The 141,647-nt window shown below is 41.0% G+C and overlaps 19 protein-coding genes across 33 annotated transcripts in view; 14 read left to right on the forward strand and 5 right to left on the reverse strand.

The window, feature by feature from the left end:
- Positions 1–5,689: 5,689 nt before the first annotated feature.
- RB195_002071 (uncharacterized protein) lies at positions 5,690–42,129 on the forward strand (the record flags this gene model as incomplete). 5 transcript variants are annotated; one of them, XM_064199142.1, is made up of 33 exons in its annotated part: positions 5,690–5,723; positions 5,790–5,900; positions 5,971–6,066; positions 6,708–6,807; positions 8,726–8,835; positions 10,389–10,539; positions 10,631–10,752; positions 12,268–12,550; positions 12,625–12,785; positions 14,342–14,463; positions 14,522–14,592; positions 14,648–14,690; positions 14,774–14,882; positions 20,178–20,296; positions 27,410–27,508; positions 30,680–30,774; positions 30,832–30,930; positions 31,336–31,430; positions 31,920–32,071; positions 32,473–32,876; positions 33,278–33,408; positions 33,477–33,541; positions 33,925–34,048; positions 34,107–34,208; positions 35,147–35,304; positions 35,357–35,491; positions 36,569–36,664; positions 36,722–36,790; positions 40,139–40,249; positions 40,321–40,437; positions 41,486–41,575; positions 41,703–41,800; positions 42,111–42,129. In XM_064199142.1, the coding sequence occupies 33 exons, from the start codon at positions 5,690–5,692 to the stop codon at positions 42,127–42,129; spliced, it is 3,891 nt and encodes a 1,296-aa protein (XP_064055021.1). The 5 variants fall into 5 exon arrangements, with proteins under 5 accessions (XP_064055021.1, XP_064055022.1, XP_064055023.1 ...); XM_064199143.1 differs by having other exon boundaries at positions 14,810–14,882; XM_064199140.1 differs by lacking the exons at positions 40,139–40,249; positions 40,321–40,437; positions 41,486–41,575; positions 41,703–41,800; positions 42,111–42,129 and having other exon boundaries at positions 36,722–36,826.
- Positions 17,487–17,909, forward strand: RB195_002072 (uncharacterized protein; the record flags this gene model as incomplete). Its single annotated transcript, XM_064199145.1, has 1 exon — positions 17,487–17,909. The coding sequence occupies one exon, from the start codon at positions 17,487–17,489 to the stop codon at positions 17,907–17,909; it is 423 nt and encodes a 140-aa protein (XP_064055024.1).
- A 41-nt stretch (positions 42,130–42,170) lies between the features above and the next one.
- Positions 42,171–46,428, forward strand: RB195_002073 (uncharacterized protein; the record flags this gene model as incomplete). 2 transcript variants are annotated; one of them, XM_064199147.1, is made up of 6 exons in its annotated part: positions 42,171–42,178; positions 42,300–42,437; positions 42,610–42,673; positions 44,097–44,247; positions 44,339–44,921; positions 45,030–46,428. In XM_064199147.1, the coding sequence occupies 6 exons, from the start codon at positions 42,171–42,173 to the stop codon at positions 46,426–46,428; spliced, it is 2,343 nt and encodes a 780-aa protein (XP_064055027.1). The 2 variants fall into 2 exon arrangements, with proteins under 2 accessions (XP_064055027.1, XP_064055028.1); XM_064199146.1 differs by having other exon boundaries at positions 44,375–44,921.
- A 53-nt stretch (positions 46,429–46,481) lies between these two features.
- Positions 46,482–46,760, forward strand: RB195_002074 (uncharacterized protein; the record flags this gene model as incomplete). The annotated part of the gene is made up of 1 exon (XM_064199148.1): positions 46,482–46,760. The coding sequence occupies one exon, from the start codon at positions 46,482–46,484 to the stop codon at positions 46,758–46,760; it is 279 nt and encodes a 92-aa protein (XP_064055029.1).
- Positions 46,761–46,860: 100 nt separating this feature from the next.
- Positions 46,861–47,178, forward strand: RB195_002075 (uncharacterized protein; the record flags this gene model as incomplete). Its single annotated transcript, XM_064199149.1, has 1 exon — positions 46,861–47,178. The coding sequence occupies one exon, from the start codon at positions 46,861–46,863 to the stop codon at positions 47,176–47,178; it is 318 nt and encodes a 105-aa protein (XP_064055030.1).
- Positions 47,179–47,892: 714 nt separating this feature from the next.
- Positions 47,893–48,210, forward strand: RB195_002076 (uncharacterized protein; the record flags this gene model as incomplete). Its single annotated transcript, XM_064199150.1, has 1 exon — positions 47,893–48,210. The coding sequence occupies one exon, from the start codon at positions 47,893–47,895 to the stop codon at positions 48,208–48,210; it is 318 nt and encodes a 105-aa protein (XP_064055031.1).
- Positions 48,211–48,957: 747 nt separating this feature from the next.
- RB195_002077 (uncharacterized protein) lies at positions 48,958–49,680 on the forward strand (the record flags this gene model as incomplete). The annotated part of the gene is made up of 3 exons (XM_064199151.1): positions 48,958–49,123; positions 49,353–49,421; positions 49,664–49,680. The coding sequence occupies 3 exons, from the start codon at positions 48,958–48,960 to the stop codon at positions 49,678–49,680; spliced, it is 252 nt and encodes an 83-aa protein (XP_064055032.1).
- Positions 49,681–58,137: 8,457 nt separating this feature from the next.
- RB195_002078 (uncharacterized protein) lies at positions 58,138–65,217 on the forward strand (the record flags this gene model as incomplete). Its single annotated transcript, XM_064199152.1, has 4 exons — positions 58,138–58,254; positions 58,846–58,915; positions 60,489–60,627; positions 65,178–65,217. The coding sequence occupies 4 exons, from the start codon at positions 58,138–58,140 to the stop codon at positions 65,215–65,217; spliced, it is 366 nt and encodes a 121-aa protein (XP_064055033.1).
- On the forward strand, positions 63,735–65,303 carry RB195_002079 (uncharacterized protein; the record flags this gene model as incomplete). Its single annotated transcript, XM_064199153.1, has 3 exons — positions 63,735–63,946; positions 64,871–65,018; positions 65,178–65,303. 3 exons carry the CDS (start codon positions 63,735–63,737, stop codon positions 65,301–65,303), a joined length of 486 nt encoding a protein of 161 aa, XP_064055034.1.
- A 3,996-nt stretch (positions 65,304–69,299) lies between these two features.
- On the forward strand, positions 69,300–79,509 carry RB195_002080 (uncharacterized protein; the record flags this gene model as incomplete). 3 transcript variants are annotated; one of them, XM_064199154.1, is made up of 9 exons in its annotated part: positions 69,300–69,377; positions 69,518–69,658; positions 69,972–70,026; positions 73,257–73,325; positions 73,376–73,549; positions 73,746–73,915; positions 77,057–77,152; positions 77,911–78,007; positions 79,370–79,509. In XM_064199154.1, 9 exons carry the CDS (start codon positions 69,300–69,302, stop codon positions 79,507–79,509), a joined length of 1,020 nt encoding a protein of 339 aa, XP_064055035.1. The 3 variants fall into 3 exon arrangements, with proteins under 3 accessions (XP_064055035.1, XP_064055036.1, XP_064055037.1); XM_064199155.1 differs by lacking the exon at positions 79,370–79,509 and having other exon boundaries at positions 77,911–78,084; XM_064199156.1 differs by lacking the exon at positions 79,370–79,509 and having other exon boundaries at positions 69,313–69,318; positions 77,911–78,084.
- A 906-nt stretch (positions 79,510–80,415) lies between these two features.
- On the reverse strand, positions 80,416–80,790 carry RB195_002081 (uncharacterized protein; the record flags this gene model as incomplete). The annotated part of the gene is made up of 1 exon (XM_064199157.1): positions 80,416–80,790. The coding sequence occupies one exon, from the start codon at positions 80,788–80,790 to the stop codon at positions 80,416–80,418; it is 375 nt and encodes a 124-aa protein (XP_064055038.1).
- A 100-nt stretch (positions 80,791–80,890) lies between these two features.
- Positions 80,891–81,238, reverse strand: RB195_002082 (uncharacterized protein; the record flags this gene model as incomplete). Of its 2 annotated transcripts, none has more annotated exons than XM_064199159.1 (1): positions 80,891–81,238. In XM_064199159.1, the coding sequence occupies one exon, from the start codon at positions 81,236–81,238 to the stop codon at positions 80,891–80,893; it is 348 nt and encodes a 115-aa protein (XP_064055039.1). The 2 variants fall into 2 exon arrangements, with proteins under 2 accessions (XP_064055039.1, XP_064055040.1); XM_064199158.1 differs by having other exon boundaries at positions 80,891–81,169.
- RB195_002083 (uncharacterized protein) lies at positions 81,223–83,380 on the reverse strand (the record flags this gene model as incomplete). 2 transcript variants are annotated; one of them, XM_064199161.1, is made up of 3 exons in its annotated part: positions 81,223–82,621; positions 82,786–82,978; positions 83,083–83,380. In XM_064199161.1, 3 exons carry the CDS (start codon positions 83,378–83,380, stop codon positions 81,223–81,225), a joined length of 1,890 nt encoding a protein of 629 aa, XP_064055041.1. The 2 variants fall into 2 exon arrangements, with proteins under 2 accessions (XP_064055041.1, XP_064055042.1); XM_064199160.1 differs by having other exon boundaries at positions 82,932–83,380.
- Positions 83,381–89,035: 5,655 nt separating this feature from the next.
- On the forward strand, positions 89,036–92,563 carry RB195_002084 (uncharacterized protein; the record flags this gene model as incomplete). The annotated part of the gene is made up of 2 exons (XM_064199162.1): positions 89,036–89,147; positions 92,319–92,563. The coding sequence occupies 2 exons, from the start codon at positions 89,036–89,038 to the stop codon at positions 92,561–92,563; spliced, it is 357 nt and encodes a 118-aa protein (XP_064055043.1).
- Positions 92,333–92,563, forward strand: RB195_002085 (uncharacterized protein; the record flags this gene model as incomplete). The annotated part of the gene is made up of 1 exon (XM_064199163.1): positions 92,333–92,563. The coding sequence occupies one exon, from the start codon at positions 92,333–92,335 to the stop codon at positions 92,561–92,563; it is 231 nt and encodes a 76-aa protein (XP_064055044.1).
- A 101-nt stretch (positions 92,564–92,664) lies between these two features.
- Positions 92,665–95,643, reverse strand: RB195_002086 (uncharacterized protein; the record flags this gene model as incomplete). Of its 3 annotated transcripts, none has more annotated exons than XM_064199164.1 (1): positions 92,665–95,643. In XM_064199164.1, one exon carries the CDS (start codon positions 95,641–95,643, stop codon positions 92,665–92,667), a length of 2,979 nt encoding a protein of 992 aa, XP_064055045.1. The 3 variants fall into 3 exon arrangements, with proteins under 3 accessions (XP_064055045.1, XP_064055046.1, XP_064055047.1); XM_064199166.1 differs by having other exon boundaries at positions 92,665–95,571; XM_064199165.1 differs by having other exon boundaries at positions 92,665–94,104.
- Positions 95,644–98,973: 3,330 nt separating this feature from the next.
- Positions 98,974–125,748, forward strand: RB195_002087 (uncharacterized protein; the record flags this gene model as incomplete). Of its 2 annotated transcripts, none has more annotated exons than XM_064199167.1 (17): positions 98,974–99,000; positions 99,164–99,236; positions 119,317–119,385; positions 121,010–121,135; positions 121,208–121,306; positions 121,462–121,670; positions 121,752–121,889; positions 122,017–122,138; positions 123,660–123,777; positions 123,867–123,945; positions 124,020–124,128; positions 124,337–124,472; positions 124,550–124,718; positions 124,807–124,907; positions 125,037–125,151; positions 125,241–125,330; positions 125,552–125,748. In XM_064199167.1, 17 exons carry the CDS (start codon positions 98,974–98,976, stop codon positions 125,746–125,748), a joined length of 1,977 nt encoding a protein of 658 aa, XP_064055048.1. The 2 variants fall into 2 exon arrangements, with proteins under 2 accessions (XP_064055048.1, XP_064055049.1); XM_064199168.1 differs by lacking the exon at positions 98,974–99,000 and having other exon boundaries at positions 99,182–99,236; positions 121,462–121,485; positions 121,552–121,670.
- Positions 125,749–133,194: 7,446 nt separating this feature from the next.
- Positions 133,195–134,025, reverse strand: RB195_002088 (uncharacterized protein; the record flags this gene model as incomplete). Of its 2 annotated transcripts, none has more annotated exons than XM_064199169.1 (2): positions 133,195–133,504; positions 133,973–134,025. In XM_064199169.1, the coding sequence occupies 2 exons, from the start codon at positions 134,023–134,025 to the stop codon at positions 133,195–133,197; spliced, it is 363 nt and encodes a 120-aa protein (XP_064055050.1). The 2 variants fall into 2 exon arrangements, with proteins under 2 accessions (XP_064055050.1, XP_064055051.1); XM_064199170.1 differs by lacking the exon at positions 133,973–134,025 and adding an exon at positions 133,601–133,728.
- A 2,680-nt stretch (positions 134,026–136,705) lies between these two features.
- The window catches only part of RB195_002089 (uncharacterized protein), a gene marked incomplete at both ends in the record, with an annotated part of 8,853 nt that continues 3,911 nt past the window's right edge, over positions 136,706–141,647 (forward strand). The window contains 3 exons of one of the 2 annotated variants that reach the window (XM_064199171.1): positions 136,706–136,814; positions 136,931–136,997; positions 137,049–137,085. In XM_064199171.1, coding sequence (XP_064055052.1) covers positions 136,706–136,814; positions 136,931–136,997; positions 137,049–137,085 — 213 coding nt within the window. Of the gene's footprint in view, positions 136,815–136,930; positions 136,998–137,048; positions 137,086–141,647 lie in introns of those variants that run through there. The other variant, XM_064199172.1, reaches the window with a different exon arrangement.

Here is a 141,647-nt window from a genome sequence, read left to right on the forward strand (position 1 = left end):
ATTCTAATACATAAGCAATTCCCAATAGCGTGTGCTATGGCTCCAAATTAGAAACGTCCTTCTTTTTACACGAAGAGTGCATCAGATTCCAAAGCAGATAGTTTCTCTCAGTTTGGATTTGTTAAAGGTGGAGACAGTTAGGGCTTCTCACTGGGCATTAAACTTAACCAAAGCAACCAAAGCAATAAATACCATCTGGGCGGAGCAAAGGTGTATCTCGGTCCTGATTAGTTGTCCTCATCCTCAACATTTTGTCTACTACTCTCATTCTTCAAAATTCTTCTGCTCTCTTTCTCCTAGGAATAACTCAGACCTTTTTTTTAGAATTCGCGGACTTTTCTATAGAACAGTCACGATTTGACTCATTTTAAACTCCATAACTTCACTTCTACTTTTTGAGCAAATCATATTGCTGCATAAGCGGATATCTGTCTACACAAGGATTTAACCATACTAATGTGAAATGATGGAGGTGACGAAATTTTGCGTGAAATTGTTTATCCCCCTACGTCCACTTCAAATGAGAATCGTTTGAGGTTTACGAACGTGCAACTGGCCCACACAATGACTTGCGGGGGCTAGTCGATGTTTCAAGTCACTGGTTTACATATCAGTGTTAATGGTGAGCTTCCAGAAAAAAAAGAATGGGGCAAGTGGTTTATATTTTATGGCTATTTCTTGCATTTTTAGAAAACCAGCTAAATCGAATTTTGGTGTAGCGCAGTCGGTAAGAGGTTCGGCTGTCCACACGATCGATCGGAAGTTCGAATCTACGCTAGTGCTCACCAGACCGTTCATCCCTCCATGGTTGATAAATTGATACCAAACTTGTCTGATAGAATAAACAGACACTTGAAACATCGGCTAGCCCCCGCAGTTCATTTTATAGGCCAGTTACGCATTCGCAAACCCTAAAAAACCAAACAAAAACCCAAACTAAAAAGACTAAACACAACCCAAACGATTCTGAATTGAAGTAAATGTGGTGGCGCATTCCAAGCGATCGACTAAAGCCGGACACTTTATCCTTTATCCTTATAGATCAAAGATCATACGTACCGTTTCTCTTGCTCCTTTTTCTTCTGTTATTTTGAACTAAGTTATAATTGGCACTTTATTTTGCTTTTGGTTCAATCTACCAAAAAATACCGCTCGTGTTCACGTGGCCACTTTTTTTGTCTCTCTGAAAGCTACGTCAAGGAAGGGAGGGAGTCTTGTAGTGGTGTCACTTTTTCCGCATTATTGTGCGTCTCATCCGTGCTCACTATTATCACAACGCATAATTTGGTCCTATAACGCTTCGGAGCCGGCTGTTTTTCTAGAGATTTAGATGCTTACAGCAAGAGCTTATTTAGCAGTTTTCTTTGCTGATTTCTTTTCCATGAGGTATAATGGCACAACTAAAGCATGAATAATCTCGGATGGAGAAAGTCTGATAGTTTACCCAACGAAGTCATTTGGTGCTTTTTGCACTTAGAAACTGTATGACAGAAATTACAACGACTGAATTAGATCTGCAGGTGTTGGACATCTCTTTTTTCCCTTAGTCCTATTTCAATTACCTAATAGATACGTCTGGGGAAGACATTCAGCTTCGCTTCGAATTTTTTCTCTTAGTGAAGCTCTTGGATGGCCACCAGAAGTCGCGAATTAATCATCGAAGCGGGTTGCACGATGTGCCCTTCGATTGCCTGAGTTACCACATGAAAAAGGATTAGAAAAAGGGAAAGTTCTGCATAGTTGAAGAAAATTTATGTCTTTTCTTGAAAAACCTCACTACTGTTAGACTATCGTTGCCGGAACACGTTGAGCCTCTTCTCCTCTGCATTGTCATAGTTCAACTTGATTGTTTGTTGTCATAACTAATTCGCTTTTTTTCTTCGGACATATCTTCTAAATAAATAATTCTATAAATCAAACGGAGATTATTATTAGAAAGTTCGTTAATGTAGAAATAACAGCTTGGTATTTTTTTTTTGTACAAGAAGCATTTTAGTTAAACAGGATTGGATAAAGTACAGGAAGCATCGAATAAATACCTGGTAAAAATTGAATCATTATTTATGCAAATATAATTCAATCCTTTCTTTCTCCCGTTTTTGTAAATACCCGGATATTAGACATGAAATAAAGTAAAAGTGCTTGGTGTTAATGGGTCCGTTTGGGAAGCGCCAATCTAATTGTTTCACGTGAAACACTTCTATTATTTCTACTGAAATATTCGAAATTACGACAATAATTGAAGAGGAATTTTTTGGAACCCATTTGAATACTTGTTCAGAAGATAAATCTCACTGTAATTTTCACTGTCGCTGATAACACGGAACACCAAACCCACGCGTTGTCTTGTAGTTGCTACCTGATCTGCTGTAACAGCCTTTGTTCCTAGCATTGCGTTTCTCGAGGAACTAAAACTAAAAAATAAACTCAGCAAGCATGCATTCAAAGATAACATATCAGAAAATTAACGATTTTGTGATCTCTCCGCGAATAGGCAGGGAAGGGGGGTGCAGTTCATGATAATGACCGTAATCATGCTAAGTTCCCCCAATAATCCAATTAAAGGCGTACGAAAAACCCTTGTGTGGTCCTGCTCCACTGAGGTGCAACTAATTACGAGTAGTAAAGCGAGGTTAATGCGCAATGCCCCTGCGATTGTGCGGTCAGGGCAGCTTCAGTTGCTCATTTGAGTTGTATTATTGCGGTTATATTATTATGGACTGCGGACGCATGACGAGGCTGCCTGTGTTCTGTGGCTGCCACATTTCAATCACTCTCCTAACAATTCATTCATTCGAACATCGACCAAGACGAAAACCGGCTAGTTCACCACGGGTGGTTTGTTCGCGATGTTTGATAAGCAGATTGAGAATGATCCGCTCTAAGACCTTGTTTATTACACGCAGCAAACATATGCAAAGATATTATTGGTTGTTTTTGGGTTCCGTGGTGGCTAACTTCTTTGAGAAGGGAATTATGACAGCGTGTCTCCACGAATCCGGTGTCGTTTCGTCAGTCCATATTGAACGACTCAACTTTGTCATCTCGCGAATCCCAGAAGGAGGAAGAAATTTCAGCATTTCTGCGCTAATTCCATCGTCTCCACGAGATTTTTGGTTCTTAATTTTTCGGATATAGACCAGAACCTCCTGTCTTTCTCGCTGACCGCGATGTACGTTGGTCGTCGGATATGCTCAAGTTTAGAGACCGATGGCGATTGTCGGTTAACGAGATGTTGAAATGTTTCCTCCAGATGGGTAGAGCTGGCTCCTCGACAGCGATTCCGTTGCTAATGTTGAGGACAGGCGCACATCTCTTCATTTTACCGCTACACTGTCTTAGTAGAGCATACGGTTTCTTCGGGTTCTTGCCACCTCACGAATTTCAAACTCCTTTGCTCTTGACGTTCTTTCGTTCTCACGATCACCTTTCAGCTGACGATACAATTTTCTCCTCAGATGCTTCTCCTGGCTCAGATCGCTGACAGTGCTGGTGACACATCACGCTTACGTTAGAGGTTACTAGGTAGTTTTGATTTCTGATGCATATGCAGGCACTCTTCTTTGAAATGCGGCGATTCACTTTACTTTACACCTGAATGATTCTTTTCACAGCTATTTCATCCTTTTTTAAAAGATTCACAGAATTGCATTCATTCACTAGCAGCGGTGTCGCCTTGCTGCAGCATTTCTAGAGCGGAATTCATAATCCATTTTCATGAATGTACATATTTTTTTGGAACTAACTCTACGTCTACTTGATCTACCTGTTCGGTAATTCTGCAATTGCTTCTGGAAAATTTCTCGACGTTTTTCAGCTGTTTATAAGAGGTCTTAGGAAGTTTTCTTTGCACCAGAGGCAGTTTTTTTTGTCGTCATCTCGAATCCTGGCTTCCCTCGGACTCCTTGGAACACTTTTGTCCTCATCGATTTTTGTCCGGGCTGAAAACTCATACGAGTCGTGGGAGTTTTGAATAATTCTTCTATTTTTATTTTCAATTATTGTGACGTCAAACTACACTGTTCAATAATTATTAATATCTAGAGACATTTTATTGTTCCCTGATCGCAAAAAACATTTGAAAATTTAAAAACAAATGATAAAGGAGCGAAAATCGCACTCAGTCCTGGATTAGAACTAGCATGGGCGAATATATTCTGTGAACTGTATTTCTGTATTTCTGAATTGTTTTGTGCCTTTTTCTGCTGCTTTTAACCGGCAACCTGACCTAGCAATCTATTTAGGTAGTACTCTTGTGGGTTTTTGTAAGTGATGAGAAACGCTACTGTCGACTTCGGATGTCGAGACGTCTCAGGATATTCAGTACATCTTTTTTCGTTACCGAAAGTAGGCTAAGGACGGGATCTTGAGGAATACTATTGGGAAGATCTGGCAGTAACAAAAGAATCTCTCTTTTTCGTCTACATAGAATTTCTTCTGTGTCCGGTCTTCCATGGAAGAAAGCTTGCTTGATGTTTTCAGAATATTTCAGTAATTTAAGCACTGCTTTTAAGTTGAAGATTGCTCGTAACACTTGTCCAGATTCGTCTACTCGTGTATGATTAGTTCATTCTACATTTTTACATATTAAATGTAAGAACCATGTTATATCAGAATTACGAGACGGTGTAGCGAAGACGGTAAGAGGTTCCGCTGTGACTGAACGATCGATCGAAGGCTCGAATCCGCCCCAGTGCCAACCAAACCTCTCATTCCTTGACGGTTGATACATTGGGGCCAGATCTGTCTCGCAGGATAAAACGCTGACTTGAGACTTCAGCTAGCCTCCACCAGTCACTGCAACTGCACCTTCATAAACCTCAAAAGAATTCTAGATTAAAGTCTAACGCATAGGCGCATTCCCATAGGGATTGATCAATGCCGTGCACTTTATCCTTTTCCAAAATCGTATCGTTCTCAAAAAAATTTTTTTTTGTCAATAGAAGTTCAGTACTTATTTACCTTGTTTACCTTTATCTCAGTAAATAATTCTCAGATACTAGAAATCTCATTAATTGTTTACATAGTATTTGCAGCGTATTCGTATTTCTAGTGATAATTTTGTAAGTGAATTTACTGCATTGAAGTGGTAAATATAATACGCCCCACGACTACACTACCCTACAATTTATTTCGCGTAACAAGTTATTTCCCCATGAAGACACTGAATGGTCCAAGAATAACTGAATAGCAATCAGATAAAATGTTGTTTTGTTAACGATATGGAAGGAACCTATAAAGTAAACGTAGCCAAAAGACCTACCATTTGTCAAATTGAATAATACCCACACTTGTGCGCCTGTGTTGATTCGGGCGACCGCAGCGCATCCGTCGCAACTAGCGTATTCTTTCTATATGCATGCTGCATGCCGAAGTTACAAGTCAAATACGCTTCGCGGTAGTTAAACACAATTTTTGAAATTTGAAATTGTTAGTTCTTGGTTTATTTCTTCCTGAACACCAGTTCTCTTTTCCATAAACTTCGTCTATGATCTTGTTATGTTTTGGAACGTACACATCTCTCGAAGTGAATGTTCATCTCCTAGAAAAATTGATTCGATGTCACCCGGCGGCTTAGGGGTAACACATTGCTGGTCTTAACGGGCGACGAGCAAAAGATTCGGCTCGACAGACTTCCACTGATAGCTACCGTCCACACAGACACACACAGTTTTCTAAGCAGTCACACATGCGTCATCTGCTTCTGTTAGGTTTTGTATCAAGTGAGTTGATTACATTTGCATTGATCTCCCCATGTATGTATATTTCTCTCAACACAATTCATTTAGTATGTTCTGCGTATAATGGTTGCCTTCATCAGCGCTCTGTATGCCTGCGTACCCCGGAATGTCATGAATATATCGATAAATTCGAAAACATCTGCGGATACTCCCTAGGGAGTAAGTCTAATTCTCCTTCTTCTTTTCTTCTCAGATTCCTATTGTCTCAAAAAGATTTGGATGGATTTAGCCTGCACTATCGACTCACCCTCCAACTGTGTCCATACACTATGGCGGATACGAGATTTCTTTCCATATGACACATGTGTTTGCTACGAAGCTCTAGGCGAGTGTTTTGATTGAAAAAAAATCTTTTTTTTTTCATAGAGATGTTTCAAACAACGTGAATTTGGTTCTTGTTGAACCATTAACCGATAGTTTAGTTGGAATCAATTTGATAATTACAGGAAGCAGGAAGAAAATGCGGTTTAGGAAGCTTCCATATGTATAATACGTTTGCGGATTTTCAGTGTTCACGGAAACAGGAGGAAACTTGAAATCTTATCAATATAACTACATTGCATGCATAATAACTGCACACATTAGTATTAAAATCATTTGTATCAACTGGACGTTCACCTCAAACCTCGTTAAGGGGTCACTCGAATTTCTGCCAGGAACATGCACTACAGGTGGCTTACCGTACACATTCGTCCATCTGTGCAAGAATTTTGTACTGAATTCATGTGAAAATAAAATTGAAAAAAAAATATCGTAAAGCAATAAGTGAAGAACGAGCATTATTCCCGCAAGAGGCGTGACCTGAGTGCAAAAGCGCTAACTCTCCTGTTTTATTTGAAGAACCGCCGAGAACTCAATTTTTTCATTAATTCCCTTGAAGTGCATATTTTGGAGCCATTGTTTCGCTGCGGCTTCGCTACTTGGACTTCATCACTTTATTCTCTGGAAGATTAAGAATTTTTGAAGGCTTTCCCGAAGAATGCAATCAGTTTCGCGAACTTATCTGGAATCATCCATGCGAACGAAGAATGAGAGATGCCGGCGAACAGAGGCGTGCAAAAGAAAGGTGAGATTTTGTGCACGAAGTTCGCACATCGTAGTGATTAATCGCTGCGGCAGCTGATTCATGGAGTTTTGCCGCCTTGCAGCATGTGGACAGCTTTTCACTTGCTCTTTTTTTCACTTCACTTTTCATTTTTCGTTTATTACACTGGCAATGTCTGGAGTTCGAAATCTTAACACATGGACTCAGTTCGGAAAGTGGTGACCACGTCAAACGTCTAAAGGTATAAGAGCGTTTGTGATAGGTACTTCAATTTCGTAAGCTTTTAGTGCTGATCAGAGGCACCCTAACTTCTGCACCAGGGTATCGCTGAGCGTTATCACGACAGAACTGCGTGCTAGTTTTTCGTCCTTCACAGCGTAGGTACAGATACGGGGAACACTTCTCTGCAAATTTTCAAGGAGAACAAGCTGTCACATCAACGTATCGGAAATAATTCAAAGCTGGTTCCTGAGAGTTCCTTTTCTTGGTCTCCTCTATCTCCTCAATAGTGGCACTTTTAGACGGACTCCTCTAGTGTCAATGCTGCTATTCAGTCCTTACACAGATCCGATGGTGTGACACACGGTTGTTTTGTCTATAGCTGCGTATCATTAGGTACCCACAGTTCCCGCGCGACAACGTATCCTTTGGGGAAGTCACTGACAGCGGCGACCGATAGTTGCGCTGCGCAGCAGTTAATGGCGTCAGCAGAGCATTGCGTTCAGCTTATGCCCGGCCTTCTCACGATCCTACTCTCTAAAGGAGGATGAGGGAAGAAGTTTAGACACTCCTTTGTGATCAATTATCTCTCCGAATTCACAGGAATTAAAAACAAGTGTTGAACTATGGGTAGACCACAACGGTTGAAGTTTCAAAACTTGGATATTCTCGTCCGTTCCTTAACTTGTTCAGATTCTTATTTCCCATTTCAAATTCTTATTCGACTTTTCAGTACATTAAAACTAATAAATCGATAAGCTACTGTTTGTTTTCGTCCAATCGACTCTTTTTTACTAATCGCCTAGTAAAGTGCAAAAAATATTTCGCAGAAGCAAAGTAACTCCGTAGCCCTATCCTGGTAACATAATTCCCATGGACTCCCATTGCCATACCGACTGCCTTTGGGTATATTGATTCGTAGAGTAAGGAAATATATCAAGTTACTGCTCGTTAAATGACAAATGGAAGATAATGGAAAGAATAATACGTTATGAAAATTAAACGTTAAGTGTTGATTACTCACTGCTGTATTAGTACGGAACGAACTAAAGAATGTCTCGAATTGTTATGCCTGAAAATTTGTCTCTGTCTCATACTCACTTTCACCGACATCACACGGATACTTTTAGTGGAACTTCCTCAAAATTCAAAAGCCATAGGGAAGACTCGCTTCAGATGGTGATTGGCACTTTTCATTAGGACAAAGGGACTCTCCGTTCTCTTGAGTAAATAGTCATTCAACTTTTTTTTATTTCCTATTACTCCAATGCTTCTTAAAATATCCCCACATCTTTTTATTTTCCACGAATCCCAGTTTTCAACATTTACTGCTTCGTCAGGTTTATATTTCTTTGTTTCATTAGGAGCAAAGCCATGTCATTGCAATAAACACCAAAGGCGACTTCTGGGTTGGGCGGAGCCTGATGATCATAGCGGATATAGGACATGCCTACTCTTTCTTACTGTCAGCCTCTTCTCCAGGCATTTATTCGGCACATAATCGGCAGATGTCGTATCTGCTGTTTGGGAGTAGCGTTTGGCAAATCCAAGCTCAGCTGATTCTGCATCATGCACCAAGATTGGCCCATTATATATTTTTGTGTTGTTACGCGCAACCCTGAAACAACGTGGGACAAAAGCTAGGAAGAAGAAGAAGATGCGCAACTTTTGGGACATCATGGCTCACTGGACAACAGCTTGTGTGTTTTGCTTTTTACAGATCAATATCTGTCGAGCAGCACTCCCAACATCCAAATAGTTCGGTAAAACGAACCACCAGAACACCATTGTCGGATCAGATTCGGCAACTGAAGACGGAATTGAGCGGAGGTAAGAAGACCGAGATTTGTTCATTAACTATTTTCTATAGAGTTAGTTCTACATGAACTTTACAAACAAGCCATTGTGATTCACCCAAATGTTTCATTTTACTTAACATTTGGTGTAAGCTTAGGCTTCGTTCGAAAATTTTAGAGCGTCTGCCAACTTTTAATACTCTTGCACACAATTTTCTTTGTGTTCGAATCTATGGACTAGACTTGTGTATAAAAACATTGGAATTTTCGCTGGAACTCCTGAAAATATTGGTAATTATTTCTCAGCTTCAATTGCGATCACCTTTGAAATGATATATTGATTTGCTGATTTATTTTGATTCATCTACAAAATAATTTCATATTAAATTGTCCAAAAGGATGCTTTTGAACCGACAAAGTGTTATATTAAGTACTGGCTAGTTTTTTTAAAAGTTTTTTTTTCGACAGATCCCTCCGTAGATGTCCAGGATTTCCTTGTAGAATGAATTGACTGACAGTGAGAGCCTAAAGATTTACTCCATTCTCGAGTTAAAGCCGACTCCAGCAGTCAAACGATATGATAAATTTTGAACGAACAACCGATACGATATGATACAAAACGATGCTGTTCACCATTACTTCATGGTTCCGACAGTGATCGTGAGAAAAATAGGGATAGCTGTCGATTAAAGGATTTGACGGGAACGTATGAACTCGAATTCCCCTCGAATGTTTCTTCTTTTATCTGTTTCGATTATTCCTCTTGAAAAAAATTAGTTTTTCACTGGTATTGTTTGAAAAAGTCTTGGAAATATTTCCATATCTGCGCGTTCGGAGTGAATGTAATTGGAAGTATTTTAGTTGTACGACTCCAAACTATGTCTGCTTCAGTTATGAGATCAAAGTGAATTTGAATTCTTCTCACTCAATCTACTCTTTCATCTGCTCTGCTACAAAGAGCTCTTATTTAATCACATTTCAGAATCCTGCTTCATAGCTTCGGGAATTTTTTCTGTGAGAAATGTGGTTTTTTTATGGTTTGGCTAGATCCGTAATGATATTTGGGCGCGTAACCAAACGATTTAGAAGCTTTCAACAACCAGCAAAAAGCAGAAAAAATCAAAGCAAAATCAGCTTGTTCGAAGAATCACATAAATGTGTACACCCACTGTTGAACCTCCTACGCTACGTATCACAATTCGAGCATTACCACAGGCTTGTTGTCAAGTCTGTTCCTATTGTTGTTGTTGTTTACCGAACGACGGTCACCTGATGGTGATGACTGCAGTATGTGAAAGGAACAGGAATCTGTGGAAGTGTAGTAGGGTCAAAACGACATGAAGCACGTACGCAACTGTCTATGCGGCTTCTCTCGAGACGCGTTGGTGGAGAGTAGAGGCTAGGAGCGCGGTGAAACGTTTGCTGGCACCATCCCTGCAGTATGCGCCGATCCCAACTTGGTTCCAACTGCAGCCTCTAACGCGCCGTTTCGAGCGCGCACGCAAATGCACCGCAACTCGTGATTCACGTCGTTTTGACCCGGCTATAGTACGACTATAAATGTGCCCCTGATGTCCGTAATTACAGAATTAGGCACTCGGGAAGTGCTACGCAGAGCCACATGTGATTCTGCTCTTAACGATGTCTGCTTACGGCATGTGTCCTGCCGTCAACTATGGAAACTTTTCAGATCGAGCTGTGGCGTAGATCAGGACAATCGGTGCACAATGGCTGATCGGTTCGTATAGGATTTTGTCATGTTTCACTTTGTCTTTCATCTGCAGTTTTATCATATGTATGGAAAAACGCTGATTTTTAACTTTTTCCAGCGAAACTTGCTGGCAGTCTTTCGAAGGCCTAACATGGACGGGTCTGGGAAACTGCCATTGTGATTCGGCGAATTCCGATTGTCATTGGATTAGATTACACACTAACTATAATAAATGTATCCGTGAGTTTTTAACATGAGATCATTTTGAAAGTTGGAAAGTTTTCTCACTGTTCTATTGTTTCCAATACGGAATGCTTGTCCGAAGCGAATTTACCCCAAAAATGTTATTTATTTGACCTGAATGAACTCCGTTGGATATCACCATTCTGTAGCGAAATACCAGCGACTATCCGCAAGAAGGCTCTCTACCCTTAGAATGATCAGAAAATTCTCTCGAAATGTTTTGCTAACTAGTTCTAGGTTGAGTTTGAGATATACAATTATTTTTGATTTCCTGGAAATTTATTCAACCAACCTATTGATTTTTTTTTACCACCATTTCACTTTTCCTGCTTACCACTTTTTTCTTCTTTTTTTTTCGTTCCTCTACGATTAGCACTCTCTGCGACTACTACTACCAAAAACTTTTTTCATGTTTTCTTTCTCTTTGTAAAGTTTGAATCATGTTCGAAAATGAAGCACTTGGTTCTTTCGCACAGAATTGATGCCAACACCTTTTGAGAGTTTTCCCCGCTGAGATTCTATGCTTTTTGTCGGCTATGCTTCTCTTCCACTTTCCGCTTCTGAAACGCCGAATTTTGCAAAAATGACGACATATTAGCTTGAGTCAAAGCTGTAGGGGAAGAGATCAGCGGTAATCAATAAGGCCTAAATCAATGGCAATCAAGCAGTGAAGAGCGTCTTCTGCTGAAATGCAGAGTCGCTTCGTCACGTCTAACAAATTCTGAAGAATATGCTACAAAAGACAATCATTTCAAGGGAGACGTAATAACGAGTTTGAAAATTGTTTTAGAAAAACAATATATCCTTCATGACCCAACTGAACAACGTTTGACTGTCGAAGACAGCGCTAAAAAAAAGGCTAATTTTTAAGGAAGTAAACACCAAGGAAAGTTAAAGTAGAAGACAAATAAACAAAAATGTAACAAATAGTGCTTGTAATAAATAAAAAGTTAGTCGGCTTCTGGATATGTTTTCGAAAGTACGGAGAAAATACTGACCGCAATGCGTTCGCGAAGTTCACCTCTGAAGTACTCAGTCAGCTTTAACCGTTAGCCCCGAATAGGTCCTTCTTTGAACCACTTGGATCAAGGTGGTCGCTACGCGAGAACCATCCCCTTGGTTGGTTACCCATGGGTGGTCCGGCCCACCCACGATGGGCCCGGCTTCTTTTGCTGAGTGGTGATCGCCTTGAGCGATCTTGGACTTGGGACCCTTTTACTGATTGAGTTCCTCTAAAATTCCAAATCTAGGTGGTTTCGTACTTTCATTCCATCCTTTGTGCGAGCCTAAAGAGCAGTCTCGTGAACTGATTAGTCTGTTGCTTCTGATATTAATTTCTGGATTAGTGTGGCTGTTTTGGATTTTCACTGTGATACTCAGAAGCCGCGATCGCAGTCTTATTCAGTACCGGAGGGGACTTCCAAAAAAAGCCTGCAGAAATATTCCGGGTTTCTGCAAAAGTTTTCCTCAATACCTTGCGTAGTTTTACTTCTTCTATACGTTCACTTTTAGATGATATCTCCTTAGCGGGACAGTTTCCTGCCATTGGCGTTATCAGCACCAATGGAGCTATTGCTCCTAGTACTGCTCGTTATGGTCATCGTTCAAAAATTGAAATGATCGATAAACTGAGTGCCGCTCGGATTGTTCCAACAACTACCGCCACACGAACAATACCTCGAACTACTCCCGGTTCTACTATTACTACCACTACTACAACGACCACCTCTACCACCTTCACCACCACCGCCTCAACCACTACTACGACTAGACCACCAAGGACGAGATCCAATAGGTGTGAAAGTGTTTCTTTTCTTCGAGTTTTATTTTAGATTCGTTCAGCGAAAAACCGATAGCCTCACCCTATAGGACTCGAACTAGCACTCCGAAACCATTGGTAAATTTGTGGAATCAACGCCAACCGCAGGGTGAAGCACGGACAACAACTGCGCCTTCATGGTGGCGGACAACAACTCCATCCGCTCTCTCCCATTCGAATCAGCAAAGACATGTCGTACTGCAGACGCAAGGTTAGAGCTCTCTAGCGCCAGTGGTTCTATTGAATATTCATTCTCTTACTTCTCATTTCTGCTTAGACTTTTCTCATTTTCTTTATTAACTGTCTGGTTGCATCATGTGTTGCACTTAAAAAAAGAGAATTTTGAGGACATCATACCCTACTGAATTAGGATTTCGGTCTAGCGCTATGAATTTTGTAGTAATAAGCTCCTAAGCCAAATTTTTTCTCACCTATGTTCGAACACTCCGAGCGGTCGCCTGCTGTTCGGTTTCTGCTTATCGATCGAAAAGCGAACAGCGGGTCGCACCGCGGCAACTGGGAAAACAGAAATGTTGCAGGGATGCAGCGATGGTCAGATAGTTGTCCATGTTTTCTGTAAATTTTTCCTTATTCCTCTTTTAGTGACTATATTGACTTTAGCGCACTTGGAAAATGTAGACTATGGAAGGGAATTTATTTATTAATAAAATAAATTAATTAATTAATAAAAGTCACCGAAATCAAATAATTAATTATATTGATTATTTGACTTCGGTGACTTTTATTCATTCAAGTATTTTTGGCGTAGAATCGCGTTCGGTTTTTGTGGAAAGTCATGTGATAACTTGTTAGGATTTCTTTCGTTCTTTCGTTCCGTTTTTTTTTCTTTTTTTCGTTTTGTTTTTTTCTTTTTTTCTTTTTTTTACGTTACCAACTTCCAACTTTTGATTTCTGAAACATTTCGATTCGGAACAGTTCGAACGTTTGGTGGGTCCATTCTTCGCATACGTCACGGTGTTCTATATGTCCTGTGTTGTGTTATGACGTAATGGTCATAAAAAATTTGACCTAAAAATTTTGCAAAAAAACGTAGAGGAATTTCGAGGAAATCGCAGCGGCGAGAAGTTAATAACAAACCGCTGCCTTTACTACTTCTGGGTGTTTTGATAAATTCTGTTCTTGGAACAAAGGTTCAAAGTGAAGACAGTAAGGAAATTCGCAGAAATGAGTGAAAAATAATGAATAAGCGGTTCTATTTGGTTGTCTTCATCAATTTCTTCAATTTTTGATGAATTTTGGAAATTTGAATCAATGAACACTTTTCCAACTATGACCTCAGACTATGTTAGTTGCAATTAATGCCCTCCTCTTATTTTTGATATCATTTTGTTCGATTCTCAACGATATGGCTGTTTTCGGATGAGCCTCAAAAAAGTAAATGATTATAAATTGTTCCGAAATTTCCATTCTAAGACATGTTAAGAGCGGGTGACGGGGCCGTAACGTCGCTCACTGTTGCCTTTCCAATGTCCGTACTTAGCACTGTAGGTACGTGTATCCATGATCATCGCAAAGTCGACGTCTACCTCCCCAGTTTCCGCTACCACTAATATTTTTGTGGTTTTTGTCTTACTAACTTCCTAGTTCCAGAATCTTAATATCCATTTGGGTCACTGGACTTCCCACCTCTCATTCTCTTACTGTTTTCTTTCATTTTACATGGAAATTTCATTATTTTTCTCGCAATTTTCTTTCTCGTACGTTGTTTCTTCCTTCGTTAGTATTTCTGAAAAAAAATGTATTCAGCAGATGTGCACTATCGCCCACTTTTTGAGCAGCATGTGCGAACCACTCCAACTTATTACTACTACTACACCACGGCAATACCTCCGCGATGGGACCGAAATTCTCACATCTCCCCGCCGCAGGTGAACCGATGTCACGTAATCGGAGTTTTTGTTAATGTTTTTAATTGTGCGATTTCAGAATTTAAACGATAGCAATGCTCAAACAGACGAATACAGGCAGTCGACAGTAGATCGAAAGTTACCTGAAAAGTTTGTTTAATTTTTTTTGTTTCGAAATTAGCCAGGACAACAAATACTGATCAAGGTATCCTCCGAATAATCGATGGAACTTGCGAGAAACATCACAGGTGAGGGTGTTAGTTCGTATGGAAATGCTTTTCGCTTCGCCCTAACTATGCTTCTGCGCTAAATGTAGCATAGAAACCTTTAGCAGTTGCGAATAAATGCAAAATTGGATTCAATCCAGCGCATCAATGGCCAGAGTATGGCGCCGACGCAAGCCACGTTCTCAGAATTCACACAGGCAGAGTACTCTTTCCGTGAGTGAGAATTTTCTAAGCGTTTTCGAAACATCTTTCTACTAGAGAGGTTTTTTCTCGTAAGGCTTTTGTTAACCAACGTGGATGATTCGCCGGTGTCACATTATCTCCCAAGCATTATTAAAAGCTCTCCTTACCAGAATTTTTTGAAGGGTATCTGTCTAAGCTAACGTGCGTGACTTACCGGTGTCTCACGTTAAGAATATCTGAATTTTCTAATGGGGATCCTTTTGATTATTATTCTGTGCTAGTTGTCCCGGGATACAATAGAAACTATGGGGAATTGTTGGCAACAGTATCAAAAAAAAAAAAACGCTGAGGCCTCTACTGACTAGTTTACGAGTATTGGCGAGTGATTAATAAAGTGAGCGAATGAGTATTAGTAGGATCGAGGAGATTTTGGTCGTCATCACTGCTTTCAGGGGCGGGTGTAGCACAGTCGGTAAGAGGTTCTGCTGTGAATGCACTATGATCGATGGTTCGAAACTAGAGCTAATCAACTCATTCATCTCCGATTGTCGATAAACTGGTAGACGACTTGTCTGGGAAGATAAAATCACTGATTCGACACATCGCCCCGCCTCCACAAGTCCTTGCAGACGCGTCCACAAACCTCAAACGATTGTGAAACGAAGTCGAACGCGTTTGGGCTTCCTCATAGGGATCGATCAACACTTGCCGTGCACTTTATCCACTCCTGTCCTTCATGTGTTTGCTCTGACCATCCTCTTACGAAGAGTTTTTTTTTGTGAAGTCTTCATGCTTATTTTATTGACAGGATTTCAGTTAGTTTCGTTTCCAAAACTACATGTAACAAATCCTGTGGGAGTAGTTTACGACATTTTGTGGCTTGTTTTGATGACCTTTTTTTTAATAATTAATGATTTCTGCTAATTAGCCATCTCGAACATGTATGCGCAAGTAATGCTGTGCAAGAAAACCAGCACCAAATGTTGCAAATGAAGCAACAAACATTTTTCACAACGCGAACCTGGGGATTGAGAAAGAATCTCGCTTATTCTCGTGTGTGTCGCAAACCTACTGGGTTAACGTGAGAGTTGCACTGAAAAACTTCTTAGAACGCTTAAAATAGGGCTAAACTACGATGAAATACATTTCCACTTTAGCAATCTGAGATTTTCAAAACTGCTTTCTTCAATGAAGAGAGAGGAAGAAAAACCAGAAATCTTCATATCTACCTTTTTGGTGGGTAGTGTAGGTGGATATGGATGAATACCCTTGATCGAAGTTCTTTCAAAAATACGACCAAAGTTCTAAGTTTCGACTCACAGCCAGCTACGAGCAACGGAAGAACAATAGCGACCAGCTCGCATACCTAAGGATGCTGAAATATACACGAGAAGTCTTCATTTTTTGACCTTCTAACAAAGCGATCCGCGACCAACGTTGATGCCTTTGAATTCGGAATTTGCATATCTTCTTCCACTGAGAATTAATTCCTGCACACGGACAATCCATTGCGAGTGCCCGTGTGTCTCTATCGAGCAGAGAGAATGGATTTTTGGACTTTTACCCTATTTTTACAACAATTTCCTCAGTTTCATCGAAATCAAATAAGTTCTTGCTCTAAAACATCTTTCCTGAGTCTTATTTATAAAAGCGATTTTTGATCTGAGAATGACATTCACAAAAACACGACCAATTTGTGTACCACGACGACCTGGCCAACGACAAGTACTCGTATAAATGGAAATGAAGTAAGAAAGGAAAGTAAGGAGGCGTAAAGTTGGAACTACGGATCATTCCGCTCCTAGGAACACGATCCGTTCATTACCAGTCTCGTCTGAGGCTTCTAGCGGACGACAGAGACAAGACTTGTAATCCTACTTTCACGGGTTTTTCCTATAACTGGTTTTGTCTGTTGTCTTCTTCCACTTTTCCACTTTTTTCTACAGAAACTTACAGTGTTGTAAACTAGGCTCTTTCCCTAATTACGAATTAGGTATTTAGCCAAGAACTGCCGGAAATCAAGATAGCGATGCTAATTATTTATTTAATCATAACAGCAGCAACATTACATCTGAACAAACAATACCCGTCCTAAATTTGGAATTTAGTTTCTTTGTTTTGTCACATCTACAAAAGATAACACAAGGTGAAAAATGCAAGCGTGAGAGTCCTCAAAGTCCTAGTGCTAAACAAATATTGAAGAGATCTGTGCTGAGGATCTGTAAGAAAAACTCGAGGTTGTTTCGCATGCCTCATTTATTCTGTTCATCACATTGGAGGTTTTTTCTCTAGATTCTTAGAGGTGGCTTTCAACTTCAAACAACAATGACAATAACACCCGACCTTAACGCTTTCAGCTATCTACTACTTATCCTCTAACGCAGGGTGGAATTCGAACTATTTCCAGAAATAGTTCGAATAACTGCTTGCAGTGTTTGTGGATCTTCGAGTTTTCCTTTCTCTGACGTTCCGTTGTTTGTGCGTTCCCGATACATTCTTTTTTTCTCTCATTTACCCTTTATTACCCCATCTCTTTTTCTTCCATCTGAGGGCCATCCAGACCAGGAAACACGACATAAACACGTGACCACTCTTCAACAATTTTCATCCCTCACACAGCTCTATGATACATAGATGAGTGGATGTACTTGGAAACAGATCGATTGCCTAAACCTAGCTCATTTCGCCGCTTCGTCTGCAAAACTTTTGAAAAGAAGGCCTGCGGCAGTGGCCGGACGGCCGAGAGCCTGGCCTGCTGCCACTCGCTCTTCATGTGTCGCAGTCGCAAAAGTTCGCTCGGGCTGTCGCATCAAGCGGTTAGCACCAAAATCCGACGACGACGACGCCGAGCAATTACCTCCTCAGTGTGGGCGCGCTTTTTCGCGTGTAATAATGCTGATTCGGAGAGGCAGCAACGATGTGGGCGTGGTCAAAGAGCCACCTTTCGAACACGAACGACGAAAACTCACGGCCATCTACTGCTACTGCTCCTCCTCCTCCTCATCGTCGCCAGACCTCGTCCTTGTCCTCGTCTCATCTCTGGCTGTATCGTTTTAAAGTAGCCGAACTAGCGGGCAGATGACTCGACGCAAACCACTCAGCTGATTTGGTCGTCAATCGACTGTACTGGTCGAGATTATGATCTTCTGCCTTAGTTTGCTAGCCATCATTACGGATTCTCACCTGACTATGCGGCATGGTGAGCTGTTTGCAGGGTTTTTTGTGCTTTCTGAGAAATATTCCATCCAAACAGTAGTCGTGATCATTACATATCTGTTTCTTTTCTTTGTTCTCTTTTTTTTTTCTTTCAAGCCAATTTCGGTGTGGCTAGGTTTCTAGACTGCTACGTAGGTAATTAATTAACCTAGAACGAAATAAATAAGAAATTAGAACATAATCAACAAGAGAAATGGACTTTTTTTTGTAAGAACTACAAACTACTAGGCAACTACTCGAAAAATTCAGAAAAGGAAAGGAAACAAAAACTAAGAGGAATAACTAATTTATTTTCCCCGTTTTCTACGTTAGACACAATGTCAACTAAAAGCCTAAGTTTGAAAATGTTTCTCTTAACGTATGTAGTGCCATAGTGTAAACCTTGTGATCATGTGCAAAGAATTCTTTAGAACATAGTTTACCAGATGATGAACATGTGAAATGTATGGTTTACTCCACTTCAAAGTGGGAGAAAGGTAACCCCGCAGCAAATATGTAGTTGCGGCACTAAAAGATGAGAGAAAATTGAAAAATGGTGTAGAAGCAACGAGCTCTTCATTAACAAGTTATTTTGGAACAGTAATTGCAGTTCATTGGTTTAGAATCTACGCAAGATGCAGCTGACCTCTCCTTTTTCAAAATCTTTTTTTTTCTTCTGAGTGTTTGTTTCTATTTTTCCGTTTCTCTTTTTTTTGTTTGCAAGTTTTCCTTGCGCTTTATCTTCTTCTCCCTCTCTCTTCTTCCTCTTTTTTTACTTCCTTCTCAATTTTCTTTTCCAAAAATATCGATTGTTTCAATTTTAAGAATACTTTGTAAGCTTTGAATATTATGAGAACCATGTGAACCTTGCACATGATTGACACTATGAAAAATCAGGAAATGTTCTGCAAAGGTTGTTTTTGTTTAAATCAGCATACTGTTAGGATCTTATTCGCTTTCTAATCACTTGTGAAAGTTCTTCGGAAAATCTGCATAGAATTATAACGAAATCGACGTTGCATAACGCAGTAATTTCTTGGAAATCCTGGGAACTGCGTTCAGTGATTCACTTAATATATTCAAAAAAATGAAGTGCACCGGTCTCTGTGGAGGTAGACATTTGCGAGAATTTTATTGTATGAATGAATGCGAATTTCAAAGTAGTTACTTTTAAGCTTTTAAGTTATAACTAAATTTAACTGCAAAGAAATGGTTTAACTCTTTTTTTTACTATATTGCGTGAAATTTCATGTTCTTCTTCCACGACTTTCTCAAACGAAATAGCAAAGAAAAGTAGAGAAAATTGGTTTTTTTTATGACCACAGACATAGCATTTGTCTTTAGCCAAGTTGCTGAATGCTCTCGATTATTTTTATTCAGGAAAGAAAAGAATTTTTTCGGAAAATCATTAATTCTTGGATCTTTCGTGATAGCTCCTCTGTCAAGTCATTTCTATCACCTTTTAATTACTCAAACTTAGCTTTTGGGAAGATTCATGGTTCTCATCTTAGTGTACTAGGAATCTGTTGCCTGTTTCCAGTAGAATGCATTAATTATACCATTAACTTTTAATTATAGAATTATCTAGCGGTGGTCTTTTATTCCGCAACTGCGGTAAACTTCAAAAGCAATAATTTAAAATCTGGAGCGAATTCATTTCCTGATTCCCCGTCCTAGTACTTTCTAAGTGTTTGGAAAATACTGCATCTTTACGTTGGACCCTGTTAAGTTCAAGGCATTTTTGATTGAAAAAAGAAGTGTGCTTTGTGAGAGGATGAAAGGCTTGTGTCGTTCGAAACCTTTACTTCTCCTTTGTCTTCGGCACTTTTGAAAGAGTTTTCACTAATTCTCCCAAAAATGGTACCCTCAGCTTTTCTGAATCGCGCCTCCAGCTGTCTATGGGACAGTCACACTGCAATTACAAAGTACTTCGTGGATTACAATTGATTTTCCTACATTTTACCATTAACGCTTAGACAAATGTTGGCGATGGTAAAAACGGCAGTTTGTCGACAAATTTATGAGCACTTCATGTGAGCATGACTTAAGCCGAAAGCGAAGAGCGTTCAGTAGCATGGATCCATAAATACAACCTATTCTTTCGCAGTGTAACCGCTTGTTGATATTCAGGCTCTTCGTGTCAAGACACGATGGCTCGTTGCGAAGCAGCAGATGAATGTCGTTGGCATTTAGGGGAATTACGAGTACGATGTGCACCGAACACTTGCCGGAGAGCTGAATGTGCAGCGGTACGTCAACTCCTGACAGACTTTTTCCTTTGTAACGTTTCTGTGTCGTCAAACTTAATGTGTTGGGCAATGTGAACGATCACAGCCGTTGTGTTGTGGTGTGAACTACATAAAAAGAGATTATTTCATGAGTTCTGCAGCTTCCACCACCATATGTCGGTGCAGAGAGTTTGTGCAGAAATTCGTGTAAAGACCAAAGGTACTGCTCCAATTCTTTTCATTTGTTTTCATTGATCCGACTTTAAGTGATTGAAAACAGCTGGATAAGCAGTATACCGTACGCAACAACCACTTAAGGGTAGCATTATTTCAGAATTCTGAATAGTTCGTCGGAATTGATATCTTTATGATTGTTAATAGAAAAAATAAGTAAGATTGTTCATTTCCGAATCCACATTGTAGGTCCGCATTATTTGAACTGTTCCGTTACGTTATGAACTCAGTTCTGGCACGTCGTCTAAAAATAGAGGAAATAAAAAATTGATGTCGTTTTTGATCTGCTAACTATAGAAACACGTGCACTAAAATATTAGAGTTCACAAGATATCGGGATGATCCTGCAGATGGTTTTTTATTTTGTTTTTTTTTTTTAATTCTTCTATCCTCTCGTAGTTGTACCATGTTGCACTCATTATTTTGCGTGGAAGTAAAAGTCCCGTTCTGTTTTTCTGGTAGTTACGAAGAGTGATTCGGTCTTTGGTGCATCAGTTCAAATAATGTGGACCTACAACACCGCTACTCACTTGTATGCCGAGATCCGTCGCAAACGTCGGAATCCTTGGGAATAGGCAAAATTAAGATTTGAAGACACTATTCGGAAACAAATGAGCTGCTGATTTCAAATGTACTCCAAGAATTTAGTTTTGAGAAATGCGTAACCTGAAAACAAGCAAAGTTTCCGCAACCTTCGGTAATTACTTTCACACCTCCCCAATCCTGCCCATTGGCATATCCGGCGGATGCGTCCCGTTGGAGAGAAGAGGTATTCGTAGAGTTTGCGCTAATTTCTCAAAATTAGACGAAATGTTCATTATACTTCTTATCAGGAGGCTATTTAGAGCATTTTGGTACCCCACATTACATGTGAGAATTCCCATTCTCTTCAGAAATTTACAAAAGTCCTCCATTGAAGGTCAATTAAAATTCACAGTTTCCTAGGTGTGGAAAGTCTGCCCGTTAATTTTCTAAGCGAACAATTTGTTTTTGACAATAATTAAAATTGTAAGTATCTAGCTTTGAAGGTGCCTTTTTTTCAATGTTAAACTTACAACTTTGCTCTATTTCGCTATTTCTTCCAATTTTTGAACAGCTGTCAGCAACTTAGAATGAACGCTCAAGTCTCGCAACTCGGCACTTCCCTAGAACTCACCCTTCTCCACAAGGTGTGGCTTAGGCGCCTAAGTTGGATGACAGCTGTTAATGGTTTTCAAGCGACCAGATTGGACAAAATCTTTACTGTTTTCACAAAAACAAGATTTCTGCAGCCTCGATTAATTTTTCTGTACCTGACATAGTCGATTCTCCTCACTCTTCCGAATGATGTCAAACTCACTTGGATTTACAAACCCCAAAATTTTGACATTGACTCCGCCCACTCATACACTCGGTAGATATCATATGGCTGAAATGGTTATCGCGACCCAAGCATGGTTCGCCAGGCACCTCACACCTCCGATAGGCGACTCCTCTGGCGATTTACAATGGTGCCACAAAGACACCATTATAAAGAAATATAAGCGAATATAAGCGAACGGCAACGAAAATTCCACACAGTTCTAACACGTCAGAACTATACAGCCCAATTTCACAAACTTTCGAAAAGGAATACAGACAAATGGAACAAATTTTCCGAAAAAGGGGAAATGAAGGTTGTACCTTCACACCCCTAAAGTCTAAATATTAATGGATTTAACGTTAAACTCTGCTCCAATGCTCCCAACAGAAATAAATTTCTGTCGCTGATAGCATAGGTGAGGGATGTTGGGGACATTTTCATTTTTCCCCACAAATTGATTGGTAGTCACGAAAATCTTCGAATTCTCGACTGCCAATTTCAGATCGTGTAGTGATGTTGTCCTTCTATGCGGAAGATTTAATTTATTGATATCCCATAATTCAAGAAAAATTATCTTCTAATAAAGTGAACAATTGCTTGCATACTAGGTGCTTAAGTAGCATCACAATTGAATGAAACCTCTCGACACTTGCACACAAATTTCATGATTAATTCACTCTGTCACAAAGACGTCCTAAACGTGGAATCGTAAATTTAGTCCAACTTACTACTAATGAATTTATTTTAGAAAAAAAAAACAACAACATTACCTTGTCGCTAGAGAGTTGCATTCTACATGAGCAACATTTCGCCCACGTTTGTCTATCGCACTTCGTTTATTCGCGTGACTTCAAAAAGAGTCTAATAGCCTGTGCTGATGCTATAGGAAACTTTCCATTTAGTGGTTTTCAATTTGGTTAGGTTTTAATGAGAAATTCCAAAAAAAAAAGACGATAAAGCAGCGATCGACCGAACACATCTGATGTGAACGCACTTGGTATTCAGCCTAAAAACCTTAAGTGCGTCGTCCAGTTGATGAAAGCAAGCTTAAAATTTGTTTACGTGTGCTCGTGGCTTGCATCTGTTATAATTTTCAGGGGATGTATTACGGTACCCATAAGTAATCAATTATTTCAATGGCAACAAAAAAAAAACAAATTTACTTACACTTAATTTTATCTTTAGTCGTATCGTCGTATCTGTCGTTATCCAGCACCTTTTGCCATCTTACTTGTAGAGTATCAATCCCTGTTCATAAGCTTTCGTTTCCTTTCAAGAAAAATATGATTTAAATGAGCTCGCACTTCACCGATATTTCTGAAATTTTTATTCCTTAGGAAAAGTTCCATCGATCAGAATGAATGAAAATCGAATGGTGCTATGTCTGAGGAACATGGGGAATGTGGTAAGACTTCCCAGCTTAGCTGTCTTATTTTTTTTCTGGGTCAATCTCGCTGCGTGGAAGTTGGCATTATACTGCTGCAATATCAGGTTCCGAACCCGTATACCCTGCCTATAAACCTTTCCAATTTCTTGAAGATGTCTTTGGACTGTTGGCCAAATAGCCTGAAGATTGTTTGCTATTTACTGAATACTCAGTTTGCGAACGGCTCCCACCAGTGATTTTAAAGTGTCATTATCGAACTCAACAGGGCGACCACTTCGACCGCTATCAGCGCAACTGAAAGTCACCGCTGGAAAATTTTCCGAACCTGCTTTGGCACTTATTGACTTTCGTTACGTCTTCATACACATCACAAATTTTCTTTCTTGCAATCGTCACATTGACACCTGATCGAAAATGAAACAGCATGCAATGACGTAAATGTTCTTCAGTTGATTGATTGTCCGTCATTTTACAACGGTGTGACAAATACGTTTGAATTTAATTGCCACAAAAGTCAAGGACACGATTTGCAATACTGCCGTGTAAACCACATCCTCATGCATTCACGGTCTGACTAAAGCCTATATTCCACACTAATAACAATTGGTTACTTATGGGTAGCCTCAATATTCTAAAAATATTAGCTAGAACTCGGATAAAAATAAAGTACCGAAGTAGTTTAGTCCCAAGTAAGTCGGAACGTTTCAAGTAGATCGATGTCGGGTAAATTAATCAGAAACAGTCTTTTTGTGAACACATATTGAATTTTTCGTATCTTCACATCCAAATCATTTTCCATTGGAGAGACATGAAAATGTACTAGACACCGTGAATTCGTTGATCGAGAACGTTCTAAGCGTCTTTGATCAAATCTGGATGAATAAATTGAAAATTATTGCATATTAGGAACCGAAATGTTTCTGGTTATCCAGCTGACGACTACTATCTCGGATTTCCTTTTTCTTATAGCCAACATGCATAAATTAATGGACACTCTTCCTATGAACTAATCTAACATTTCAATTTTCTGCATAATTTCTGGTCTAGATATCGTTTGAGAGCCAAGAAATAAGAGGAGGAGTTACTTATGGCTTGCGTTTTTTCGTAAAAGCTCCGTGCTGCGAAGCTAATGCGCAGTAATTGAGCGGTAGTCGACTCAGTCACAGCAAATCAACATTGAAAGTTAGCAAAGTGATAAATTGCTACTCTTCGTGGCAAACAGCCAAAATCACCGACCAAATTTATGTGGAAGGAGATTTAGGTGTATACAATTTTATGGGACCACTTCTCGTTTTGCTTGAGTGATTTTTTATGATTTTCCAGATTTTCCTGGCTCAGTGATAACTGCTGCATCTACTTGTTAATTTATTACTTTTTCTTGTCTTTTTCGAATTTATTACTGACTGCTCAATCCGATGTCCAAGTTGATCCGAAGATATTGATTTGACCATCCTAACGAAACTTCGCGGTGACAATGCTCCTGATAGCATATTTTTCACACTGGGTGCCGTTTTTACGAAAAAAAATCTTGGTAGCTCTGGCAGTTTTGAAGTCATGTGGCTAGAAATGTGTGTGTTCTCCTTTCTTCTCCGGTATCAAGTGTTTACTATGATCTGTTTGTCTAATATCGCAGACCTTTTGAAGAAGGAAAAGAATTTTTTCGGGTTTCGGTTAATGTTGCACTTTTTAAAGCAACTACTTCTGTTTCAGAAGCACTTGTTTGCGACTTTTGGAAAAGCGATATTTGTGTTTTTGATATGCAGGAATTTTTAAACAATGAGGCTGATTTTTGAGGCGAGAAAAATCAGTTATTTTCTGCATAGCAAGAAGTCTGCATCGTCGCGCACTGTGCAGATGAAGAACCACATCTTTCGTATCAGGTCTTTCAGATGAACAGCTGTGCCAAGAATTGTTTTTCGGGCTTTTTACTCATGTGATTTGACCAGATGTTTGATTCAGATATTTATTTACTCAATTAATGTTCAGTTGTTATTAGCTGCAGTTATATTATTCTATGTTCACTCTTTTTCCGAAATTAAGACACGTTGCCTATGCACTTCTTAACACCATCCGAAATCCAACATTACCTGGCAGGTTCACCTGTATTTTTCTTGTTTATGATGCCTGTGCCTGTGAGGAACATAAGAGTAGAACCCAGCTATAAATTTCTACTAGAAATCATTGCAATGTATGAACGAATGTCCATGCCTTTCAGTGATTTCTTTTGGAAATCTATGTGATTTCGCAGTCCTGTTATTGGCTGCAGAGATCCAAGTTTTTTTTGGGAAGAATGTTTGTTTGTAGTCCATTTAAATGTTGTAATATAACTATATAGAGACCAGATGCACTTGAACTACTTCATTTTCTGGAGAAAAAATGTCTGCCTGAAGAGTTTCCAAGCATTTCTGTTTAGCCCTGCACATTCACTGAATTTCCTGTGCTAGATCAAAGATCAATGGCAGCATTCCGAATCTGACGTGGTGAGGGAATGTGCGGGAAAAGCTAGAGAGGGGCTGTAGACTGCGGGAGCCAAGATGGTCCCGGCCGCCCCTTCCAAATTGTCATTAAAATGGCCAGTTAACCACACTACGAAATACGTAAGAACGTGCCATTGAATGGGCAGCTTGCTGGTACACGCTTCGGTTCCTTCACCTGCCTATTCAATGGTTTCACTCGGCTTCACTCGGCTACGCAGCCAAGCCTGCATGCAAAAGAGTAGGAGTGGCGCGTTGTAACTGAAATCGGAGTGAAAAACGGCGTCTTCCATGCGGTTTTTTACGACGATTAGGGAGTGATGAGCTGGACCACCCCGCATCCGCAGTCTACAACCCCATCTCTAGCTTTCCCCGCAGATTTGCTCACCACGTCAGATTTGTGGTATGCTGCTTTTGTTTTATCATTTTGTTTTCGTCTTATGTTTCTATTTATGATAAAAAATTAAGTTGATAACTTCCATTCTGTTTTTTTTACGTGAATTTTATTCTTTTAGCCAAACCACTTTTTCTGGCATCACGCACTTACCGTTCTTTATTCTATATTCTTTAAGTTTCTAGTTTTTTAATTACTGAATATCATTCAATCTCCTAATCTGCTATTTAAACCTTCATTTCACCTTGGAATTCGATTACCTTTGTTTAACTCCTACTTTTGGACATTTTTGACGTAAAATGGTTAATCCCTTCATCTCACGTTTTGCATGTAATACGAAGATGGCCGTTCTAGCTTCATATTGCAGTTGCTGAATTCATTTTATCGACCACTGGAGGCATCTTCTCCGAGTTTTTTTTTTTTGGGCAGGGTAAAGCTAATTTCTAATGTGTTTCTGTTTTGCTATTAGATAGCCTCGTTGTGTTTTTTTCTGGCCATGCACTTTGCTCTATTAGCCGACCATGTGTTAAGAGATGTGAGACAAAAATTACATGTTTCTCGGCTTCTTGAATGAGGAGCAGAGTGGCAAGTTTTTTGTTCAAACGGGAATGTTTTCACTCAGAAAATTTAAACGATGCGCTCGAAAAGCCTACATACCAAGTGAAATATTTATCTTTTAATCTGTTATCTCTAATTTGGAGAAAGAAGAGGCAGTACATACGGTTCTCGCTCTATTGCATTTCAAGAGAAGACATGAAAATCCAATAAAACAGTAGAGTGGACGAAAACAATACCTCTCTAAACCGTTTGACCATATACTGGCAGGAAATTGAAATAACTAGGCAAAATGGTCAGGATAATCTGAAAAGAACCAAGTTTTTTATTCGATCCTCTAGTCCTCTTTGAAATTAAAAGCACCTTTTTTGTACAAGAGAAGCAAAGAAAATTATCAAGTTTTCTGAAGTTAAAACCTGCATTCAATCATTACAAGAAAAAAAAAACAGGAAAAAAATGTTAATGATTTTGTTTGCATTGTGAATAAATGATAAATAATCATCTTTCCATCCACTAATTTTAAAAATGAGATAAAAAGGAAGAGTGCAAATGGTATTTGTCTGGACCATAAAAATGTTCACTTAGTGATTCTGAAAGAAACCGTAGAAGAGGAAAAGAAAAATTTAAATGGTATTCTCTTGGTTATGAAAATAGAACTCTGAGATCTAGGACTTCAGTTTTTTATTTTTCAAAAATGTTCTGGTGTCAACTGGACCATCAATTGATAGTGATAAATCGATTGGTCTAGGCTCTACAACGTTTCGCTCGTTTTGTACCGTTCTCATTGGTGGAGTCGATGATGTTCTGCCACTGCTCAGCCGGTGACACGATATGCGCTCAACAGCAGGTAGGTCGTTGAACCTCTCCATTCATCTCAGTGTCCTGGAGAATTCCCAATGATTAATGTGTCTCTTGGACTTTTTTCGTCTCCTTCCGGGCTTTTCCCGGAACGACAATACGACATCACCGTACTCTTTCTTTCCCATCACCTTCACGTTTGTCTAATTGTCTACTAGGAGGCCCGAAATTGCCGTGTGCTCCTCCGGGAAGTGTATGTGAGTGTAATTGTAAATTTTTGCGTAATCTAATAAACAACTATCCAATAACTCGCCATGTTTCTATTTTTCCGCCATTCTTTACCTCTTGCAAAGCTAATTTTGGAGGGAAATAATTAAGTTTCGAAGCATCCCAGCAGCCGAACCAAGGAAACCAGCTAAACTAGAAACCTCTTGTTACGTTGAGCTGAGTTTTTGTGTTCCGTAGTCGAGAGGCTCCGATTGTACATGATCTTCAGTTGCCTTTTCATACTAATCAAATGATGTTTTGTATTTATTTCTACAAAAATATTTACTAGGCTACTTGTGAGGAAGTTCGGTTTTGAGAATTTATGTCGGCTCTAACTAAATGTTCATAAGAAACTCCTAATAGAACTAATAGAGTTTCGTTAGCATTTGATCAGCCCGTGAAGATTTTCTGCGGCAAATGCCAGAATGGCCGCGTTTAGATAGCTTTTTTATTATTCGACATTTATACTTATTCTTATCTCGTAGTTTTGCTACGGATGGTTGCGCAGTTGGTAAGAGCTCTTGCTGTGATTACACGGCCGATTGTTGACGGTTCAAAACCGCCGCAGAATCAAACAAGTCCTTGATCCCATTGGGGCATCCAATAGTACTCGCTACTATATCGGCAACAACCGCAAGTCAGGCCAAACACGCGTTCATGGATCTAGGACGATTGTGAATTTGAGTCGACCGCGTAGAGGCATCCGAAAGAAATTGATCAATGCCGCACATTCTATTCTTACCCTAGATTATAACCCAAATGAAAAAAATATGCTTGGATAGCAGCAGGTGCGATTAGAGGGAGAATGTACGAAGACGGTACAAGTGCTTTTTAGCATGGTGTTTTTGTAATCCATATAAAGATTCGAGTTGTTCTGCTAAGGGCATGTAATACATGATAAAAACTCTGATTATTAGAGAAACATCTATTATAGTGAGTTTCATCTTTTTAATTATAGTCATGTAAAGAAGATTTATGATTTCTGTGTTGTCATACCTTTTTGGGTAAATTGTAAGAAATAGATTAGAAAGGTCGGTAAGGTCACATCCAGTAAGCACTCACTTTTTGTAGAATCTCCTATTTCCACTTTCACGGTTGCGTAAAAACACGACGACATGCAAACCGCTAAATTGCCCGTAAATCCGATTTTCGCGAATTCCCACGCACACTCAAAGATCACGCGTAACTCAAGCTTGGGTGATTAAACCAATCCGCTACGTACAGATTGTTGTGGTGTCGCTCGTTCCCACAAACGCTAATTATGTACATGAACATGGTTTCATTTGACTGTGGTGGGCACACCACATCCGTGAAATGCGAGAGGGATTCAGTAACCTTTGTCACCCCATTCAAACATGATAGCAGTCAGAACTGTGGAAATTGGTATATTCCTACAGAGTAACTATGCACAGACAAAGCACTGGTGACCATTACTATCTGAGCGAATCAATATTTTCTTGATAAGTGGTTAAAACTACGGTCTCCTGTCGTGCACGCAATCGCAAAGTTGTGAAGACCCAGGTTTCAGACGGTCAGATTGGAAGGTATACGATGAAGTTCCATGTTTGAAAAGCAAAAAACTCTGGAACTTTTTGATTTTTCTTTCAAAGTTTCTTCGAGGAATTTTCCTGTGAGCTGACTGCATAGTACTTTAGAAGCACGCATTGCCTGCTCACATTGGTATTCATGCTAAAAAGAGGGAGTATTGCAAAGACCAGAGCAAGAGACTGTCGGAATCAGCAACGCGCACTGGTTGTTTGTAAACAAGATGTAAACGTGCAAACACCCGTGGTTTTTAAGCGCACAGCCGATAACCTGGTTCTCCTCCAGATCAGTCAGAGACACCAAAAATTTTATTACTACCAGTCTGAACGTCCGGCTAAGACTTTCTATGGTGTTCGCTTCGCACCCTTTCAATGATCAATGAAAATTAATAGAGTGGCATTTTCTCTGAAATTAGATTTGTGTTATTCAAGCAACGCTTTCTCCCTCTTTTTTTAGTAACATATGAAGGCGAAAAATTTCGTAGTTTTCTTTCTATGAGGATCAGTTCCACATTTGGAAAATATTCAAATTTCACTTCCAAACATTCCTTCGATACCAATATACGAAAACAACAGTTATCACAGAATGATCTTTCAACGTAGAATGACGTGAACAACATTATCGCACTGATAAAGATAACGTTTCACTTCAGATCAGGTAAACAGTTGGATACTATTTAAGCAGCCCTTTGTATGTGTGTTTCCACTTTTTGAAGAAGGCATGTTACCAGACTGAGGCAAACACGGAAACACGGCACGGAGACACAGAAATGTGGGGTCATAGAAGTGAAATGCAGTACTGGCAGTGGCCACCGCTACGTTGTAACACCATTCACCTTTCGCGGCATGCTCACGATGTTATTGCGCACCAATCCGACGCCGTGGGACCCGTCGCACCCCTTTTTTCCAACTTCGTGACACACAGACAAACAAACATACACACACACACACACACACACACACACACACACACACACACACACACACACACACACACACACACACACACACACACACACACACACACACACACACACACACACACACGCACGCACGCACGCACGTGACAGAATAAGCCCGTTATTATATAGCATGATCATGACAATTTTCGGATCAGATTAAGAAAGTACCTCAAACGCTCATCCTCTCGATGTTAATTTAATCAGTATTACAATTTTCCACCTTTTTTAAACTGTTTCTTCTAAAAAAAAATCCTTTGAGTTGGATGGTTTAGTTCACGTCACGAATGAAACGCTATAGCACTTTCTCGGATTTCTTTTTTATTTTTTAGGATGTATTTTAAGCTACACCACTGAAAAAATACTATCAAAAACCAAAAAAATCATTAGCAGAAAAACAGCTAGGAGTTGCAATTTTCCCGCTTTTCGCTATAGAAATTTTTTTTTCAGGAAATCCTTTACCCAAAGTGCCTTTATTCGACGTCCTCCATGGCAATGACATGCACAGAAGCAGCTCGAAAGTGTGACGCCGATCATCGGTGCCGGTAGGTGAACTGACGTTAATTTTATAGACGTCAGCTGAGCGCTCACTTTTTCTTCAGACATCTGCGACATTCACTTTCTGCAAATTGTCCTATAGCTCACGACGAATGTGCAAAAACATCGTTGGACGAATGTAGGAGGACAATCTTACATGCTAGGTGGGAAAGCTCGTTCTGATATCAAGGATGATTAATGAGGACTTGAACTACAAGTTTACCTATTGCTCTTAGAAATTCCTGTGAAAGAACATTTATTTTTTCTATCTATTGTTGAGAATATATGCATGCACTATTTATGTACGAATTCTCGTTATCTAACACCCAAATTTCCATTTGTTGAGTGGAAAAACGTAGAGTGAGTTGAGTTTTCTAGTTTTTCTCAGGTGGACTGACGGCGATGAGTTTGTCCTCCAGCCTCCTAAGGTAGATTCAACACATTCTCTTCTATCCAGCACTGTCTCTCTCTTAATCTTCCTCTTCAGATTCTTAGAAAATTCCGCATAATTTTCTGTTATTGCTAACAACCAAAATAAAGTACTGCGCTTTGAGACGTCTTTTTTACAGAGCATCGATCTTAGAACAGCCATGCTACTGCCCGTTATCGGATGTAGAGTGTATGGCACATCAGCGGACAATGATTCCTAATAATCCATGTATAGGTGCGTACCTGCTATTTGTTGCAAAATTAACTCATGAATGACAAAAAAAGAAAAACGGTCTCGGCTAATTTGTGTTCTTTCTCGCATTTCTCCCATACCCCTTCATCTAGATTGTGATGAAAATAAAGCCACAAGGAAACGAAGAGGAAAAGAAACAATAGTTACATCTTTTGCACCACCATGTTTTTCTGTTATTGCCAACATTCAAAATAAATACTGCGCTTTGAGAGGTCTTTAGGATTAGGAGTAGTTCCCGTTTTTGTAAAAGGCTCAAACAATGCAAAAGTACTTACTTGTCCTCATGGTTTGATGTTTCTTGAATTACCAGTCCCAGGAATATGTTTGGAATTTTTTCTTAACTTGTTCCTGCCTTTTCTCAGTTTCTATAATATAAGAAACATTATAGAGTTTTTTTTTCAAATGAACTTCTGCATGTTTTTATTCTCAACTCTTTCTTCTAGTTATTCTTCCTGCTACCTTATATTTTAGAGAAAGCTATGCTTGACTACTCCCGACTTATGGGGTACAATTCACCTACAGCCGTTAAATCCGCTAGCATCGAAACGAATCGAGTCTATGAAAATAACGTTGAGAAAGCTGCTCCAAAGATGAGCCAGTCAACTGAGAAAACATCGATGAAGGTTCGTGGCCTTATCTTTAAAATTAATAACAAGAATTCTTTTTCCTGGTCAAGCACATCCTCCACTAGGCTTTTCCCAAATTTGGCATTGCACAACAATTACACCTTCGGTTCGGAATTGCTTTTTTATTGCCATTTAGGAAAAAAACTTTCCTCAAAGCTGTATTCTGGGAAACTCCCGATGTTGTCTTCTCTCCACTGGTGTATAAGATCCAAAACTGCTTGCAAGTATCACAACGAAAGTGCGAAACGCCCTGAATTTACGAGTCATAGGCTTGAAGCAAAGCTTTCCCTGATTCTGGTTGTTTTTCCTGCAAAACGACTGTGAAAAGTCGAAATATTTCATTTCCAGAGCCTAAAAAATCTTTGTATTTATGATCAACCACTACTCAAGCGTTTTAGGACCCCTCAAGTCGTGGACAAGAAAAGACAAGAATTGTGGTTGACAGCAGAGGAGTGACCAGATCCGGACTCAGTGGATCCGAATTTCGCAAGGCGGCAGACTATGGAGAAGGTGGACATTCTCAGAAAGTGGCCGAAACAAATCAGCACCGAAGCCAATATAGAGCTAAAAGCTGGAAAGAGAAGACAGGGAATACTGAAACCGAGAATGAACGAAGTGAACACCCGAAAAGTGAAACGGACACCGGATCGTCACGAACCGACCAACAACATAGACCTTCAGCGACGAAGGACGACGAGGAAGCGGAAATTGAAGTCGAAAGTGTTGTTCCGACAACGCCAAAGCCAACGGTGTCAACATGGATTCCGACGCATAGGAAAACTCATTTGGAGCACTCTGAAGGGTAATTCTCCAATTTCTTCACCCTAATTATTCTTCTCGGTGAAGTTTCATTTGAAAGACAGATACTCGATAGAGAGTGAACCGAAGTCACTTCTTTGTTTATTTTTTTAATTCTACATTAGGAAAATATCCTCTTATCTTTTGGCGTACTCCGAAAGTATTTTTACTCGGATCGAAACTTCTTGGAAAACCATCTGGATTTCGATCTTGGATTTCGGTCTCTGATGACCCTGTTTTATTGAACGCCAACTCTCAGCTATGGAATTCCTTCTTCGTTCGTTACTACCTAAATGGTTTTAATAATATAGTAATATGCTTACAAAAAAGTCTCGAAAGCAACTTAAGAGGTTGAAATCACTTCACAGATGCAGGCATGTTTCACTTTCTTCTGTTCGATTTCAGAAGACGAAAAGGGAAGCATCGAACGACGACGTCACCCGTAACTAGCACAGAACCACCACCTTGGATAACTACAACGCAGCAGCTTCCGACAACCACTACCACCTTCATTACACACGCACCACCGCCTGCCGGTCAGTTCCCGTAAACTATTATAGATGGTCAGCTCCTCCACAGCGATCCTGTTGGCTGATGATTTCAGAAGGATGTAATGCTAAAGATGCAAGTGGTCGACAAATTTTCGTACATATCGGATCTGTCATTAGAGTATGTTTTTGATTCTGAATAAGTCATTATCGTTCGCAAGTATAAAGGAATCCTTTGGAAAAAAAAAGGGAAAGAAAAGAATGAATTTGTAGTGCTGAAATTCTTTCCTTCGTAGACGTGACGAATATGCGACAACGTAAACCCTATCTCTGTTCCCTCTGTTGTGTAGGAAAGATTTTCGCCGCTGAATATAGATGTAGGAAAATCCCTTAGCGTAGCATAAGTAACTGTGACGATTCTTATGCTTCTGAAGCAGTAACTGGGAATAAAGTCTGCTGCCCCAGAAATATCATGCTAAGTCCTTCCACCTCTCTCTTTTAATTCTTCTCTTGAAACCAACAATTTTCTTACTCGAAATCTCACTGCTGTCTCAACCGTTGAAGAGGTACGTGGATTGGTCGGGACGGTGTTCGTCGTGGTGTGAATGTTTGGCCGAAGACCAACTAAGTTGTGAGAGATTACCGTGCTTAGAAGATGGACGATGCGAAGCTCCTTTGGCAACAGTTGGTACGATAGTCGTATGTCAATAATCTTAACACTCTTTTGATTCCCTCCGAGCTTTTAGATTTCGGAGAAAGATTGTTCTTGCGTGACCGTGGGGCATGTTTTTGCGAATCGGGCACGTTTATTTGTGACCTACCTGAGGAGATGCCAGAAGTTTATCCCGGTTAGTTTTATTATTATTAGTTTATCTACAAATGTTCTATTATTATTAGTTGATCTAAAAACTAAGCAAGTTTCCTAAGATCATGTAATCTATGCCTATGATCAATTGGCAGTGAGAATGAGAATGAAAAAGAAATGTTCTGAAAAACGAAGACTTACGGATATCATAGGTGTCAAAGCTTGGAATTATCCTTGTAGATCCTGCAAGCGATCGGAAATCCGAAAAAAATGCTTTTGTATTATAATTTTCGCCATGTATGTATGTATGTCTGTATGTATGTATGTATGTTTGTATGTATGTATGTATGTATGTCTGTCTGTCTGTCTGTCTGTCTGTCTGTACGTATGTATGTATGTACTTATTTATTTATTTATTTATTTATTTATTTATTCTGCATATTTAGATATTACCCTTAGATGCATGAAGGAATTTAATAAGTAAATAAACTGTTGGCTATCGTTTTAAATCAACTGTACGCCATTGTAGCTGTTATAATAATCTTTGGACTTTCTTATGTGCAAATGCAGTACCTCCTTTTTTGAGAGACCTGTAAGAGAAATTGCAAAAATTTTCGTATGCTCATTTTTTGGATGATGCGTACAATCCCCGCCAAAATTTTTGTTCCCTCCATCGCTGCATCACGACTCATGATCACCTTCACCGTTCAACAGCTTTTGCGACACTAGAGAAGATATTTGTCAAAAAGCGAGATAGTCATACTGAAGAAGATCGAACGGACATTTCATGTGGGATGATATAAGATTGTGTAGTTTTCGAGAAAATGATTTTTGAAACCTTCGGGAATATTCAGCTAATTTTGCAGCATCAGTTAAGTTGGTTGAGATTGAAAAGAGGGCAATACTATAACGTCTTCAATGTTGTTTGCTATCTTTTTCTGGAACTACACATCCATAACCTATCAAGTCCTCAAAATTTAGGTCTCTACCTTTCCGCTGGATACTCAACTACTGACATTGACATGTTACGAAGTGAAATCCCCAGTGATGTCCTAGAACGCGCCGGATTTCTATCATCGGATGCAGCGACGGACATCGCTGGTCGACTGCAGATCGCTTTCGAGAGAATACTTCCGAAGGTATATTACCTTCTCAGAGAAAAATCATCAAAGCCATACGACTGTTCCACAGGATCTTCAATGCCGGATTGTGTTGATGCCGGAGATGAGTGAACCTGGGTCAGCATTTATGAGAATCGAATGGTTCGGGAAGAACGAAGCGCTCAATCATACAAAGACACAATGGCATACGGGATGGGCTGAAAAAGTACGTAAAAGCTTAGCTTACTGGTGATTTAAATGGTGATTACGATTTCTATGTAGAGCGTGAATAGTTTTTCTTCCCATGGTGACCGTAGTGATGAGATGACACATGTAACTTCAGGGTAAGAGTTGTTGTAGGCATATTTAGATCTAGAGAAGTTAAGAAATTGTTCAGATACTGCAGAGGCACGAAAAAAAGACAAGAGAGAGAGGAGGAGAGAAAGCGAGAAATAACCAAAAACAAGTCACTTCTTCGAGTACGAAGCTTTTCGTGTATTCAGTTAGTTAGGAAGTACGAATTCTTCCTTCCGCACATGTTAGCCAAGAAGTTGCATTTATCGAAACATTTATTCATTTATTTCATTTATGGAGTCGAGATCATATATTCGCTCATCAAGGTTTATTCTGTTTACTTATTGAAATCCTCTTCTTTTTTTTGTGAGCTGTGTGCTTAGCTGTGATACCGTGATTTATTCCTGCTTTCTCTTCTCTGTCGCGTACAAGATATTTTATGGATCTTATCTTCTAACACTTTCCCGATAAAAAAAACTCGAATTGTTGTGGTGTGCAGTGCTGAGACAGTTCCATCGCCGCACAAATTACCAAAATTATTCTCATTTTTCCCTGTATATTTTCCCTTCCGTGTTTCCTCATACAAATCATTTTTTTTTTGCTGCGTTTATTGTTTAATTAATTCTGTATGTTTAACTAATTGTTTAACTATTTGTGCTTTGATACAATAATTTGTGTGGTAGTGTGGACGAATAATTCCTGTAGATACTCTTCTCTTAAATTTTTAGAATTTTATTTATCTTATCCCTCATGAATAGTCCGATTTTTTGACGGCATTGAGAAAGTATTTTTTATCTCTGGTAAATGAATTCTCGAAGATGGCATTAAAAATCTACGAGAAAGATGTAGACGAGCTGTAGGAAATAAAGGAGATTAAATTTGAGATAGTGAGTTTTCTCTACCTTACTTTTTAAAGATGATGGGAGTGCAGAACGTTGTGTTCTTTATTGGATGACCCAATACGTATGTGTATCTCTTCAAGAAAAATTCTAAAACGTCCAATTTGTAGGCATGCTCTGCATACGTGATGAAGCTCTCAGACTATTTTTCGCTCAGTGAATCTCCTCGCTTCCAATTAGTTCTGTCCTCCGTGAAACAGCTCAAAGTAAGTGTTTTTCTTCTCACTCTCCTATTATCAAATGTTTAATGACAATTTTTTCAGGTACTAGATTACTTAGATGGACTGCCTTCATCAACGTTAAATATACAACATTTTACTTTAGCATTAGTAGTATTATTTAGAATATTCGCACATTTGGTGATATGAAAATGAGCTCATTCAGTGCCTTTGGTGATACTTCTATATGTTTATTGATATTTATAAACTACTCAATTGTTTGTTGTTTATAGTGTTTTCACTAACACCGATACCTTGTTGTTAATAGAGAAGACTTTTAAATGTACACAAAAAAATGCAGGCATGCGCGCCGCTTCTGCCTCTTCCACTCATTGGCGGACGCGGCACGCACATATGTCTGCGCTCGTATACGTGGCACGCTTTCAGGTGCTTCGTAGGAACATTCGGTCGACAAAGCCATTTCCTATGCTGTTCTTCAGTACAACTTGGCGGAATTGAGTGCGATCGTGGTCATAGTCGTGTTCTGTATTCCTAACACTACTTTTTCATATAGAGTTCCAACAGAGCCAATCTCGTGGTGTATAGGGTGTTCATCTATTTCTAAGGGGATGCCCCTACGCGCTCAACTTCAATTTAGAATTCGTTTGAGGTTTATGAACGCCGCGCAGTCTTACACCAGGCAAGTCTAGTTCCACTTTATCGACCCCGCAGGGATGAAAGGCTTGGTTTGCAGTATAGCCGAATTGAGCCTCCAGTTTCCGTTTAGATCGAAATGAAAAAATGAGAATGTAACAGATATCTCATAGAAACAGTAAAACAACTACTACAGTCAAATCTTGAGGAAATAAGGAGGAATTGGGGCGCGATGTGCCTCCAAAGGGAAGAAGGGGACAATTTTCCTATGGAATAGAGTTACTAAGACGCGTGCTGAAGCTAGCTACTAAGGTGTGCTGTGAAGCTAGTAAAGCAGGGATTTGAAACCGAAGCATTGGTCTTAGAGAATCCAAATGACAAATGGGCTAAAGGTACTAAGGAGTGATGTGGATTGCCTCACTCCCTCCTCCTCCCCGAGGACACATAGAACCGGAGTTCGTTCGCGTCTTACTTAACCTCACATAACTACCTCGAAGTTTCTATGAACAAAGATGGTGACCACACTGGATAAATCTTTCCAGAGCGCTACGAGTGCGTTAAAGCGCCACGTGCAAATGACTTCGCACAAGGTTTACGCTATCCTTAGTGTTGTGTGTCGTTCTTAGAGTTTATTTTGATTCCTCAACTCTTTTCGCTCTTGCTGCGTTACGCATGCGACAGGCTGAAACTGACCGCAAATGATAGAGAACACCGTTAAAACACCCTCTGAGTAACGTGCTTAGTCGCTCCAATTCGAGAGACTGCTCTGTCGCCAATTCAAGCATCCCGCCTGGCTGGAGGAGTGCTCACTGCTCGACTTTTGTTTCTTATCTGATTTGTTGCTTCGGGTTTGGTGACCGCAGACATCTGTGCTAATCGGGCTATGTTTAGACACTCTCATAAAATGGGATTTTTAACGTGGTAGCTTTGACTGGGTCACCAACTAGGGTAACTAGTGCTGAACATAGCCAACACTGGACAGTTCCATACATTAAGAAAGAGTTAGTCGGGACTCATTTGCTTCATCCCATCGATAAATGGATAGCCTTTCAAGGAGTTTATATCATATAGAGGACCAAGTACGAGGCTAAAAGGAACTGAAAAGGATTTCTACCGATGACTATCTCCATTCCACCGTTGCAGTTGTCTTTCTCTATCTGTAGAGCGGATGCACAGTAAGCACTGAGGGAAAAGTAGTATTAAAGGAGAAAAGAGCGAAGTAAAAGTAATAGTAGGGAGAAGAGGACATGCCATGCAAGAAAATCCCTTGGAAACCTTGATTCTTTTTCTCTTTTCTGCTTCTTACTCTCTTTTTTTTTCTATGCCATTGTCTCCTTTCTTTCAACAGTTGAATTTATATTGCATAAGCTCAAATAGGTATTTTTATTGATGTGCTTGAGTTGTAGCCAAGATTGGTATTTATCATTATTAAAGCTAACGTTACGGAGTTATCGTTTTCGTTAAGGCCTGAAAAGCCAAAGCCATCAGTGATTTAGGCTGCCCGCAGAGTTCAGAGCGGCGCGGACGAGCGGTTTGGCGGCGCTGCGATTTTGGTGGTTATTGACTGTTCACAACAGTGCCCTCAATAACCACCAAAACCACAGAGCAGCCAAACCACTCGTCCGCGCCGCTCTGAACTCTGCGGGTAGCCCTGTCGTCTCAGGCGCCCCCTCACCCTACAGAGAGCATTCAGACGACAACCATACGCAGCGAACAACACATCGGCTAGTGCTTGTCTCATTTACTAGATCTGGTTACACAACAGACCAACACGTATCACAACTATGAGTCACAGGGGTTTTTATAAGGACCTCATGGCCCGTAGATCAAAACCCGCACAGATCTTGTTGTGAAACCAGTTCGTTTGTGATCGCAATGCACTCATCCTTTCTGTTCATTTTTGGACTTTTGGCAGTTATCCAAAATCCCTGTGGTGTCCTTCGCGCCATGATCTCGGACTCGAAAGATGGTATCGTAACTTCTACCTCTACTTTGGAATTTCTGTGAAGTACTCTACGGTGTGCTCCCAATGGGGTGGAGAGTTTCTGGAAAAATGTAGTTGCTGGGGGGAGGGCACTCAACTGTTTTTTTTTAATTTTTGGAAGCTGTATGTTCCTTTTTCTCTTAGTAGCTTTAGCCTACATGTCATAGATCCTCCAAGATGGTAATGCTGAGACCCTCCAACGCTGACTGACTTAGTTATTTCCAGAAATAAGTTCGCCGCTGAGTGTCCCCCCACAAATACACTTATCCTGAGATTTTTTCATGAAAGTTGTTTACTAATCAATAACAATCATACCATCATCTTCCGGTAAAAAAAAAACATAGATCGGATAGTTCTTTACTCAGTATTTGAAAAAAGAGTCCAAGACATCGTGAATGAATCTTCGATATGTTGAACTTGTTTTCAAGAATTTGTGCCCTTATCAAGGCCCATTTTTTTTACATAGATACTTTTTCAGTCCCGGCCGAAAAATAACAGGAGTTTTTAAAATTTTATCGAACAAACAAAAATGAGTAGGAGCATTGATCAGAAGAAGAAAAAGGGAATTATAGAATTATAGAAGGGAATTAAAAGTCTTGTTTTGAAGGGTTATCATTCTAACGAAGGCATTAGTTAGTGTTTATCCGAACAAAAGTGCGCGCTATCGCAAATGCATTGAAAACGCTGGGGCTGGTGAAGCATTCAACCGCCTTTCCTTTCCTCTTTTTTGTTCAGATTACGTATTGTACTCCCAATAATTAGTGTATGCTGTTCAACTCTTCTTCCACTGGATATCTCAACGTCTTGCTGTCTTGTGTTGAAATCACATTTGTTCCTCCTTTTTATCTAAACTTTTGGTCCTTGCATTTTCAATTCTTTTCAAGAAAATGTCCGATTCATCAAGTGAGGATAAAAAGTCGAAGTCACCAGAAGAGAACAAGAAGTCAAAGAGACAGAAAAAAGAAAAGATTGGTAAGAACAACAATGAAAAGAAGGTAAAAGCTCATTCCTAAGCCTCCTGTGCACCTTTACCTATCTCGTTGGTGCTCGCAGTTTCGCATTTTAGGCTGAAAAACGTCGTGTGGATAGCGATTCATCGTCAGATGAAGGCGTGGTAGATAAAACTCCTGTGAAGAAATCGAAGAGTGGCGGTAACCGTGTGAAGAATGCAGATGGTGAAGAGGTTTGTTTTTCAGTCTGCCGTTTCGAAACATGTAGGGGGAACTCATTTCATTGTTGTATTCAATTTTTTCTTCGACTTTTTTCCCATCTTTCACCGGTGACTAGCATTAATTCCTTTACGTCTCTTATGTCCCTTAGAAATATAGATTTAGAGACTCAACAGTTTCGGTCCAAATAACTAATGAGCGTATCAATCGGTCTATCTGAATTCGTTATTTCGTACGTGCCAATTCTGGTACAGTAAAATTAAAAAACTAAGATATCTGATTCACGTGCGCAATCAGTGCGACACATGTGGCTGGTAATGCCGAAGTCGTTTAGTATCGATTGATAAATATGATCGAGACAACTGAAGCAATGCTCAACCAATGACATCTTCGGCAAATATCAAGATTTTATCTCTTGGCTATATCAATGGCAATAAGACGGAGATATCACAAATATTTCTCCACATTTCCTAAAGGTGCCCCTACAACTGATGTCTGTGACAATTTTGATTTTGAAAATACATTAAAGTGAGCAGTTCGGATGTGGAGGATACTGTTGCTGTCAAAGCAGATAATTAGAGGGTACTAGATAAAATCTTAAATCAATTTTCAATCAAGAATTTGTAGTGGTCATGTTAATTGGTTCTTACTGAGGCCATGTGCTCCTTTATAGGCATTAGCCTAGGCTTAAAGCTTCTAGAAAAGCGCCATCATTGCATGAATTTGAGTGTGTTGGATTTTACTTGAAGTATTGTATTATATGGTGGATTCATGACCCAGGATTCAAAAATGGAGTCGAACACGTTATAGCATCCCGTATGGATTGATGAACCCTAGCAGCTTTTTCTCATCTGTGCGATGAAAGTTGAAAAAGGTGTCCCTGCCCTAGAAAACTTCAACAATCGAAGAAAATTTTAAGTAATATGAAATCTTGGTCTTTCGAAAAAGTGCTAGAACGAATCATTTGAAATATCAAACCATCGAAGAAAGCTGTAAGCCACATGAAACAAGGCAACACTAAGTAGAATGAGTTTCGCTTTTTCAGTTTAATCTTGATTTCAGATGATCGAGATTGGCAGCATGCGCTATGTGAATGTAAGGAATTTCCGAGGAAAATCACTCATCGACGTACGCGAATATTATATGGATAAGGTTTGTTGAAACAATCACAATATATCATCCCTCTCTTGTAGACCTCATCTTAAGAAATATTACGTATAGAAAATTTTAACAGACTTTATTCACTTTTTCAGCTGTATAAGTACTTTTCTGTTTTCAGGCCTCTGGAGTACTTCGTCCTGGTAAGAAAGGTATAAGTCTCACTCGAGAACAGTATGAAAATTTCAAAGCTATTATGAGCGAAATCGACTCCAAGCTGTAGGCCTACTTTCGTTGTTTTGTTCCCTTTTTTGTTTGTTGCATTGTGTGGTCATATTTACGATTGTTTTGCCACACCGAGTGAGTCTTGTTATTTTGTCTTCAGTGTTCTCAAGGTAATCAAGATCTCGAAATAAAGTTGTTTTAAACTGTTTGTTACTCTACAGTTGCGTTTTTCGACTTCTATATTGCTTCTGAAATTCGCGCTATGATATTCTTAATCATACTTACCCACAATCAGTCACTGAAAGCTGTTTTAAACTGTTTGTTACTCGGTTGCTTGGTTTGTTCTAAAGATGCTTCGATTCAGCGGACTATCGATGTCATGAAATTATGGAAAAGATGAGGACTCAAACAACTTCCGAAGGAAATGCTACGGTACAATACGGAGCTATTTTTCTCCTTCCAAGATAATCTTTGAAAGTTCTCTCTTCATTCATGTGGATTTTAGATTGTTGATATGAAGTAGGAGGCTGATCCAGCAAGCAGCTTTGTTCAGGAACAAAGCTGCAACATCAACAGCGCTCTCGCTCAACTGGACCCATCCCAGATACTTCCACAATTCTCACTTGGTCCTCGAGACCGCACTTCACCAGACTAGCCCGTATAGCTTTACTCAAGTCGTCGGTTGTGAAAGGCAGGTAGCATATGATCTTATTCGAGTCAACCACTGTAGCATATTCTCGCTGTGCACCAAGACCTGGCCTACGCGCTACATTGGCAGTGTAACCGCTAGAATTCGTGATACGTTGCGCTAGGTTGATCGCATCGATCGGCTCCTTTAACATTTAAACAAGTTTGATTTTCAGTTTTGCACTGGGTATGTTACGTGCTGGATGTGAGCGGCTTTATATGTATCGACGCGAAATGAAGGTTTTTTTGATAGAATGATAGAATAAAATTGAATCCTTTCCTATCGTGTGCTTCCTTGCCATGAATTCGTTGTTAGTCGCTGTCGAGTACTATCCAAAGATGTGTTTGCCCTTTCTTACTTTCTGTAACTTCGCCCAGGTAATAGCTGGTCTGTCTTTTTGAAAACTCAATGTGCTTGCTGTGCCAAAACTTTTATCACTCCCCAACACTGAAATTTATGAGGTTAGAATGATGTCAACTGTTTCAGAATTGGTGCTATTTTTATGATTGTTTCAAGCAAAAATGTGGTGCTGGAATAATTAATACCACTAGTTATTTTATCTTACTTTTCTCATGAACTCTTGGCGTTTACGGCTTTGTATAACAGCGGACTAGAAGCGGTGGTCCGTCGCTTCAGCTTTGAATGAATGCAACTCTTAACATGTTTGTATTGCTTTTCAAAGTTTTTGCATTACTGTAGCGGGTATTCATATTACAAAAGGCTAATTGTTCGAAATCTTTGAAAATGTCATGTATTAGTAGGTTCATTTGCTACAAGACTTTGTGAATCCCTCTTGTAGAGGTTTTAAAAAGGCAGGTATTAATTAATCCTCTTCTGTGTACACATTCTGCGCTATTATTTAGTGTTTTCCATTTCTAGTGCGTCGAGTGCGGATTAAAATGGAGTTTCACCGTTGCTATCCATTTTATGTCATTTTTTTAGGACTTTATTCATATAAATATCTTATTTTGTTTATCATTCTATACCATCCTTACTGACCATGAAATAGACGATGGCATACATGCTTCTCACTTTTAAAACTAGTGCAGATGATGGCTCAGAAACACTTGAGAATGGTAAACTGCAGCTCACAACATTGTTATGCCCAGCAAAATCCATAGACGCAGTGGGCTCTGCAGCAGTAGGCACACAACTCTGCCTTTACATTCATTGTGTTTGTAACCGTGGATAGGCTTCCTTGAAATGTTCGGTTATTTCTGCTACGAGAAAAATGAGGCAACCAGCTTTGTGGAATCGTTTTTTCATCGCTGCTCCACATTTTGCGCATTCGTTTTCATCTGTTTTATAACTTTATTTGTTTACAATAGATGAGGATTTTGAGTAGGAGTGATGTAAAGTTCTGTAGATAGGTTATGGTTATTTATGCACATGTATGGATGTAGATTCCAGTAAATATCGTGTATACTGCTGCACCTCCACAACGGTTTACCGCCTCATAGTGGCGTGGAGGTGACACTGGGCGTCGAACTGCGATGCACAGCAGAGGTTCGTCCTCCGGCAGGGTCTCCCAAGCTGAGAAGGAGTTCGACACATCCGACATTCCGACTTCTCGGAATCGGAAGCCTAGCTAAGAGTAAACCACTGCTAAGATTCACCACCGTCTTGGCAAAATGTCGCAAGGTGGTTCCCTGATCCATATAGGTTGGGCGACGACCTGTGGTGAAAGCTAAGCTCGCCGTGGCATGGCTGCTTAGTTTGGGGAAAAGTCTCTTTGCCACTCCAGCATATTCACTGCCTCAGTACCCTGCACACTGGGCCCTGCCGTCTCAGACGTCGGACGGTATGGCGACCGGTGAGAGGCGATCAAATCTCAGGTTGCTCAGGACGTCATTGATTCTGGACCAAGGCGACACACGCACGACTCGCCATGGAGACTGTCTCAGACTGTGTACTGTACAACGCGAGAACAGTTTCCACAGACGCCGACCTGCATGCCCTTCTCGGAGCTGCAGAGCGTATCAAATTTCACGTGATTGCTCTGCAGGAGACCAAGTGCAGAAGGATCGACGTACGACAGATGAATGACGGTACACTCGTCATTCGTGAGGACAAGCTTCCGTCGCGAAATGTAGGCGGTGTTGGTTTCGTTGTGCACCCATCTGTCGTCCATCTCGTCGATTCTCAGGAGATCCTGTCACCTCGTCTGGCCATTCTTCGCCTCCGCCCTCTGCGCCAAAAATCCATCAGTATCATCAACTGCTATTCACCAACATCAGCAGCTGATGAATCCGAATTGGACGCGTTTTACGAGGAGCTGGAGGAAGTAGTCCACAACGAGAAGTCCTTTTACAAATTCGTTGTCGGAGACTTCAACGCAAAACTAGGAAAGGCCACAGAAGAGGAATACAGGATTGGAACATTTGGACTAGGGGACCGGAATGAAAATAGCAATCGTCTCGCTGGGCTGTTGTCCGCCGCTCGCCTCTTTCATGGGAACTCTCTTTTCATGAAAAAAGATCATCGTCGGTGGACATGAGAATCGCCCAATGGCGCGACTCGTGCGGAGATCGACCACATACTCACCAACCGGAGGTGATGTCTACTTGACGTCTCAGTAGTACCATCCTTTTGTAGTGGTTCTGATCACCGTCTCCTTCGTGCGAAAATACGACTTAGCCACACGATCGAAAAGAACATCTGCTATCGGCAACGAAGGAGAAAAGAAGTCGTCTACGACGATTGCGTACTCGAGGACTCCCTGTCCCAAGGTGACTGGCACATCGAAGAGGACCCAAACGTGGACTACGAGATGCTGCTCAGAGGATTACGAGCCTCTGCTGAACGTGCCTCGAAGTCGCGCACGATAAACTTGGATCGAATTTCGAAGACCACCAAGGAATTGTTAGGAAGAAGAAGGGCTTTGAGGCTTGATCCGAATGCATCGCACATTGAGCGGTTAGTAGCAAACACTAGCTGCAGAAAAGCGTTGCAGGAGGATCTTTTGAAGTACAGGCAGAAGAAGATTCTAGAAGCAGCACAAAGAAGAACGAGTCTAAAGAAGTGCCGCAGGGATCTCCGCGAATATAATATTCCGCTAGCAACCTTGCTGAGCGAAGACGGGACTCGCATGTCTTCTCGTCGTGAGATGGAAATCATTACGGAGAGGTTCTACTCGAACCTTTTCCGTTCATCAACTCCTTTGTCAAGCCCAATCATCCCCACTGGCGAAGCTCCACAACGGATTCTCCCTTCGGAAGTACGAGTCGCTATCAAGAGCATGAAACCTGGCACAGCCCCCGGACCTGATTTTATATCAGCAGACTTTCTTCGGGCTGGTGGCCATCCGCTTCATGTAATCTTAGCAGCGCACATGACATCCTATCTTCAGAAAGAAAGGATCCCAGACCAGTGGAAGACCTCGCGAACCGTTCTTATCCATAAGAAAGGTGACCGAGAGGACCTTCGGAACTACCGTCCGATATGCTTGCTGAGCGTGTTATACAAAGTATTCACCAAGATCATCCTCATACACATATCCAGGACGCTGGATGAAGCCCAGCCTCAAGAACAAGCTGGATTCCGCCAAGGGTTCAGCTGCTTGGACCACATCCAGACCGTGTCGAGAATCATAGAGGTTTGCCGGGAATACCCCCTGCCCCTTGTCCTAACCTTCTTCGACTATGGGAAAGCCTTTGACAGCGTAGAAACGAATGCAATACTGTCAGCGCTGGTCGATCAAGGTGTGGACACTTCGTATGTGAGGACATTAGCCAATCGCTACGATCGATGCACGACTAGGATACAGCTTTTCCACCGCCCTCTCACCATACCCCTTGGAAAGGGGGTACGACAAGACGATACTAGATCGCCAAAGCTGTTCACGGCTGCATTGCAATGGATAATGAAATCACTTTCCTGGGAAGAAAGGGGCATACGTGTTGATGGAAGATTTCTCTCGAACCTTCTTTCGCGAACGACATCGTTCTCTTTTCGAGCAGTACCAATGAAGCAGAAACGATGCTCAAAGAATTGAACGAAGCAGGGAAGAGAATAGGACTACGAATAAACAGAAAGAAGACACAGTTCATGAAGAACGCCTACTGCGAGGACGGAGGAGTACAACTTGAAGGCTCCCAAATCGTGGAAACTTCGTCATACGTATACCTCGGACGTTCTATGAACATGGAAAACGACTTGAAGGAAGAACTGAATAGAAGAATGAGAGCAGCATGGGCAGCATTCGCAGCCGTCAGGGAAGGACCAACTGACGGACCATGGTCTTCGTGCCCATCTGTTCGACTCGACAGTCCTTCCAGCGCTCTGTTACGCAGCGGAGACGTGGGCAGACACCGCGGCCACGTCTAGGAAGCTACTTACTACCCACAGAGCCCTTGAGAGATGTCTCCTGAAGTTTAACCGGCGCACACAACACCCTGCCGGTCTTCGTAGCTCCGACTTAAGAGGAATGCCCCGTCTTCGCGATCCAGCGGAATATGTATCGAAAGCAAAACATAGATGGGCCGGTCACATCATGAGAAGAATCGACGATAGATGGACTAAAAGAACGCTAGAGTGGATCCCAAGGGGCGCTAAACGCCCCCGAGGGAGACCGCCAACGAGATGGAGTGACGTGTTCGCTGCACGGATGGACCAGCTGAGAGCTCAGCTGGATACGGCTCAAGGACCTCGTCAACGTCACTCACGAAGCTTGAGAACATCTTGGATGACAATGGCGAGGGAACGAAACGAGTGGAAGAGATGCTGGGGCCCGCACGTCGAGTGAAGACGGGCCATCTAAGTATCTAAGTAAATACTTGTATTCTGTAGAAAGGAGACAAATACTGAGGAAGTGAGTCAATTGAACTCGAAAGTTAACCTAACAATTACATTTCGTTCGACAATTACAGGTAATGGGAGCAGTTCTCGGTCAGCGTGAATGATTCGGTGCGTTTCACCTGGTGCAGGTGTCATTTTCTTTGCTTTGCAACGATGTAAAATTTGAGAACGGAGCTGAGCTGAAAATTGTTCAGAATTGATTTTATGAATTGTTGTTGCTTTTGACTTGCTAGCTGCAAGTAAAAAGCTGGAAATTTGTTGATTTACGAATGTTTTTTTTTTCGACAGAGCGCAGCTTCAGGGACAAGCTGGTTTCCGTCACAGGCTCAGCGGCATGGATAACATTCAAACCGTGTCGAGAGTCGTAGAGGTTTGCCGGGAATCACCACTTGCTCATTGTTCTAACCTTCGCCGACTATGAGAATGTCTTCGACAGAGTAGAAATGAATCAAATACTGTCAGAGCTGGTCGATCAGAGCGTGGACACGTCGTATCTGAGGACATTAGGCAATTGCTACGATCGATGCACCACTAGGATACAGCTTTTCCACCACTGGATGATGAAATCACTTGCTCTTGGTTGATAGAAGATTCTTCTCAAACCTTCGTTTCGACACGACATCGGGATCTCTTTTTGAGAATAACAAGCGAAGCAGAGACAATGCTTAGTGAATTAAACGAAGAAGGGAAGAGGATAGGATTGCGAATAAACAGAACGAAGGCACAGCTCATGAAGAACGCTTACTGCGAGGAGGGAGGAGTACAACTTGAGGGCTCCCCAATCGTGGACAGTTCGTCATACGTATATTTAGGACGTTCTATGAATATGGTGAACTACTTCAACGAAGAAGTGAATAGAAGGATGAGAGCAACGTGGGGAGCATTTACGCTCAGGGAAGCCAAGGAGAAATTGACGAACCAAAGGCTCCGTGCCCATTTGTTCAAGCCGACAGTTTTCGCAGCGTTTTTGCCCGCCTAAGTATACCGCAGACGTCCTATGAAATCGGCTTCAACGAAGAACTGAATAGAAGGATGAAAGCAGCATGGGCAGCGTTCGCAGTCATCAGAGAAGTTATGAACCAACTGACAGACCTATATCTCCGATTTCCATCCATTCGACTTGACAGTTCTTTCAGTGCTGTGTTAGCAGCGGAGGAGTGGGCAGATAGCAGCGTCTTGGAAGCTACTTATTACCCACGGAGCCTTTGAGAGATGTGTTTTGAAGTTTAACCGGCGGACACAACCCCTAACCGCGGTCTTCGCGACCAAGCGATATATATATATATATATATATATATATATATATATATATATGTATATGTATATGTATATATATATCGAAAGCAAAGGATAGAAGAGTCGGTCACATTGTGAGAAGAATCGACGCTTAAGTGGATCCCAAGATGCTAATCTCCCTCGAGGGAGACCTCCTCGAAGGAGTTAGGGCGATGTGTTCGTTGCGCGGATGGAGCAGCTGGGAATTCAGCTGGATACGGCTCAACGACCTCGACAAGGTCACTTACGAAACTTGAAAACATCTTTGATCATAATGGCGAAGGAACGAAACGAGTGGAAGAGATGCTGGGGCACTCACCTTTAGTGAAGATGGGTCATCTAAGTATCTAAGTAAGTATTTTCTGGATCTGTGGGAAAGTTTAATGATAGTTAATGGAAGTCATGAAAGTCTAGAATCTCTCGGCTTAGCATTTATTTACTGTGAAATCTGATGCTTACGGCTTTCACTCAGAAAAATCCAATTTCTAGATTTGAAGATTCTGTAAGGCGGAAGATATGTGGCCGTGCATCTTTTTTCAATTACTTCGATAGCTACTGTTCGCCCAACACTTTTTTTTATTCAGCTGCTCAAGTCAGATCAATATTTGGTCACCATGGTATGTTTCTTTCTTTAAACTTAAATTCTCGCTCTGTTGTATTTCATGTTGAGCTCATTCCTCGCTCCTTTACGGGTTCTTTCTGCAAAAAGATTCGCGTGTTTGCTAAATGCCTCCTCAAATATTTGAATCATCTCATTGATTATTAAGACAATAGTTCGTTTTTCTATCCTACTCTAATAAATGTCCTTGTCTGCTATTATAAAATGACTTTTTCCTCTCTTTACAGTCGTCTGCGCCCTCTCCTCTTCGTGCTCTCTTTCTAGGCTTGAGCAAAGAAGGACAAATTTTATAAGTGGTAAGATTGGGGAATTTTGCCAAGTGAGCCTTTTGGCGTCCAGATCATAACTAATGTTTACTTATGTGTTTATGGCGTGGATGTGTGCCTCCTTAAATCAAATAAAAATATCAATCAAATGCACAATAACTAGATTGACGTTCTAAGTTGAGACATAGACTTTGTTTTAAGTCATCTGATGTTTTTTTTTTTTGAATATTTGTTAGTGAATGTAGTATTTCTATTTATTGTTATTTTTATAGGATTTGTTTTGAAGTGAAGACATTAGCGCAAGAAGAACGAGGAGAATAAATTTTCCATCTGTTAATGTGAACAGTTTGTCGTTGCTGTCGACCGATCAGATTAGTGATGGTGTCATTAGGACGAGAAATTTGTTCAACTATGAGAGGCCCTTTCTATTGGTAAGTAAATTTGGTACGAACAGTATCATCATTGTAGTAGTACAAGATCTCCAATGGAAATGTCCTTAGAGAAAACTTTGTCCTGAAAGTCGTAACCTGATTTGTATTTTGTAAATCCAAATGATCCCATGTCTGTCATATGCAAGGGAGAATGGGCAATATCTGTGGTGTCGTTTGTGCTTGTGTTATTGGCAAAGACGATAGATTGGAGAAAGTCTGACCACAGATCATCATCATAGCATTTGAACAATATGTGGTGAAAGAATTTGTGATTGCTTTTACCAATCTTTTGACTTCTTCATTTGCTTTGTGGTTGTAGCTTGTTGCTAGTTTTTAAATATTCTCAAGATGTTGTTAATCTGCGAAAATATCTCGCTCGTGTAGCTAGAACTACGATTAAACACAACTTAGTTAGGAATGCCATGTTTTGTCATGAGATCGTTAATTAATGCTTTCACCACAACATTTGTTGTTTGATTATGAATTGGAGTGTAGATTGCTAGTTTGCAGAAATGCAAAATGAAATATAATGGAAATGAATTTGTTTCCAACAATACATTGAGGAAAAGGCCTAATGATATTTGTGTTGATACGTTCGAAAGGTCGTAAAGAAACTGGGAAGTTTCTTAATTCTTTACGTGTAATGTGACCTGAAGTGGTGTTGATTTGCTTGCAGAGTGGAAAACTACGTATAAATTGGGTAACTGATTGTCCAAAAATGTTTTGTTGAAATTGACTTGTATTTTTTTCTAATTCCAAAATGGGATCCGATAAGTGGTTTTAATGAAGAATGTGAATGTTTTTTGTTTGTAAATTTTGTTCAGGAATGATTAGTTGAGGAGTTGTAATAGATGTGTAATATAAACAATCATTGAAGAGGGAGTATTTATCCAATTTTTTCATGAAATTCGTTTGGGGTTCCTCTTAGATTTTCTCTGAGAAATTGAATCATATTTAGAAAGGACTTGGAACTGTCGTATTTCCTCCAGGAAAGGGAACGAATTCAGCTGTTTGAAAATCGTGTGTACTACTGGATATCAGCTAAGAAAATTACATAGGTTGTTGAGTGTTCCTGCACGATATTCAATTTTAATAGCGTAAGCCTGCATTGTTATTTGATATTTAGCGAGGTCCTACAAGGTCTGATTGACGCATTAAGGATTTGTTGCGGATTACTTTTGGTTGCTAAAAGAGGAATGCTCTTTAGCAACCAGAAGTAATGTACGTCGGCGAACTAACTAGCAAACAGCACACGACCCAACCCAGACAAAGTTCCAAGCACCGTAAATATCCAGCAGGTAATAAGTCTGTTAAGTCGTTTTTAGGAGCAGCATCCTGTTTTCATCGCTTCATTTCTTCAGATTTTCCACTTCAAACCGCACTACAGCAGAAACATCAAGGACCGCAAAAAAAACCCCGCATTTCTAAATTTTCTCCGAGATATTTCTTCAATATAACAGAACTCTATGTCGACCGTATTTATACCAGTCAAACTTAACTCTATATCCACTATAGCCTTCTTGATACAGGATCGGCAATCACAATAGTCTCAAAAAGCAGTGCTAACCTTGTTAAAAAAAAAAAACTATTTACAAAGCAGAACTATCTGAAGGTATAACTACTAATGACAGACCTTAAAATTCATGGGTCACGTTTCACCTACTTTGGTGACTGGTGATAAATATGTGAAAATAAACACCTTTGCGTTACCTGACTAAAACTGTATCACGTACTTCTCCTTAGGTAATGATACCACTGCGAAATTTGCTCCTAGACCTATAAAACCTAGCAGACCTATTAAATTCATAGGTCAAATTTCACCTACCCTGGTAATTGATGTTAAATCTGTGAAAATAAATCTTGCGCCTCCTGATGAAAACCGTATATCAGACTTCTCCTTAGGTATTTGCGAAATTTGCTATTAATGTTTCCACTGCTTACAAAAACAAGCTCATTTCTTTTGACAATAATTATTTTTAATGCTTTAATTCAAATCGTATTTCCAAATCACCCACAATTTATCGAACTTGAAATTACACCTTATCTGATGAAGGAAACTTTTCTAAAACCTCATTCGTTCAGTTTTTCGGTACCCTAAATACATATTTTCCACGTGACTGGGAATTTTTGGTATATGACGACTATTCACTAACTTTACTCCACGGAATAGCTGTAGGAAAAATGCTGTCTCGTACTAAAAATAGTAATGCTGTTGTCCTTCGAATTTCAAACACAACTCGTGCTCCTATTTTCCTACACAAAAACTGGTTAATCGCAACAGCAAATTATGTAGGAAAAGAATCAACATGGCCAACAATTTTCTCAGTCTATCAAACAGCAACTCTCTTACAACAAGAGGCATCATCCCAACAATCTGACCCACCAGAAGCGGAAATTAGTAAGACCATGCCACTATTCCGCTCTAACGACACAATTGAGAAACTTGTAAACATCAACAAGTCTTTCCTAACAGAACAAGAATTCATTAATTTTTCCACTCTTACCAAACAACGCTGTTTCGTAGGATCTGACGGAAATTTAGGACATTATAATGGTCCTATAACACACAAAATTAACTTTGCTCCTCACGCTCAACTCCCAAAGCAACGTCCACATCGCGTTCCTTTAGAAAAACGACAAAAAATTAAACGACAAATTGATGAGATGTTACAAACTCATGCTATCGAGCAAAGCACAAGCAAATTTGCATCTCCTATTGTTTTAGTCGGAAAAGGGTTTCAATAATGATCAATGGCAATTCACAGCAGATTATCGTCAAATAAACGCCGTAAATGGAAATGAACTTATTGTATTTCACATATTCAAGATATTGTTGATTTAGTCAGCGGAAAGCAAATTTACAGCGTCTTAGATTTTAAGAGTGGATTCCCAGTCACGTGGAAAATATGTATTTAGGGTACCGATAATGAAGTTATCTCTGAATCTGAATGAGGTTTCAGAGAAGTTTCCTTAATCAGAAAAACTGGAATTTCAAGTTCACTAAATTGTGGGTGATTTGGAAATATGATTTGAATTAAAGCATTAAAAATAATTAAAGTATTGTCAAAAGAAATGAGTTTGTTCTGTAATCAGTGGAAAAAAATTAGTAGCAAAGCTCGCAGTGGTATCATTACCTAAAAGGAAGTCTGTGGCACAGTTTTAATCAGGTAACGCAAAGCTGTTTATTTTCACATATTTATCACCAATTACCAAAGTAGATGAAATGTGAGCCATGAATTTTAAGATCTGCCATTAGCAGTTATACCTTCAGATAGTTCTGCTTTGTAAATAGTTTCTTTAACAAGGTTAGCAATGCTTTCTGATACTATTGTAATTGCCGATCCTGTATCAAAAAGGCTACAGTGGATGTAGAGTTAAGTTTGATTGGTATAAATACGGTTGACATAGAGTTCTGTTGAATTGAAGAAACATCTCGGAGAAAATTTAGAAATGCAGGTTGTTGTTGTGCTTGAGGATTCTGCTGTAGTGCGGTTTACTCATGCAGAGGGGATAGCCGGTTTCGAGTTCAGCAGCATGTTTGAAGAGTGTTGAGCTAAACTTTCTTCGTATGACATTTATCTTTAAGGAAGAAAAGGTGGCTGCGGATGATGTATCCTTCTTCAAGTTTATTTTAGTTATAAAAGACGTAGTGAGGTTGCTATAGCATTAAGTATGATTTGAAACATCGTACGAACTGTGTAAAACCGAATGTACAGAATACCAAAAAGTACGAAACAAATGAGATGAGGACTGATTACGATGGTTTTGACTAAAGTATGTAGTCCGAGTGAATGCAATATTTTATCTTTTCCCATTTGAAGGATTTCCCATGCTTTAGACTCTATAAGGGATATTGTATTGACAGTCGTTTGTTCAAGTTCATCTGGTATTGAATTCATAGAATCCTCACGGCTTTCAATTTCACCATGTTTCATGGGAATTGGATGGAGGGTAAAGTAAACACAAAGGCTTGGGTTGCTAAATCATGTGGAAGGATAGTATGAATTTGCAATACGTGTGTATAACCAGAAGGAGATTGGAAATGATTAGTACCATCATTGTAAATTCCGAAAAGGAAGTGTACACAATGAGCTTTTGAGCTAAATGTACTTAAATTTCTTGCTCCAAGTTGTGCAAAGTAGATAGATTTTCCTATGCGCATCGGGGTGAAGAGGTAACAAATAACGTTAGTGTTATAGTCTACATATATCTCATTAGCTTGAACCGGTTCACACTTGGAGATCATCAAAGCATCTCTTGCTGGAAGTGCGAAGATATTGTTCCTATTTAAAAGGATACAGGCTGCACTAGTGGGGTTTATCTGGGCTATGTTTTTGATTGCTTGAACTTTGAAGTTGCTTAAAGAGCATAATCGCTCGAAAAGAAAGTTGGAATCACGTTTTATGATTCTTCAAGTTCTATTTTCAAAAAACTGCATATTAGTATTCAATTCGAAAGTCTCTATCTTGATGTTGTTCATGCATTAATGAATAATCACTATTTAAATGAATAGAATCGGCTTCAGTGTTCATCGCAATATCTTTTGCAGCGGCAGACGAATCGTTGCAAAGAACTTTGTGAAGAATTTGATCTTTATTTAAAGAGAATACTTAGTAGTTGTTTATAGTTCATCTCAACAACATGGTAATCGTCTAGGGAATGGTTTTTCTGAGGGTGATATAGAATCTAGCAATTCAAAAACGCTGTTCATAAGAAGAATATGATCATTGTCAGAGAGTTTATTTTCAAAAAGATTTGTGGACTTGCGAGCAAGACCTTCCGTTGCTTTTACGAATTTGCAAGGAAAAGGCTCCTGGGCGTTAAAGGCATCACCACACGAATCTGGAATGGTACGGATTTCCGGTGGAGTATTCGTAGGATAATAGATTATGGAGAGGGGGTGATTCCGTCCATTTCTTCCTAATTCCCGTAAAAAACAGCCCGGAAGATCCGGTGCCGCACAGGGCTGGCACGCTCCAATCGAACTCGTTGTAGAAAATAGTGCGCCGCAACGCTCGAAGCCGTATCTTCCGGGTCGTTTTCTACGGCAATCAGAAAGAAATGGATGGAACCACCCTTCTCTCAGTAATCTACGATCCCGTATGCGAATACTATACCGGAAATCCGTACCACTCTAGTTTTGTGGGGTGATGCCTTCAAGTTTCCAGATTACAATATCGTGTGTTAATTGGCAATGTGTGTCTCTAATACGGCAACTAGCCATATCTCTAAATTGACTGACAGTGGTGTTTCCGTCGTACAATGTCACCTTTTTCAACATACACATTAGTTGTATATGTACCCTTCTCTTCAAGAAACCAGAGGTAAAAGTGAGTGAGGGGTCTAGAGGTGTCATGAACTCTTCATCATTGTTAGGTGAGAAGGATATGCGCAGGTGTGACGAAGCACACATTTTCCTCGTTTTATTAAAGTAATGGAAAACTGGTAAAAGGAACGGTTCAGTTCTTTCTATAAAGCCCATGGCTGGGCTTTATGTAACTATGATGCCTGAACAGTTGGAGGAGTGAGAACATGACATAGTTTCAGGGTAGGCTACTGCCTATGCCGAATATGAAGTTTGCCATCATCGCTGTGTCATCCTGTTGGTTGTTCTTTTGTTTTTTTAATGGATAAAGATTGTCAAAAAAGCAGTGTACTTATTTGGATCGTATGTTGTTGGCAGGTACGCTAATAGATTTTGTATCATGATATCGTCTTCAGAGGTACGGCCTGCATTTAGTTGTGTCATTAATTATGCCTGTTTGGGTCATTAGTTCATTGATGCGCAGGTTAAACGTGGTAGAGGGGGCTGTTGCAGTGCTGATCCATGATTAATTGCTAGTATTTCTTGAAATGTAGGAGTCGCTATACTATACCACGCAATTAGTGTTCGCGTCCGGTTTAAATTTGGAAAGCTGTTGCACAATTCTTAGCATTCCTTTATATTAATTTCCATGGCTCACTTGAGGTAACAGTTGCGGTTTCGCGGAATCAACCTAGAGTGTAAGGATAAGGAGAGATTAGCCGATTCTAGTGCGTCTTCAAACTTTTTTATCGCTCTCGCAGCGTTCAACTGCGGGGAGATGTATAGATACCGTAATCTGACTGGCTTTTTGCGAACAAGTCCAGAAGAGAAAACATAAGCTATGAAGAAATTAGGACAAATAAAACAGGTAACAATTAACAACTGCCATTTGAAAACAATTTAAATGCTATATTATCTATTTTCGCGCACATACTACTTAAATTAACATATAACCTTGGGCTTAAAGTTTGAAAACATGTAACAAGTTATATGTATGCTATTAGGTGTAAGAATTTTGAAGAAACAGAAATATAAATATAGTGCAGGTACTAACATATAAACATGGGATTACAATGTAAAACATGTAACAAGTTATAGGCCTAGTGCAACATCGTATGAGTTTTGGAGAAACGGGAATATACAAATAATGTAATGTAATGGAAAGAACGACTAACTTTGGAGGAGCATATAAATGTTATGTTTCTAGCGTTCGCAGCAGCAATTAAAAATGTTGGTAAGAAAACGCAAGATTCGGGAGCTTGTTCGCATGGACTGTTAAACTTTATAATTTCTTAGGTTATCTTTCTTTTCTTGTTTTTGTTTTGACAACGTGATGTGTTAATAAGAAAGGGACTTAAAAAATATTCATGTCGTGTCGTTCGCTGTAGTGTCGCGAAGGGGTACAATAGGTGGAGGAATGAATAGGGTTATTGAATTTTTTTAAAACTAGTTCCCATTTTAGAAAGTCATTAAAATTATTCAAAACCTGCCCGGGACATGAAGTTACAGGGGACCCATCCTATTTTTGATGTGTAAGGGGAGTTCAAATGTATATTACAAATATTTATTAGAATATATATATATATATATATATATTACATGATCAAAAGTGCGGAGAGGGACAGAGTGGCTCGCACCTGCAGTGTCGCATGGCCGAGGAGGCGAGACTATCCCCTCGTTGGCAGACTTCCTCTGACAACACCTAGTGTATGTCAGTTGTCTGCGACTGCATCCCGACAGCGCTTTCGTGGTTTTTAGTGATGATCATTTCAGAAAAGTTTAGCAGCCGCGTTTTCATATATGTAACATTTTCTGTTATTACACAGTGGTCAATTTATAAGTTGTCGCACTTGCCGAAGTTCAAAAATTCATCGAAAGATCTTTCCTCCTATACACACTTCTTACACCATACACTGTTTAATCCACAGAATGCTTTGAAGTTTTGTGGACGTGTATGATAATGGTGATGGTTTACCAATAACTGTAATGTGCCAACGCGTGTCAGTCCAATTCAGAATAGTTCGTGAAAGCGTGTAGCGCAGTCGGTCAGAGGTTCCGTTGCCCGCACGATCGATCGTTAAGGTTCGAATCCGCCATAGTGCTCACCAAGCCTTTCATCCTTCTGTGGTCGACAAATTGTTACCAAACTTGTCTGGAAGGACAAAAACACTGACTTGATCATTGGTTGGCCTCCGCAAGCCATTGTTTTCGCCAATACCTGTCCCAAAACCTCAACGATTACGAATTCCATCAAAACGCGTCAGCGCATCCTGAGTGGATTGACATGCCAGAAACTTTATCCTTTTTGTGAACGAGTATGTAGTCTATACAGTAACTTGCGAGGGTCAGTGTTTCATACTCTCATACGGTCTGGTACCTATTCATGAACACAGACGGATATAAGGTTGAATTAGGGCGATTTTGAATCATCTTGTCAGTTGAATCTCTTACTACTCGCCTTTGAGCGTAGTTTTCTTTTAATGAATCTCACTCTAGATTCTGTGCGTACAGATATCCATTCAAAACATGACTCACACAAAGGTTCTTAGCCGACTTGGTGTGTGTGACCTAAAACCGTCCTTGGCCTGGTTTCCTGGAAAAAATTAGTGAGGTCGAAATCTCTAGTGGCACGAAACAATCGGGTACTTGGTAATGCAATCCAGTCCGCTTAAAGAGTGATCGGCACAGTGATGAACATATAGTAACGTCGGAGCGACATGAAGCACGTACGCAATTGCGTACACGGTTTCTCTCGAGGCACTTCGGTGGAGCGTAGCGGCTAGGAGCATGATGAAATCCTTGCTGGCAGCACCCACCACCTCCACCACGCTGCATTTTGCGTCAGTCCCAGCTGGGTTCCAACTGCTGCCCGCACCGCGCCGTTTCGAGCGCGTACGCAAATGCATCGCAACTACAATCGTGATTCATGTCCTTTTGACCCGACTATATATCACACTTTATTACTATGATGTGACGATGACTTGATGCGACGTTTTGAGATCCTTAGCGTATGAACTTCGTCACTGTGATAGATGTGCAGCAATTGTTTCCCGATGTGGCCGAAGTGTTGGCCGTTTACCGTATACTTACCACGCGCGCTCCTTCATTCTCACACGCTGAGAAAATGGTTGAATATCTCCTTCATCCCAGCGTATTGGACTTCAATTCAGAATTCTTTCTGCTTGCCTTCTTTATGAATGTTGGTAATAGAGATCATGTTTTAATTCTATGTAACACATTGGCGTGCGGTTTTATTTTCGTCTGTAGGAATTTTTCTATGCGGAGCAATTCTCTGTCTAGTTTCTCGTGGTACCAAGAATATTTTTGATTTAAGTGCCTCACTCTAGAAGCTTCCACTGATGATTTCGATGTTATCTCTTCATTGTTACCTTGTCGAGGTCTCAGGGCATTTTTTCCCAGATCTGAAGCATTTTAGTGTTGACTGAGCGAACACAACAATGCTTTGACATTATAGGCGTTTGATAAGAATTTCGGCTGTTGTACGATTCCTTGAGAATCGCATCGTGCTTGCTTAGGTAACTGTTCTCTAGGTCATTTTTTCGTTGTTGGCTGTTTACAATTTTCAAAAATAAATCATAAATTTTACATCATTCCCAAGTAGGCGATTTCGATGCTCTGAGAATGACGAGGAATCGGAATCTCTATCATAATTCATTGAAAGATTTTACTTCTCGGCGGTGTTTCTCATTTAATTAAGAAGCGGCCGCATTTTCGCTTGGTCTGTACAACTTTGTATCGGTCGCCATACTACAAGAAGATCTCGCTAAGTTTCTTTTATTGACATACATTGCTGTGAATTCGTTTAAAGGGATCACCCCACGAATCTGGCGTGGCATGGGTTTTCGCTGGAGTATACCTATATCGGGTCGTAGATTATGAAGGTGGTTCCGTGCATCTTCCTGCATCACTGTAATCAGACGGCTTCTGAGTGCGGTTCCTTACTACGTCATTCATTCCATTCGAAAATCCATTGGGATCCCGGGATAGGCAATTCATTTCATTCGACGAATCGCAGAGTCGCAGTATCTGTATTGGGGCGCGAAGGTGGCGCGGTGCAGTAGAGGACGTCGTAAACAACCGCATTCTGAAGCCGTCTGTTTACATTTATGCGTGGAGAGACCATCGGAGCCAGCCCTGTATTCATAATCTACGACCCGATATAAGTATGCTCCAACGAAAATCCATAGCAAGCCAGATTCGTGGGGTGATGCTTTTAAGACAACATAGTACTTAATTGGCAATCTTCAAATCTCTCTTGGAAAAGATAGGGTTGAATATGTAGTATGGACGTTGTTACGCTCAGCCCCCACTCCCCCTCAGTTACTGAAAGGTACTGAAAAATACCGTGGGAAACGGCCTCAGTTCCCGCTTTCTTGTTCTTTCCTTCCAACAAAGTACGTTAAAACACACCACGCAAGCGACAATCAATGATGCTTGCTCAGCGGCCTACTCAAGTGAAATGAAGTCAGTGGATATTCTGCTAAGGCTGCCCGCAGAGTTTAGAGCCGCGGTATTTCGGCTCTGTGGTTTGAGCGCACTGTTGTGCACGGTCAATAACCACCAAAACCGTGGAGCTGCCAAACCGCGCGTCTGCGCGGCTCTGGACTCTGCGAGAGCCCCAAGGAAACAATCCACGTATACAAAGGTGGCGTTCTGATGTGCCTCGCAGGAAAGAACGACCAATAAAGCTGTATCCCAGCCCTTTTCAGGACGAATAGAAGGAATTTTGCTTGGTTATGATCTATCGTAATTATGATCCAGTAATCTACACTTTTAACCTTATCTTCTACTGGAGAGGTCCCAACGTCAATTTCGTGATATACGGCCATTAAAAGTTGCCTTCCGGGGAAATATCGAGGCTTGGATTTCTCCTGGGACGTAGTTCACTAGTATCGCGATGAACCCCATGGGTACAGAGTTTTGCATCATTATGGAGTATTTTGGTGACAAACAGACAAACACACGCACATACGCACAGACGGACTAAGCGCGTTATCATATAGCATGATTAAGTTGTCTCCATATGAAACTTGCGTGTGATGTTTCTATTCGTGAAAGAGGTGGATGAATACTAAGGGAAGAAGAAAGTGATAAGAAGCTGGTCATATAGATGGGAAGTAGGTGCCTAACGACTTTTCGTACCTCCTGGAAGAAAAGTTCGTTTGATAAGATTTCTAGTCTTATTAAAGGATAAAGGATAAGGTTTCTGGCGATAATCAATCCGCTTGGGATGCGCCCCCAAGTTCACTTCAATTCAGAATCGTTTGAGGTTTACGAACGCGTAACTGACCACACAATGACTTGCGGTGGCTGACCGATGTTTCAAGTTAGTGTTTTTAGCCTCCAAGACAAGTCCGGTACCAATTTATCGGTCCCGGAGGGATAAAAGACTTGGTGAGCACTGGCGCAGATACGAACCTCCGATCGATCGTGCAAGAAACGGAGCCTCTAACCACTACACTACTCCGGCCTCCTTACGGTATTATCTAGACAGAATTCGCTCCACTCTCTCAATAAACCACCACACAAAATCATAGTAAACCGCGAAATACGCGAAATGTATTATTTAGTACATTGCTCTTCATTTGATTCAGTAATTCCGACACTATTACCATTCATTTGTTTCATTTTCCTTTTTAACTGTGTAGTTCCACGAGTCTCTATAGCCAGGAGAGCGTGTGAAGTGTGGAATTTTTCATTCGAGGGTTGTAAGGGGAGGGAGTTGCAAGAGGAAGTAGGTGAAGGGAGCATAGCATGATGATTAGGACTAGTTATTACCTATATAGATGCTTGGTCGGCCCGTTTTCAGTGGACGTGCGGGGCTGCATGATTTTCCACCCGCGTCGTTCCCTCATTGCCATCTAACATGTTTTCAATTTTCGTGAGTAACGTGATAAGGTCCTTGAATTCTCAGATGGTCCATTCGTGTAGCGAACTCGTCACCCCATCTCCTTGGTGGAGTCAGTAAGCGTCGCGCAGTGGAAGCAGCTCTCGACCCATGCAAGGAGAAAGCCTTACCTCCGATAGCTGATCTGGGCTTCGCTCCCATCGGGAGCATCCTCGAGAGGCTAGGGCTAGCGATGCGGTCCTTGGTGTCGTCGTCCCAAGCATCCTTGGTCCGCAGGTGACCGATGGCTAGTGTGCTCTCCGTGTGCCCCAGGCGCGGGCTCTTATGAGCCCAGCCGTGAGGTTGCCCCGCCTTTCATGATAGAAGTATCCGCCCCCAAATGGGATATTACAATGTCAATCAACTTGCGATAGAGCGCATTATTCATATCACTTACAACTCCCTCAAGGGCGTACGGTCCATCTATGCTTTGCTTTCGATTTATATTCCGCAGCGTCGCGAAGACGAGGCATGCTCTTAATTCGGAGCTGCGAATATCAGCGTGATGTTCTCTTGTTTGTCGGTTACACTTCAGAAGTAATCCACCAAGGGCTTTGTGAGTAGTAAATAGCTTCCTAGATGAGGTGGAGGTGAGTGCCTACGCCTGGATCAGCGCAGCAGAAACTGAACAAATGGGCACGGAGCCTTTGGTCCATCAATTTCTTCTTAGCTTTCCTGGTGAGCGTGAATGCTCCCCACGCTGCTCTCATCCCTCTATTCAGTTCCTCGTTGAAGTCGTTCTCCATATTCATAGAAAGTCCTAGGTATATGACGAAATGTCCACGATTGGGGAGCCCTCAAGTTGTACTCCTCCCTCCTCGCAGTAGGCGCTCTTCATGAGCTATGTCTTCGTTCTGTTTATTCGCAATCCTATTCTCTCCCCTGTTTTGTTTATTGAGAATGTTCATGCGTTGTTTGTGTTGTTCATGTGTTGTCTGTGTTCAGAACTGTTCATTGAGAATTGTCTCTGCTTCGCTGGTTCCTCTCGAAAAGAGAACGATGTCGTGTCGAGATGAGTTTGAAAAGAATCGTCTATCAACCAAAAGCAAGCGATTTGATTATCCACTGAAAAGCAATCGTGAACACCTTCGGCGACAAACGATCGCGTTGTCGTACCCCCTTTCCAACGGGTGTAGTGAGGAGGTGGTGGAAAAGATGTATCCTAATGGTGCATCGATCATAGCAATTGGCTAATGTGAACCCTTATGACGCGTCCGCATTTTGTGCGGCCAGCGCTGACAGTATCGTATTCATATCCCGCTTTCCATGGTTTTTTTCCAATACAGTGCGAGCAAACATGACTTTACTGCTCCCTAAAACTTGTTACTTCAAAAGATAATTTTTCCACTCCCAACTTTGTGAAGCTCAACTATCGCAGATGGCCACAAAAACCATCAACTCTAAGCAGATCAGAAGTCAAGAAAATAGGTAGATATTAACCTTCCCCTTGTTTTTTTAGTGTCCAAAATATGTTGGCTGTAAAACCAAAGCAGCTAAGTACCGAATTCACTCATCCTCTGCTGGGATTAAGATAGCAGTCCAAACTTCGTAAGGGATGAATGAATAAGGGGAAGCGGTGTATGAAAGAATTCTAGAATAGTCAGCCTACCGGTGCATTTTGTTCAAGGTTAAATACTCTCCTCTTCACACGTATTTTTTGAATGTGGAAGAGGCGGATTCTTTAAGTGATTAACATCATATATGTATGGGGTGAGCCATCGATACAACTCCGACTACATCGATCGCCATTTAGAACAAGAGGGAACTGCAAAATTTTCCTGTCGATGGCTTTCTCATAATCGACGAAGGTAAGGACAAGGCTATATTCTCGCCGAACCTCTGTGACCCTGCTCACGATCTGAATGTGATCCAAGCAACCAAAACCCGGACAGAATCTAGCTTTTTTGAAGTTGGGGTCCATCTAGCGTCCTTAATACGCGCTTAAGGATACCCTTGATGAACATTTTGTCGCACGCGTATAGGACGTTAGTTTCGAAGTCATCTCGGAATAAAAAAAAAGGTTCGCGAAGTCTTCCACTGGTCCTTTCTTTGTGAAGGTCTGAACGTCATGTGTGCCACTAAGATTACATGAAGTGGATGGCCACCAGCCCGAAGAAAGTCTGCTGATATAAAATCAGGTCCGAGGGCTGTGCGAGGTTTCATCCTCTTGATAGCGACTCACAATTCCGAAAAGAGAATCACGTGGTGGGGTTTCAACGTTGTGGATAATCGGGCTTGACACTGGAGAATGGAAAAGATTCGAGTAGAACCTCTTCGTGATGATTTCCATCTAACAACGAGAAGAAGTGCGAATTCTGTCTTCGCTCAGCAAAGCTCATAGCGGAATATTATATTCGTGGAGATCCCTACGGCGCTTTAGACTTGTCCTTCTTGTGCTGCTTCTAAGATTCTCTTCCGTCTGTACTTTGAAAGATCCTCCTGCAATGCTTTTCCGTTGCTAGTATTTGCTACAAACCGCTCAATGTGATAGTTCCTTCATAGTTTTTTCAAATTCGATCTCAGTTTTTCCCCTTCTTTGTTGCCAATAACAGATATTCTTTCCCATCTTGTGAATGAGTCGTAATTCTGCTCGAAGGAAACCGTGAGCATATCAAGATAATAGGGAGCTCTTCCCATTCTCGATTGTGTTCTGGGAGTTCAAACGTATATTATAAATATTTATTGTTACACGACGAGACATGTTACGAGACATCAAAAGTGGGGAGAGGAAAGAGGGACTCGCACCAGCCGGTTGGCGTGGTCGAGGAGACGAGACTGCTGTCTCGCTGGCGGGCTGCCTCCGACAACACCTGATGTATGTCAGTAGTCAGCAGCTGCATCCCGACATCTCCATTCCTTCGGAAAGCTCGTCCTCGAGCGCTAAAACACGATGTAGAGAAGTAGTTGTTTCGTGAGTTGTATGACGGCATTTCGTAAATAGTCGTATTTGACGTAGAAGACATAGGTAAACATCGTCTCTAAATGAGTTAATGAACTGTCAAGCTCCAGGCGGAGGATCCAGTGAACTTGGGTTAGTTTCGACTGTCACCTGCCGCAGAATAATGAGATAGCTCGTCCTCGAGCTGTAACAAATAGAAAGTAGAGTAGGGGATGTGTACATGTGAGAAGTGGCTTTGTGACGACTTTCAAATGTGGGATGAGGCTGATGGCTGTATTCTGGTACGTTCGTATAGGTTGTCAGAGAGAAAAAAAAAGAAAATAGAGTGGGCGTCTGTTGATCGTTATTACATAAGTGAGTTCAATAACAAAATACACAGCGGTAAAATGTGTGATTATGCTGTCGTAATAAAATGATCTCTTGAAGATACAATTCTAATTTTCGGGATTGATAGATTAACAATGTTATAAATTTAACATGTTAACATTTTGACAATGAAGTAGGCGAAAAGAAATTTCGTGCACAACAGAATCTTATGTAATGTTTATAAAATACAAGCGAGTAGGTCATATGTTGAACTATTGCACAGCACACAGGGTTGCGTTCAACATATGGGCGTAATTTGGAAAGTGTGAGTGCTTGGTTTTTAAAAGGATTTTTTTTGAGTTTGTTTGAAACGCCTGTTCAAAGAAATCATGTGGTAGGTGCAACACATAGGAGTGGCGGTATGCAGAAGGAAAGTGAAACTTACGGTAGAGAATTTTCAACAACTATTAGTGGTAGTTGTCGCTTTTTTTTTTAAATTCTCTTGCTGGAAAGGGTGAGTGCTGAAAAATTTACGTTTTAAGTGAAGACGGTGTGATCGTCGTAAGTTGTGTTCTGAGTCATCTGATGTTTCCTTTTGGATATTTGTTGGTGAATGTAGTATTTGTTTAGAGGTGGAAACATTAGCGGACGAAGAACGAGGAAAATAAATTTTCAATCTATTAATATGAACAAGTTGTCGTTCCTGACGACCGATCAGATTGATGATGGTAACATTAGGACGAGAAATTTGTTCAACTTTGAAAGGGCCTTTCCATTGGTGAGTGAATTTGGGACGAACGGTATCGTCACGTAATAGGACAAGATCTCCAATGGAAACGTCCTTAAAGAAAACTTTGTTGTGAAAGTCGTAACCTGATTTATATTTTGCTGTTTGTTTGGCAATTTGGTCTCCGACTTCGATGATTGTGGTTTGCAGGGCAGTGCTGAATTGGTCTGCAAAACTATCGGTGGCGTAAGATATGGTGGTTGGCAGTTGGTGGACGATATCACTCCAAGTGATTGGATGTCTTCCACATGCAACGAAAAATGGGCTGTATCCTGAAGTGTCGTTTATGGTGGTATTATAAACAAAGGCGATAGGTTGGAGAAAGTCTGACCACAGATCTTTAGCATTTGAACAATATGCGGTGAGAGAATCTGTGATTACTTTTACCACTCTTTCGACTTGCCCATTTGCTTTGTGGTTGAAGCTTGTTGTTAATTTGTTAGATATTCCTAAGATCTTGTTAATCTGTGAAAATACCTCGCTTGTATAATTAGAACCACGGTCAGATACTATCTCGTTAGGAATTCCATGCTTGGCTATGACATCGTCGATTAGTGCTTTCATCACAATATCTGTTGTTTGGCTAGGAATTGGAGTGCAGATTGATAGTTTGCTAAATGCACAGACTGTTATAGAAATAAATCTGTTTCCATTAATACATTGAGGAAGAGGTCCAATGATATCCGTGTGGATACGTTCGAAAGGTCGTAAAGGAACTGAGAAGGTTCCTAATTCTTCGCGTATAATGTGACCTGAAGGGGTTTTGATTTTCTGGCAGATTGGACAACTGCGTACAAATTTGGTGATTGAGTTCCACATTTGTGGCCAAAAATATTTTGCTGAGATTGATTTGTACGTTTTTCTAATTCCAAAATGGGATCCAATAAGTTGATTTTCGTGAAAAGTATGAATGATTTTAGTTTGCAAATTTAGATCAAAAATGATTAGTTGAGGTGTTGTATTGGATGTGTAATATAAGCAATTGTTGAAAAGGGAATATTTATCCAATTTGTTCTGAAATTTGTTGGGGGGTTCCTTTAAATTTCCTTTGAGAAATTGAATTAAGTCATTATATTTAGAAAGGGTTTGGGATTGTTGTATTTCCTCAAGGGAAGGGAATGAATTCAGCTGTACGGAATTGGTTTGTGTTACTGGATATCGGCTAAGAAAATCACATAGAGTGTTGTGTTTTCCTGCACGATATTCAATTTTAACATCGTACGCCTGCATTGTTATTTGGTATTTAGCAAGGCGTCCTACAAGGTCTGATCGATGCATTAAGGATTTTAATGGAGCATGATCGGTAACTAGAGTGATTTTTGCGTCAGCTATGTATGGGTAAAAGTGCTTGAGAGCGAATACTATAGCTAATGCTTCAAGTTCAATCACTGCATAGTTTTTCTCATATTTTGTAAGTGGGCGGCTGCAATATGCAATTGGGTGTTCATTGCAAGTGTCGCGACTAACTTGCAAAAGACATGCGCCTAGGGGAAATTTGAACTCCCGTCGCAGGATTCAGAGTCCTGAGTGCTAACCGTTACACTACGGGACCTCCATATTAAAATAATAGGGAGCTCTTCCTATTCTCGATTGTGTTCGGGGAGTTCAAACGTATACTATAAATATTTATTGTTACATGTTTGAGATATCAAAAGTGGGGAAGGGGAAAGAGGGACTCGCACCAGCCGGGTGGCGTGGCCGAGGAGACGAGACTGCCGTCTCGCTGGCGGGCTGCCTCTGACAACACCTGATGTATGTCAGTAGTCAGCAGCAGCATCCCGACAAGCAGAACAACCACAAAAAGATGGTACTACCAAGACGTCAAATAGACAACACCTTTGGTTGGTGAGTGTGTGGTCCATCTCCGCACAAGTCGTGTCGTTGCCATTTTAATTCCTCTCCCTCAATCCAGATCTTCCGTGTGTTTCTTTTTCCGTGTCGCTTCCTACTGTTGCGTTCACGACAACGAATTTAGAAGGAGTTTTTGCTATGGATCACTTCTTTCAGGTCTTCATAAAGCGTATCCAATTTGGATCCTTCAGCTCAAGGGAACCTTTTTCTGCAGTTTTTATACGCCTGTATTTAACATTTGATAAATTCCTGCCACACAGCGGTGCGCTGCGTCTACGATTCCTTCGTTGACATACAGATCAAAACTACATGAATCACGAGTATAGTTGCGGTGCATTTGCATATTTTTTTTCGTAGAAATACCTTTTGTAAGGAATCTAACATTCTCATGGCTGATGAGTAGTTGTTTTGAAACCAAATTACGTTCCCCTTCAGTGGAAAAGAGGCTGTGATGATGTTGTTTTCAAATGAGGTCATTTTCGAGTATTCCTCGAGGTATCCGTCTCCCTGGTTTTCTTAAGGAATGATACGGAGGCCGTCCAACTCAAGCATTTTCTGTAAGTGTCCTTGTTCTGTGCTGCTGTACAGAACAAACAATTACGATTAGGTCATGATAGCTCTTTGATGGCATGACCCTCTTGAGTTGTTTGTCACGAAGTCTGTCGTCGACGTAGCCTTTTGGACTGATCTCTGCTTTTTAGAAATCCATGAGGTCATCGACTGTTTGCCGGTTTTGTGATTGACTGGCTTCTAACACCTCATGTCTTCGCCACATCATATCCTGGAGAGGTCATTTGATCAAATGTTCAGGAGCAGCTGTCGAAAGCACTCACGAGGTACCTAAGCAAATTGGGTACAGTCGATGTGTTGTTGGACTTACATCCGCCACTGATTATATGCAAAACTACCTTGCACACCACATAACGCAACCTTGAATTATAAGATTTTATTCGCAGTCTATATGGTGCTCGTCGCAGAAGTCAACACTGTAATCCTCTCGGTGAATCATCCCCACCGGGGCATCTATAGTCGGGTCAAAACGACATGAATCACGGACAATTGCGCAAGCGGCTGCGCAATTGCCTCGAAGCGGTGTGGTGGAGACAGCGGTTAAAATCCAAGTGGGACCGTGGCGAAATTCGAAATTTCGTAGTGAGGATCCTTACCGCCACCCATCTCTCCGATCCCAACCGCTACGCTCCACCGCGCCGCTTCGAGCGCAGCCGCTTGCGCAACTGTTCGTGCTTCATGTCGCTTTGACTCAACTATACATATCCAACTATGTCCCTGTGAAATCAAAGCTAAAGTGGTCCCATTAGGAAGTCTCACTGAAATGTTGGTAAAAACCAGTAAACCCCTACCGTGCGAGTACATAATAGCTGAGGAGCAAAAGCAAATCTTGTAAACATCTAATATTTGAAATGATGGGAAGAAGTATTTTACCACAATTTTAGACGTCTTGTGCGTTGATAGTAAGAGGAATTCCATAGACATCTCATTCTTGACGTCCTTCATACGCAACAGGAGATGAGTTTGAGAGAATGTCACTATCTATCGTTGGTTTTGTTGTTGTCCTTGCTCTACCTCGGTGGCACGGTTGGAGTCCTAAGTATTCAATATCTGCATTCTGACAATATAATGAACGTCTGTTTGGTGTGTCTTAGTGCGCTCCTCCTTCTACGCTAGTCTTTTTGTGGTGATTTTTAACGCTTCCCATTCCATGTTACGATTCGCACATTGCAGTGAAAATATGTAACATTTGCATCCATTAGCGATTTGTAAGTTTCAGAAATTCTCCAGGAAGTGTGATAAGAAATCGAGGTGATGTCATGGACTTTTCTCATTGTGTTAATTTTTTTTTTAAATTTGTAAATAGTTGAATTGGGATTTGCTTTGACCGTTCATTTTCCCTAGTAACTTTTTGTTTTCATCTTCCACCACTTTTGTTTTTCCCGCTCTTCTCGTTGCGGCGCGCCGTGAGGTGTATAATAGACCTAACGTATCCGTTCGTTGCTAGGCTCGTTTGATGTGATCTTCTCGCTTCCGCTCTGCGGTCATCTCAACCTCGTGCTCCTTGGAATAACCGCGACGGGATACGATTTCGTATCGATTGTTGATGTTTCTTTGAGAATATCGACTGGTCGATTGTCATTTCACCATTCGATGCGGCCAACTTTTTTATTGATGCGATCGGATTTTTTTTATGACAGGTTTATGTTTTTTTTTTCTGTAGTGTACTGCAGTCTTGAGCATTTGTGACCAATTCAGCAATATCACACGTTCGATAATAAGTTCGTTGTGTTCTTTAATCGTTTCTTCCTTGTAAGAACTGATCAATCATTATTTTTGACTCTTTAGTTCAGGTTTCGTTGTTCTCACATCCACACATTGCCATTCTGATAGCTATCAAATTCTAATCTGATGTCAGCAATTGATGAATGTAAGCAAGAGAAGAATAGTGTGCTGAATACGCACAATGAGACAAGAGGCTTCCAAGTGGTGAGCCTTTCTTGACTTCACTTTAAAACTCGCTACCAGATAAGCAGAAAGACTTTTTTAACCAAGAATACCAACGATACCACTTTCTAAATAATTACCGGATGGGTCAATTGCAAAGTAATTGAATAGAAATCATTAAGGAAAGAGGACGAGCTGTGGATAGCCCTCTGGGTCAGCTCGATCCTTCCAGAATCACACATATGGTTGTTGATCAAGCTGGATTGGGCGCATCAGCTGAACACTGCAGTAGTAGCGGTTTCATTGCAGGACCACCGCAGCAGGTTTGATTTTGGAAGTAGTTCTAAATTTCGCAGTCTTTCTAAGTATGCTTTTTGAGGTTGTTTGTAAGTTGCCTTAGTAATCATATCTAGAAGAAAGTAAAATATTGGGAGATAAAGGATATTTTTTGACAGGGCTTTTTTTAACAATATCCTTGTCCACTAAGAACTGTGGAGGTGTACAAGCAAGTATTTTTGATGATATTAGGAGACTTTCAAGGCGTTGAAAGTTTTGGGCCCCAAGCCAGAGTGCCCAACATTATTCTTCAAAGCAAATTATTCATATCTAGAAATAATCCATATACTTGTGTTTTAGCATTGGACTTGTTCCTCTCCAGCAGCAGCTCCTATCATGTCTACTCTCTCCAGAGGTGTGGTCCTTTTTTCCACTTTTTTGCCTACTTGATGGTTTACTGATTTGCCATTACCTTGTGTAACAGAATCCTGTCCATTTTGAAGATTGCCAAAGAGCGTAAAGTCGTATCACAAATGTTTGTCACTCATTTAAAGATATCACCCCACGAATCTGGCGTGACGGCCCGGAGGATGAAGCTTCGAGCTTTCCAGTGCGCTGTTGTCTACAAAGAGTTGTATTGGAGCGCGCTAGCCTTGTGAACGCGCCGCATCTTCCAGGCCTTTTTTACGGTGATTAGGAAGAGGTGAACGGAATCACCCTCTTCCTCACAATCTACGACCCCGTGTAAGCATAACCCACCCGAAACCCTCACCACCCCAGATTTGTGAGGTGAGGCGTTTAAATATTATTATCTCAGGTTCCTGAATCGTCAAATTCTCTCTCAGTGATTCTTTCGACTCTAGTTTTGACGATAGTTTTACCATCTTGGAACTTCTTGTTTGTTTTCTTCGCTAGTTGTCCGCGGTGTTCATCTAGTTCCCCGATTTTGTGAAATTCGAAGGATTTCATGGATTCTTAAGGTTCTTGGGGTATTTAAGATAGCACAATCGCGGCGTTAATTCTTGACATTAGAGTTTCGAATCGTACACTTGCAAATTTAGCGCTGAGAAATACTCGGAGTTCTGTAGAGAACAGAAGATAACCCTTTAATAGAGATATTTGAAAATGAGTGTATTATGGTCTTAAACGCTTTGGTTTCCTACTGAAAGTTAGTCATACATTGTAGCCGAGTTATCTGACAACATACAAACTCTGTCACTCTTTCTTTTGTTCTTCTGAGTTTTTGGCGCAAAGTATTCCTTGACTCTCATTTTTACTTTCATAGTGCTTTTTGTTATTGCTAACAAAAGAGTTGTAGTTTAATTCTTTTGTTTCTTTTTATTTCGAAGATAGGTAATGCTCGCTTAATTTCTAGACCCCTCACTCTTGTAGCGAGCATATGTTAGAGCAGCACCGAGAACTGAGAAGAGAAAGAGGAGGCAGCAGTTGTGGAAGGGAATGCCCCTACACACAAACACGACGAGTCGTGGTGCAGACGAAGACATGCAGAGTGCGCGGCAGGAACGCAGAGCAGGCTGGATTGGATCCTCTCCTGTCCCTGCTTTCTCTTTATAACCACGATTTTATAAACTCCTCGAGAGTTTCGAATTATTGCACGTCCCGCTTTCTATATGATTGATTTTCTGTACTGCTAAAAATCGATGGCTTCCGGTCAGACGTTGCATGGCTACCCGTTCCCCTCTATGTAGGTATACGAACCCTTGTAATGGAGTGGGGGTGTTGTGTTTCGGGTAGGATTCTATTCGTTCGGTACTAGTTACGAAGCGGAAGATAAAACGACTGTTTTGTTTTTGTTTCACTGTTTTGTATTTACTTTTGCCACATCTTAATCATTCTGGTCTAACCTCAATGTCACCTATTTTTGTTTTTAATTTCCATTTTTTGGTCTTTTCAAAACTATGGTAGCAAACTCTTGAACAAATTACTCAATGGGTGCCCTTTCTATAATTACTTTGGTAGAACTGTGTTGGAAGAGTCATCCATTTTCTTTTGGATCGCAACCTACTGAAAACTGCCCGAATTGTGTAACTTGGTATTAATTTGTAGAATTTCTGCAAATTATGTTCTGAAAAATAAACAATAAATAAATATATCTGTCTGGTTCCACACAGCTCCACATTCCAATGCCTTTAAAATCGTGCAACGAATTTTAAAAAAATGCGATGATAACTGCTGTTTTTTTTAACACGGAGCCTTCCTATGATATCTCTTCTGTGCGGTGATTCCAAGGTAAGAGGTTCAGCATAGTTGTTTCTGGTAGTTTTTCAATCTCACATTCCTTCGACAAGCTCTTTTTTTTCTTGAAAGTGCTTTGTATGAGTGGTACACCTACATGCCTCATCGGGTTTTCTGTCATTAGACATCGATTTCGTTAACCTACGTTTTTATCTTATTTTCTATGTCGAGTACCCATTGGAACCTAAATGGCTCCTCAGCACTACCTTTAAAAATAAGTGATGGTCTGACTCCTAAGAAACAATTTCTGGAGGGATACCTCCAATGGGCATGGATCTGAGCGGGGCCGAGTCCATCTCTTACGCGTATAGCCTGTCTCGGTCGTGTAATACGAACTACACGTCATGGAAACGTCTATAAATTAGCCCGCCTATGATACAGAAAAAGAACTTCCTAGTGTTCGAAATATACACACTATCGGAGATGAAATCTCAATTCCTATTAAGTGACTTAGGACATTGAATTAAGCTATGCTATACGATTATTAAATAGACGCTGGACATGTAGCAGTTTTGTCTACATATGCCACCGCAAATTAGCGGCATTTTGTAATCGTTGGCTTTCCTTGTTGCGCTGATTAACATTTCGTTCAGAACCCTATAGTTCTTCTGCCTGAAGCAAATTTTTGGCACATTTGGGGAAGGAAAAACATGTTGAGAGAATATAGTCGTCGATAAAAACCTGAATTCATTCTTTTGGTGTACGCTCGTTTAAACGAGAAAAACTCAACAGACAATATTCCCTATCAATGAGTCTCGACTAGTACAACTTAGCATGAGCATGTGCACACTCAATACATTCTCCCCACTCTTCGCATAGCTTTAACAACTTGTTTCTTATTTTAGATAGTATTCTGTGTTGGACTACAAGTTGTAGCAATTAAAAAAAAGTTAGAGTTAGAAGCTCTTCAGGTTTTCAAGATCTGAAAGCTGGTGCTTCCCAAGTTTTCCAAAAAAGTAATATCATTAAGGGTTAAAAAACCTGTTCGAGATAGGAGATGAAGAGTGTTTGCTAACTTACATGTTTCATGGTTCACTTGCTGCGCTTAGAGGATTTGCGGGTGTTCAGCATTCGCCAAAGGTCCGTTGAAGTATGTGCACCGTCTTAATGGCCAGTGTTGCCTGGGCGTCGCATCCTGTTGGGCGCACTTATCCTGGAACATTGTCTATAAAATTGAGCACACTCTTTTCTTTGGTCAACATCTTATTCTGTATAGTGCTGGTTTTATGGCATTGCTTTAGCTTATGGTTTTTTTTTTCAGAAGGACTAGTCTTTAATGCGGTTGTGTTGGCTGAGTATACCCTTTGCAACTTCCCTGCTTTTCAATTCTCCTACTTCCCGTCGTTGAAGAGTTTTGTTGTATGATTTCGTGGATTATTTTTATTCTAGTTATGGATGGGTGTGGCCAAATGCAACCCCGAATGGGTACTCCTACGAATGCTATGCATATGCAGCAAGGTAAGCTTGCGGGAAAGGAATACGACTTTGAGTATCATGTTTGTTCCCAGGAACCATTAGCAGTCCATCAATAGGAAGTGCTCCCATGACACCTCAACACATGGTGCAGCATCAGCAGCAAGCCATGGTGCAAGGCCAACAAACTCCTACGGGCCAGTTTGATCAAACTGGAAGATTTGCGCAGCATCAGCAAGGATATCTTCAGGGTGTTCCAGAAAGTCCAGGTTTAGCAATATCATCTTCCACTACTTTATACAAGATCCCCTTAGTTTCTGATCCTGGATACAGTTCTTCAGGAAACAATTTGATATTTGGAGCGGTATTAGCCTGAGTATTTATAAATATAGCATACTAGTACTCAGAAGTCGAAGATGCTTTACCATCTTGAAATAATGCGTACTCTGATCATCTTTTTTTGAGGCTCTGTGCAGCAGCAGAAGGTGATGAATGGTTCTGGTGGTCAACCTGATAACTCTTCCGGAATGGTGCACACTAGACAACAAATGATGATAGGTCAGCAGCAACAAATAATCAACCTCCAACAACAACAGCAAATGATGAGCCAGCAACAACCTATAATTGGTCAACAGGTCAGGTTCCGGTGATTTTTTTTCTTTGCTCGGTGAATATCTATTCTTTTATTCCTGTAGCTTAAAGGGTTTTCTTTAGTGTTCTAATTTTTCTTCTACTATAACATTCTAATATAATTCTAATTTGAGAATCTATCGGCTTTTTTTAAATCATAGCTTTCAGTACATCTCTGTACTGAAAGGTGTAAAGAGCCGGGTAACGCCGGTCATATACACTGGTAGCTGGTTTTTGTTCTGCATGGATTAAGTATTGAGCATAGGTGCAATAAGAAGGACCCGGGTCCTCTACAGGTGAAGGGGGTCTAGTTCATGGGGTGCAGCTCAAGTGATAAGGATTCCTTCACTAGCCGTAAAAAGGGAAGGGTTCGGAGCACCGGCTCCGACTATCTCATATGTGGCAGTAATTATATATATATATATATATATATATATAATGCATAGTATAAAATAATAAAATAACATGTATATAATATAGTAATATCAGGAGTATCTGGAAAACAAAATAAGGAGATAAATTTAAACTAATTTATTTGAATGCTTAAGTCAGAAATACATTTCTAGGATTTTAATTGTAAAGTGCCTCTGCAAACACTTCGTTGTATTTTGATTTTTAACGATTGATTTCAGAGTATTTTGTTTAAATAAACCGCCGAGTAGATCATTGATAACATATTTCGTTTTAAAATATGGGGAAAAATTCCTCTGCCCCCTCATCTTTAGATCTTGAAAGAGTCTTATACAGTTGGGAGTGCAAGAAAATAAAGTCGTTTATTACAGCCCCTACTTCTTTCGATGCTCATTGCAAAGCAATAAAGTACATTTTTTATAATTTACGGGTATTTTATGAACACTTTCTTGGTAGTTTTTCAACTGTGCGATGAAACTGCGCCAACTCCGACGCAAAATCTATTAAAGGCATCACCCCACGAATCTGAGGTGGTGCAGATTTCAGGTGGAGTATTCGTATACGGGATGGGAGACTACGGAAAGGGAGAAGATTCCGTCCATTTCTTACTAATTGCCGTAAAAAACGGCCCGGAAGATGCGGCGCCGCACAAGGCTGGCGCGCTCCAGTCGAACTCCTTGTAGAAAATAGTGCGCTAGAACGACTGAAGCCGTATCTTCCGGGCCGTTTTTTACGACAATTAGGAAGAAATGGACGGAATCACCCCCCTCTCTTTAATCTACGATCCCGTATGCGAATACTCCACCTGAAATCCGTGCCACTTCAGATTCGTGGGGTGATGCCTTTAAGCAGTTTCTTCTTCTTTCAACCGACGAATAACGAAATATTCTGGTGTTGTGTCTGCAGCTGATAGATTACAAGGTGCAGGACACAGTTATCAAAAAACGGTATTCTAAGCAAGTAGGATTTGGTGTTCAATGATTGGTATTATTTTCAAAAATCTACTCTATTGTTGCAAGGTCGTAACGTGAAGACGACCCAGTAAGCTCCACCCATCTCATACGAAAAATATGCGAAGGACCGAGATTGAACCATTGCATCCATGCAAAGAAGTACGTGAAGTAAAGCCGGCCACTATTTGAAATCTGAATAATGGAACTCAACCTGGTAAAATTTCAATAATCGCCACGTTTGTTTTCAGCGTACGACAAAACCCCGGCAAGCTTTTCGCTGAGCCTAACAAAACGGTGCCTAGAAATCAATGAGTCGATATTTTTGCTCAAGGTGATTGTCACATTCGCACACGGTGGTCTGCTAAAGAAGGAATTAGCAAGTTATACTGACCTCGAAAGAAGATGCATATAAGTCGATAAATCTATAAAATTGATCTCTCGATGATTGTCGCTGTCGAGGTTAGGGCCGTATATAGACGTTAAAATACCTCGAGCGTTTCTGACGAATAACGACGGCCAATTCCCGAAGCCGAGTAACGATTGTGCAACATTCCATGAGAATCCCACCAGCAACTGAGCAGAATCCTTTGTTGGTGTAGGCAACCTTTGTGTTCGTCTTGAGGTGGTTCGCTCCAGACCTTCCACTAGCGATGTCGCGTATATTTGACTGGGGGTCTCAACTCTCGTCTCCAACACTGTGTCTTTGAGAAAGTGCTTACTGTGTATGAAGTAACGATTCACAGACTCTGATCCTTAATGCGTTGTTTAAATCACATATTTTTGTGCTACTCAGTCGTGGCAACTTTACATCAGCCAAAGTCGTGAATGTGATTGACGACGGTTTTCTAGTCGCACCCAAGTTTCCTCGATAAATCGTGAGTAGTGACACACTGAAACTGATTGGGCTCGAAGGCATCACCCCACGAATCTGACGTGGTATGGATTTTCGAGGGCCAAAGACTATACCGGGGCAGAGATTTAAACAGACGGCTTAGGAATATAGTTCCTTGCGACGTCATCTGTTGCAATGCGCCACCCTTGCGCTCCGCCTCCACATGCGATTCGTCGAAAATCCGTTCGGATGCCCCAGGGTAATTCATTTCATTTCACGAATGGCAGACGAAGCCGGAGCGCAAGCGTGGCGCGTTGCAATAGAGGACGTCGTGAGGAACCGCATTCCGAAGCCGTCTTATTACTGCGATGCAGGGAGAGGTGAGCCAGATCCCACCCGCTTCTGCAATCAACACTCCCGTATAGTCTTTTGCCCTCGGAAATCCATACCACGTCAGATTCATGGGCTGGCGCCTATAATTCCTTTTTTTTAAATTTTCCTTCCAATACGTTTTTCCTGTACAGAAGCTCTGACGGCAACTAAGAATCGTGTGTTGAGAGGTTATGTCTTCTTGATTCAGCTGCGTTTGTCCGAATATGACCTTATAGGAACTCATTGTAGAAAATGATTTTGTTCAGTTGAAGTCTTGAAGTTGGTTGCTTTACACTGATAGGCACGCTTTTATATTCCCTTCGAGGTAAGACTTTGAAAACCTCCTGCCATATTCTAACGAGGAATTATTCTAACTAGGCTTCCAAGAAACTCTAAAAAAAAAAAGTGAAAAGAAGAAAATGTTTTCTCAATATAAGACATGTTGGGTAATTCATTTTTGTATTTTGTTGCAAATGAAAATTACATCTCACTAGATACTGGCATTGTTTTTTTGTTCAATCTCATTAAGGTTTCGTGGAAAATACAAGATACGCCATCCAATTCAGAAAGAGTTGCAGATGATGGTACCTCAGCAAATGACGATGATGGATGCCAGCTCACAGCAGTACTACGCGCAGCAGAATCCACAGGCTCAATGGACTCAGCAGCAGCAGGTGCGTCAACTACATTTACTATGTAGTATTTACTGCTATGTAAGTATTCTGCTGGCGCTTTCTCGGTTGGTCTCCCTCCTCTCTATTACTACCTTTAATTCGAAATGATAACTCTTACGCCATTAATTTGTTAATTTTCAGCTAAAGGCAGCGTATCAGGAAACTGACGTAGTTGTAGAACCCGTAGCGAAAATACTAGTTTGGGGCATAGATTGCGAGTACAAGCACCGCTCAGCTCCCTTTAATCGTCGTGAAAGACGATGTGGGAAACGGCGTTTGTTTCTACAAGGTGCGTGGGAACACTCCACTCTCTTGTGTACGCACCAAGTCCAGGAGATAAGGAGCGGTCGATGATCAATGAAGTCTCCTTACCAGTCTTTTCAAGTAAAACCAATGATTAGGATGCTGAGGGGACCGGAGAGTGCATAAGGAGGCGCGCTCCCCAGTACCTTGCAAATACCGTTCCTATGCTTTTTTTCGGGATGCTAAACAGGAATTGGGGGGTCCAGGTACACATTCGAAATCTACACTTCCAATTCTACATGTTACCACATATCTCTTAACTGCGTCAGTTTAGTGATACGCTGCCTTTAAATCAATTACATCTGTTTATCTTCACATCCTTTTAGTTCTCTATGTTTAAAGAAAGTAAGTGGTAGGTATTTTATTTAAAACTTAAAAAAAATCAGAAACAAATACAATTACCCAGATGGAAATGTTGAATTTGAATACCTAATATTTACCGAAGAAATGTTCAGATGCAACAGACTCAATTTGTACGACAACCTCAAATGATAGGACCTCAAGTAGGTCAACGTGTGATGGTTCAACGTGTTCTATATCCTTCTGGCCCAGGTATTCTCCTTAGAAATAATAGACTCAATTTTCCTAATAATTTTCGACGACATGCAAAATGGTTAGCAGAGATTTAGTTCATTTAACTTCTAAACTTGTCGTCCTACATCCCATTTTTTCTCTGCATTAAATACGTGAATCTCTTCAAATGGAATCAATGTTTATTCCTCTTTCGCTTTCTAGTTTTTCATGTTAAAATTTTCTTTCGTGGCGAGACACTAGGGAGGGGGTTGCAGCAAACATTGTGTTCTTTCGAGGTTGGTCCTCACTTGTTTTTGGGTTTCACTGGTCACTTATGCCATGAGTTAGAAAAAATCAACAAAAATTAAATAAATAAATAAATAAATATATATATATATATATATGCCAGTCTGAATGTAAAGCCAGACTTCAGAATTTTTTGTGGTGTTCTCTTCGCTCGCTTTCACTGATAAATTAATCAGAAATTAATGGTGATGACATTTTCCGTAAAATCAGAGTTCTGTTTCTCTAACAACATTTTCTTCTTTATTTTCTACTGTAAATGAAGGTGAAAGATTTCATAGTTTTCTTTCTGAGCGCGTCAGTTCTACATTTTGAGAATATTCAAACTTTAGCTTCAAACACTCCTTCGATTCCAATATAATATAGACACAATTTTGAAGCATTGCTCGAAGTATAGGTTTTCTTCCCTGTTTTCCCCAGCAGCTATCACAGAATGATGTTTAACACAAAATGACGTGAACTTGAACGAAATCATCGTAGTGATAAAGATAAGGTCTCTCAGATGACAGATAAACCATTTTGTCTACTATTTAAGCAGCCGGTCCCATTCGTGTTTCCGCTTGCTGATGAAGGTATAATACCAACCTAAGGCAAATGTGGAAGAAAACAGACGACGCATAGAGGAGTCATAGAGGTGAAAAGCAATGCGAGCAGTGGCCACGGGTATGAAACGGTTGCAACGTCCCATTCTTAGCTACGGATATGAAACGACTGCAACGGCCAGTGGACCCGTCGCAACCCATTTCATAGTTATCTGGTGCTGGCGCATCAAATCGACGCCGGTGTACTCGTTGCACTCCCTTTTATAGCTATCTGGAAGCGGCGCGCCAACACGACGCTGGTGGTCCAACCCGATGGGTGCGACGGGTCCACCGGCGTCGAGTTGTTGCTTCGACGCCAATAAGCTATAAAATGGCGTGCAACGGGTCCACCGGCGTCGGGTTGGTGCGCCGGCGCTAGATAGCTACAATATGGCGTGCGACGGGTCCACCGGCGTCGGATTGGCGTGCTGGCGCCAGATACGTATAGAAACGGGAGCGACGGGTCCACCGGCGTCAAAATGGTCGTGTACATGTCGCAAAAGATAAACGGTTGCAGCCGTTTCATATCCGTGGCCACTCGGAGCTTTGCTTTTCCCCTTTATGACTCCTCCGCGTGTCTATTTCCTTCTTCGTTCGCCTCAAGTTGGTAGCATGCCGTTCTCAGAAAGTGAAAACGCGCATGCAAACGGCTGCTAGTAGCAAGATGTTTTTGTGATCTGACGTGAAACGTTATCTTTATCAGAAAGATGATGTCTTTCACGTCATTTTATGCCAAAACATCATTCCTTGATAACTGTTTGGTGAAAACAGGAGGAGAACCTATATTTCGAGTGATAGTTTTAAATTTTGTCTATAATGTATTCGTAAAGAATGTTTGAAGCCGAAGTTCGAATGTTCTCCAAATGTAGAACTGACGCGTTTATAAAGAAGACTACGAAATCTTTCGCTTTTAGCTATAACATAAAAAGGATGAAAGATTGTTGGAGATACACAAGTCCAATTTCATAGAAAACGGCACTAATATTAATTTTCGTTGATCAATGAAGGCGAGCGAAGCAAACACCACAGAAAGTCTGGAGTCCGGCTTTAGCCAGACCTTCAGACTGGTATATAATAACGGGCTTATTCTGTCACGTGTGTGTGTCAGTCACGAAATTCGAAAAGAGGGGTGCGACTGGTCCACCGACGTCGGATTGGTGCACCAGCGCCAGGTAGCTACAAAATGGTGTGCGACGGGTCCTGCGGCATCGAAATGGTTGCGCAATAACTTCGTGCGCATGTCGCAAAAGGTAAATGGGACGTTTCATAGCCGTACCCACTGGGCGCGTTGCTTTTCACCTTTATGACTCATTCGACCTAATTGTGTAATTCCTTGCACGTTTGCCACAAGTTGGTTCCTTCCTCAGAAAGTGGAAACACGCATGCAGACGGCTGCTTAAATAGTAGCGAACAGTTTACATGATCTGACGTAGAACGTTATCTTTATCAGTAGGATGATATCTTTCACTTCATTTTGTGCTAAAACATCCTTCCTTGATAACTCTTAGGCAGAAACAGGAGGAAAAGCCAAATTTCGGGTAATACTTTCAAATTGTGTCTACATTACATTGGTATCGAAGGAGTGCTTAAATGTGAAGTTTGAATGTTCTCCAAATGTAGAACTGGCGCGTTTAGAATGAAAACTATGAAATCTTTCGATTCTTGTTTGCCCATTGTCATCCAAGATGTTCTCAAGCTTCGTGACCGACATTGACGAGGTCCTTGAGCCGTATCCAGCTGAGCTCTCAGCTGGTCCATCCGTGTAGCGAACACGTCACCCCATCTCGTTGGCGGTCTCCCTCGGGAGCGTTTAGCGCCCCTTGGGATCCACTCTAGCGTTCTTTTAGTCCATCTATCGTCGATTCTTCTCATGATGTGACCGGCCCATCTATGTTTTGCTTTCGATACATATTCCGCTGGATCGCGAAGACGGGGCATTCCTCTTAAGTCGGAGCTACGAAGACCGGCAGGGTGTTGTGTGCGCCGGTTAAACTTCAGGAGACATCTCTCAAGGGCTCTGTGGGTAGTAAGTAGCTTCCTAGACGTGGCCGCGGTGTCTGCCCACGTCTCCGCTGCGTAACAGAGCGCTGGAAGGACTGTCGAGTCGAACAGATGGGCACGAAGACCATGGTCCGTCAGTTGGTCCTTCCCTGACGGCTGCGAATGCTGCCCATGCTGCTCTCATTCTTCTATTCAGTTCTTCCTTCAAGTCGTTTTCCATGTTCATAGAACGTCCGAGGTATACGTATGACGAAGTTTCCACGATTTGGGAGCCTTCAAGTTGTACTCCTCCGTCCTCGCAGTAGGCGTTCTTCATGAACTGTGTCTTCTTTCTGTTTATTCGTAGTCCTATTCTCTTCCCTGCTTCGTTCAATTCTTTGAGCATCGTTTCTGCTTCATTGGTACTGCTCGAAAAGAGAACGATGTCGTTCGCGAAAGAAGGTTCGAGAGAAATCTTCCATCAACACGTATGCCCCTTTCTTCCCAGGAAAGTGATTTCATTATCCATTGCAATGCAGCCGTGAACAGCTTTGGCGATCTAGTATCGTCTTGTCGTACCTCCTTTCCAAGGGGTATGGTGAGAGGGCGGTGGAAAAGCTGTATCCTAGTCGTGCATCGATCGTAGCGATTGGCTAATGTCCTCACATACGAAGTGTCCACACCTTGATCGACCAGCGCTGACAGTATTGCATTCGTTTCTACGCTGTCAAAGGCTTTCCCATAGTCGAAGAAGGTTAGGACAAGGGGCAGGGGGTATTCCCGGCAAACCTCTATGATTCTCGACACGGTCTGGATGTGGTCCAAGCAGCTGAACCCTTGGCGGAATCCAGCTTGTTCTTGAGGCTGGGCTTCATCCAGCGTCCTGGATATGTGTATGAGGATGATCTTGGTGAATACTTTGTATAACACGCTCAGCAAGCATATCGGACGGTAGTTCCGAAGGTCCTCTCGGTCACCTTTCTTATGGATAAGAACGGTTCGCGAGGTCTTCCACTGGTCTGGGATCCTTTCTTTCTGAAGATAGGATGTCATGTGCGCTGCTAAGATTACATGAAGCGGATGGCCACCAGCCCGAAGAAAGTCTGCTGATATAAAATCAGGTCCGGGGGCTGTGCCAGGTTTCATGCTCTTGATAGCGACTCGTACTTCCGAAGGGAGAATCCGTTGTGGAGCTTCGCCAGTGGGGATGATTGGGCTTGACAAAGGAGTTGATGAACGGAAAAGGTTCGAGTAGAACCTCTCCGTAATGATTTCCATCTCACGACGAGAAGACATGCGAGTCCCGTCTTCGCTCAGCAAGGTTGCTAGCGGAATATTATATTCGCGGAGATCCCTGCGGCACTTCTTTAGACTCGTTCTTCTTTGTGCTGCTTCTAGAATCTTCTTCTGCCTGTACTTCAAAAGATCCTCCTGCAACGCTTTTCTGCAGCTAGTGTTTGCTACTAACCGCTCAATGTGCGATGCATTCGGATCAAGCCTCAAAGCCCTTCTTCTTCCTAACAATTCCTTGGTGGTCTTCGAAATTCGATCCAAGTTTATCGTGCGCGACTTCGAGGCACGTTCAGCACAGGCTCGTAATCCTCTGAGCAGCATCTCGTAGTCCACGTTTGGGTCCTCTTCGATGTGCCAGTCACCTTGGGACAGGGAGTCCTCGAGTACGCAATCGTCGTAGACGACTTCTTTTCTCCTTCGTTGCCGATAGCAGATGTTCTTTTCGATCGTGTGGCTAAGTCGTATTTTCGCACGAAGGAGACGGTGATCAGAACCACTACAAAAGGATGGTACTACTGAGACGTCAAGTAGACATCACCTCCGGTTGGTGAGTATGTGGTCGATCTCCGCACGAGTCGCGCCATTGGGCGATTCTCATGTCCACCGACAATGATATTTTTCATGAAAAGAGAGTTCCCATGAAAGGGGCGAGCGGCGGACAATAGCCCGGCGAGACGGTTGCCATTTTCATTCCGGTCCCCTAGTCCAAATCCTCCAATCCTGTACTTTTCTTCCGTGGCCTTTCCTAGTTTTGCGTGGAAGTCTCCGACAACGAATTTGTAGAAGGACTTCTCGTTGCGGACTACTTCCTCCAGCTCCTCGTAAAACGCGTCCAATTCGGATTCATCAGCTGCTGATGTTGGTGAGTAGCAGTTGATGATACTGATGGATTTTTGGCGCAGAGGGCGGAGGCAAAGAATGGCCAGACGAGGTGGACAGATGGGTGCACAACAAAACCAACACCGCCTACATTTCGCGAAGGAACCTTCTCTCCACGAATGACGAGTGTACCGTCATTCATCTGTCGTACGTCGCTCCTTCTGCATTTGGTCTCCTGCAGAGCAATCACGTGAAATTTGATACGATCTGCAGCTTCGAGAAGGGCATGTAGGTCAGCGTCTGTGGACACTGTTCTCGCGTTGTAGGTACACAGTCTGAGACAGTCTCCATGGCGAGTCATGCGTGTGTCGCCTTGGTCCAGAATCAATGACGTCCTGAGCAACCTGAGATTTGATCGCCTCTCACCGGTCGCCATACCGTCCGACGTCTGAGACGGCAGGGCCCAGTGTGCAGGGTACTGAGGCAGTGAATATGCTGGAGTGGCAAAAAGACTTTTCCCCAAACCAAGCAGCCATGCCACGTCGAGCTTAGCTTTCACCGCAGGTCGTCGCCCAACCTACCCCAACCTAGGGAGCCACCTTGCGACATTTTGCCAAGACGGTAATGAATCTTAGCAGTGGTTTACTCTTAGCTAGGCTTCCGATTCCGAGAAGTCGGAATGTCGGATGTGTCGAACTCCTTCTCAGCTTGGGTGACCCTGCCGGAGGACGGACCTCCACTGTGCATCGCAGTTCGACGCCCAGTGTCACCTCCACGCCACTATGAGGCGGTAAACCGTTGTGGAGGGCACAAGTCTAATTTCACGGAAAACAGCAGTAATATTGATTTTCGTTGATCAGCGAAGAGGAGCGAAACGCTGTAATAACGGGCTTATTCTATCACATGTGTGTGTATGTATGTGGCTTTAGCCAGACGTTCAGACTGCTATATATATATATATATATATATATATATATATATATATATATATATACATATATATATATACATATATATATATATATATATATATGTATATATATATATATATATATATATATATATATATATATAGCAGAAGATGTTGTATGTTTGTAGCAGAAGATCCTCGAAGATTCATGGTATAGCTTCTTCCGGTCTTTTTGTTGCTGATGCTATCATGAACAGAGCCGTTTCGACTTATCTTCGGAAATTTCATGGTGGTTCTGAGATTTGCGGCTATTTCCTCGGAATTTGTGATGGATGGTTGCTCTTCTACTCTCATGGATATGAGCGATTCATCGTGCTTAGAGCGCGTCTAAAGCATCCTGTCCCTTGGCTCAGACATGCATTCGCTAAGAAACCTGATCGGAGGATGCCGCGCGTTCACTCAAAGCAGAAGCGATATAAATCCTTTTATTGGTCGTTTTTGAAAATGTAGCGTACTCTCAGTTACAATCCTTCGTTGAAGAGCTCTTAATCTTCTCCGTACTTCGTTTTTTCTTGTCTCCAGCTCAATCAAGAGGCGTTGTAACAGCTTTACTTCCTTTCCCTTCCTCTTTTCTGAACAACTAAGGATACTGTACTTTCTAATGTGTTAAAGATTTTGCCATGTTCTAAAAATCCTCGTAACTTTCCATTTTCACTTCTTCTCCTACTTGTTTATTTTCTAAACCAGTCTGAATGTCCGGCTAAAGCTGGACTTCAGACTTTCTGTGGTGTTCGATTCGCTCCCCCTCACTGATCAATGAAAATTAATAGAGTGGCATTTTCTCTGAAATTAGATTTGTGTTATTCAAGCAACGCTTTCTCCCTCTTTTTTTAGTAACATATGAAGGCGAAAAATTTCGTAGTTTTCTTTCTATGAGGATCAGTTCCACATTTGGAAAATATTCAAATTTCACTTCCAAACATTCCTTCGATACCAATATACGAAAACAACAGTTATCACAGAATGATCTTTCAACGTAGAATGACGTGAACAACATTATCGCACTGATAAAGATAACGTTTCACTTCAGATCAGGTAAACAGTTGGATACTATTTAAGCAGCCCTTTGTATGTGTGTTTCCACTTTTTGAAGAAGGCATGTTACCAGACTGAGGCAAACACGGAAACACGGCACGGAGACACAGAAATGTGGGGTCATAGAAGTGAAATGCAGTACTGGCAGTGGCCACCGCTACGTTGTAACACCATTCACCTTTCGCGGCATGCTCACGATGTTATTGCGCACCAATCCGACGCCGTGGGACCCGTCGCACCCCTTTTTTCCAACTTCGTGACACACAGACAAACAAACATACACACACACACACACCCACACACACACACACACACACACACACACATACACGCACGGACTAAGCTCGTTATTAGATAGCATGATCATAATTATCTCATACATTTTCTGTTCAGTAGCTCTTGTGATTAGTTTTAGAATTTGGTCTAAGAATTTTGAGATTCTGTTGTTGAAGTAGACTGCGTGTTTATTTTCTTCTCCATTTAGTGCTGTTAATCTTCACAAATTAACGTGCACCTTACGAACGCGTTGGTACTTTCACTTAAAAAACTTATTTCACTTATTAAAAATGATGTCAGTTAATAACCGTCGTTTTAATTTGAGCATTACCCCTCCTGCGTTGCAGACAAACGAGCTTTCATTTCACCCGCCGAATTTACTCTCATCATTAAAAGTAAAACTTAGTTGTATTAAGATTCCTATTTGAGCGTGTTTGCCTAATATTCAAAAGTCTTAGACTTTGGCTTTTTTTTTTGCTCCTGGTTGCTGTGTACTTCCTTAGAAGACTTCCGTTGCAAGGAAATATAATACATATGGCTTTTTAGAGCGTTTGAAGCGGGTTTGTTTTATGTTGATTACTATACAGAACGCGCCGAAAGTGAATTAAGGATGAATAAATAGTTGTTTGGATTTCCTGCTAAGGCCATAAAATGTCGATGTCATCTTTTTAGCGCCATTTTCTGCCGAATTCTCAAGTAGATATGAATTACATGTATACGTGCATATCCACATTGATTTAAATTGTCTCTTGTCATGGGATTTATAGCTTTGGCAAAAAGCATCCCTGATGGTGTGGTCCTACATCAAGTGGGTTTTTGGTAGAATTAAAGCGAAATGTTAATGTTTTCTCCTTAGATTTGATTTTGGTATTTCTTGGAATGCACTTTGGTTGCACAAAGTAGATTCGAGCAAGAAGACTATAACACGTGGGAAACGCGCAGCTGGAGCGCATTGTCCGCGATGTCGTTTACGCACCCAAGAACGCGCGTTTTTTTTTTCCGCAGCAGCGTTGAAAGAAGAAGTTGAAAGTTAGCGCTCTTATTCGGTTATGTTACGGATGCTTCGTATGAATGTATTGATGTAAAACTGACTAATTATACCTGTTTATACCTCAAAGATTCCTAGTGGAACTTCTGCTGGTCTCTTTATTCGTTTCAACTTTATGAGCAGAACCATATGCTGTATTGTTGTTCCTTTTATAATTTTCTGGAGTAATTTGTGAATTTTTGATGCGGTTCTTAGCCTTTGTCTATTAGGAAGAAAATGTTTGAAAGGAAGGCAGGAGTAGAAAAGCAAAACACACGTAGCTCTGGTGAATTCTTCGTGGTATTCGCGCAGTAATGAAGCTATTTTGTGTCATTCCAGAACTGCTTTCCGTGTGAGTGTCTCCCAAGGGGCAGCGATCTTTCGAAGTCACCGCCTTAACTTTAGAGCAGTGGTCACATAGAAAGCTGCAGTAAATCATCAGTTTACTGGACTTCATCGAGCATATTTTGTGACTAATGCTTGCATTTTTGAATGTTACTAGCTTTACTTCTTTGAATCAGAGTTCTTCTTTTTCCCTAGGATTACTCACATATGTGTCCGGCCACACAGTCATTCAAGAAAGGGTTCGAATTTTCACTAGGATCTTTCAACTCTCGACCCTGGAAATTGCTTTAAAGGCAGCATACCAGGAATCTGAGGTGGTGCGGATTTCAGGTGGAGTATTCGTATACGGGATAGTAGATTATGGAGAGGGGTGTGGTTCCGTCCATTTCTTCCTAATTGCCGTAAAAAACGGCCCGAAGATGCGGCGCCGCACAGGGCTGGCGCACTCCAGTCGAACTACTTGTAGAAGATAGCGCGCCGGAACGCTCGAAGCCGTATCTTCCGGGCCGTTTTCTACGACACTTAGGAAGAAATGAACGGAATCACCCTCCTCCCCATAATCTACTAATAACTATAATATAATCTCTTAGGGAAGAATGTATCTTTATTTGTGAGAGTTTTTCCTAAGTAGGAATGTCGTTCCTCTGTTTGCTGAGTTTTTCTTGAAGTTTTTTTTTTCTCCAAGAGGTTCCTATATGTTTTGCATTTGGGTTACAAATAATTTTGAATCTGTTAGAGTCCTCAGCGCATCGCTTCGCATGTTATTGTAGCGTTTTTCATTCCTTCAAAAAGATAAATGCGAGAAAATATCTGAAGGGAAGCTTTCTGAGGGGAGAAGGGAAGTTCGAACTCAATTTTGATTTTCTTTTCTCCCTTCATTTGTTGTCATTCTCTTGAATGGAAGGAAATATCATCCAATAACTTTTTGGTCGCTCTATCAGCGACGATGTAAAGTGAAAAGGAAATGTTCATAGAATTAAGACGTTATAATCACATATGTTCGAGGATTCTAATCTTAATCAGTTTTTGAAAATCAATCAAGGAGTGAAAATTAATACAATATTTCTGAACCACATTTCTATGATTTCAATTGCCTGTTGCATTACATTTAAAATGTGCAGTTGTTTGCTGCTGATGAGGGGACGTGTCGAGTGTTCACCAGATATTCGCCACATGCGCTCATTCCTATTTGCTCAGATTTCCCAGAGAGTGAAGCAATGTTTCCTCGGTCCTCGATTCATTCGTTTATCAAATTTTGTTCCCAATGTAGCTGCTTAGTTTCAATTTCAGTCTTTCAAGTTATAGAAGGCTCTCGTTTTTAAGATAAACTATAGCATTGTCCTCAATATTTCGTGTTCTAAATCTTTGAACTAGAGACGGATTTATTGATCCCCCCCCTCCCAAGCGATTAAAAGGAGTGAAGGCGATGGATAGGTGGTCCAGTTGAGTCGCTTCTTTTTAAGAATATTGTATAGTGAGAAATTGTGTGGTAGGGTAACTATGCAGCTACTTTACGACTTTTACATGCTTGGTGATAATGCAGTGCTGGACCGCTGAACATCGAAGTTCCACACGTAAGATCGTATTTAATAGCTGGAGTTGCACATGGACAGGAAGCGAATTTCGCCTACTTTTAAGTCGTATGTCCTTGCAGTTCTCGCACTACCACCTCTTCTCTTGTTTGATCTGCCGTTTGCATATTTTCTCTTCTAGTTTTTCATTATTTTTATTTTTTTATTATTTTACTCTATCTTATTATTTATTTTATTTTTATAATTTTTCTCTCCCCAATTGCATCATAGTCACCTACATCGTTTCTACTGCAGTCATATATATGCAGACGGAAACCAGTTTGATACGGAACACATTCGGCGTCTTCTCACTTCCATTCAAGTAACTTGTATTAGATTCTGAAATCTTGCGCATAGGCTTTTAAGCAATGTCACTTCAGTGGGCCACTTCGTCGCTACTCAATGCAAAAATTTGAACAAGTGTTCCCTAAAAACGTCGTTTTAATTGTCAAGAAGAGTCGATTATGTGGGCATGTGCTGGCTGTTAAGTGTTCCTTGCGAGGACAAAGAAATCCATTTCGAGCGACGAAGGCGCAATGCCTTACTTGCCCCGAAATTAACGTTTGCGGTGAGAGTTGTAAGTGTTTGAGATTTTCTAAGTACATCACTTTGCAAAATTTAGGAACTAAGTTAGGAATTAAATTAATAATGCGTAACTTTTTATTTAAATTAATTCTTATCCGTTTATGACGTCCGTAGTTAGAAAAAAAACAATGCGCATGAATTTCGCTATGAAAGCTTCTGATTCAAAAAAGAAAGTCTATAAACCGTCCTACGTTTGATTTAAACGACTTCTCTGTTCCTTTTCTTTCCCTCGTCAACGAGTTAGAAGGGCATCGAATTCCTCTAAATCGTCGGCCGAATAGCATGCGAGCGAAGAGCGCACGCGAAATGCGCAGTTCTGGCCATATCATGTTGTTTTTGCTGTCGGTTCCGCATTTGCCAGGCAAGGCAAGCAATCCTTCCATGCTGGAAGAAGGTGCTTCATCGACTCCATCAATTCCGCTACTAGACGTTCTTTCTTTTCCATCATTCATGTGATTTAGCGCAACGTCTATGTTTAATGTATGCATACATTCTGTGAGAAGAAGTACGTAGAAAGTATGAGACGCAGGAAATAGAACAAAATGAAGAAAATATGTTTGAAGCTAGGTGTTTGTTCTTCTACTAGTGTTTTCAGTTGTTCTCTCCTTATTCATGTTTTATTATGTACCAGTCTGTCGTACTCGCACACACACAAATTTATCCATGTAACACATACACGCATGCACATAACGTGACAGAATAAGCCCCTTACTAAAAAGCAAGTCTACACATTCATTGTATTATATATTTTTATGTTAGAAGTAGGAGTAAGTTTTTCTGTGTGGTCCTGTTTAGGAACGTTCATCACAATTCAAATCGAAATTAGGTTTCTTAAACGTGTTCTTTTACCGAGAAATCCACTTTTACCTTACGTTTCTGAACTAAATTGGATCTTTCATTCAGTGTTGTTGGATTAGAAAGAGTTGTCATGCAAAAAAGAAAAGAAATTCTTAGTTTCTTCCCCGTATAAACAGTTTTAGCACCATTTGAAAGAAGGAAACTTTTTTATTTTTCTTGTAAGCAATTTTATCCAACCACCATATCATTCCTTTCGAAAACAGTGAGAAATGGATTACTCTGAACATCTGCTCAGAACTGCCGATTTTTATGACACTACGGCGATTACGAATTCCCTTCTTTTTCTTCATTTCTAACTCTTGATGTTTGCGACTTTTCCTAACATGAGATCTGATGTTTTGTTGATATTTTCTTGTAAAATGTTCGACTTGCACTCGATGGTAATTGAGTTCTTACCCTGAATTCGTCCGCTTTCAAATGTATCTGATACGCGAGAATTGGATACTCTCATGAAATTTGATAAATAATTGCCGACATCGCCGCTTGTGGATCTTCTTGGTCCCAACTTATTGTTTTTCCTTGGGCCTCGCCATTTGTGTGTTTGTTTGATTCTTTCTGCGTCGCTGCGATGAGATTTTTTGTTGGCCTGTAGTTTGTTTTCACTATTGAATGCTTCAATAAACGCCGTGGTCTTTTTTTTTTTAAGGAAAACCATAGGAACCAGCCTTTTTCTTGTTTCCTCCTATAGAATTCTTGTTTGATGTTGCTGCAGCTGCTCGTGCATAATTAATCGTTCTTACCAGTGGATTCAAAAGCATCACCCCGGGAATCTGAGGTAGTACGGATTTCAGGTGGAGTATTCTTATGCGGGGCTCCCTCTTTATTGCCTCGAGGCCACCCCGTTTTACTTCACCACTCCTTTCCTGTGTCACTAGGGTCGTTAGGACTTCTTGTGCGGCAAAAAGTGTTACCTAATTTATTTTCACTACATCACTACAGTGGCTGTGTACAAGTGACACTAGGAAATCACTACAACTACTCATAACAACGGCATAGTGTGCACAGCCAGAGCACTATATACGACAGCACATGAATGCTTGTCCGCAAACTGAAGGCCACCCTCTCCCTACACTCAATTGACCGTAACATTGTAGTACGTTCACTAACGGAAAAAATTACAGACCAAAGGAAAATTTCAGGTAGGCATGAAGCTTTTTGGCGTACTTTCGACAGTATTACAATGCGGATGATGCGCTACAGGACTCGCTTTACTCCTATGGTCATTTAGGTACCAAAGATCAAAACTGCTCAAATAGGCTACAGTTCTCAAGAAAAAGTCACAGCATTACAGTGCTTGTTTATTATAGTGCTGGAAACGGTTCCTTGTATGGTTATCGGCCTAAGAAGCACAATAAAAAGTGTGCGCGCTGAGAGTAGCTGTCGCGACGACTGAAGTGAAATATTCACGGCAAAAATGAATTCGGTTATGAAGTCTACATCTTCTGCTAGGACCAAGCAAGGATGCAGAAAACCCAGATCTTTTAGCATGCTTATATAAGCATTTGAGGGGGTCTCTACTATCTTTCACTCTGAAGGCGCCCCCATTTTACTTCTGACTTCTACAGTTGTACAGTCTCCACGGTTACTAATAGAATTATAGTTAGGTCAAAAGGACATGAAGCACGGACAATTGCGTAAGCGGTGCGGTGGACCGTATCGGTTGGGATCGTGTAATAATCCTCGCTACAGTCACCCATCTCTGCAGTTCACCATGGTCCCGCCTTCATTCCAGTCTACACCATTCATTGAGGTTCCTTTTTCGGGAGACCCTACAAAGATTCTGAAACTTCTTTCTGTGTAGCATTAACTTAAATTTTTCCCTCTTGTTGATATTCTCTTATGAAACAGGTTTCCACTTCTGGAGTAATAATGTAGAACAGTGACCATGTCAGATGTCATGTGAAATTTTCCAGCATATACTCTTACTGTGTTGTTCTTTGTACTCAAGTTTATTTTCGCGCGTAAACTCCTCGCTCTTCCCTAACGTTTCCTCATTATGATATCCATGCAGGAAGAGAATCAGTAGGAGGATCATTTAATCCTCTTTGCTCTTTGCTTAACACGGTTTACGACAGCAGTGTTGACCTTCCGTTCTTTCCGTCTTCCTTAACTCTGGTACGTCGCTGTTTCGAAGGTTTTTCGCTTATTTTTCGCATTGTGCAAGAGGGGCACACGGTGTTTTGTTCTACGAGGCTCCTGTCAGATTGTGATTTGTGTTGATAGTACGACTCTGTTCTCCAGAATCCTAATAGTTTTCTGTAACTTTTTTGTACGATGGTGCCATTGCTTTTTAGCCACTTCTGTGTATTTCTTGAACGAACTTTTTTTTTTAAATTTTGTTTGCTTGTTCCTGTAAACTCACGTATTGACTTCCAAAACATAAAATTGGCATCCCATCACTTTTTGCACTGGTGAAAGTGTCCTTTATCGGGTTAACTCAGCGATGCAGACTTTGCTTGCTCACCAATTGGCATTGTTCTTCATGAGATGGATCTCTTTACTCTTCTGGAAGCGTCATTCATTCTTTGCGATATTGTTCTTAATATTGTTTCTCTATTCTCCTTTTAAAAAAATTGATGAAAAACACTCCATTATGTTAACTCTAAATATCAGATACATCATAATTTCTTCTGTCTTCAGTGGTGACAAGAGCGTTAGGTTTCATAACCGACTTCCTTTGTTTACTACGCTCTAGTCGTGATTCCAGGTTTTCCTACTGGTATGCAAGCTGCACCACAACAGCAGCAAGGTGTCGTAACGCAACCGAGTAGCCGTCCTTCAGGTGCTCCTCCACCGCAGCAGGCCCAACGACCCACATATCCGCTTGGAAGCGCTTCGCAACCAACACAATACACGTATTCCATTGGTCAAACGGCCGGATTCCAACAGCAACAAGCGGCACAGACAGCTGTTTACCAACAACAGATGTATCAAAGACAACAGCAGGTCTGATTTTTTCTTTTTCTTGCACTTATCGGCACTCTCACAGCAAGGTTGATAAGAAACTGAATAGAATAGTTTCGTTAGGATTCTTCTTCTTCTTCTTCTTCTTCCTAGCGTTTGTCCCGCGTTGTTGCAGGGTCCGCTTTTCTGCTTCTTGTCTTCCATTTGGTTCTATCCATTGCATCAGCCGTACACAAACGTGCATCTATCATATCCAGCTTCACACGGTCTAACCAGCGAATCTTTGGCCTCCCGCGCGGCCTCACTCCTGAAACGTCGAGCTTCAGAGCGGTTTTGGCAACAGAATCTTCCTCCCGCCGCAATACGTGACCAAACCATCTCAGTCGCGCCTCCTTCATCTTCTCAGTTATCGGGACGACACCGAAGATGGAGCGCACAGTGTCGTTGGATACTTTCTCTTTTAGCGTCACACCTATCGTCCACCTCAACATCCGCATCTCCATAGCGTGCAGCACTCTTTCCAAGGCTTTCGTTGTCGGCCAGCACTCGCATCCGTAAAGGGCAACAGGACGCACAACCGTCCTGTAGATCTTCGACTTCAGTCGAACAGGGACTTTCTTGTCGCACAGTACTCCTGTTGCCATTTTCCATTTCATCCATGCAGCATTAACACGTGCTCGACCTTCTTGATCAGTGTCGCCTGTGGAAGTCACTTTGGATCCAAGGTACTTGAAGCAGTTCACCTTGTTTAATTCGGTGCCATCAACACGAATTGAACCATCCTCTATCCTTGGTTCGCACTCCATGTACTCAGTTTTTGATGTGTTGAGGCGCAATCCATATTGCTGCAGCTGATCCTTCCAAGACTGCACTTGTTTCTGAAGATCATCTCGAGACTCCGACGCGAGCATGACATCGTCGGCAAAGAGTAGAGTCCACGGATGCTGCTTCTGGATTTCCTTCGTTATCGTGTCCATGCACAGTATGAACAGCAGAGGTGAGAGGGATGAACCCTGATGAACCCCTACTCGTACAGGGAATGGCCTGCTTGTTCCAACAGCACATCGTACAACGCTGGTAGGCTTCGCATAAAGCAGCTTCGTCCACCTCACATATTCTTCTGGTACTCTATGCGACCTCATGGACATCCATAACAGCTCATGTGGGACACGGTCGAAAGCTTTCTCGAGATCGAGAAAAGCAAGATGCACACTGCGGTTCTTCTCTCGATGTTTCTCCAGGAGGATTCGGACAGCATGGATAGCATCTATAGTGCTGCAGTCCTTCACAAAACCGCACTGGTTGAGTGAAACGCTAACAATTTTCCTCAGACGAGCTTCCAGGACACGCTCAAAAATCTTCATCGTATGGCAGAGCAGTCGTATAGGCCTGTACGAGGTGCAGTCAGCAATGTCTCCTTTCCCTTTCCAGACAGGCACGGTCACGGAAGTTTGCCAAACGTCTGGAGTCCGTCCTTCTGCAACGATCTTGTTAAATAGAGTTGCGAGCCACATGGACCCTCGATCTCCTAGCAGCTTCCAGATATCAACAGGTATGTCATCAGGACCGGTTGCCTTGTTCGACTTCATTTTTGCGAGGGCAGCACTGACTTCGACGGCAGTAATTGGTAGAACAGGACCCTCGACGCTGGGAACGGTTGGGATGGGAGGATGACAGAACTCTTCGTTACACAAGTGATTGTAGTACTCTCGCCACCTCTCCAGGATCTGACCAGAGCGGCGCAGAACGGCTCCATCAGCTCCCTTAACGATCTTGGTGTGCTCCATATCCAACGTTGAGCGATGACGTGCTCTGACTAAACGATACACTGCCCTCTCGCCTTCTCTGGTATCAAGCATGTCGTACACAGCCTTGTAGCGGTCCGACTTCGCCTTGGAGACTGCCTTCTTAGCCTCCCTCTTCGCCGCTAGATAAGCACCCCGATCTTCAGGCTGACGCGTCCTCCACCAGAGCTTATACTTGGACTTCTTCTCACGAATTGCCGCCTGAACTTCCTCGTTCCAAAACCACGTAGCCTTTTGTACCTTTGGCTTACCTAGAGTCGTCTTTCCCAGAGTGTTTTCCGCGGTCAAGCGTATAACGCTGGAAGTAGACAACCACATTTCCTCCACACTACGAGTAGGGTGGGGAAGTGTAGATGGAGCCACGGACGCGAAAAATACCTCCTTTCGATCCTTCAGATTCCACCATTTGATGCGCTGTGTTTCAGTCCTTGGATGTCTCTTCCTTGGACGGGAGATTTTCAAGTCCATAACGTGCAGATGGTGTTGGGCAGCGACATGATCTGTAGGGATGACTTTTGAATCCTGCAGAAGTCGGCGATCTCGTCGGCGTAACATCCAGAAATCTATTTGTGTTTCACGACCGCCGCTGGTGTACGTGATCAAATGCGATTTTCTTTTCCGATACTGCGTGTTAGCAATGATCAAGTCACTTGCAACAGCATACTCCAGGATTCGCAACCCGTCGTCGTTACGAGCTCCATAGCCGTATCCACCATGACAACTCTCGAATCCGTCTTTCCGGGAACCGACATGTCCGTTGAAGTCTCCTCCGATTAAAAGTACTTCTTCGCTTTCCAGGGATTGGACGTACTGCTCCAGATCTTCCCAAAAGCACGCCTTCTCTTCTTCACTACAGCCCATCTGTGGCGCATAAGCAGAGACGACTCGCAATTCCACTTCTCCTGTATCTACTTTTACAGCCATCAAGCGATCCGATAGTCGATCCACCGCTGTGACGCCATTTCTAAACGACTCGTTCAATATAATACCAACGCCGTTGCGATTTGATGTGCCGTGGTAGATCAGCTTGTAGCCATCGCCTAATTCCCTTGCCTTGGAGCCTTTCCAGCGAGTCTCCTGTACACAATATATGTCAACACGGCGTTTTCTGAGACTGTCTGCCAGTTCACGACTTCTTCCAGTAAGCGTCCCAACGTTAAGTGTTGCCAAGCGCACTGGATGTTGCTGGCGATTGCGATTGCGGACTAACTTCTTTGGCCGGCTTCGTCCTCTAGCCGGTAGCCCTCGCATATTTGCCACATTGCCCGGGCGAGGACAATGCGCGTCGCTTCTGGGGTACGCCCTAGCTTCTGAAGAACACATAGTAGACATTAGCAGTATGACGCGACGGGGGTGTTGTCCTCGGTCGGCTTGTCGCACTAGCAAGCTAGCAGCCTGGCACCGGAATCGTCGTACTACCTCCTCACTTAGCTAGCCTGTAGCCTTGGCCCAAGGACCGGGCTACTAGCCGGACACCTTTGTGGCATGGTTGAACCTGCCGAGACGAAGTCTCGCCACCATAGCTGCCCGACGGCCAGGGCCACCGCTGCGCCGCTTTGAGGCGTGAGGTAGGATTTGCAGCAGTTTCGTTAGGATTCTCCTTGCTATTTTTTAATAGATCTAAATTCTTGCAGAAGTAGTTACTATACAATACTATTTCATTCGTACTAGAGATAACTATCCTTCACACATATGGAAAACCGTTAGGAAGTGAAGTTCAGGAAAGTCCTTTCCAATTTAGAGAAGTGGAGTTTGAGAGAGGTTCTTTTTGTAACTACAGGGGCAGTCAAACTGCAGGTTTTATAAGTAGAAATGAACATACAGAAACATTTTTTCTAGTCATATTTTGCATAGGATCTTATGAACACAAATGGAAATAAGTATACAGGAAGAAAAAAGATCTTTATTAGTATTACTCCAGCGAGGTAGCGACTACTTTCGCATTGTCTGAGTCTCATATTGAAATTCTCTCTGACACCCCCTAGTACTTAGGTGTTATAGCAAGAACATCTTCGTCAATCCACACTTTTATGTTCTAAGTGGCGGAGGAGTCTCGAAAATCTCGAAGTTCTGAATGGCAAGTCGAAGCAAAAAATGAAAATGAATGCGGAATTTGCATTGTGAACGGATAGAACAGAGAAACCCCCTGTCCACTACTCGAACGCTGCATGCTTGCTGACTTTAAATGTGTAGAACGTACAGGTCACTGGTTGCTTCTTCCACTCCAATGAGCTGACGACCATCATTTTGTACACATTATCTGAATCTCACCACAGATGCCCCTTACTACAAAAGCTTTGTTAGAACGTGCACTTTGACTGTCCCACCTTCCGCTTTAGTCCTACCTTGGATATTTCTCTTCTTATTATTCGTCTAAATGTTCTGCAATAATGGTGAATTGAATCTGATTTAAAGTACTATTAAGGTATTTTAGATTTCGCGCACTTTCGTCAATCTTTGGTTTTCTACTGAGATGAGGAGAAAGTACTGCATAAATTTTTACTTGTAGAATTTCAACGCTATACCTCACGGTGAATGTAAGTGCTCGCCTACTAGTGTAAAGCTTGTTTACTTCAGCTTCAGTTGATGAAAACCACCTACGAGCCATCACATGTCATGAGTTCTGAGAAGGGCAGTCGAATAAACGCTGTCTTCAATAACTCGCTACGCTCAAGATAGACGTCCTCTCCAAACCTATATCTCTTCCATAAACGAAGCACAATGTCACCACTCGCGAATTGTTGATGAGCCTTGGGTGCGATCAGAAAGCCATAATCAACCTTCACGATCTCGTCTACCATAGAATTCTCTTATTTGGGTACCACACGAAATACATGACTCGAAAGACGTGACAAGGATCAGTATCGGTGAATCGTTCCTTCTTTGCACACACAAGAAGGAATCTCGAAGATACAACCGTTGAAGACAAGAGTTGAGACTTGCATGTTAACCATACATCTCCAGAAGCTTGTTGAATTCCCTGAAGCATGATCTGCGCGCAACGAAATTTGGTGGTCTGTTGGAACCCGGAACTAGGATCGTGCACTTCTTCGAGTGTTCGACAGTTCTGAACCGTGGATAAAGGAAGCTCGAATCGAGCGCCGCCGGATCGTTCGACACATGTTAGAGACCATGATGCGAACTTCATCACTTACTGTGATCTCATTCTTATAAAAATGTGACTCTTTGGAATAAGGGAGAATTTTATTCAAGACTTTCTCCTCAACCCAAATATTCGCGTTCCAGCTGAATTCTGGTTTCATTTTGTTCACTTCACTCAGTTTCAAAATGTTCTTTCTAAAAATATTCTTCTCTAATACTACACCTGGATTGCAGCGGAAAAATCGCAAGCCGCGATGGGTTGGAACTAGTTCACAAAAACTTAGCCAACTTGTTGGAATCCCATTTATCTCTTTAACTTCATGTTATCTAGTTTGGTGCATTTCACATGGCTTGTTGCCTAGGTAACTACCTAACTAGGTAGGTAACTAGCTGACAAACAGTCATTTGTAGAAAACTGATAGTAGAATTTCTTATATGTTATGATAGCACTTAAGAAACAACTTCTTAGGTATTTTTGTCTCCTTATTCGTGTAGATTTTGTACATTCTAATTAAGGAAATAACTCTACTGGCTACTTGAGTTGACATTATACGGCTCAGATATTATTTATTGTCTTCCGAAAATGGTAAGTTGACCAACATCAGCTCGACTCCCTGAGGCTTTCTCCGAAGTTTTGTTTACTCACCCGGCTCTTTCTTCGCTGTGTTATTTGTTCTCAAAAGTGCAATTTCACTGCTGATTTTGTGTGCGAGTAGTGGTTGCAGAGCTTCTTTGCTATTGCTAAAGAACTCGGTCAGAGCATTGAAATTTTTTTTACTCCCTCTAATGTCTGTAATGGTTGCCTGCCAACTTTAACCTTTTGTCTCATTCCTTTTACCGAAGAAAATGAAACAAGGAGTTGCCTTTCACTTTATATCTTCGGTTGTGGCTACATATAATATTCCAATTGTATCCGAACAAACTTTTGTTTGCCCAATGGCTTTGCGTTTCGGAGGCCTGATAAGTAGGAACCAAACAATCTAAATCACGTCGTTGAGATTTTTTCCTGCTCTATTCTATAAGAAGTTCCCAAGTAAGGAAATTTTTGCCTTTGAATGGGGTCATGCTGCTCATTTCATCAAGCTGAAGAACAATCGTTTTCTTCTTTTGTAGTTTTTTCACAAAAGAATAAAATCATTACTTTTGAACAGCCCGCACCACAATGCTTTTCGATGATTAGCAACTGACGTTATTCACTGCAGTTCTTTGTACAAACGGTTGCAAACTCCCTTCGTTTTTCATTTGCTTGTTTGGTAAAACCTTTTGGAAGTGGAAATATAGTTAGACATACACTCTGAAATCACTACCTAATATTCGCAAATCAATTCCATTTTGAGATTTCCGTCTCATCATGCATCATTTCATTCACTTTAAATCCTTACGAACCTGGATTGGGAAAATTTGCTTCCCAAGGAAAATTTTGGTCGACTCTCTTAGGTCTATTGTTAGACTTTTTTGCACTTCATGTGGATGTGGTTTAATTTGATCTAAGGTTACAACTTTCGAGTGATCTCTTTGATCATAGAATATCGGCGACAGTTTTCTGTTCCAATGCCTTTGAAGTTAACTTTTTTGAAGGTTAACATAAGCATAAGCGTTTCATGAAGAAAAAAAACCACTGCACATAATTCATTCCACCCCACGTCAGAAATAAACACCATTGTTTGCAATCTTTAGGGCCTTAACTTTTTTGCTTTCTTGTTTGGGATCTGTTAGTTTTCTCTAAAACAAACCATTTTAGGTCTCACAACATCAGCAAATGCGACCGTACATGTCTCCGCAGGGTGCGATGGTCACACCCACACATCAGACAGGTCAGCCGACCTACCTTTTTTTGAGAAACTTCTGTTTCGTTTGGGAATCCACGAACGAATCTGCGAAGGAACAAAATTGCAGAGGGAGAATATCTACGAGTTATTCTTGTTTGGCGAGTTTAGTAAACATACGTTGGTCACACCCACACATCAGACAGGTTGAAACTTTACGAAACGTGCAGGTCGTTGGACCTCGTTTGCCTTTTATGCGCTGGTCGTGTAGCGATATTGTCTGAGAATATGTCTTGTGGGCTTGTACAGTTTACTTATTTAATTCCAAATCTTCCATATAAATGTGGAATGCTGTCATCATTCAACGCTTCTTTCACTATAGTTGCGTAAATCCAGCAGGAGGTGGTTATGGTATTGCTATAGGTACGGTTACTAGGGCGATCTATCGTCACGCAGAGAAAAACTACTTGTCTTTTCGTCTTGCAACGTTAAATTATATATTCTATTCCTGTTATTCTGTGGCAGAAAAGCTTTCAAATGGATCGCGAACAAAGTTCAGGTGGACCGTTGTTGTTTTTCATAGCGAGTTTCTGTCTTATTATCGTTTTCTGTCCGAAACATTTGTAGCGCTGCCCAGTCTTCGAATTGTTCCTCCGTTTCAATCTATCCATCACAAAGTGTTGTTGACACAGAGGAGCGCATTTTCTTTCGTCGCCCGAACGAGTACTTCACTCAACAGTGTTCTTTAATCCTCGCCCTTTTCGTTTCCATCCAGTATGCATATGTATACTTGTCCTTACTGTTGTGGAATGAAAATGAACGTGCAAAGAATTCTCTGACTTCTGACGGAGCTCTATAACACAGATTATTCCAAGCACCTGCTCTTGTTATTTTGTTTATGCATACAGGGTGTATCAGAAAAATTGGTCTGATATCAAAATGCCTTATTTTTGGAAGAGTGTTGATGGACCCTCGAAATATTTTTAAAAATATATTTTGCAAGCAGTGGATTATAATCCAACTCGTTTTTTCTCGAACCTGCAATGAAAAATTGCAAGAAGTGTGACATGCCCACCTCAGGGGTCGGAGTAAAGCGAAGTCTGGGGTGGTAGGGACTTTCGGTGGAGTATTCGTATACGGGATCGTAGATTATGGAGAGGGGGGTGATTCCGTCCATTTCTCCATGTATCAGTGGGAACGTACGACCAAGGAATGCTGTTTTTATGACGGTTTATGTTGCAATGCGCAACGTTTGCGCCTCGGCCAACCCCGCCCCGCCTGGGTGGCGCCAACCGAATAGTTTTTCGACGAATTGGTGTTTTCGGTTTCTTGAGGACGTAAGAAACAAAGTAAAAAAAAATTGAGTTTGCCACAGCATTTGGAGTTGAGTGATATCGTTTTCAAAGCTATTTGAGATTATTTTCTATCAGACTCTGCGGCCCGGCTATTTTCGCACCTCAACCAAGGCTGGCCTATTGCACCATTGGCAACTACAATGTTGAAGAGGCAATACTTATATGGATGTCACATATTTTTGTTTGGAAAAAGTTCCGAATTAATCTTTTGCAATTATTACGCACTATTTTCGTGAAGTATCTGTAGTTAGAGTTAATTTTGAAATAACAACAGCAGTGAATTATAAAAAAGAGATAGTAGTCATTGTTTGAATTGCATATATAAAACAGTAAAGGAAACTTTTCAGATGGATGATAGATGTTATCTCAAGCAGAAATTTTCTAGACTCGTCATCCTTTACCAAACTTCTTAACGGTTCCTAGGAGAAGTTGCATTTTGTTCCGTTGATATAGTTATTGCTAGTGTCTCGCTGTTGGTTTATTTCAAATTTGCCAAACAAGGTACCCGGCTTCCTGCTTCATAGGCGACAACTGCATGTGTAAGTATTGTTGTCGATTGCGATTTACACAATTCGTATTCTTCTCACACCATTCGTACTTTGTTCTGTCCATCTCTCCCTTAATCACTGCAAAGAGCTGCGTCCGGAATGCTGTTTTATACGACGCCTTCTATTGCAGCGCGCCACCCTCGCACGTGTAGCGTCCCTTACTGCCTATCGGGGCACTCCGAATTGATTTTCGACGAATCGCAGGGCGGAGGCGGCACAAGAGGTGGAGCATTGCAATAGATGACGTCGTACAAAACAGCATTCTGGAGTCGGCTGTTTGCAGTGACGCAGGGAGAGATGAACGAAACTACCCCGTCTCCATAATCTACGACCACGTATACGGATACTCCACCTTAAACCCGCATCACCTCAGATTCGACGTGAAAAAATTCGTATCTTAGAAGCTATTAATTTTGTTAGTGCTTCATTATGGTAATGTCTTCTCTCTAACAAATTTAAAACACTGCACTTCCAACTTTTTCTGTTTTAGGACAGTGCTCTTTTTCACATTTCTGAGTTAAGGGTGACCACCTATTGGTGCATTACTGCATTATTGAATTACTGTATGAAAAGAGTACGGTCTTTATAATTACGTCGTTTAAGCCCTTCGCTGTGCTGTTGCATTCTGTTTCGTTCGCTTACACATTTTCATTATAGGGAGTTCAGATTGATGGGCAGTACGATTTTACCTTTCATAGTGCCGTTGTTAATATCATGTATTCTCTGATTAAGTTTTTAAAGGCTGAGAAACGTTTTGGAACTCACGTCCTGTTGTTTACTTTAACGTGCAATGAATATACAGTTGCGTGGTACTCAGGGAGGAAACCTTGTAGAGAGCTTGGTTAAGTTTTAGATATGACTTGCTTAAAATGCATGTTTTTAGTCTCCTGTACATGAAATCTTAATGAATCCGCTGGAATAATATGATGAGAAAAAAAAATTGTCAAAATTCTTAGTCGGACGCAGCTAAAAATCTGGCGGATTTTGAAATTTCCCTACAAGATTCTTCTGAAACATTCAAGAATTCTCGCAGCGAGTTAAAATGAGGGCGCTATTGCAGCTTGTACAATTCTTCAAAGTCATTTTATTGAAATTCTGGGAACGACGTTAGTCAAAACGAGTATACCTTTTTGAACATCTATAAAGAAAATTCAGAGATAAGTCATTGTTTTTCGATCTATTCGGAATGTTTTTGAAAATAAATTGTAGATCAAACACTTGTTAGTATTTAGTTCAAAAAGCAGTGTTTTACCCATTGTTGTGGAACACCCCTTGGACGTTCCTCCCCAATGTGGATTTATCAGATTGCGTACTGTATTTGTTGCAGTACAGTGTTTGGAATTATCTTTATCCTCGATTTCTCAAAATGTGTTTACATCTATGTGCTACTAATGATTTTGATGATAGTGCCTTTCAAGGGGAGAATGCGAGGTTTTTTTCCTTCATACAACACTAACACTTAGATGCGGGTGCGGGACAAGAGGTACCCGTGAAAACCAGCTGACCGCTCCTGTTCTTCCTTCAGCACCGCGCTCCTCCGCGTAATTACGGCTGCCGCTCCACCAGCTAGGTATCCTCCACGACCGCCTGAGGTCACCTACACCCGCCTCCCTATTGCTCTCTAGTGCGAATTTTGAAGGGGTGGGGGTGGGAATGAAAAACGAATTGCCGAAGTGAATTCTGATGTACGGATGTACGGATATAGTAAACTAAGCGCATATTATTGGGAATAAAAGAGAAGTAGACCTTCTATCCAATGTAACTTTACATAAGTAAAAATTATCTCAAAAAGATGCTCCAGGGAAAGAAATAACATGCATATATTTCCATATATCTCATAATTTAACACATTTCATGCCCTTAGTGTTCTAAATTGGCAGTGCATAAGAATGTGTGTGTAACGATGCCGAATTCCTGTTCAACTTCAACTGCAGCAGCTATAATAACAGTAAATTTATGCGCTTTTTACCTTGTATTAATGTATACATTCCTTAAACGTCTTTCTAAATTTTACCTTTTCAAAATTTCACTTTGATGTAATGTTTATATAGAGCGCATGTCAAATATTTCAATGCTTGCGTGCACGTTTTATACACTTTTATATAATAGAGCTTTGTATGGTTCTTCAAATTTCTTTCAACAGCGTTTTATCGCTTCATTTCTATCTATTCTCTGCATAAAATCAATGTGACAGGTTAGATGTATCACTGGCGAACAGAGACCTTTGTATCTTCGAGATATACCTTTAGGTACAGTGTATGTCTGCGAGGCATTCGCGCCTCCTTAATCGTTGGATGCCAGTTTTACACAGCTAGATAAGCAAAGAAATTCTTAGAAAACAAAAAAAAGTAAGGAAGATAGCATAACACCGATCAGTGGGACATTTTTTTGAAACATCTCTTGCATTCCTAGAGATGAAAGAGTGTTTTCCACCTAACAAGTCGAAACAGGATAATCTCATTTTCACTCGCATTTTTAAGTTACATATCACTTAAGCAAACCTATTTCATTCTTTCCTCATTTTATATTAAGTTACAAGCACACTATGTAGACGAACGTGAACCTCTTGAAGACGTAGCACAAGAGGAGCAATAAGGCTACCGTAGCGATTATGACGGTATCAGGAGATGCGCAGTGCAATTAACGACGCTCATTAGCCTCCTCGATACGCCGTTCTCCCTTAAGCGTGATTCTATTTCCTTACACAAGATTATATTTTTCAAACATTAAATTCGACTTTATAACTTTCGGACTGAATTTCTTACGTTGAAATTCCTGGAAATTCCTCGCCAGTGAAATTTTCGACAGTTTTAGAGATGATTCTCTAGTTTATCCCTCAACCTTCTGAATAAAGGATAAAGTTTCTGGTGTTAATCAATCCGCTTGGGATGCGCCCCCACGTTCACTTCAAATCAGAATCGTTTGAGGTTTACGAACTTGTAACTGGCCTATACAATGACTTGCGGTGGCTAGCCGATGTGTCGAGTCGGTGTTTTTATCCTCCCAGACGATTTTGGTACCAATTGATCAACCCCGGAGGGATGACAGGCTTGGGCAGGGCGGATTCGAACCTCCGATCGATCGTGCAGAAAGCGGAACCTCTGACCGCTACACTACACCTGCCCCTAACTTTCTGAATAGTCAATCAGAATATCACATTTTCTACCAAATAAACGTATCGCATTGTAGGTATATATCGATTCCCAGCCATTTAACTTCGGTCAATTTCTTTTCCTACTATTCTATCTAGGGAAGACTACACTTTGATCTTATTCATTCAGAAATATGAATTATCTTGTCAAGGAAAATTTGCGAATGCAGCGAAAAATCCCATGAGTAGGTAGTAGAAGATATTCCACCTTTCCAAAAATCTTCCAGATCTTTTTGTAGGTCCTCCGTTTCGCCCATATATATCACCAAAGTGGAGTTATATTTCTCTAATCTCTTTAAAATCAGTTCTTCGGATTTTTTCTTCTTCTCTTCTATAAAGTAACGGATGTATTTCTGATCACATCCATAGTAGTCCACTGGCTTTTCTTTTTGCGAGGAAATCAAAGAACATCGTATTTTTCTTTGATGGACTTTATGAAGAAGTCTTAATCCGTGCGATGATTACATAGTGCTTATGTATTTGTCAGTGTTGATATTCATTGGTCCACGTCTATAAAAAAAGAGTTCTTTTGATTGGATTTATGTTTTCGTGTTATGCCAACGAGGTTTTCCCGAAACATCGTTATTGGCCGGATGTTTCGACCAACTCGTCTTTATCAAAGGCCTGAAAATGGTTCGAAGGTTTTGACTCTATGCATCTCCCATCAGACTCCTCTTCTCTCCTTCCCAAGCGTCGATATCGTTGTAAGCACACTAGAACTAGCCTCTAGCCACACAAGAACTCAAAAATCAAAACAAACTGACTAGTCTCACCGACTTGCAGGACTAGAGGACTGAACCACCGCGTCCTTGTAGATTTTCACCCAAGGAGAATGAAATCTACGCACTGTACAGCATCATTAAAGGCATCACCCCACGAATCACGGTGGTACGGATTTCAGGCGGAGTATTCGTATACGGGATGGTAGATTATGGAGAGGAATGTGATTTTGTCCATTTCTTCCTAATTGCTGTAAAACACGGCCCGGAAGATATGGCTTCGGGCGTTCCGGCGCGCTATTTCCTACTACGATTCGAGTTCGATTGGAGCGCGCCAGCCTTGTGCACGCGCCGCATTTTCCGGGCCGATTTTTACGGCAATTAGGAAGAAATGGACGGAATCACCTCCCTCTTCATAATCTACTATGCCGTATACGAATACTCCACCTGAAATCCGTACCACCTCAGATTCGTGGGGTGACGCCTTTAAGTACTGACGACTGAATAGTGTTAAGGAACTGCTTTTGGGACAGTCTTGTAGCTCACAGAGGTTACGAACGGCATAAAGTCATTAGTAATTAATTGATATGCATTCATTTTTGTTACTCGTGGACGGATTCCTCACGGAAATCCAGAATGCTTCCAATGCCTCTGTAGCGGATATTTCTTCCTTGTAGGCTAATATCGCATTCTTTACTTCAAACTCACTCCCGTCGTGTTTCTCATTCCTTTTGAGCCCTAATGGTGTCACCGCGTATCCACACTTTTTACTAGCCGAATGTTCTTTGATATGCAGCGCCAGCATAATTCTAGTTGTTCCAATACAAACGGCATTGCACATCAGGCGTTCTATCTGATAATTTACTTCGATCTTCTTTCTCTCTTCTAGCGACAGAGACGCAAAGAACTGTGCAGTTACGAGGAATATGTGCAAAGAGTGGTGTGAGTGAGATTACCGAATAAGTCGAAGAACAATAGAGATAGGTAGATTTGATGATTTTGTATGGTGTTTTAGTAAAGAAAGGAAGTGAGTTTGTATTAAAATATTACCTTCAGAAAGTCTAAAAATCTCATCGAATTTGAACTCTTCTTCTTCCTGTAAGTTCCAAGAAGTCAGAGACTCAGAAAGTCCTTCTCTACGGAAATAAATTAGGCTACAAAAAGCTCGGGAATCACAGGATAGTGATAATTCTCATTATTGCTACCTTTGAAAGCTGGAATGTTCCGTTTAAATGAAAATTTTTATATGCGTAATTTGAAGCTATTAAGTGCATCCTTATCTCATATTTCACGTGAAGATTTCTCTTGTTTCTCTCTTCTGCTACGATTACAAGTTTACCCCACATCACAAAATTGCAGTGGATGAGTCTGATTCTCCAAAAAAATTTAGTAGATAGTGAATTACATCGTAGCCGGTGGTGCAGCCTATGATTAGTGGTGGGTAAGCAGAGTCAACTATTTAGGTGTCAACGAAAGTGAATCTCTTTAAGATACGTCCCATCCCTAATTAGTCTGACGACGCATGACCGGGACATGCTCGAAATTGCGCCGGGACCCTCCTTACACGCATCTATATTAGCCTTCGAGGAAGAAATGTCTGCTACGGAAGCATTCTCGATTTCCATTAGGAATCCGTTCATGATTAACAAAAATGAGTGCTTATCAATTAATTACTAATGAATGACTTTATGCCGTTCGTAACATCCTGTGAGCTACAAGATTGTCCCGCATACAGTTCCTTAACACTATCCAGTCGGAAGCACCTAATGATGCTGTACAGCGCGTAGATCTCATTAGATCTTGGGTGGAAATCTATAAGGACGTGGTGGTTCACCAGCTCCGCTAGTCGATGAGACTACTCAGTTTGTTTTGCGTTTTGGGTTCTTGCGTAGTGTGCTTAGAACGATATCGACGCTTGGGAAGGAGAGAAGGAGAGTTTGTTGGGAGATGCATGGAGTCAAAAACTTCGAACCATTTTCAGGCCTTTGATAAAGACGGGTTCGTCGAAACATCAGGCCAGTAATGAAGTTTCAGGAACACCTCGTTGGCATAACAATTTCCCAGCGTCAAGATTTCAAGAAGAGGGGATCTGCAGATTCTTTCGGTTGAGCTACATTGCAATCTCCCCAATGTGGCGTTTTCCGTATTCGAGTCATATCGTGTGTAATACTTTTCCAGTTCCTCCTAGCTCTTGGATGAATATATTTGCGAGTTCGTTCTTTAAACAAGTTTTCCACCGTTAATTTCTTCCTCGTTGTTTTTATGCATCTTCTATTTTGACGTAGCTGCGATCAAAGTGCAAGAGAACGTCCAAGACCACACCAAAATCCGACAATCGAAATTCCTTAGGTTTCATTTCGATGTCTTAAAGCTAGTTAAATCACTGTTCGTTTGTTCGATTCTTTGCCAAAGACCCCTTCTTAGGGTTGCGTGAAAGTGTTTGCTTTGGAAAACGCGTTATATACGCGTTCCGTAATTTTATCCGTATGGACAATTTGGGTTCGCAACAGCAAAATGCATTTGATTTCACGAACATTTCTACCTCAAAGTGCTTTTTGATGTTTGACTTTTGTCTTCGAAGAGATTCATGTGGTTGTTGTGCTCAAGTGCTCTGCAGTGCTAATCATCAGTTTTTTCCACAGTTCCTCTCATGGTCTATTGGTGCACTATGGGATCTATTTTCTACCATGTTAACAGCTACTTGGAGCTTTTCTACTGATTGAATTATTGATTTGCCCACTTTGTGTTTTTTTTTTGTTTGCGAGATAGGTTTCTGCTCTCTGGCAGAACTTCAGTTTTGGAACGTTGAATGAATACTGCATTTAATATTCTCCATCAGTGAAACCTGGCATTTGCATGCCTAGTCGCATGTTCTTTTCTTGCTTCTCGAGTGCGTTTAATCAATTCACTTCGTTATGTTCGGTGAGATTGTGGGCAGAGTGAGCGAAAAGGCGACTACATACAGCAGCTAACGTCTCCTCTGTTTATTGGCAGTATTTCCTCCGTTCCAGTAAGGTATCTCCTCTAGCTATTCTGTGAATCCTAGTGTATTGTTATGTTGTTTTGCCTCCTTCGTTTCTAGAGTTGCTGTCCATATGCGGCGCCGCAATGTACTAATGTGAATTGCCTTGAAATGAGTTATTGACTGGTTTCCTTGCGGTGATACCAGTAGGATTGGGGCGAATGTCGCTTTTGACTGTGCATTGCAAGAGTAATGATCATTTATATCTGTATGGGCGATGTCCAATCTATCTCAGTGTGTTCTGCATGGGATTGGTTCTGTGGCAGTTTCCTATTCCCCAACTGCTTTCGAGACTTTGTCGATCTTTGTAGAATGAGTGATTCGAGTAACCTGGACAAGTTGGGTAATCTCGCGATAACGAGCTATTTGTGAAGTTTTGCATTTAATCTTTTAGAAACATACATCTTTTTCCTTTGCAGCAGTGTGGTAAATGTTGTTAATTGTGTCTGAGTTGAATATTTGGCATTTCTATGTCACGCATATGCATTAGTTTGCGGCAGTCTTTATCGTACATTTTAATAACGTCAAGCATACTATGTAATTGAAGAAAAGGGCTTGCTATTCAAAACTGATTTAAACAAAGCAGATAATCTTTGTAGAATGAGTGGAGCTAAAGTAGTATCGCTAATTTCTCATCTATTTTTTCATAACATACCTCAATTTGATCTCTCTTTATTAATCTACACATCGATAGATTCGTACTTGAGAGCTCTATCGATTGCATATAATTAGGACTTTTAAAACCTACCGCAAAAATACTTTTTGAAGAAATTACTTGTGGCTACACGTTAACAAGGCCGAGTCCGAGATAATTATATGATAAAAGTATGATTTTTTTAATGTATTTTTTGAAAAGTTAAAAGATAGTTACATATTCATAACGCACATGCTATTTCGAACATTTTGGTATCGGTAACAGCTATAATCAAGGTAAAGCGTGTAGTTGGGAGAAAACCTTCCTGATAATGACCCCTCCATAGAAGACCCTCCAGAAAACGATCCCGTCTTTCACAGTCTTTCTAGTATAGCCACTCATATAGCAGTGAAAAAATTAATTATGATAAACAAAATCAAAGAAACAAATTCGACATTTATTAAATAAACCAAATAATATAATATAGCAAATATTAATTAATAGGGCTATGATGCACTTTATTAAATACTAATATTTTTATTTTACTTGCGGCGCTTTATATTGAATACTAATATAAAGTGCCGCAAGTAAAATAAAAATATATAATATAATACAAACATCACTGACAGCTCACTTTAAGGAAACATTACTGAACCATTATTCCTGCAAAATGGAAGAAAATGGGGAAAAAACGCCTAGAAAAGACGGAGAACATGTTTTAAAACCATTTTCACACTATTCCCTACTATTTACAAAGAATTTTACCCATCGACAACAGAAACGGACGGTTGAGAGTTCGTTCCCTGCCGGAACCTTGATTTTTGCAAAACCGGAAAAAATTACTGAGAGGAACATCTCACCGACAGTTTTTCTGGATTTAGAGCACCGTTCTTCGCATCAAGGTGTTATTTAGAGGTCATTTTAGCGATTAGAATCAGGCTCTGATTGGAATTTGCTGCTGGACTGGTGGGATTTTGGTAGCTTGAAATAAATATGAAATGCGGACTACAGAAGAGATGGAGGGAGACAAAGGTGGTTGCTTTCTGTAAAGGAAGAATTGCGCTGTAAAAGGATTAAAATATCTTACCCACGGACCCTCTTTTTTTTGCAAAATGTAAAAGCAAAAATCTTCCTATACAAAGTTCTTCAAACCTGATTCTTTACAAAATACGTGCTGAGTTATTGGACATTGTTTGAAGTCACACAGATTTTGATGAGTTGCCAAAAATCTGAGATTTCGCACGTACCCGCTGCGAGATTACGGTACAGCGGTTAAAAAATTCGATGCCATATTTTGACAGAGCATCAAAGAAAACCCTTAGGTGCAAATTTTGGTCTCTGTAGGTAATATGGCTCTCTCGAAAGCTACTTGAGAAAAACTCGAAAGTGTGGGGCAAAATTTAGAATTTTTCTATGCTAGGTTTAAAAAAAACTAGGAAAGCTATTATATAAACACCAAACTTTGTTGAGATATAGGAGTAATCTCTCTCTACAAATCTCAGTTGGCTCTATTGCATGGAATTTACTTTGAACGTTGGTATTCAGAAACTCGTGGAGTCTTCATTGTACTAATTTTATCACGAATTCTGCTTGTAGATGTCTTTTTTTCCGCCAGCAACAGCATCGAGATTGCTTTTTCAAGTGATGTTAGGAAGTTCGTCACTGCTCTCCAGACTCTCTTACACCAACTGCTAAAATCACATTCCTATCAGGGATTGATCCACATGACTGCCGCAATAAAAGCAGACATACATCACGTTGTGCCATCGAATGTTAGTGATGCGTCGCATCAGTTGCTTTTCCATAGAGTACGTAATATGTTGAATTGGTTGTAATGGAGTAGTGAACGTGCCAAATCAACGTTCGTGCGATAAAAGAAATGAGGTTTGTCTCCCACAGCCTCATGACTTTTAATGAGAAGTTACCTCTGGTTAGCTACATTTCGTGTAGATAAAATAACAATACATAAATTTGTAGTGCTTAGATTTTTTGATTGTGACAGAATACTTTAAAGCAAAGCTGCAAGGCTCAGTACAGAACGCATGGTACAATGCATGCATGCATATACAGCATGATACCTAGCAAATTTGGAAGTATACATTAACATAAAAGTATGAAGTACTAACATATGAGAGAAACTAACTTGCCTTATCAAAGCCAACATGCATACCTGAGTCCAAATAATTTTGGACAATGGTGAAAAGGTAGAGTGCTCGTCTATCGCGTATCGGGCGCATGGGGATGGTTCGGTACCTCACCGGTGCAGAGTTTTGCATCATTAAGGAGTATTTTCGTGCCATATATATATATATATATATATATATATATATATATATATATATATGTATATATATACATATATATACATATATATATGTACATATATACATACATATATATATATACATATGTATATATATACGCACATGCACACAAACATACACATACACAAATAATACATACATACATACATACATACATACATACATACATACATACATACATACATACATACATACATACATACATACATACACACACACATACACATACACATACACATACACATACACATACACATACACATACACATACACATACACATACACATACACATACACATACACATACACATACACATACACATACACATACACATACACATACACATACACATACACATACACACACATACACATACACATACACATACACACATACACATACACATACACATACACACACACAGGGACTAAGCGCGGACTAAGTGCAACTGGGAAGATTTAGATCTCAACTAAGCAGCTGCGGGAACCAAAACAGACCTCATCTTTAAAGCCATTGATTAAATTCTTTAGTAAGCAAAGGGCTATCTTTCCTTCCTGTTTTCGAGAGTATTGTGCTAATGAAGACTTGCAGACTAGAATAAGTTTACCTGATAGAACCCTATCAAGTCATTCAGAGGCGTCGAACTCGAACTCGTGGCCGATTTTTTGAATTTGACAGGATCCTTCAGGGTGACGGAGATTGAGGCGAAATACACGAAATGCAACAAAAAAAAAATGCGGCGGTTACCTCCATTCCTCCGCGGTAGTGTTGCAGAAAAGTTGTGAAGAAAGAGTAGCAAGAAATTCAATGCTGTCATTTCAATGAATACAATATCAAGTGTAGCATTGAAGTTATCCGAAGATGAGAGTGATCAGATTTCCTATGATTTCACTTCTCACGTTATGACTCTCAGAATTGCGTGACGCTAACTTTTGAGTATTCCGTCTCACTTTGAAATAGTGTCGAGAATTCTTCTGAAGCGGAACTTTAGGGAGATTCCGAGCTAAGCGGTATACAGTGAAATCCACTGATGCGTTGAATCCCTCTTAAGAGAAAAATAAGGGAAAGGCGGTACGTTTTTTCTCGTGCTTCAAACTTCATAAATGTGAAATCTGTGAATGCTATAATGTTATGAGTGTTTACGATGAGAAATGTTGGTAAGTGACGCAACCCTTTTCGGCTATTTCTTCTCTTCTCTTCACCTTCTTGAAAACGCAGTTTTCGAAATTTTGGTGGCATTGTCGCATTCGTTTCCCCCTTAGGTGGACAGCGAGACTCTTTCTGCAGAAATCTCAAGAACATTTATGATTCCTGGCGTACGACAATATCATTGTCGTACGCCGGGATTGAGCTCGTTTTCTGTTGTAGTGTTTCAGAATACACCTGAAATGCAGACTACTGGCATATAGCTGAAGCAATTACATATGTACTCTTTTAAGTTACTGTTCAGTGTCGATTGGTTGCGGTTTATGTGCTCCGTTGTGGTCCTGATTACGCACCCGATTATACCTACCTCTTTACGAAATTTTCATTCGTGATGAGTGCAGGCAACATGCAACGTTATCTCTTTTCTGCTTTAAGTCACGCAGTGGAGCTTTTCAAATAGAGGTTTTTGTTGATGCTTGGTAACTATACGACCCGGGATGGCGATTTCTCACTGCGAGCGCCCAACTGTTCATTCTCTGTTTTCGTTCCCGTTAAGTTGGCTCTTAGAGGGTTTTGTATGCACGCACGGACGTATTGAATCGTTGTGAAATATAAATCGAACGGATTCGTTTCGAGGGTATTTTGTAGCGTCTCGTTCTCCTAAGGAAGTTGTAGCAGTTTTATGAATATCTTCTACTCAGTGTTGTCTACTGCAACGAAGAGACTTACAGATCCGTGAAGATTTTGAGTGCATTCGCTTCTTCCTCTTTTATTTTATAGCAGTTTTCCTTTCAATATATGCTGATTGTAACCACCGTGTTATGATGTCTTGAAGTTTATGATTTCCCCCGAATTTTTTTTAAAGTCTCGGTTTGCAGTTGGCTAGGTGTGCATTTGTATATGGCACTCCTTTTGTACGCTCCGCTTGATCGTTAATTTTGTAGCGCTTGAATGGGTTTTCCTGTCTTTAGTAACGAAATTACTATTCATTTCGTTTTAAAGTCAAAACTAATTACGATCATCTCATATCTACGTGCTGATGTGCTCTTTCAATACCTAGAACCGCAAAACGGCAAGCTCCATTGATATCTTGAAAATCAAGGGTTTTGCAGGGAATATTTATTTCTGTACTTTCCTCCTAATTTTTTAAAAAAAAATTCTTTCTCTTTGCTCTTTTCTGTGGTCAGTACGAGAATGTTCGAACTTTTGTAAGGTTTGCAATAAACAATTATATTCTTTCATATTCGTAAGTATATGAGTCTTCATGAAATATCAGATAATGATTTGTAGTTGGAAAAAAGTAAATCATTATTCGAGCTAAAACTGAACTTTTTGGTGACACATATAATTACCTTCCAACTTTGCTGAGAAATCAAGGTAACATTCAGCGGTGATAGAGGTGATATTTAAAATTTGAGTTTCCAGAACAAATTTCTCATGACATCCTTAAAATAGGATATATACATATAATGTGCTGATGGTAATTAAGAGTAGAGGAAAATACGTTTCTCCATAGTCATTTTATTGTTTCTCTCCTTGAATTTTTCAAGAATTCGTCTCAGTGATCCCTCTCTTTGCTTATTCGAAGAGATTATTTAGAGAAAATTTGGGCATGACTAGTACTAGAATCATCTTGCTAATGTTTTTCAGTCCTTCATTGGTACCCCTGCCCAAATTTCACGAATCCACTTATCGCTGAAGTTCATTGATGAATGAAATGAATATAATAACAAGTTGTGGACGGAAATTCAGGGATTGACACAGCTCTTGTCAAGTTGTGCGTAACAGCAGATCTTCTGTCCTGACAAATAAGGAGAGCTGTGCTTGAGTCCTGCTCACTGCTGAAGGTGCATATTAAATTATAGACTTATAATATATAGAATTAAATTAAATTATAGACTTGTCTGACAGTTTAATAGTTGCTGTGGTCATCACAGTCATCTACATATGTGGTGAAGTAAAGGTCACGTAAATGGCCGCATCAATTTGGAGTATGTCTGGGCTCATCTGAATTCTCCATAAAAACTTCTTTTACGGTGAATTTCAGATGGTTCCCTTTTTGATTTTCTTCTGTGGTTTTCGTCAGCCTCCTAAGGAATTTTTGAGAACTGTACTACAGACGCTTTTGCTTCAACAGTATTTTCTGACGAGGAAATTGCCGATTGGTTGTCCTAAAGAAACGTACCCCAGTAGTTTCGTCTTTTCATCTTTTTTCTCTCTCGCTTTCTCGTGCCTGCATAGCTTTCTCTTTGAATCGGATTCATTAGTTGTTACAATTCATCCAGACCTCTATTCGTTTCCGCTTTGTCGTGCTTACTTTCACCTGTCTCCTCATATGATTTTTTTTTAAATTGAGCATTCTAAATAATAACGCTGTAATTTCGTTCACGACAGTAAGAGATTGAAGGGTTCTTGTCGTTAATAAGTTTTAATCCTTTGCGAGTATTGTTCTCTATTAATTTCTTTCCCAGTTCATTTTGAATGAATTATCGAACTGTGCCTTCACCAGAATGAGATCCTTTTGCACAAATATAACTGTTCATCCTTCAATCGTTCATTCACCCTGATTATGCGCTTGAATGATTTCTCATGTTTATTACAAGGATTTCATTTTGTATCTGAAGTTATGATTACCTCCTGAATTAATTTGATGTACTATTCGAGATTTTTGCTTTTTCACACCATACTTTCCCACATGCTGGATTACGGTTTCCCGTGTAGATGATTGAGCTTCACTTCTGCCACTTTTGAGTTGGGGGAAAGCTTTCGAAACTATCGTTGTTCTCGTAACGCTTCCCCTTTCTACTGTCGAAAATTAGATATATTTCAATGGAATGGACTTTTTACCTCTTTTTTTTTAGTTCAGATTCTAATCGAATTGGCTGTATTGTGCTCTCAGTCCTTGTCTAACACTCAAAACTATTCTTGCTTCGTTATTTTTCATTTTCCCCTTACTTCTCGTCCTCTCGTCGTCGTTATCTCCACTGCTTCAGATGCATTCACACTATCCGCGACAAGTATGCATGGATAGTGTTGCAAGTTGTCGGGCCTCGCCGCGAGCACTCATCAGCTACGAGGTGGCAGAGCCACAGCAGGAGGAAATAATGACGACAAGACTACCAAGCACGTCTGTTGCGCACAACTGTTCTTCTCCAATCGAAGACAGGGGGAATTGTTTTGATTTCGTAAAGATGACTGCTCAGTTGAGTCCAGAACACCTTCACCTTCGACAAACTCGGCCTCGCAAAGCGCCTGCTCGACAACTCCTCGAGGAGCAGGGAATGCTCAAAATACCCAGCCCCGATATGCTTAATAGTATGCTACGCGGGGCGGTAGAATTGAATGGTAGGTTCTCGTACATTACCGGAATGTATTTATTTAGTAGCAAGCTCGACGTCGTGAGATATAAATTGCACTCTGATTATCCACTCTTAGATGTTCGCAACACTAGGCGGATTTTCGAATTTTATGAGAGTTCTCCGTCGTGCATAATATGCTATTTGGAGATTCCGCGAAACTGGCTAAGTGTCCTTTTAGGCCACCGTTAAAGTAGTTAGTCTGGAATTACTAGCTAGAGCGTTCTCGTGCATGACAGATGCTTTAGTTTGTGTTCATTTGTCTTGTTTATCACCTTAATATTTTCGCTTACGCTTTGAATGTGTTCCAAAAATTATAATTCATCCCTGTTCGCATGGTAGCTCTTTTGTTTGAATTAGGTTCTCCCGAAAATGATGATTACAATTTGCCACAACAAATGCACACCTCTGTCGCGGTTTGAATTAAAGTAGCATTTAGCATTTTTGACAACAGTGCGAATGTCAGTTTTTTGCGACTGCGTTTTCCCATCACTTTGTTCGTCTCCTTCCTTTCTCAGTAATTTTTCAATGGGCTCGGATGATCGTACTATTCACATTTTTTCAGTAATTTCTTCTACTTATTATTTTCGAGTTCGCGTATCATAAAAGTTGTGGCGGTCAGTTAGCCAATCGGTACGCATCGAAAATTGCAGAGACTACACAATTCGATTGGACCATCGTGTTCTTGCGAATCTGTTTAGATAGTGACGAAATATGTAATGTTCAGCATAGGGTTTCGGTTACACGCATCGTGTCATATGTCTCTTTAAAAAGGAAATAGGTGCAAACACGCACCTTGACGACGCATGCTCTCTCAGAGACTGTTGTTGTCTAGCATACCATTTTCCGGACTGTTATTTTTTTAAATGTTTCTGTTATTTTATGTGTAATTTGTAATTTATACTGCTTTTTTTTGGAACTATATCATTAGAATATTCGTAGTTTATCTATTTATAGCTATTTATAAATGACCATATTATTTACGCTTCAATAGTCTCTTGCGAGATACAGAGACACTTCCGTTTTCACTGAAGTAAAAGGGAACATCTTCTCTTTTAATTGAGCAAATAGTCAGAATGCACCTTTGTTTCTAATATTGTTGCCCAATTTTCTTAAAATTAGAGTTTCATCTGTTCAAATTCTGCATTGCTATTGCTAAGTTTCGCCGTTTCTCCAGTTGAAAAAAACGGCGGCGTAAACGTACGTTACGTGCTGGTAAATTTGCCGCTACGTTTTAATCTATGCTGCTGTTCATTTGTGTCATTGCTGGAAAACATTCTCGAGTTCTCCGCAGTTATTTCTTCGGTTTCGAAACATGCTGCGTGCTGTGGCTTTCGTGCCTCATGGCAAAGTATGTCGTGAACTGCGCTGAAGTATTTCCGATATTTAACGATTCGATTCTCGCTGGAGCAGGATTTAATTCTAAGTGACGTATAATTTTCTGTTCATATTTGTCATTAAGTGTTCGCAGCTATGAAATCGGATTGAAGCTTTGAGCATTCAGAGCCGAAAATTTATTCTTTTTTTTCATTCAACGCGGGTAATTTGGTCGAGGCATAGTTAATTGGCATAACCACATACGTTCCGAGAAATTTTTTGGTCAGACCATTCTCGATTGGCGGAATCAAATATATTGTGTGCAGAAAATAAACGGATAAAATTTGTTCTTTGTTGGTTTTTCAAGCCTAACGCTAACTAATTGAGGATTTTCGAGATGTTATGAAAACCGGATGTATCTGCATCAGTTCCTTTGGGTTTCTGAGATTCTGGTGAGCCGAGAGTATGACTGAATTCGCAAAAAAAAAGTTTCTAACAAGTATGAATCTCTGGAAATTTCAAGGAAATCTGTTGTAAGTTCCTTACGTTATCCTTTGAGAAAATACAACCTTCCATGCATGTCTCAGTTTTATTGGAATCTGTTGCAGAAGGTGATGACTTTCATCCAAAAAACGTATGATTTAAGTGTTTGAAATCTATATGAAGACATTCTAACACTCTTGTGATAGATTTTGAGAACGAATCGCACTTTTTAAATGGCTTTACATCAGTTTTCCCTGAACTTTTCACATGGTTTTCATTTGCCATAAATTGCCTGGAGAGGAGCGCATTGACCGTTATTGGCGACTGCAATATTAAAATAGATTGTTATAAATAAATTAGATAATCTTAATTTGTCGTTTTCTGTCTACAAATCATATGTGAGACAGGGCCGTAACTACACCTGCACTGAACTGCAAAAAAAAAGCCATGCAACTATGTACATATTTAATGTCTCTAGTTATATAGCTACATAGTTTGCTCTGATATCCAATTTTTCGAATTATTTGCTCTTAGCGGATCACTTTTTTCTTACGAAACTTAGACTTATGTACTTGGAAACGAATTTGAGTGATTAATCAAAGGTTGAAGCAATCGGTATGTTCTTCGAAAGGGCTGAGCTGTTTCTGTAAGCAATTGGTATGTTCTTCGAAAGGACAACACGGACCATGATATGGAGATTCTGCGTGAACAATTGATGGGTCACACATTTTTCGCATAACGGTAAACTGTTACCCACACGAAAATGGGTTTTAGGTTGTGATATGTCACAGATGTGTTGCACATCTACTGCACGTCTTTTGAATCGTAATACATCTGTTGTTGTTGTACGTTTTGTGTCTAGAAATGTAATTTATCCATCACTCCTTGTCGATCGCTACTAAGGTTAAATGAATTTGAATGTGCGCATTGTGGCCACTGACAATAGTAGCTAGTCTAAATCTAAATTGATGCTTGAATTCAGCCATGAGCACCAATCAGAAGAATGCAAAAAATCGGTGTTGAATGCAAGATGTCTTTTTAATTATTGTCTATACCTTGTTCCTGTTCCTGTGTAAAGGTAACGATGGTGGGTTGAGGTCTCCCTTCATTGCTCTTCACTTAGCAGGAGATAACCGTTTTACGAAGCAATGCCCGCCCGTCCACTGCTGCGGGTTCGCGACAGTTGCCCGAATTTTGTGACCAATCCCTTGGATGTCCATCCGCTTTTAGGAAGAAGCCCTTGGACACTATCGTCTCGGCCGCTTCTCACCAGTACCTTGAGCATTGCCCTTAAAGGCATCACTCCACGAATCTGAAGTGGTACGGATTTCAGGTGGAGTATTCGTATACGGGATAGTAGATTATGGTGAGGGATGTGCCTCCGTCCATTTCTTCTTAATTGCCGTAAAAAACGGCCCGGAAGATGCAGCGCCGCACAGGGCTGGCGCGCTCCAATCGAACTCCTTGTAGAAAATAGTGCGCCGGAACGCTCGAAGCCGTATTTTCCGGGTCGTTTTCTAAGGCAATTAGGAAGAAATGAACGAAATCACCCTCCTCCCCATAATCTACGATCCCGATAGGAATACTACACCGGAAATCCATACCACTCCAGATTCGTGGGGTGATGCCTTTAAGTCACAGATATCCATTCCCCACCGTCGAACCTGACTCTGCGCTCGAGGTGAACATTTGACACGAAGAACTAATTGACTCACCTGTACGATTGCATGACGGTCTTTACATAGAGTCCATCATTTCGCGATATGCGATTGGTCCACACGTGACTCTCTGGGTCAATTCAAATTCAAAATCAATGGGCAAACTGTATTGACGGGGCTAAACACGGTAACAACATGCAATACAGCAACCGCGCACAAACGGAGGAATGTTCTTGAGCCTGGGCAGCTGGTTGAGTATCAGCGCACGATACGAATGCAAACAGTTAAACAGGAAAAAACGCTAATATAAAATATGCGTACAGCATTAAAATGTACTGACACCCCATTTTAATAGGTTTTTGAAAACTTAAGAGCAAAACAATGTACCGAAAAATTCTATTTTACTGATTCCAGTGTACACGACAGGCACTGCAGCACAGCCTCACACTCCGCAAACACCTCAGCCGCCGTATACTCCTAACGGTCAGCTTCTTCTTTAGTTTCATTTTTGGTGCTAGGACTGAAACTTTTTAAAGTTGAAGGAACAAAAAAAAGACGATTCTTTACTTGAAGAGAAATAAAGGTCGCCCTCTGAGGTCTCTGAGTTTCCTTTGAATGAGCAAATTATGTGTTTCTGTTGACAATCCGCGAAAAGATCTTCCTATTGAATGGTGTGTAATGCTCTTAGTACCATTCAGGTCCTTTCATATTTTATATCGTTGATAATTGTGATGTGATTTTAGCTGGATATGATATTTTAGGCTTTTTGTTCCTTGAGACCTCTGGAAATTTTATCGTCTTTCCGTTTTCCAGCTTCAATTGAATTCAGTTGTTGTGCTTTAATTGTGCATAATAATTATCACTCTAAAACGTAAAAGATTCTAATAAGAAGTATACATTGTGCATAAATTTTTATACAGTCCTCACAACTCACAGAGAAAAATTGCAATGTGTGACTGAGTTGCCGTAAGATTTCCGAACTCATAACGCAAGTGAACTCTTCGTCTGTAAATTAGTTCTTTGATTTTGGTCTGTGACATTTCATAAAGTCACGCCTTTCAGTCCTTTTCAATACCATCAGTACAAGCAAAAATTTGTGCCTAGACATGACATCGCGTTCACTGTTATCACTTTCACCGGCGCTTCATATAGCTGTTCCCTGAGTGGTTTGTCGTCCACGAACAGCTTTCGTGCCGTCCTCACAACTCCACGCTCGAGCGTTATCCTATATTTATCCAAATCAGTTCTTTTTCCTCCACAATTTAGAAGACACTAGACACTTCGAAATTAATTTTGTGTACCCCTCTACTTCTATTTTACAGTCATTGAATTCTACGTTTTCTTTGTGTTTTCTATGCGCACAGTATACTGTTCCGAGTTGTTGGCGTTTGACATTGAATTTCTTCGACAAATTTTTGAATCACACAAAATTATTAACATTAAGGAGTAATGTTGTGGGTATTGAGTTGGCATCGACGTTTTTCAGCATTCCCCAGCACTGCACTCGAAGAAAGGGAAAGCTATGCATTTTGAGTAGCTCTGAATCTTTAATTCGCTTGCGCCACATTCCCCTTTTCAGCTCGTTTCCGTCCAGCTTTTTCTTTCCAGCCATTCGGCGAGCTTTTCGCCTGCTCTAGCACAGAACATTTATTTTAAAGTACAGCTCTCTTGATTTCTTGGAATTAGCTATTCCAGTACTTCAACTGACTTTTTTCCGGTTTTGAACGCTTTCCCAAAAACGACTTAAAACGATCCTCCTCTAGAATAGGTAGCACGTACAAAATGTTTTCGTTTTTTTTTTTTCTCGCTCATTCAGCTTAACCAGAGTTTACCCAGCAGTTATAGTTGCCTGCGTAGTCATAAGAAGACAATTTTTGTTTTCTGTGTCCTAGATGACAATTTGTTGGAACAGAGAAGAATTTGTGAACATGAAGCTCCTGTTTGAATACAGGCAAGATTTCAAGGAAGCAGTGTTTTTCAAAAAAATAGTTGGATTGATCTCGCCAATCTTTCTAAATTCTTCTCTGAAAGATGCAAAGATTTTTTTTTTGTGAAAAGAAGATGTACCTTCACGTGTATATCGATTTAAAGAAACATAAATGTTCAGGGTCACGATTTCCCCAGCCAACACCCTCTCCACACTACACACCCGACATGCGATCGCCACCGCTGATGTCGCCCACACAAGCACCAATACTTCCACAAGCCGGCATGCCGCGTCCGATGAGCAACGGTGAACTCGGTTTTCCGCCAGGTTCATTTCGCAACTCCATGTGATATTGCAGCCTTTTTACAATTTCTGCAGGAGAAATGGTTACACAACCTATGCGAATGGTGCCGACTCCTCAACAACCTGTGATCCCCAGTCAGTTCTTCACCTACGAGCCGAACGTGTTAATGAGTGGTCGGGTTTTGATTTTTGATAGATTTATTTCCACTCTTGTCCTATGGAAATGTGACTGGATAAATTTGTTCTACCAGTCGTTCCACTTTTTCAAATCATAGTTTCAATACTAATTGGAGTTGGCTTGCTAAAATCACGAGGTGTTTCCATTGCAGTGCATCCGGAAATCTGCTTGGCTGGTTGCGTTCTGCATATGTTTGACATGGACAGGATGTTTACGGACAAGCTTGATTTGCCAAATACAGTTCTAGCGATCAGAATGCATGGCGGAGACATAGAATTTGGAGTGAAAGCTTATGCTGAAAGAGCTGGAGCGATAACTCATGTCATCGTGGAGTCAATTCGAACACAGCATGCTCATCTGGTTAGTATTTATTGTTCGTAGTTTCTGATTATTGTTATTCTATCACGCACATATACAAACGCCTGATTCCATTATTTTCAGGCGTTAAAAGATCGCAAGCGACTAGTTACGATGCAGTGGTTGGTTGATGTGTTGATGAAAAAACAAATGGATGTCCCGTGGAGGCACGCTCATTTGCCGTCTGTTTTCATCGATGGATGCCGTCCATTGCTGGGGAAGGTTCTCGTCTCATTTTTATCCTATTCTTCTATGGTTGTTTCCATTACGCTATTGTCGCCACTTCGCTTCTAGTAATTCATCCTGGCTCATGGATTTCTTATTTTTTCAAGGACTTTTTTCTTTTTAGTTGGTCTCATTCTCTGGTTTTGATGAGGGTGAAAGAGCAGCAATGAAATTCATGGTGGAAACAATGGGAGCTAAATTCACGCCATACCTGAGCCGTCACAACAGTCTCCTCATTGCTAACGCGTTAGTTTTTGCATTTAACATGGATGTTTCTCTTTTTCCACTCGTCTCCTCGCATTAGATTTCAAGTCTATACCTTTATATAAGTTTGGTGCAAAAATAATTCGCGCTTCTCGTTACCTTATTTTCACGACAATTTTTTTTACAGGTTAGACTAATCTTTAATACTTGGAACGTTTTGTAGCGCATTTCTTTGTGGTTATTAGTGCTGAAGTGATTTTGAACGATAATCAGCATTTGGTCAGTACCAAGATTTAGAAGATAATATGCCCAGGCAAGATTTTCACCAACTCTTCTACGAGTTCAAGCTGCTCAAGTCTGCTGACACAGAGACAGCTCGGAATATCAACACTGTTTGGGCTGAGGGAGGCGCCACTGAATCCAAAGGTTTCGTTGTGGCGATATGAGCCTCGAAGACAAGGTTGCGGCCGCCCTTCTGAAGTTGAAGACCAAGGAGAGACCAAAATTTGCACCTAAAGGTTTTCTTTGATGCTCTGTCAAAATATGGCATCGAACTTTTTAACCGCTGTACCGTAATCTCGCAACGGGAAAAAGTGCGAAATCTTAGATTTTTGGCAACTCATCAAAATCTGTGTGACTTCAAACAATGTCCAATAACTCAGCACGTATTTTGTAAAGAATCAGGTTTGAAGGACTTTGTAGAGGAAGATTTTTGCTATCATAATTCATTTTCGCGTTGTTCCAAACAGTTTTCGTTCTCTCAAAAGTTAGTTGAAAAAAAACTAAGAAAAATGCCAAGTTTCTAAACTTTTTCTCATCTAGCTTTCAAAAAAAAGAGGGTCCATGGGAGAGACATTTTAACCCTTTTACAGCGCAATTCTTCCTTTACAGAATGTAGTCACCTTTGTCTTCCTCCGTCTCTTCTGTAGTACTGATGTATGTATGTATTCATAATTTTTTCAAGCTACCAAAATCCGACCAGTCCAGCTGTAATTTCTGATCAGGGCCTCATTCTAATAGCTAAACTGACCTTTATATGACACCTATTTGCAGCGAACACTGCTCTAAATACAAGAGTCGTTTTCTGGAGGGTTTGCTACGAATGGGGTCGTTTTTGGGGTGTTTTTTTTTCAACTACACGCTTGACCCTGCTCCTACAGGACAATGCCCGGCCACACATTTCAAAGACGACGCCACCGAAGTTGAACGAGTTATTCTATGAGACTCTGGCTCAGCCACCACATTCGCCAGACCTTTCTTCAACTGACTTTTCAAATATCTGGACAGCTGCCTAAGAGATAACATCTTCCAAAACCAAGGTGATGCCGAAAACGACTTTCGGAAGTTTGTGGAATCCAAAAGCTTGGAGTTTTATGCAGCGGGAATAAGCAGGTTTATGTCTCGTTAGCAATAATGTGTGGACTACAACTGTTCTTATTTCGATTGGTAAAGCTGATCTTGAGGCGAGTTACAGCGTTTCGAAGTGCATGTTTGATTAATGTTCTTTTGTGGTCGTAATAAATTTGTATTATTTTGTGACGTTGGAAATCTCCTTTTCTGCAGTCCTGGAGTAGAAAAAGTTGAAAAAGCTCGAGAATGGGAAATTCCTGTTGTTAACTACCAATGGCTCGCGGATAATTATGCTGGACAACGAGTGGAAGTTGATAATCAACGATATCAGGTTTAATTTGGTCTCTGTTTTCTTACGGATTGTAAGAAGAAAGAAAAAAGTCTCAAATCCGTGTCGCGTACGTTCTATTCCTGTTTTAGTTGGGCCAACCGTGTGAGGGAGTATCACCAGGTCCATACGCCCTCGAAATGATTAACGATCAGTTTAAACAATTACTTCGTGAGTTCACATATGAATGCCTTTTTACTGCAGTAAAGAAAATAAAATTCCAGTTCATAAAAGTCGTTTTTAAGTTGCGTGGAAGATGCCGATTATTGTTTCACCCGAGCAGTGGCGTCGTTCATTTGACACGAAACAAACAGTCGAGAACGACGAAGGGGTGTTTCCGAACAAAAAATTGCGGTCAGTTGTTTCAGTTTATCCTTTTTTGCATTCTGTTTTGCAGTTTACATACCCTGTATTCTTACTGACATTTCTTCTGTTACCTGCTTTCGACGTATTGTCTTGATACAATACTGTGCCGAACCTGCCATGTTGGAAGTGTCATGCAACAAATTTGATCTGCACTTGACAAAGACTTCGTTACCACTTCTATTCCATTTCGTTCCAGATCTCAGTCGGCTCCTCCGAGCGAAGCAGAGATTGCAGCCAAAGTTGAGGAACGCAAAAAATCCGGCGGCACCCATCCTGAATACGTGGTCGCGTTCTCTGGCATAGATGAGGAGAACAAACATGTGCTGACCCAAGTTAGTCATTCTTGTTCTTCTGTAATTATATTCGTTCAATATTTCTTTCTTATTTCTTCATAATATATATTCTCTAGAAACTTCGATTTCTCGGCGGCCGTGCTTGCGAAGAGATCGCAGAATGCACACATCTTGTCACAACAAATGGACGCCGCACAGAAAAGCTCCTGGAAGCGATTTGTCTCGGAAGAAATATCGTGAATCCGTACTGGATAGTGCATGGATACGAGTGTCGGCAGTGGATGGGTAGGTAGCTCGTTTTTACTTTTCTTCATCCATCTCCCTTTAAACTTTGGAGCTTACTGAATTTAACAGTTATTTATTTTCGTTCTAGACACCCTTGACTATTTCTTGCACGACGAAGATCAGGAGCGACACCTCGGATACAACTGCAAGCGCAGCGTGGTTCGAGCGAGACATAGGAAACTGTTTGAGGTTTCTTAGGATTTTGTTCAAATCTTACATTGTGTGTGGTCTGATTTCGGTCTTTTTTGTGAATGATTTTTCCTATCTGACCACGTCGCTTATTTGGGTTTTTTTTCTAAAAAGGAGTTTCGATTCTAGGACGTCCAATTCTACATCACTCCTTCGGTGGAACCGAGCCGGACAATGCTGACGAGGTTGATCCGACTTGCTGGCGGCACCGTTCACGAGGATCGGCCTGCACCTGCCGATATAGGTATGTTTGTGAGAATATAACGAAATCACCATGCTTCTGTTTATCGTTTGCACATCCTGGAGCCGAGTAAAATAGACCTCTTGTTTCAGCTCGATGTATTGAAACTGATGCTCCCTACATCGTGATAAGCTGTGAATGCGATCTACGGATGGTGCAGTACTTGCTCGAGTGCAATTTCCGTGAGTTTTGGCTACTTTTCCTTGTTGCCCTCCACTTGCTCATTATCTCGAAAAAAAAAAAAACTGCATGGTTAAAAGGATATTGTTTGGTTCTCTTTATTTACTTTTTATGTCTCTGAGCTATTTTTTCTTTCATTTTCCTTTTTTTTCGATTTTTTTTCGTTGTAGACAACAGTGCACTACGTTTCAATCAATAATATGTTTAAAAAGCATACTTACAGCTGTGTACAACACTGATTTCGTGCTAATCGCTCTTCTGAGGCAAGAATTGGAACCGCATCCACTGTATCGAGTAAACACTGCATCCTTAACGCGACCTTCTGCACCCCAACCGCCACCTGGCCATCAACAGTTCCGACCGATGCCTCCTCGATCAGTAGTCGAACAGCAACCACAGCCACACAGAGTCAAAGCTTAAGATGACTGTTTCCAGCAATTTAACCTACGTCATCATCATTCCTCATCTAAATTTTGTGTCTGTTTTGGATCTCCTGCTCGTTTGTTCTTACTGCCGCAATTTTGCTCACATTGTTTTTTCTTATCGAAAACCACTTTATTTGATCTCACCATTTCACAGTTGAGGTGGAGTCACCACGGGTATAATGTGTTGGAAATTAGAGTTAAATAAAATGTCGTATGCATGAAGAAACAAATATCAAACGAGTCAGGATGATTATCCTGCAATTCATACGAAATATGTGGTGCTGCCAATAGATTCCAGCTTAAAAGCATCACCCCACGAATCTGGAGTGGTACGGATTTTCGGTGGAGTATTCGTATACTGACTAGATCGTAGCTTATTGAGAGAAGGGTGATTCCGTCCATCTGCCGTAGAAAACGGCCTGGAAGGTACGGCTTCGAGCGTTCCGGCGCACTATTTTTCACAAAGAGTTCGATTGGAGCGCGGCAGCCTTGTGCACGCGCGCATTTTCTGGGCCGTTTTTACGGCAGTTAGGAAGAAATGGACTCTCCATAATTTATTATCCCGTACAAGAACACTCCACCTGGAACCTGTACCACCTCAGATTCGTGGGGTGATGCCTTTAATCTTCGAATTTTTTGCTTATATCGGCTATAGAAAAAGAAGGGCAAAACTGTAAAGCTTCGACTCGGTGATGAAATTAAGCTTCCAGTGATTTCCTAGAAACTACGGTCATTGTCATCCGAGACAGCTTTGAGGCATAACTGTGAAGACACCAAAAGCAAGCAATCAGGACAGTAACTGCACTTTGCTGCGCTGAACTATCATCAAAGGCTATTTTCCTAGTAGAATGAATGGTGGTGCAGGTCATAATCTTTGTATGATTTCTAATTGACAGTAAAAGATAGGAAAGAACAGCTAAATGTTTTTGCTTTAATGGCTTTTCGCGAACATATTGTCATCATTTTGCTAATAAAACGTACTAAAACCATTGAACCACCTACAGTAACCATTCGTGAGTGTGGTTGAGTACTTATCGGCGGTTCAATGTTGCCTTAGCCCTATTTAGATCTATTTAGATTTTACTAGAAGAGACAGAACACAATCCCTGCATCTCCATATTCTGATGGGCCAAATCAAGGTGACGGTATCATCATTCAAAATCTTTTGCAGCTTGACTAAAACGCATATGCTTTCAAGGAGCAACCTACGATCAATGTTAGCAGAGGCTTCCAATAGTAACAATAATAAGTTGTGCAGAAGAACCAACAGATCATATCTTTCTTTTTCTTTTTTGAGTAGAGTTGTAAGTGAACTACTTCCAAGCCTTCTCATCTATCCAGCACCTCGTCACATCGTTGATTGCTTTATTGTAATATTAACGCAGTCCGAAATGGATGAATGCTTTAAAATTACCAATGAAGGATTGAGTTACATAAAACTCATCTGAGAACAACGAAACGATTGTTGGCATTCTGGATTTCCGTAAGGAATTCACCCATCCATCCATGAATAACAAAAATCTGTCCTTGTCAATTACTAATGACTTTATGCACTTCGTACCACTGTGAGCGATCAGTTCCCTAACACTGTCCAGTCACTGCCAGCCTAAGCATACTGCAGAGTGCGTAGTTATTCCTCTTGGGTGAAAATCTGTGAGAACTCGGTGGTGCGCCAACCTCGCTAGTCAGTGAGACCAGTCGTTTTATTTTCCTGTTTGCAGTTCTTGTGTGTTGTACTTAGAACAATACTGAGGTAGGATAAGGAAAGAGGAGTTTTGTGGGCTAAGTGTAAATTCAAAACCTCGGACCATTTTCAGGTTTTTGATAAAGAGGAGGTTGTCAAAATGTCACACCACTAGTAAAGCTTCCTAAAAACCTTAAGGGACAACAAGAAAATACAAATTCAGTTACAATCCCTAGGTTTCAGGAAGGGGGAAATTGGAGATTGAGATCGTCAAAGTATGATTGTCTGCTCCCTCATTCTTGGTGTTATGGCATAAAATACCTGCAACTACCGATCGCCATCGCGAAAACTAGACGTGAGCACACTTATAAATACTTATTTAGATACTTAGATGGTCCGTCTTCACTGGACGTACGGTCCCTAGCATCTATTCCATTCCCTTCGTTTCCTCGCCATTGCCATCCAAAATATAATACGAGTACTCGTATTATATTCCAGCCTATCACATGAACTTTAGTCTCGCCTTTGATCTTTGTATTGAAGCTACGGAAGGCAGGGAAACACAATTGGGAAATGCTGCCTACTTTTCTGTTTCACCGTGAATTAAACCCGTTTTTCTAACGGAAATAAGTTTTCGGATCAGGACATGTTTTACGGAGTGTGCGCAAATTTGACATATTCTTCACAGGTTTGCATTGATTTTTTCCTAGATTTCTGTCCAATCAATTAAAGCGCATTTTTCACTTCCCTGGAGTTCTATTATTTTAAAGATGTGAATTCCTACTTCAGAGACGTTAGAACAAATGTTGAGAAAAAAAGAAGAAAAATTGACATCTCTGATAGATGTGAGCGAAGTGTTTTTCCACTAGAAAAGCTGAAACGTAGCGCTCTTCACAAATTTTAGATCGTTTTAGAGAAGTGATTATTCTGTTTTTACTTTTTACTAATTGCTTTCCCTATTTTTGAAGCTGATGGTCGAAAGTACAGCTGGTCCGGTTGGTCACCTATCTTCTGAGATTGTATGAAGGACAAAGGACAAAGTTTCTGGCGCGTAAATTTTGCGCCGCGCCAACGCGTTTTACTGCATTTCGTAATCGTTGAGTTTTAGAATGGGTGTTGGCCTCTACAATGATTTGCGGGAGCCAGCTGATGTGTCAAGTCACTGTTTTTATCCTCTCAGACAGGTCTGGCATCAATTTATCGACCAGGGAGAGGAAGGATTTGCTTGGCACTAGGGCGGTTTCTAACCATCGACCACAGCGGACCTCTTGCCGATTGAGCTACACACATCCTAATTTCTTTCTAGAATTTAAAAAGACATAAATTGTATGACCTTTCATTAACACAGTAATTACTTGCTTTTTTTACTGGAGAGAAGTTCTACTCGATGTGGTTACGAAAGAAGATGTGTGTTGCATCACTCAAAACCTCTTTTGGAATTAGAGCAGGTGTTCTTTGTTCCCACACATCTTTTCTTGTTCTATGCTAACTGCTTCAAGAGAATATCTTAACGCATTTATCAGTTGTTTCACTCCATTCTCCTTTTCAGATTTTTTTTTCAAAAACTTTAGGATAAGGTTGAATGTTGGGTGCGTAAGAAACTTGCAGCCAAACGCTTTTATTTGATGCGTGCTTGCGCGCAATGGAAAAATTTCTGCGACTTCTTGGAGTAACTGGAGCTACTAAGAAATTTAGAACAGTAGAAAAAAGCTTAAGAGAACATCATATGCGAAGGAAATTCGTGGGCAGATAGCACTGATGTTGAGAACAACAATATGAATTTTCGGCTCTGTACATATGAGTAGTAACCAGTAGCTGTGATTTCGTGGCTCAGAAATGATGATATGTTTATTTTTGTGAGAGTTTTCTTTCTTCAGAAACCCTAGAATTTATATTGCTGCTGTATACATAGTAAAGTACATGGCTTAAAGTTTATACTACATCCATGCTCTCAGGAATATGCATTGTATTTGAACTGTCTTTGAACTGCATACACTCTACTTATTTACTTACTTATTTACTCGGAGGTCGTGGCGTTCTGCTCTTTTTTTGACAAGTTTTTTTTTCTGTATGCTATCTTGCTGGAAATCGTTCCGATTAAATTTTCATAATCACGCTAGCCCTTTTAGGTATTTGTGATTGACATCTTCGAATTGTTTTTTCTTCCTTTGTTTCGTTTTCATGCATGAGTAATATTTATTTGCATGAGTAATACAACATTTTGAACATTCCGATAATCCTAGCCTTACATTCAGCGTTTCGTAAGTGCTCTCAATTTATTTTCTTTTCCCATATGTCCTCTTGTATTTGACCGAGTCGCTTTACGTACTTTAGAAAAATCGTTTGTACCAATCAAACACTGTTTTCTGTTTTCATCCTTAGCGAGTACGGATTGTGCACTTTCTCCGCTTTGCTATTCAATGTTTTTCTAGTAGAAAGTTTTGAGTAAGAAGACGGGATGTTTAATCCGGGGATTTGCATTTGCCTACTGTTGGGACTTCTGAAAAATCTCTTTTTTTTTGTAGCTGTGGCTGGTGATGTCCGCAGTACTTGTGCATGGTAAAGTTAGTTTGCTATTTTGCTTGTTTTTTCCTCCTGGAAGTATTTTTCAATTGCCCATATTCGATTGTCTTTAAATCTTAACATGTTGAAACGTAGTTTTTAATTGATTTCCTTGAGCTGTGGCCAAGATTGGTATTGATTTTCTTTTATTAAACAACAGCTAACGCTTCGGCATTATCGCCTTCGTCAGAGTCTGGAAAAAATCCAAGCCATTAGTGACTTATCCTCTCAAATGCCTTATCACCCTATAGAAAGCATTAGAACGATAGGTAAACTCATCATTTACTAGACCCGGTTACGCACCAGACCACCACGTCCACAACTATGAGTCACAAGGGTTTTTTTATGGGGACCTCACAGCCCGCCCCGTAAATCAAAACCCGCATAAGTCTTAATATGGGGATAGTTCGTTTGTGATCGCAATGTACTCATCCTTCCTGTTCATTTTTGGACTGTTGGCGGTGATCCGAAATGCCTCTAGTGTTCTGCGTGTTGTGATCTCGGACTCGTAATGTAGTATACTTAACTTCTACCTCTACTTCGGAGTTTTGATGACATATTCTACGGTGTGCTCCAAGTGGGGTTTAGATTTTGCGAGCCCATCTAGATGCTCCTTGACCCTAATACACAGTGGACGTCCCGTTTCCCTTATATAATCGTCGCCGCACAATATGCACGTGATACGATGCACCTTTCCTGATACCATGCAATCACCCTCTCTGCCATAAGGACAAACCACGCCGCTGTGAGTTGTGCAAAGTCGGTCATACAAAATATTACTACCAGTTGACCCTTGAGGTTCGCTAGAGGTATTTCCACAACCCTCACGTCATTCTCTAGACCCGTTTAGACCGTTCTGCTCATATCATCAGATATGTAAAGTATAACGGGATCTTTTCCGGACCATCCACTACGTCACTTCCACCAATTTGGCTCCTGCTGCAGAATTGTTGTGATCAGTTTCATCTCTGAATGGTTTTGGCAGTTCGCTGAAAGTTGCTCTTGTAAATATTGACGTTTTGGCAACATTCATTTCGATGGAAATGCTCAAAAATGTGAAAAAAAATATTGCCGTAGTCCATTTCTTTGTTAAAGTTACATATCGGAATAGCCTACACGGACCAGTCCATACAATCGAAAGCGTCATTTTTTGCTCCTCCTTTCGAGCATTGCTTTTACCTTACTTGGCGGAAGCTCCCTCTTGAAAATAAGTCGTATACTAAGTTATATTATACCACTTCGAGCTGTCAGCTGCAGCGGATTCCCGCGCTAGTAACTTTGTTTTCCAAACACAGATACTAATTGAAGAGAAGCAAGACAGGCAAAGAGGCAAGAAAACACTCAATACCAAATCAAAGACGAAATCAGAAACAGTCTCCTTATAGATTGTCTTAGAAGTTCATAAATTACCTCATGAAGTGCGAAAGTTCTTTGGGACATGTAAGAATTATGATCAATATATGTGGAAAAAAACATTTACCGTTTCTACTTTCTAGGGAAAAATAGGTTACTATCAATGATGTCGATAATGGTCTGAAAGTACCTTCGATGACATCCTGGTATTATCAATCAAAGTTTTCGCCGTTTCTTGCGCATTCCGTAAACCCTAAGTGACAAGGAAGCGCAAACATTATGAAATTGAGTTCCCTGATACATCATTTCTTTTGTTTTTCTCTGGTTGATGAATGTCGTTGCTAGTGAAGGAGGCATATCACGATGTTGGGATCTCTGTGGTGTGTACATGATTGGGGTTTTAGAGGTTCTTTTAACGGGTTTGGGTAGCTCAAGTCCGCTTCTTTCCCGAAAAAACGGCCTCTTTTCTTACGAGGTATGTAGGTAGGAACCCGCCACCCTTGTATCTGCGCCGCGTTGACGAGGACGCAAATGAATGAGGTCCCCTCAGCATCCTATTTTACTGAAACCAGTGAACCCCATATTTGCTCACAAAGATCCCAACATCGTCAGTTTCGTGGTACCTTGTTTTTAGAAAGGAATTTTTACTCTATATACTAGGAGAATGAAGGAAATAGTCCAGAGAAAATGTCAATACTTTTAAAGGCCTCATCCCATGAATCTGACGTGATATGGATTTCCGATGGTCATAGACTATAGGGGTAGATTGCAGAAACGGGTGGGACCCCGCTCATTTCTTCCTAATCGCCGTTAAAAAACGGCCGGGAAGATGCGGCTTCGAGCATTCCGGGGCGCTATTTTCTACAACGGGTTCGATTGGAGCCTTGTGCACACGCCGCATTTTCTGGGTTGTTTTTTACGGCAATTAGGAAGAAATGGACGGAATCGCCCTTTTCTCCAAAATCTACGACCCGGTTTAGGCCTGACTCTCCTGAAACCCGTACCACCCCAGTTTCGTGTGGTGATGCATTTAAGAAAGACGGAAGGAGGGAAGACGTGTTTCACTGCAGTTAGGATTCATAGAGGTGAACGGTCGTTAGCTAACACAGTGGCTTGCGGGGCAGCCGATGTTCGAAAGCTCGGTGGTTCAATTTTACGTGTCTCCCAGTTGACAACACCAGCGACCTAGTAATTTTACCTGGAGCTTGGGTAATTAAACCCGCAGTCGAATACAGTCTCAATCATATCAGTAGAACTATATGATGCGATTAAACGTGTGAACACATGGACACGTTCCCATCCTCCGCCGGTTGTCATATAATCGCCTAATCATGAGCAAATCGCGGTAGCTACAGGACATGAGAAACGTGTATCCAAGAATACACGACATCAAAGAGAGAGTTTACGAGTACTGAAGTTGCTCTCCTTCTTGCTACAGATTTCGAATCCTCTCCTTTGCCAATTTCCTCACTTCCAGGTCATTGCGGATCCTGCTCGGAACTGTCTCGCTCCATTCGTGTAGAATAGAAGAATGATGGCTTCGGTTGAATTAGGAGAATACGTTCGGCTGAATACTTGCGCATGGAGTTGAGATTCAAGCAGTTCTCGAAGCGGTTCTCTTTCTTCTGGATACAACGTCGATCAACGGAGTTTTGGAAGACCACACAGAAATCGGAGTAGCGGTCGCCGACCACAATATACACATCGCATTGCGCGCTCATCACCTTTTTTGTTCGCTCCTTTCTCGAAATTGCCTGGTTCAGAGGTTTTCTCCAGGTCCAGGTGTGTACAGACGTCTTCGAGGTATTCAATACATTGCTCTTTTTCACGATTTTTTTTTTGCTAGATCAGTCGTTGTTTCATTAATCTCTCAGTGACCCTGCACAGATCCTCCTTGTCGTCTATGAGTTCGACACAGCTTGCGTCCTCTATACCTTCGATGAAATCAGTATTGTCTTGAATCTCAAGTTCGTTGCCGACATCTCTGCAGTCATCGTCGTCTTCGAGCCGAGACGGTTGATCTCTCCCCTGGATGATTTCGAATTCCTGTGCATCCACATGTGGCATGCGATTACCTTTGTCCAGTTGTCGTACTCCATGTTTATTCTGCGTTCCGATTGCTTCCTCTTCTTGCGATTCGAATTGCGTCTGACTGGAAGGTTGTATGCGTTATTTCTATGTATGCTTCAAATGACGAGGAAACAGAGGACTGAAAACGTTGCTTTTCGTTCTGTCCCTGGTCCTATACACTCCGACCAAGCTTGCGCAGATTTTGATCTCGAGTAGATTTGTCTGGTCTGCAATGACCTTCTCAGTAAGCTCCCGGTCTATCAGAAGAGATCGGTTGTACTCGTAGCATGGCTGTCGCGACATCATTGACTGCCGGCATTCCTTCGAGATTGCATCAGTTGCGAAGAGAGGCGATGATGATGATGGCCTTGATGCGCCCGTACAAGGTATATGCTCAGTGGTGATACTCAGTTTTCGACACGCTCATACGATCTTTTCGTGTTTTCAGTGGTGAAGGAAGTCGTGGAATTGCATTGCATGGACGCTCATAATACGAGTAATACAATACGGCTTTACGCAGTGACTTGCGAGGCCACTCTAGGTTACAAACCTCGGTGCATCAGTTCCGTTTGTCCCCAGTTGACACGTCAACAACCGAATCATTTCAATCCAAACATGGGCGGTTAAACCCGCAATCGATGCAATCTCAATCGTTCCTGTAGAACAACAACAACAAGTAAAAATGAAATGAAGAATAGTGAGAATTGTCAAAATTATGGAATCACTTAGCAAACAATGTATTTAATACTACATGATATTTTCTGTGGTGTGAGAGAGGAGCGTATTTTGTCTAGATGTTACATTCAGGAAGTATAGAAATCTTATCAAATAAATCCTCTCTCTTCCAAGAGGTCGGAGATACAGAAAGTCCCTCTGTCCGGAAATAAATTAGGCTACTAAAAAGCTTGGGACTTACAGGATAACACAACGCGACTGAACATGTGAACAAATGGACACGAAATAAGAAAGTAGAAAAAAGTAAGCTAAGGAAACACAAATTCCTCATTAAATCCACCATTTACACAAACGATATTTTTACCCCCCCCCCCCCCCCCCCTTGTGAAGAATCCGACTAGACGCTTAGTTAATCTTCTTAGTTTCTTATTCCTTCAAATAAATATGGTACCAACTCCGGAGAGATGAAAGATTTGGCCGCCATTAGGGCCGTTTCCAGTTTTTCCAGTTCCTTGTGTTCTTTCGAAAAAGGTTGGTGTACTGTGGTGATGAAAGCTGCTGATTGAGCAGCTAACACAATGATATGCCAGTATCAGGATTTGATGAGAATTCCGACTTCTTTATGGTTCCTTGAGACTTGCATCATGTTTTCTTTGCAAACTTTTAAGTCACTTTTCCTGGCCGCACTTTTACAACACATTAATGCTTCAAGAAGAGTGTATAGAATCGGAATTTAACTCATATTAGTTATTTCAAGATTTTAATATTCGACAGAGTGTCTCATTTAATTGTGAAGCGGTCTCATTCCTACTTGGTGTATCTAACTCGGCTCGGGCCGGACTTCAAACTTTTTGTGGTGCTCGCTTCGCTCGATTTCAGCGAGCAATAAAAATGTGAAGCATGGGTCAGTCACTTCCCATAAATTTCTCGGCAAAGAATTAGAGGCGTATCCTCCCTAACACAGATTCTTTCGCTCTTTTTTCTAAGATGAAATATGGATGGAAGATTTCATCAGTGTTTCCTTGTAGGCTTTTTGCAAAAGGTGTCAGTACTAAGCTTAGGGAGTGTTCAAACCTCGTTTTACACTTATATTCCTTCGATCCAGCTGCATTTTGAAAAACTTTTTTTCAAGGTTTTGCACGATATTCTTCTTGTCTTTCTTTCCAGCAATTATGGAATGATATGTTAACTTGAAGTTACGTGAATGTCATCATCATACTGATAAAGATATGAGCCCTACGTCAGATCACGTAAACTGTCAGCTAACATTTAAGTAGCCGTCTGCACACATGTGTTTAATCCGTGAAAAAAGGTTCTTGCAAACATTACGAGGATAACCAACGGAGGAGTAGGCATACCAAAACGCACATTAAGGAACGCTACGAACGCAGTTGTCGCGGCCACGAAATGGTTTACATCGTCTCCTTGACCCTTCAGCAAAATCGCTTGAAACTCTTGTGCGGTGTTGTTGCCGCCAGTAAACCCGCTGATTACAACTCCTGGCACCTTTGACACGTCGTGGGATCCGTCTGAGCACACTTTACCGCTTTGCGACGACCACCTACGACAGGATCGCTAATTCTTCGACGAAAGACGACAAAAGACGCGGATTCGCGCCTTTTTCGTCTTTTATTCATAACTCTCCTCAATTTAATCTTTATTACAACATCTGTGCATCAATAGATTCGTGAGCTGTACCGATTAGATGTTGTTAGAATTTTCAAGACCTATCAAGGAAACACTTTTTGAAAAAGTTACCTGCGGGTACACATTAACAAGACTGAGTCCGGGAGAGTGAGGTGGAGACAACAGTTAGAATCGAGGTGGGACCATGGCGAACTGCAGAGGTGGTTGGCGGCAGCGAGGATCCTTACACGATCCCAACCGCTACGCTCCACCGCTCCGCTTCGAGCGCAGCCGCTTGCGCCAATGTCCGTGCTTCATGTCGTTTTGACCCGACTATATTTTATGGTATTCCCCTATCATTGCAGAACGCGAAAAATGAAGGTCTTATCAGTTGTATTTGTCAGAAGGACATAATTATTGTAATACAAGTGAACTAGTTATCAATACATTGGTCCTCTAAAACAGAGCGGTAGTTCCAATTTCTCTCACGTTCACTTGCAAACAACTAAATCTTGCACAATCTCCGTTGTATTTGCTCACTCTCACAATTCATGCATCGTATTTCTCCGTAATTTCTCTGATTGGTGGTGGTTCACTGTCAATAGTGGCTCATGTAGATGTTATTGGTTCCCCACCTGTTTCCACTAAACTCGCGACCAGATATGAGAGAAGCTAGAGGTCTCGCATTTATCTCAATGATAAAAAAAAATCCAATGAAATACCAAAGTCCAACCAAAGTAAACTAGTGTGAGACCTTTGAGAGGGCATTGAGAAAATCCCAACGTACGTTTGATTCTGTTTATTGGTTCGGTTACAATCACCACATCTTCGTTACTCACCAACTTGAGGACCGCACAATCTCCAATGCACCACACTTGTAGGCTATGTCCGTTGGGGTTGCCCGAGACTTCTCTCACACTGCATGTTGCATGTAGTGAACAAGCTGAAGCGACTGTGAGCGTAGTGTTATGTAGGTTTCCTGATGGTTGGTGACTCGCCGATTGCACAGCTAGAATACCTCACGCAACCAAATGGCATACACAGGAGGACTCTGCATGAGCTGTACCCGACAGGGTATTCAAACTCTATCTGTACGCCAAAGATCCACATATCTAGCGTGTATCCATATCTCGGAACTGTCTCTTGTTGTCATTTATGCATGACTACTTGGTTTCCATAGGCTACTCATTTTCAAACGTTATTTTAGGTCCCTCAACATCAACAAGTGAGATCGTGCATGTCTCCACAAAGCACCATGCCTGCACATCGAACAGGTTGGTTATAGTATTACATTATTATTAGTTTAGTTTTTGACACTGCTTCAGAATGATTACAATGAAGAACTTCAAAATTAAAAAGTAAAGGGTTTCTTCGCATTCAATGTTTTCCGTTCTTACGGTTACTCGCAGACTTGGTCAGATTATGTTGGGAAGAATTATGGTTAGTGTTGTGTTTAGAACTGGTATTAGGTTCAACTTGACTTAGATCTTATGAACAAAGTAGAGATTTCCGCAAGAATTGTACTGGGGCCGGATAAATGTCGGATTTGAAAATGAAAAAGGGAAAACGTGTACATATATCCAGCAGTGATATTAACATGTTCGAGAGTAGGGAGAATCTCACTAAATTCTCTTCATTCTTTGCATATGAATTTCAGGTGGAGTGATGAACTCTCCATCATTGGCTGCGTTAGATCCCTTTTTCGAATTAGATTTTTTCTGGAAGTATGTTTTGTTGTGTTTCTTATGGAAACTTCTGAAATACTACCTAAATAGTGCCCAAGGGCGAGCGCAGCATAGAAAAAAAGTCATCTGGACATCTTCGCGCACGAAATACTGCAGTTAGCCTACTGCAAGTTGCAGAGATTTTAAAGGACAGGTGAACACCTTGTGCTCTGCGTGCGTTTTTCTGCGAATTCAGTCACTGGGTGTCGCTAGTAGAAATATTTAATCCAGTAGGATGTGATGGAATTGCTATAGGTACAGTTACTAGGGCGATCTATCCTCGTTGTGCTGCGAAATCCCCATATATAGTGATTGTAAAAGCAAACTAAGTTCACATCTAGTTCGAAGACTGAGCGCTTTATCTTGCTCGTCATCGTCAAGAAATGTTTCTCTATGAGCTCTAAACAAAATCCAGGTGGGTCAGCTTTTATTTTTAGCGGAACTACTTTTCCTTTTTTTTGTCTTTGCTATTTGCTATATTTGTAGCATTTCCCATTCTGCAAAGATATCTTACGTGTTGCTCCTTCTGAAACAAAGTGTGGTTAAGTTAAAGTGCAATTCCTTTCTCCGCTAATTCGCTTACGTTGTCCACTGGTATTTCCTTACTGCTAGACTCATTTCACGGCAAAAAACAACAAAGGCAGTGAGTGGTGCTGCACCATTCTTGAAATAGTCATCTTTACTTGCCTGAATTTATCGACGGGCTGATATTACTATCTGACGCGATTGCTCGCATTTTTGTCCTTCTCGGAAATAGGTCAGCCAAAGCTCCTCATTCTGCACGAAAAGCTCACATCGAACCCAGTTTTCATCGTTTTTCCACTCTACGATACTTTAGACCTCACAAGGCTTACCCATCAACATCGAGCGTCCTCAGATGTTGACAATATCCGACGGTCCCCGAAGTTGTTGCTGATGACTCTTTGCTTCCTCTACGAGCCCCTTTATTTTCGTAAATTTCGGCACACTGCTACACAAGTTTCATTATTTTTAGTCCTCAAAGCACCCGCTATGCTCAAAAGTCAGATTGCAGTAAAGTAGCACAAACGGGGCCGTAGCGAGCAGGGAAAAGACTCGTACACTCAATCATCCTATTCATTATATTAGTGCTGCTTCGACGAACTGTAGTGATCAGTTCCCAAAAACGTCCGCTGTTATGAAGAGGTAATGATAGCAGCTACATGGTAGCGTTGAATGATATTGCCACAGCGAACATGCGCCCTTGTCAAAAACTTCATCTAAATCGCAATGCAGGTTACCTTTCACGACTAACACTCAATTAAGCATACTCCAGCTCACCACTACTAAATGCTATATTTCTTGCATGTTAATTTGAAACTCAGCGTTATGCTTGCCCATTTCAGTGGCACAGCAAATAAACAAGCTAGTAAAATAGCAGCCTGATGTTCAATGGGGTTGTGTGACACGGAGCGTCACCTTTTTGTTCTATCACTTCGGAACAAGATATATATGAGCAGCATCTGATCGCGTTCAAATTACTCTGCGGACAGCGACTTTGTTGCGCTGAGACTAGGTTATGCTGCGAGGTACCATATAAGCATTAAGATACGTTAATGACTCGTAAATGAACGGCACAGAGCGCTAAATTACTGATGTTTGGCTGCACGTCGTAGATAATCCGAAGCCACCATACGTGCGTGTGGTGCTTACTTAGCGGATTGATTACCTGCGGCTGTGCACCCAGAGTGTATACCTGTGAAATAATACAGCTGCTCTTTTTTCGTCCATGTGGAACATTTCTATTTATTCGTTCATCTTGCTGCTGTTTCTTTGCTTTGTATTATTGGTCCTTTTGCACTGCTCTGGAGATGGTCTTTGTCCCGTCCCATCACGATAATTAAAGTGTAAAACCATTTCCGCTTAGCTATGCCTTTTGGGCAGCCCTTGCGGCAACCTTTCGCAAAAGTGGCTGCTGTTCATAGCTAAGCCCAAATATCCTGCTCCTTCTTGCTGAGTATGTGCTTCAGTTCAAATCGAATTCAAGCCGTCTTTCATCTTCCATTCCTGGTCATTTCATTGTACGAAACTTGCTCGAAGAATTTTCGAAGGAGATCAGGCTCCTGAGGGAACCACACTCTCTTCGTAGCCCTTTCTCCCGTTTCAAGCTCAGCTCAGCCCTAACACTTGGAGGCCAGTCATTAAAGGCATCACCCCACTATTCTGAGTGATACGGATTTCAGGTGGAGTATTCGTATACGGGATCGTAGATTATGGAGAGTGTGATTCCGTCCATTTCTTCCTAATTGCCGTAAGAAACGGGCCGGAAGATGCGGCGCCGCACAAGGCTGGCGCGCTCCAATCGAACTCCTTGTAGAAAATAGTGCACCGGAACGCTCGAAGCCGCATCTTCCGGGCCGTTTTCTAAGGCAATTAGGAAGAAATGAACGGAATCACCTTTCTCCCCATAATCTACGACCCCGTATAGGAATACTCCATCGGAAATCCGTGCCAGTCCAGATTCGTGGGGTGATGCCTTTAATGTAGATCCCAAGTCTTCGCGTTAAAGCAGTGTTGTTATCCATTTTGATGGCGTTGGTTACTCGGTTCTGAGGTTTAGATGATATGTAGCGTAAAAAAGCGCAATCTTGGAAATTTATGTAGCTCCGTCAGGCTTTGCTCGAAGACGGTTCACATACTCAAGTGCTTTCCAAAAATTTCTTGTACAACATACTTGTTATATTCTCTTCAAGCAAATATTTTTGAAAGTGGTCGTCTATCGTAACCCTTTCTGAATGTACTTACAGTGGTATCTTCAAGATCAAAGATCTTTTTGCATGCGTTTGCCCTCTCCACGATCCTTTACAGCTTTTAACATCTTTCAAGTGCATTTCTAGCTTAAACTCTTAGGCAAACTTCTTATATCTAGGGATCTAAGGGTTCCTAGTCATTTTATAGACAATGAGCATTGGGTTTTTATGGAGAGGAAAACTACTAGCTTCGTAGCATCACTTGCTTAGCCATTAACGAGAAATCATGTGATAATTTGGTTTGGTAAAACGTACGGCAGTAGAGATTCAGAAAAGTTCTTAATATTTTATTTTTGTAACAAAGTTAAGAACAGAGTTAAAGATGAAGCAAAGTTCATCCGGAAGGTGTGCCTAGCCTCAGCCCTTGACAGCGAATCCTTAGAGGCGGCGTATCACGGTTTTGACGTGGTGCGGAAATCACAGCGAAAACATAGAGTTCAGGTTGTAGATTGCAGAAACCAGCGTGACTCTGCTCGACTTCCCCTAGTCGTCCTAAAGGAAAACAGGACGTTCCCCCTTACCAGGTAGGTCAGAACACGCACCCTCATACGTCTTCCCCAGCTCCCTTTTCAATACTTTTGCTTGAATATACTGTCATCATTGGTTTTCAGTCGCTCGCAAGTGGATGTGGCGCGTTGTAACTGATTTCGTAGGAAACAACGGAGTATTCCACGCCGTTTTTTTTTACACGATCAGGGAAAGGTGAGCGGAGCCAAGCTGGTTTCCGCAATCTAAAGCCCAAACTCTTTGATTTCACTGTGGTTTCCGCACTACGTCAAATGAGTGATACGCTGCCTGAAGGAATGTTGATTATTGTTATTACGGGTGCAGTTTTGCTGTGTGTGTACAGGTTAAATATTTTGTTCTTCCAAGGTTACTCATAATCGCTTCGCAAACAACGTTTACCCCGCTCTTTGTCTGAGCTTTTCACGAGTCTTGAGGTGTTTCTTGAAACTTCAGCAAAATTCCTTGAAACCTCATGCGGTTGACCGCAATATGGAACGTTTTGCTTTCTTGGAATTCATTATGCACCTTCAAGATCTTAACATTGAACAAAATTTGATTTTTTAATTTCCTCGTTTTGTAGCTTCCTTCATCAGAGCCATAACCATAAATGAACTTCCAAAACAGTATTTACGAAGCAATTTACCACTGAATCGTGTTGTAGCGTAGACAAACTTAAAAACGATTTGGAACAAATGTAATGTTTCTGTGTCCTAAATTCGAGAACAACAAAACGCTTTTACTATTGCGTGCTTGAAGCAAATTTAGTCGGTCTTGCATTCTCCTGTGATAGATTCTAACTGGCCTGAGAACTTCCTAGATCTTCAACAAGTGGTAGAAAGAGCTAATGTCGTGAAATTTTGATAACCTGTAGTTACGCTGTTGTCTGTTATCGTTTTGAGTTAAAAAAAAACGAATTCCGAATTGT

The sequence above is a fragment of the Necator americanus genome, chromosome IV (genome assembly GCF_031761385.1).
Source record: "Necator americanus strain Aroian chromosome IV, whole genome shotgun sequence".
NCBI lineage: Eukaryota > Metazoa > Nematoda > Chromadorea > Rhabditida > Ancylostomatidae > Necator > Necator americanus.